Here is a 116,808-nt window from a genome sequence, read left to right on the forward strand (position 1 = left end):
ACTCCATATTTAATGCGTATGGCTCCTGTCATCTACGGACTCTCAGCTCTCCACGGCAAGTTAGCCCAGCAGAGTCTGGTCAACCATGATAAGTCTCTGATCTCGGCCATACCTCCGACACCAATGCAATGATTCGCCTGGTAGCGTACTGGTTCGGGTCGTACGACGCCCTCACCGCCGACATCAGCACAATGATTCGCCTGACCGTGCGCCGACCTGAGCCACATGCCGAGCCGTACTATGGCCTCGCCCTGTTACATCACAGGTAAACCGACCCCCACCTATAAAAGGGAGCCTTGGCTTCTCAGGAGGGGGTTGGGAAATTCCGTGCCCTACAAACACTGTTTATCTCCTCTCTACACACTTTGCCCCCTCCCTGACTTGAGCGTCGGAGGGCCGGCGCCGGAAAACCCGGCCACCGGCTTGCCTGCAGGCACCCCAGACGGTGGACGCCGCCCGCTGACGGATCTCCGCCCCGCCGTGAGGACCTCCTGCTCCCTCTCTCCGGCCACCCCATACGGTGGACGCCGCCCGCTGACGGATCGCCGCCCCGCCGTGAGGACCCCCTGCTCCCTCTCTCCGGCCACCCCAAACGGAGGACGCCGCCCGCCGACTGGTCGCCGCCCCGCTGTGGTGACCGGCAGCTCCCTCTCCCTCGACCGAAGATTGCCCCCGGGTCTAATTTCCAGCAACATCCACCATAACATTACATTTTCCCCTGTTATGATGCTGGTCTGAGATATTCGATATCACAATCTTAGCTGCATGATGGATACCAGCCATCGTCATAACCCTCTCGTAGTCGCATTGTCCATACCCACGCATACAGAGCTTTTTTCTTTAGAAAGACGTCGCTAACCTATGATCTAAGGATTTCAACAGATTACGAATCTTGGAGTGTGAAGAAGCAGCCTGGATTCCATGACTCAAGGCAAGTCTTCCATCAAAATTTTTATCACCATGCTCTTAATTGCGTAGAGTCGGTGGTGGTGGGAACCTTGCCCCAGGTGTTGGCTGTCATGATACCTATTATCGTTCGTGGAGTACAGCTATCAAGAATGAGACGGATGCTCGCAATTTTGGGAAGCCGACCACAAGCCTCATCATTCCGCCAATCGCGCTTGCCGGTCCAGCTTCTGATCTCCGGCCTTGCGATCTGATACCCATTTCGGGCAAGGATGATGCACCTACAGCGATTATATATTCCAATCATCAACATGACGACTTCTCACGCCCACATTCTGCCAACGCACAGCCGCTCAAAAGCCAATCAGCATTCAAGCATGCAAACCAAGCGTATTCAGCTTCATCCGGATGTGCATGTAGGTAGGTACCTGCCTTCCTTCTTTAGCAATCCCCAGGCATTTCTTACAAACAAGTCAAGACTCCAGCAATCGTCGCCGCCGATGCAGACAAGAACACAAAATTAAAAGTTATTGCGAGTTATGGTATTATTAACTGAACGAACCCTTCCATCTGTCCAAGCAAGATGAATCAGTAGAAGGGTTTACAATGCACGGACGAGAAATTTCAGTTGCAGACATGATGGATAAAGTCCGAGTTTCCAGCCAAATTGGACGACCAGGGAACTCAAATTCAGATGATCCAGCTGAAACCGAGAGTATGAACCGCACCCTCTCACCACACATCTGGTCGGAGCTCACCAGTTGCCGGCGGCACCCATCGCCCGGAGTGGTAGACACTCTCGCCAACCTTCCACCCAGGCACATCCTTCATAATTCTGGCCTCCTCTTCCAGATATTTCTTCCATTCTTTCACAAATCTACAAGCAAATCAAAGGATACCCAACAGGAGATTCATAAAAAGGGTCAGAAACCTACATATTATTAAAGAGCTGGTTTAAAGTAAGATACAGTCCTCACCTTTCATCTTCTTCTGCTTGAAGCATGGGAAGTATTGCTGCGCGAGCAGCATATTTCTCTTCCTTGAGCGCACTAAAGATTTCAATACAGCAAGCATCATAATTACATGAAGAATGATTAGTCAAAAATGTGCCTAAATATACTAAACAGATTTTAGGGGAAAAAAATTCTTACTGTAATTAAACAACAAATAATCAGACACTGCCGCACACTATGAAATATCTGGCAACGGAAAAGGCTAAAATAAGCAATGTGTAATAGATAAGAGTACTGAGGTGGACTCGAGGTATAACTAGCAAGAATTGGTTCAACCAAGAAAGCTTAGGATTTGTAGCACAACATAGTGGGGAACCGATAGAGGTTGTATAGACATGCTATGAAAATATCAGGATGGTCCGGTGAAGAGTTGTTTGAATAAAGAATTTGTTGCCAATATGAGAGTCGAACATCATAAACTCAATAAGCATAGATAGGACTAGAGCTTGCAGATTAGCATTTCATATTCAACACTAGTGGGGGTTTAAGATGGGGGAGAGAAGATTTTCAAACCACCATAGGAGCTGCTTGTAGTTGTCAGCCACATGTAAACCCAATCTGAAGGAATTGAAGTTAAAGAAAGAAGCAACAACTTTTGGATCCTTAACTGCCACTCATCATGAGCAAACCAAGATTCAGGAAGGGGCCTTGGTGAACAATCAGTTATATGAGCCATGCATTGCAATCAATAAATTCAAGATATACATTAACTGGGTTCAGCTCAAGCAACTAATGTTCCATGGCAGGTCAAGTCCAGGTTGATCCCAATAAATTAAAGAGCAGGCAGCAAACACCTTAAACTAATCACACCAAGCAACACAAAGTTTGATTGCTCTTACTTGCTTACCAAGAATCATTTGTATAACCTAAACCAAGACTAACGCACAGAAAATAAGCATACCACTATCAAGACCAAATCTTGGTCATGTTAATGAGATGTGTTGTCAATAAATCCCAAAGAAATTTCCTTGTAAGATCCTACAATTAGAAGCTATCATCATTCTTTTCCTAGTGAATGCCGGAACAAGTGGATACCACAAAAAGTTGTGAAAGAGGGAACTTTAAGTTGTTTTTCTGAAAACCAGAAATAGGATCTATACCAAGACTTAAAGAGTGCTGCTTCTAGGCGGTGTTAATGGGTTGGGTCAGCCCTACACTCGGAGCAACCCTGAGGTTTAAACCTCAAGCCCAAGCCAGCCAGGACCAGATTTGGCCAAGGATGTCAGCCTGTCAGGTCACTTTATTCTTTGGGGTTGGGTCGGGCTTAGAACCTGGCCCTATTCATTTTTTTCTGAATTTTCAGCTCGAGCCTGACCTGAAAATTGACTGGTCCTCAATTTCTTGGCCTTACCCAGCCCACAACCCTAAAACCTAAGCCAAGCCTGGTTTTTTCTGGTTTTGGTTTTTGGGCTGTTCAGGCCAGCCCAGTGCATTGACAGCCCTAGCTGTTTCTAAGGTTTGATTGTGGGTGTATAATATTTTGTTATCACCCAACATCCTAGAAAAAATTCACTATTCAATTTACCAGTACATTATCCGTAATCACCAGAAACACAGTGGTTCCTAAATCTCTTTCTTATATCTATTCAATCGGACAAGGGATGGGCCTTGCTGATCGCTTTATCTCGTAAAAACTTCTCTTATTGGTTCTATAACTGATCCAAGAGTTAATAGATGACTTAGGAATTTTACTGGCCTAGTTTGAATACATGTGAATACCCAAAATGGTGTAATGCTACGCAATAACCAGTTTCACATGGGAGCAAAACATGAGCATCTCTGAGCCTAACAAGCTGATTTAATGTACAAAATCTTGCAGTTTCTGCAGTCAGATTTGCAAAACTATGGACCGGTCATTAGGCTGTTATAGTCAGGTGATGTTAGTTGTAGATAATATAATGTTGTAATGTACATATTTCTACTCTCTACTGCTACAAAAACAGTAGTCACCAAACTTCTGATTTCAGAATGATTCACCTTCACATAAGAGCAACTCCAAAAGACATAGTACATTAGCGATGACATGTCAGGACGAAGAGGAAGAGAGCACCTATGGTGATCATGGGCCCTGACTATCTCAACAAAGCACAGAAATGGGAAAATACACCCTAATTTCCACGCTTATTGCTTCAATGCTAAATTATCAAAGTGCTAATACAACATATCCTAGTAAAGTTTGATCTTTTCTAACAATTTATGGCATAAAAAAGCAAATTAAAATTATAATCTAATCATAATCAGATGAAGAAAACTCCATAGACCTTGGTTTCTCAACATCCAACACCTAAAAAATGGTATATTAACAGCAGGCGATAGCAAGAAGAAGATAATGATGATGGTGATAGGTACTAATCGCCTCCGCAGAGACCAGATATGGCAAAACAATACCCTAATTTCCGTGATTTTCCTTCTGACCACAAATTTTCTTATTGCTAAAATACCATGCACATAAAAAGATAGACCGTTTTCTCACAAGTTATGATCTACAGATCAAAAATATTTTAAGAAAATTGCTGTCAGATAACAAATTTTAAAAATTAATATTTGTTCACAACTAGATCGACGAGCCTCCGTCATCTTCGGAATTTCAACATCCAAACCCAAACCCAACGAGAAAAAGGCAAAAATCTCTAATAAGTTTTTATAGCATAGACTTGAAAAAAAATTAATCTTTCCCGCAAACTATGACCTAAAGATCTGAAATTAACTAGATCACTGTCAAGAAACAAGTCGAAGTTAATATTTTAACGAAGATCGGATCAGTAAAACCTCCATTAATCTGGCTTAACGACATCATCAATTCCCAAACCCTAAAAACAAAGGAAATACCCAAAAAACACCTCAAATCACAGAAAGAAAAGAACAGATCAGGTGCTGGAGGAAGGACTGACCGACGGATCTTGTTGCCCTTGCCGACCTGGTACATGCCCCAGGAGAAGGCACCGAAAGCGGTGAGGAAGATGGCAACAGCGCTGGGGCCCTTGTTGGGGATCCGCCGCGCGTACCTCACCGGCGGGAAACCCCCCGGCGGCGGCCCATCCTGGAGCACCGGCATCTCCTTCACGCTCACCATCCCCGGCTTCTTCCGAATCATCGCCTCCGTCATCGTTGACCGGTGATTCCCACCCCTTCTTTCCGGTCCGGTTCAGTCCGATTCGACTCGACCGCTTCGAAGACTGGCGATGAGGGGACCTGGATTGGGGGAGAGAAGATGAGGCCTCCTTTGTTTCTGCGGCGAACGCTCGTTACGGTGCCCCGCGGAGCAAATTGAGATGGTTTATTTCTCGCCACGTGGTCTAGCAGCAAGACGTAGCTCTCTTCAGGTAACCTCTTGGGATGCACGGGACTCGTTTAAGACTGACCCTACCGCGCATGGCACAACTTTTTCTCTCCTATTTCTCCTAATATAGCAATACAATAAATCATAATAAATAAAAAAAATAATTACCAAATTTTTATTATATATTAAATAATAAATTTTAATAATAACCAAGCAAAAGTTTTTCTTACTAAAAAGTTTTAATATTTTATATGTAAAATTCTGACATATTTCTAATCTCTGTGGTGGGAAAGAAATGCCAATTTCTTCATACATGTGTAATACTTATACGGTCAACATTGGTCATATGAGTTGTTTCTCGCATCAAATATAGATATTCCAAGATAAATTATTTGTGGAAAATATACTTAAAAAAACTATACAACGTTGGTATTACCTTAAGAATTACCAATGAAGCGTATGATTATTTCTAGAAGGTGAAGAAACTTATGGTTGGCAAAAAAAAATCGAAATAATATGTCAAGTAACATAGTCCGCCCCAACCCCATCATGCCTAACTTCACTGTTGCACCAATCCAGACACTAGGGTCCTCCGAATGGTGTGTAATTCGAAATTCGAGCCCCTCCGATTAGGGCCGTTAACGAGCCGAGCCGAGCCCGAGAGCTCGGCTCGGCTCGTTTCACAGAAGCTCGGGCTCGGGCTTGATAACGAGCTTTATATTGGGCTCGAGCTCGGGTTTGCTTGACAAAGCAAAGGCTCGGGCTTGAGCTCGTAAAGCTCGTTTCAATTACGAGCTCGGGCTCGTAATCGGGCTCGGGCTCGATAACAAGCTATTTTTCTCTATGTGGTCAGATTTTTATGAATTATGGTGCTAAAATAAGATTTTTCAGTAGGAGACTAGAGCTCGTTTGGGCTCGTAAGCTGCTCGGGCTCGAGCTCGGGTGTAAACGAGCCTCATATTGGGTTCGGGCTCGAGCTCGTTTGACTAACGAGCCGAGCCCGAGCCGAGCTTTTACCAAGCCGAGACCGAGCAGCTCGGCTCATTAACAGCCGATAGCACTAGAACAAACGCAACCTAAAGGAACCGACAACCAGTGACTCAAAAGTGCATCCACGAGGTTCGGGATGCAGTTACATCGTATTTCCACTGTGGGTCGAAATGAGCCAAGCTAGACCTAGCTCTAGCTCTATCATTTTATTTTCGAACTAAGTTCGAGCTAACTCATTTAATTTCGAAGCAATGTAGAGCTATTCACGCATGGCTTGTTTAAGATATCCCATGATAATTTAAGATTATTTTGGATGCCCCCCGTTTTTTTTTTTTTTTTTTGAATGTAGGTCCTCATCTTGGAATCTTACTTATATGGTTCGAAGAAATAATCCCCATTATAACTTTAGCACATAATTATAATACATTCTATTCTACATAATCTATATTAATCAAAAAACAATTATAAAATAATAATATCATCTATTTCTTATACAATAATAATAGAGTAATGCATAATATATAAAATTATATACATATTTGCAATTTCAAGCGAGCGGAGCCAAATTCCAAGCAAGAACTCAAACTAGCTCACCACCAGCTAGCTTATTTGGTAGCTCTAATAAAAAATGGATACCATATATATGCATTACAATGTCTTTTTTCAACGCCGGGCTTTGCCATTTTTCTGGTATGACAAGTGAGGGCAGCCGTTGTATCAAAAAAAAAAAAAAAAAAAAAAAAAATCCTGGCTTGACAATCATCCCATGTTAAACCTTACGTGTCATGTCTTCGTGGACCATGGCACAATTTCAGTTTAATATTCTTTAAGCAGGCTCTCGAATTGTTTAGTAATATGACCCCGTAAAAACAAGTTACAGTAACTTACACAGCATGCATTTTTTCCCGAAAAAGGAACGGACGAAATGGGATCATATCCCAGTCTGTCAGCTCAAAATTTATGGCCTGCAAATGTGCGGTTTCCCCCAGAGATTTAGAAACCTACGTATTGAACATCTTGACCATTATCATGTCAAGCGGCGGCAATATCAAATCATAAGATTAAAGAATTCATTTGGGTTCGCATGTAGTTAGCTTTGATGCCAATTATTTAGTTATCATATTAACTCATAATAGTGTGATGACGTATCCAAAAGAGTATCCACATGCAGTCCGAGCCTGCAACTACCTTGCATTCTTGCATGCAGAAATACATGTAAAAATATCGTTAGATTATTAATTATCTTGACCCTATACTGGAATTCCAGAGTGCTAAACATGAATTTTTTTCCTATTCAAGAATTATGGCAGCAAAAAAGAGAGAGCTAGATTTCTCTTCTAAGTTCACAAATGATTTTAAAGAAACAGAGTTTGAACCTCTACCTGGACGAGCTGACTGTGATGCAACCCAGAGGCTGGGAAGATTGGAACAACAACATTCAGAATCTGCACACGTGACATCTCACGTGAGATGCACGAGCGTACAACTGTCTTCTCTTCTATTTTTTGTCGCCTAGGGGGTTCTTGTATCTTATGCGTAGTATGAAAAAATATTTCCATGGCATTGATATCTACAAATTTCAACATTAGCATAGTGAAATACAGTAATGTCATGAGAAATATTCTAGCAATGAAATAATAGAGAGAGAATCTTCTTTATTTTCTGTCGCGAAGAGAAAATACTGATTTTTGAAACAACAAATTGAAGCACACACTATGAATAAATATGATAATGCCAGCATCCTGGTTAGATATCAGATACTATGAATAGGATGGTAAAACATGAAAGCCAGTATACGATTTTGGATAATTATCTGCCATCGACAATCTTTCTGGAGTGATGAGCTGGATCTTGCTCATCAGGTTCCTCGAGACCCAAAGGCACAAGCAAGAACTGATCCAATAATTAGCATGCATCTGATTGACTGAAGATACCATACAAATGATGTATAATAGTTGGAGGGGCAGTATGCACAAAATCATAGAGTTAACACCACTCAAAGCAGCTACCATCTGTACAGCTTTCCTGCTTTTGGCAGTCAATTTAGTAAACTTTCCCAAAGTAAGGACCTCTCCAGGCTTGTCCTCCTAAATATGACCTTGAGGTCTCCCACCTCTCTCAACCTCTCTTGAAGCCAACACTTCTCAAGCAGTGGAATTTGCTGTAACAAAGAGTATGGGGACAAGTAAAGAACCATCATATCATGCATTAGTTACAGATATAAAAGCATCGATGAAACAAATAATTAATTTCACATAATAATTCCAGGAAATTAAAAAAAATTAGATCTTGGACCTTTGACATCCATAGAATGTAAGACACTGCATGCTGAGCTTGAATTTGAGGGTCCTCAAATCCATCAGCTGAGACATCCAAGCAGGCATGCAATAGTTGCAGCTCTTTGCTCAGAAAAAGATCCAAGGCAGTGCTTTTGTCATAATGATCTTCTGAAACATGGGCAAGTGCTTCTTGGTCTGTGGCAAAGTGCTTAACCCAACACTGAGATAGGAACCGCCGATGAACCCACAAGGCCTTATAAAAATTCAAAAATTAAAAAAAAGATACTATCATCACTGTTATTTATGAAGAACCAAAATTTACAAAAGGTTTACAAGAAAAAGCACAGACATTTGTCTCGTAAAAGGACAATGCAAGAATCCATAACATATTTCATTGTTGAGCAGGGAAGCACCAAACCTCTCTCCCCACATAGCGTTTAATAAGCATCTCATTCCACTTGAGCTCTTCCTGTCAAAATCATGTGGCTGGTAATTTTATTCCACTGTTTTCGGTCTACTCACTAAAGAATATCATTAAAATCCTATAAAAATGCCACAAATTTTTTTTTTTTGTGAAAATAGTGAAAATAGAATGAACGATGACCCCTCTAATCTAGAGAGATAACAAAGCTTAGACTAGGACCTTTAATAAAACCAGATAATAGTAAAATGAATCTTTATTGCGAGGAAACAAGATAATTAAAAGGTAAGACAACAGTATACTAAGATTTCTTATGACTTAGAGTACGCATAGCAAGAAAATTATACCACCCATCCAAACGCAACTTCAGACTTGTGATCAAGAGAGTCTCCCACATCTTGTTTAAAAAGACTATCTTCCAGCAATCTAAGCATCAAGCGCTGCAGCCAAGTAGGGAAACAGAAAATCAATAGTAAAATTGCATATTGGTAATATATTGCTTATTGCCAAAAGACAACATATACCATACTAAGGGAAACTAAATTAACTAAAGAAATTGATAGAGGCTAAACAATGCCAGCCAGCAAAGATGGAAACCCAAAACTTCCATAGATCAACTTATTTAAGATCTCCAAGATGTTTAGCTAAACAAGTCACAAGGAGCTAATACAATGACTGTGATATTATATTCCCACTATAACACTATAAGTGGTCCCCTTGCGAATTCTCTTTTCTATTTCGGATATAGTCTCAACCTTTGATATGTTTACCTGTCTGTACTTGGTGTTTACAACTCAAGAGACCTACTTTCATGACTGATTCAAACTCAACACTCACTCTAATTCTGTGATTGACCTTTGTTGAAAGTTGACACCCATCCAACACTTGGTTGTTTCGCAAGTCCACCAAATCAATAGCTACAGTTCCCCTAAAAATAGAACCTTCCCTAAATTCCCCTATGCTGGGAAAGAGTACAGACTGCAGGCTAGTGGCTAGATCAGCCAATTAAACTGCACAATGGAGAAGAATATGATATCTAAAGTTTACAAGGCACAAATCATGCTATGCGACTAGCTTAGTAGCAAAAGAGCAATCCAAAAGAATTTTATAAAGACACTGGATAATGTTTAATTTACTACATGCGCATCCCCTTAAACAACAAAGAGATCTCTTGAAAGTTACAACTTGCATGGATTGCACTGACTCCACCAAGTGAATACTGTAGAACCTGTTAGCAGTTTTTCTGGCCTCTCATGGTATTTTAATCAGGAATATCTATTCGAATCAAATTTACTGGTCAGCAAAGGTGCAATTAGAAATTTTTACAATGGTGGTGGTATCTTCTCCTCGATGTTGTTTTCGTTTGGAAATGATAATCACAGTAAACTTCTCGTGTACAAAGAAAGATAGGAGCAATATAATCTAGAATCCTTGCAGAATGATAGTTATTTTTCAACAAACCTTCAACTAAAAACATACAAAATAATGGAAATAAATCCTATAACATTAATAGCACTATCAATTTTGTTTATTAGTTATTTTTATGAATTAGAAGTCTCCAAACTGATATCCTAAGCAAAAAGTCACTGCTGACAGAGAAGCTCACCCTACGATAATGGAAGCAGCAGTTATCAGCAACATGCAATTCAGCCCATTTTCTCGATTTGTACAGCTCGTCAAGAACCTGCAAACATATGTTGGCATTAGGCACATCAATTATGATAGTAATTAAACATGTTTTGATTAGTCAAAGTGATGCGGCACTAGATGCAGTCAGCAGGTGCCATGACTAGTCAGACCAAGCCAAGTAACCGGAGCCAGCAGGTTAGCCAAAGTGATGCAATGCAGCAGATTGCCGGATTTACCTATAAATTCTCCATTAGAGATAGTATCAAATTTTAGCCAGGTTTCTATATTTGTAGTAGAATAATTCTTGCTTTGTACTAGGTTTAATATCTGAATTAGGGTTAGGGTTCATATCCTATAAATATGCATCTAATACATTTTGACATGTTAATAAAATTTCTGAAGAAAACTTTCTTCACCAAATGAAGAATTTTTCAATCCAGTTTACTTCATTTGGGTGTTGATCTTTGAAGTATTATCCTGGCAATCAAATCGCTCGTCACCTTTCTGCTATGCTACAAAGGACTAACTTTACAGAGATATGTGCAGAAAAAAGGGTTGCACGCCACTAAAAATAGGCAGGAAAATCAAAGAGTCTTTACTACATTTTGGTGAATGAGAACCAGCCTCAAATGGTAAAACGGTCAAATGAATAAAAAGCAGAACTCAGTTTACTGGTTAACCATATAACCTCTTTAAGAACTCTAATTAATACTCTCCATGAATGTGATAAACATACTTTTTAAATCCTTCGAATTATCAGACCTCTGTTATAGGTATACAAACACTTGATTGCCCAAAAAAAACCATGTCAAAAGTCTAATATAACCTGCGCTCTTGTCATGTAAAAAGTAAGCCAGCAACGATGATTCCATGCACGATAGTTCATTTTTGATCTCTGCAAAAGTAAAAGAAGAAACATAAGCATAACAGAAGAAAAAAATTATGAATGCCAAAAATTGTTATTTGCTGCCATCCTGGTGCCATATCACAGGCATAAGGAGAGTCCATAATAGAGCCGCATACTGGTGATGTCAATGAAAACCCAAGAATTATAGAAAAACAAAAGTTAAAGAATCAACAATGCAAAAGACTATTTTAGAACTTCAAGCAGAGTCGCTGCTTTCCCAATATATAGTGACAAAAATGAAAAGGCAATGCAGATATAAATTATACTTATTTTTATTCCCTTTTTTGTTTTAGGGTGTATGTGTGTTGGGGGAGGGGGTGTTGGGTCTTATGAGTAATATGAGGAAACAACAGGCTACAAAAGACGAGATTCCCTAAAAGCATGCAATGAGTATACAAACACATGCAAGTATCAAAGCATTACATAATCATGCATAAATTTATAAGTAATATTTCTCATTCAGTTCTCACATTAGATCATATCCCAAAAGAAACAAGAACACTCTAGAGTTAGCAACCTTTGCACCAAAGAGGAAAAAAAAGGGGGACATCACGGATAGAAAGGGCAATGAGGTGAAGGATTATGATGAAGTTTTCCCTAGACAAGGACCATGTCACTTGATAGTTGATATTCTCCCTAATAAAAGAATCCACCAAGAACCATCAAGATCTCTTGTGCAGTTATACATCCTTGCTGGTAGCATCATACCATTTATCAGACGGTAAACAACAAAACATTTCAAAGAAAAAAAAATTCATAAATAAGCTTTTGTTAACAATTAAAACTAATAAACTTCAGATTTTAAAGCATATGTATACTGAACTAAAATAAACCTCTCCTATTTTCTTCACAAGCTCAGATTCTTCTTCTACAATCTCCTGCAATTTTTGAAAATTATCTGCAACCTTCTTGATCACCCACCTCCTGAAAACAATTGATGTTTTATTAAAACCACTGATTTACTTGATAGAGAAAACTAGGAAGGCAATACAAAGTAAAAAAGCACATCTGATACAGAATAATCAAGGACAATTTTGTTTAGAGGTGATAAACTCAGAAAAGGAATAGAAAGTGTGGGTTTTTAACTTTATTAACCATTTTGAGAAGAAGCAACGGTCAGATTTCTCTCACCAGCCTTCCTGAGGAAGAATTCTGACTCTTGTTGTTTTTGAAAGTTAATTGCTTGCTAGGATTTTAATTTACAGGAAACCGCAGCTTCTAAATAGGTCAATATGATGGTATCCTACAATTTTTTTCCCATGGAAAAATTGAAATGCATTATAGGAAGGATTGGATAAGGAGATAATATCATAAGAGATGCCTGCACCTATAAATCAGAATACAGATGCAGGGCAATATTGAAACCAATGACACTACCTGTTACATCCAATAGAAATTTCCCCTTCCCTTATTGAATAGGACAAGATTTGAAGTTCACAGAACAAAGGGAATATTACCTATGACTCCAGGCATATTCACTTTTTGGTGAATATGAGAGAATGAGCGAGGATAGCTCGAGCTCATCCATAAATAATGACAACTTATATTTCCTTGAAAGTACTAGCTTCCTGCATCACAGATTAAAGCAACTATTATGCATAACTAACAAAGCAGAGAGGGAAAAATATATGTTTAGAAAGCTATATTTGTTGTTTTTATTTAATTATCTATTCCCTACCTAGCAAATGGTTTGGACAATTTATGTTGCCACATGGCACCTTCTATCATTATATCATGAAGTGAACCATGCATCTAATAGAATATTGATATACCATGATATAGCCCGAGCACCTAGAGTATTTTCATGAGTTTTAAAAAGCACTAGGTTTATAGAATTATTTGGATTATGTCAAGAGTTTAAGAATATAAGTCAAAAGCTACAATCTAATCTTCTGCAACATTTACTAGTCCTCGAGAAAATGCATGAAGATTATGTATACTTTCTAATGAAAACCGGTAACTAGTGCCCTCATGCATCGATGAGAAAAAGAGGGCATGTCATTGCATTGTTTTAGCAATTAACCTAATAGGAATGAAGTTTGACCGAGAAAGAAAACTTCATATACCACTATGAGGGGAGAAAATGACCTGGAATTCCATGCACTGCCAAAGTCACAGCTTAGAATTAAAAGAGCCCTGGTGTGCTTTAGTATCTCATTTTCAAGCAAATGACTGGAATTTGCCAGGGCAGCTGTATCCTCAGGAGCATCTAGATTCAGAGACAAGTTGATAGACCCTTTATAACTTCTGGTTACATCCTTATATGCATGCAGAGCAGCACTATATAGTTGAGGTAACACCTGAATTGAGATGGCCAACTTATGATTGTAGTTCCAGAAAGCTGTCTTGTCATATTGGATTACGCCAAACTCTGATATATCTGGATCCATGATTCCATCTGGGGATTGAACGATGTTGGTTGATTGGGGTAGCGAACCACCTAGATCCTCATTCAATGATGCAAACTGGGATGGATGTACAAAGCCTATTTCATTGCTGCATACATGTGAAGAATATTAACTGAAGAGATTTAAAAAAAGAAATGAATTGAGAAACCTTAGCCCTAAAGGTGTTGGAAGATAAGTAAAATTAAACATATAAGGATAGAAATAACAAGAACAGGAAGATTACAACTACCGATGTTAGCAATTCAACCACAAACACTGTCACAAGCAGATTACTTCAAATTACAGCACCAGGGTAACACAAGCAAAGCATAAAAGCAAAATAAATAAATAAACAATTGTAAAAACATACAGAAACAGATATGAATAAAAGCTAAAGCTTTGACAGTAATATCATCACTCCAGTTCTACTAACTATTAGAATGACGTAGTCAATGAAAACATATCAGGGACACTAGATCATGCCCATTGTCATGTTACCAACCCAAACTAACTGAATCCTCCATGAGGAGGGATTTCCGCAGAAGTGATTCAATTAACGACCATAATGTGATTCATGACGTGTGCTTGTACATAAGTAATAATTGGACTCAAAAGTAAACACGAAAACATGGCGATGTATTAAAAAAGAAAAGATTCGTTTGTGTAAACTTTTTTAGAATCTATTGAAGCCAGCTCAGGAAGATCTCCTGGATGAAGTAAATAGACCTTCGATATATATAGGAAAAAAAGCAATTCCCCTCAACTATGAGCTTACATGAGACTGTCGCGTTCCAGAATAAGTTCGAATTGCTGCAAAAGCTCCATTCCATCTCCTCGAGGGCGCGAATCCTCTCCCATCCTTTCAACTAATCACCAAGAATCCGGTTCTTAGTAGGAGTAACCAAGACGCAGTTGGGAAGAAAGAAACGGATCGGCTGTTAGAAGAATCCGAATCCTAAAACCGAACACTAGAGCATCTGACAGGCCGGGCCTGGTTGCCCTGGATCCCGCCCTGCCTCCGGCATCAAAGTCTGAAGCCCGAGTCCAGCCCGGCGAAAAATGGAAGGGCCCGGGCCCCACACGAACCGCTCCCCACAAATACACGGGGAGAGAGAGAGAGAGGGGGGGGGGGGGGGGGGGGGGAGGGGTGGATTTTGGGTCTCCGGAACGAGGTCGTGGCTTCCGCCGGACCGGAGGAGGGAGAGAGAGGAGCCACAGAGAGAGAGAGAGAGAGAGAGAGAGAGAGAGAAGAGGAGGAGGAGGAGTTCCCGCCTACGGGCCGTGACATGGCTCGGGGGTGCAGTGTTTGGCGGCGAGACACAGAGAGAGAGAGAGGGGGGAGCCGATGGGAAGAGGTGGGAGGGAGGGATGGAGAGGTAGAGGAAAGGAGGAGGAGCACCTGTTGGGAGCCAGGATCGGGGAAAGATGGTGATGGGCGCCGATCAGGGGAGGAGGGCGGGCGACGTCGAATTAGGGATCCAGGACAGCTACCTCTCCGGCTCCCACTTTACGCACTCCCCAGGCCGGCTTCGAACTCAGACCCGATTACTTATCGGGTAGGGCCGGGCCTATGCTCGATGTCACGAGCCGACACACTGGCCCAACCTTGAACCTGGTCTGGCTGATAAACTCCCAAGCCCAATCTAAGACGACACGGCTAGGGGTAGCAATTTTAGCCAATCCATTGGGTACATCTGATTCGACCCAAATGGACAGGTTTTATCCAATCCATTTAAACTTAAAGGCAGGTAAGGATCTTAAATTCAATACTTGAAGCAGGTTTAGATAATGGCATGCTCCGCCTTGAATCCAATCCGATATAATATAACCTTCGTTCAACCCCTCCCTTAATATCTTTTATTTAGGAATTTATTATTATTAAAATTGGGAAAACATTTATACTTGGTGAAAATTACAACAATCTATTATTTTATTTATTTTATTAATAAGCCCTCAATTAATTTGATTTATGTATAAACTGTTTTTTAAAAATAAGATATTGTAGTTGTTGATGTACACTAGAATTTTCTCTACTTGAATCAAAAATTGAGTCACAAAAGAATAAGTTTTACACTTCTTCCGTTTATGTAACTGTTGTAATCTTATTAATTATAACTATAAGCTATAACCATCGGAGCCAACCTAAGCTGTTTTGTCTACCTGATCCGACCCGCCATTACCTGCATCTACTTTACCCAACCTAACCCAAGACAAAGTGCATGACAGTATGGGTAATAAATTTTCAATTATGGATCAGGTACGAATATTGGCCAATCTGACCTATATCCGATCCGTTGCCATCCCTACTCACGCATAGTTCAGCCCCAAGAAAATGGACAAAAATATCGATAAAGAGGTGGCAAAACAAACAAACAGCTTCAACTTGGCTCAGGCTCAACCCAGAAAATCACCTCAGCTCAACCCTGCATTTCAAGCTTAAGAATAATTTCAAGCCAAGCCCAAAAAAACAATTGACACGTTCGAGCTAGGCTCGATAAGGTCGCAGCATAATCAATAATTTTTAGTATTTCCTCCTAAACTTTTATTTTACAATTAAGACTTTAGTTGGCATATATGTCGATATTTGAATTTCTTAAATGTTAACTTAGATTAACCAAGCTTGAAATAAAGCTTTAATTGAAGCTAATTGAAGCTTAAACCAAGCTTGGCTCAAGCTTGAATTAATTTTTGGTTTGATCAAGTATTAATATACTGCTCATTTAGGCTCTTGTTCAGCTTGGTTCGAAACTAGGATTGAATTAAGCTTGAAATAATAGCAAACAAACCAAGCTTGAATAAGCATTTCAAGCTTGAAGTTAATTTCAACCCAAGCTTGATCATTTCCAATTATGCAATGAGAACACAAAACTAATTATTCCTAAATTCTATGGATAAGTTAAAATACCTTTTAAATCTTGTTCAAATTTTTAGGTAAGGGAATGCTCAACCACTCTTCAAATTCTCCTCTATATATGCATCATGGCTTCTCAACACGGATCATCATGTGGAGGTTACGCATGACCGGCTTGTTCATGCCCTGTTTCGGTGCTCATGGGCTAGGAGTACTTGGCGTCTGGCAGGGGTCCCACAGGAGGTATGGCACTGTAGGGACCTGTTCTTACAGGCCATGCGTCGGGCTCGGAGTCCCCGGTGCTTCGTCAGGAGATTGTTCGAGCGAGCTGCACTACCTACCAGATCTGGCTGGCTAGGAACGCTCGCACTTTCGGCGAACGACGTATGTCGCCGCGATTTGTGGTCGAAAAGGCACGCGTTCAGGCGGCAGAGCTGTGTTACACTATCCCTGTTGAAGGGACCTTGATAGCTCGGGACATCTGGGGTTCCCATTCTGCTTCGGCAGCCTTCCGTACGGTGTTTTTCACCTGGGAGCCCCCACCCCCGAGTTTCCTCAAGGTCAACTTTGATGGGTCTGTTCTGGATAGTGGCACACGGGGTGGCGCGGGTTTTGTTATTCGGGACCCGTCTGCCAGGGTGGTGGCTGCCGGTGGCAGTCAGTTATTTGACACTTCGGTTCCGTGTGCGGAGCTGAGAGCAGCCTGGGCGGGTATTCGCCATGCCCGATGCGTCTTACAGGCTAGGTCCATCATACTGGAGGGTGACTCAGCCACTGTCATCAGTTGGATCCAGAGGGGTCCAAGGGGTGGTGGTAGTGATCATCCTTTGCTTCGTGACATTTGGGCTATGGCGAGGGATGGATGGGCCTTTCAGGCCAGGCATATTTACCGTGAAGGTAACGGCGCCGCGGATTGGGTAGCTGCGTATGTAGCTTGTCACTCCGGAGGCACCTTGTGGATTGATGATGGGGAGTTGCCTTTGGCACTTCGAGATATCCTATTTTTTGACCTTATTGGGTGTATCCGTTCCCGTCGGGTATGATACCCCGTTTTAGCAAAAAAAAAAAAAAAAAAAAAAAAAAAAAAAAAGTCCCAATTATAGTTATGGTGTAGATTCCATTTGGATGAATGCCTACACAATTGAATTGAGCACATCAAGTTGCCCTATCTCCAATCTTATCACCATTCCAGGAACTTAGGTAGCTCTAGATTGGCTACTCGTCAGTTTCCAATTATTTTTTTTCATCATGTAACTCATTTTATGAATAATTCTTGATAAAAAGTCTTCAGATTAGATTTGTCTATCATGAAATATTAATCTCATATTAATACTCCTCGCTGATAGCTATAAAAAAATGGTTGAAATGTTAGATATATAATCCATTTGCATCTCTCTCTCTCATACATGGTTTTTTTATTCCCCAATCTCTTACACACTTTTTTTATTAATTTTTAATATATATTAAATATATTTAGATTGAATATGAGTCTCGGTACAATAGTAAGATTATTCTTTTATAATATGAATGCGGGTCCGAAATTCAGAAATAGTTTAAGAATAATGCTGTCTACATCAAACGCTCCCATACCTCATAATGGTGGGAGCACCGTGCATTACATACCTGGATTGCTAGTATATATGAAAAAGATAAAGAAAAAGCAAATCAATTGCAGATCATCTGATTTCAAAATGAAAGATTGCGAAATTCTCAAAATCATATTCCAAAAATTAAAAAAAAAAAGTCTAGATATAGGCTGATATCAGATAATAAAATTTCTCGTGAAGTTACAAGTTAGATAGGAACAACTTGGATTGAAATAACGCCATCATCCTATGACATCGGCAAGGCTTCCTCCCATCTTGGTTTTTAAAGAACAATAAATAAATAAATAACTTACAGGGTTAGTGATGTATACTGAATGGCCTAATCCTGTAACAGTGACCTTCCAGCCAGTTCTGGTCGTGCCATCTCCTCTATGAAGAACCAACCCCAGAAAAACCATTAGCAGCTATGAAGATATCAAAGTAATCCTAAAACTGAAAATCGGATGTAGCCTAAGCAAACATACAGGAAGTATAACGCCAAATTCAACCAATCAGATGGAGCTACAGTCATGTCTCCCCATTACATTCTTATGCAGCAATTATTAATCACGAAACTTCCCTTTCATGAGCAAGCCTTTCAAACAGCCAATTCCAATCATGAAGCAGCTAAACTCAAATGCCTTGCCATTACATTCTTATACACTTTTTTGATTACTAAAACATAACATCCAAGATCTAATTATGTGCAAATTTTTTTCAACCCTTTCAAACCTTCCTTTTCCCCCTCTTTCACTCTTTAATATCCAGAACAGAAACGCTGTTTGTACATTACACCAGAATTAATTACATGCATCATGTAAACAGGAACAATGCGAACATGCTTGACAGATGGTTAAGTGTATATCCGGTCAGGCATTGATAGATCTACACTAGCATGAGAAGGATTCGATATCCTCCCAGATACTTGTAGAGGAGAACAAAAAATTGGTTGCATTAAAGTTGTGATGGCAATAAAATCTCATCTTCGATGTCTTTATCCTGAACTTTGTTGAGGAAATAGAGCTGCCTCCGCAAGTGCAAAACCTGCCATGGTCGTTTAAAAGAATCGTTTTCAGTTTGTTAATGTTATGACACAAGAAGGAAACTCAAACCTACCCGATCTAACCAGACACCTGTTTAGCAACTGACAAAATTTGGCTCTCAAATGGGATGCTTAAGGGTACCAGGGAAAAAAAAAGATATGCAGGTAGAAACTCCTACCTCCTGTTGCAAAACATCTGGAAGATTCTCGATTGAAAAGAGGCCATGAATTTCAGCCAGCAGCCTCTCATCCTTTATACCCTGCCAGGTACAGGGGGGTAAAGCCAATAACAGAACAGTTAGAGCATCACTGCTTCCTGGGTGCTTCAAGACACAATCATTTGGATTAGAACTGCAACAACTCTTTGATTTTGCAGTTGATTCAGGTACAAGCATATCAACTCCTTGCTCATTTTTGCCTGAAACAACCATCCCGGAGACAACGGTTATGGGTGCATCTCCATTAGCCCTGAAGCATTTAACACATGTTGCTCTAGAGCAAAACTGTTGGATAACTCCAAGGCCCCCTGTTAAAATTGCCGCCCCTTGGCAACAGACAGAAGCTGCAATCTCCGATAATGAATCATTGTTGCTTAAAGATGAGAAACTTTTGCGACACAAGCTTGCAGAAGATAAAAGGTCTGCTACAAATTTGTATAATTCAGTCTCACGAACTTGTTGCAGTACCTCTTCCTGATATCAGAAGGCCGGCACATGAAGATTCAGAGATGAGATAGAAAAGAGATGGAAAATGCAAATGTAGGGGAAGAAAAACTGGACCTTTGCAGCAAGTCTTTCCTCCTCCTCTTTGCTTAAGCTTGACCCATCTTCCTCTTGTCTCCTAACTTCTGCAATCCACTTGATGAAATCCCCAGCATTGGCGGGTAGGGATTTGAATAAAAGCAAAAGAACTTCTGGAACACTGCTTAGGTCCTCAGACTTTAAAAGAATAGGTACATCATCAATCAAGTACCTAGCCATGCTGACCCAGCTCTCATGACAGCAGCTCTAAGCATATCCCGGAATTGGCAATATTAATTATTCACTCATGGAGATAATGAATAATATAACAAATGTTGATGTAAAGTTCAAAAACAAAAAATGTACAAAGTTCAAGTACAAACTAAGAGTTGCATGCTGCAGGATATAAATTAGATGTAAAATGGTGCGCAAGTAACTTTTTAATATTTGAACATATCAACACTTCCTTGTACGTTTTAATCTTGTTTTGATAACAAAGGAGCAACTCATTATTGTTAAACATCTTACGTATCCAAAGATTATGATGTTCTATCAATATTTTACACAAATGCACAAATTTGAACTGATCATATCAGAATCCACATGCCAAAAACATTTGATGAAGAATTAATATCATTACCAGGGTATAAAGCAAAGATGCTGCTTTCTGAAGCCTTGACAAAAGCATGAACCTGTGAAAGATCAGGAGCTTGAAAGTCAATGAAGCAAGATGTGAATGGTTTCTTAGAGAAAAGATCACATCCATCATGGATGTATAAAAAGCCACATCACCAGTTGACCATGACCAACGAGTTGTATGCAAAAGAAGAAGAGGTGGATATAGGAACACAAAGGACAAAAATAATGTAATAAAAAGTACTGGCATGTATCATTCAATATTTGCTAATAAAAAGAAGGTCAAATATGAGAACTGTTAGATGAAGAGGAGAATGTCATTCATACAACTTCAAATACAAATTAGACATCAATTTATTTAATCGAGCAACCTAAAGTGCAATATTTTAGATCAAATCGTGGTCAGTTTCAGACAGTTTTTTAAAATATAACAGAAGAGTCGATAAAAGAAATGTAAATACACATAATGTTAATGAAACTCTGGAAAAGGAATTTCATCATAACTTTCAAGATAGCAATCTCTTGAGGAACACAAAGATTCATACAAATAAGTAACAAAGAAAAGCAATGGAGAATGGTCGTATCTTAAGACCCTCTGACCACATTCCCAGATAAGATAGATATACTTCTCATACATCCAGGAAATGATAGCAAGCAGTTTGAATAAAAGGCTTTGCATACCCCCGATGATGTCCAGTTGCTTCATCGATCGTATCCATGGCTTCCCAAAGAAGTTCGAGGGGGACCCAGTGAGGAGGATATTTAAAACGAGCGACATCCAAAATGAGTACCATGTCACTTCCAGCATGGTAGCCACCAATTGGTGAAAAATGACCGCTTCCTGTCTGCAAATTTACAAGAATAAAATCATCAGATTGTCAATTCCAGCAATAAAAAAAATGAATATATGTGAGATAAGACAGGAATGCAAATAACTTATATTATCCCATTACCAATAAATAAAACATATTTATTGATTTCATATCTATTTTTATTCCAATACCAGTTAATAAAAATATGTGACCCTATCTCTGTCCAAAAGGAGGACAGAAACATGCACCAGGTGATATGAGAAACGGAGGACAAAAACAGCTATAGGAGATGATATGTGGAAAAATGAAGCAGTTAAGAGGTATCACAACTTATATGAGATTATAAAGGCATGATGTGTAAACCGAAAGTTCATCTAGCTTTCAGTAAACCATTTTACTGTTTATCATGTATTAGAAATCGTAAACTTCTGACCCAAATCACTCAATAGCATAATCAAATGCCCTAACTAGAATTTGATTCACAACATAAATTCTTATATCACCCACCAGTGTAATCTTAAAGTTTCCAAAATTTTAATCATCCAGTGAATCTTAAGGTTTCCCAAACAAATTTACAGCAAAGTCTTGCATATTTCTGTATATGTATACATACATTGTTGTGTTGTTCTGTGTATCCACATGCAGATATCAAATTGAGTACAAACGGATTCATAATAAGCTGTTTTAACTATGATGTGAAGTCTATAGCATGGAGTAGTGTTTTCATGGAGTAATCCTGATAAGCAATGATATGCTATAGAATATATAAAGGTTAAGCAACTACAAAGACCAAAATACTGAATAATGGATGGCAAATGTGAGAAAACAAAAACATCACTTTATAGAGAACACAATCATATTTATTAAGTTGATTTTACACATCTTCAACTAAGCCATTTCACCTGAAAGCATGTATCGTGGTCCATCCACTTCAATTCAATTAGACAAAAACCAGAAATTTTACAGAAGAAACATTTTATACAGAACTATAAACCATGGAAGAGAGTGAGAAACAAAGTTTTCCAACAAATATGTTTCTAAAAGAACTCAAGATATACTGAAGTTACATTTGAATTCACCAAAGAAAAAAAAAATAAATATTTCACTAACAAAAAACAAAATATTGTAATCAGACATAAACCTGCTTGAGAGGCTTCCTATGATATGATGCAATCAGATGGCAGTCCTCAGTGGAAGTACATTTTATAACATGGTTATGGAAGTCATCAACGGAGCTGTGACTTGTACGATAAGCTTCAACTTTAGCTCCAGCACAGTAAGCCAAGCAAGCAAGTTTGCCAAATGTGATGCCTTCAGCTTTGACTCTATCCAAAGGTTCACAGCAGTCCAACATGGACTCATCAAACCATCTCCAAGGTCCTGAAAAGGAGATCCTGAAGATATATAGTCTGTTGTCCCAAGAATTAAGACAAGTAAGAAAAAAGAACAAAACAGGCAAATCAATCTCATTATTTTACACCAGATTCTACAGAAAAGGGATTCCAAACAAAATATGATTATAAAATGTTAGACTATCCAATTTGTGAAATTCCATACCATTTAACCTTGCAAGAGTTAGACTATCAACAAATACCTTTCCACTTTCTTCCTGGATCTATAGCAAGAGCATTCAGGACAGCTGACAAACTAGCCAATCCACAGTAAGCAGGCTCTGATTGTGTTTGGAAGTAGGAAATTAATTTGAAAAATCCTTCCATGGTTCCACTTTGAAAGGCTTCAGAGAAGAGTCGCTACCAAATTATAAAACGAATAAGATTATTAAAGAAAATTGTACAGTATTTTAACACTTACATTTATATTATTGTCAAGTGGACACTAAATCAAGGTAGTAAAACCAGATTTGAAACAATTTATCAGAAAATTAACTTTCTGCATTGTAAATGAAACTCAAACCAACATGTGCTTCCACATCACAAAACCATCTTACTGAAAAAAGAAAGATGACAGAAAATATACTAAACTCATCAAAGAAAAAAAAAACTTCGAAGCACCATGCTCTTCTGGAATTTCCATTGAATGACTTCCATCATAAGTCATTTGACAGTAAACTAACATGAGGTTCATATAAGCGTTACAAGTAAAAATAAAAAGGCAAAAGAAAAGAAGAGGATGGAGTATCAGACTCATCTGTAACAAGGATTAGGTCAATTTACTATCTTCAATCAGTTTTTTGATGCACAATTTGTACAACTCCATGTTTCATACCAAGTAGATGCTAATTCTAAGTCTAAGGCAGCAAATGACCTGGGTCATGGCAGACCAACCATATTACAGATGCTAGAATGATCAAAAATAGTTAATATTCTGAAATTATATTGTCCCAATATTTGTCCATAATAACTTCATTCTCCGGGCATTAGAGATCAGGTTATGTTTCCATTCAAAAAAAAAGAGGCTACATTTGGTAAAGTTTAATCCTCTCTGTTGTAAATTGTTGTGTCAAGCTCACAAGACTGGTTCTTGGTAAACAAACTAAGACACTACTAGTTTGCCACTTTCTATTATCAGGTAAGTCTATAGTCATCACTATGCTAATACCGTTGTTATTTGTACTTCAAACACTAATTTATAAATGATGGAAGTAAACCTAAACAAAGGGTCAACTCATGCTATTTGAATCTTCAAGTTGAATGAATGACTGGTGCGGGGGGACATATAATGCTCATATAAACAGATATTTGTAGAATCCTTTCAGATTTATAAAAACGTATTAAAATCCTCCAAATAAATCAACTCGGCACTTTCTTTTATTTCTCAGCTACCTGCAATATAATAAAGGTGTACACGATCTTCACTTTGGAATTACAATTTAGCTCTACCAATAAGAAATAATACTGTAATGGTTAAATATGTAGACTTTATTGAATTAATAGATTCTTCAAAAATCTAAATGTGATCGATCTCTTCTTTACTACCGATTAAAAACATTTCAGCACTTTGTACTATCTATTTTGTCAGTTTTCTGCATGGGATTGCTCCAAAACAGCTGATTATATAGATAAATCAACCTGGCAATAATCATCTTTCCAGGATTAGCAAAACATCAAAGCGTGCAAGAAGCTAGACTGTCGAATAAGTGGGACGACAGTCAAAACTTAAATATGATAAGAACTGATTTTTTTTTTAAAAAAAAAAAAACTGAACTTGAGAAACTTAAGCCAGAGTAGATCAGATAAGGAAAATGTGAGTAAAGAAGATCGTAGCAAGAAACCTCATGTATCAGGATCAAGTTCAAGAACGACTAGAGTAGCATCACAATCAAATAAATACAACAATCCGGCGATTAACAGCAGGAAGCAAAATCCAACCCTAGAAATTTCGGCGACTTTCCCCATTTCTTGACATGAATCGGGATTCAAAGGTAGTACGAATGATGGGAATCGAAGGAGAACTACCTTTCCTTCAACTGAGGCGAACTCGATCGCCGGCGGAGAGGGGAGAGCTCGCCGATAGAGACCGGCGACCGCCATTCCTCCTCCTCCACTTCTCTTCTTCTTGACTTCTTCCCCCCTCCCTTTATTGCAACATCCGTTTGCCCGAGGTAACTGCTTTTTATTATAGGTCCCGCGAAGGTTAACGCCTTTCGAACGGCCAACAAAATCCTCGTAGTCTCTTGGCACCCCTTACAGCGTATTAGGCCCACCTAGGACTAATTAAGAAACGCTACCGGATCGGGCCACACGGACTGCGTTGACAAATGCTTAAGACGGCCCAATCCTCGCAACCGGCACAGAGTGGCTCGACCTGGAGCTATGCTGTATTTAGTTGGGCGCTGCCTTTGACTCGGATAAGGATCATTGCCAGATCTTCGACACCTCAGTTTCAGAAACTGAGCTAAAGATGGTATAGGCCAATCTGGGCTATGCTCGGCAGGTGTTGCAGGCTAGAGTAGTTATACTTGAGGGTGATTTCGGCTACGATAATTGCTGAATTCAGAGAGGCACCGCGGTGTGGGTGAGTGCCACACCTTGCTTTCGCATTCAGACTATGATTAATGGTGGCATTCCATATCAAGCATGTTTTCAAAAAAGCTAACAGGGTTGTGGACTGGGTGGCCTCATTTATTGGCCAATCACTCGGGAAGTGCCCTGTGGATGAGAGGAAGTTGCCTAGAGCGCTTCATAATTTGATGTTTTTTGAAGGGTTATTCTCGACACAGACTTGTTTGGGTTCCAGCTTCTATGTCCAAGCTTGGCTCGATGGCCGCAAAATGTTCGGATGGGATCATAGTTCTTGCGGCAGGTTGTCTGACTAAATAGAATATAGAAAATCTTCTGATGACATGAATTTGAGCGAAGAAATAAAGATGGCCACCTATAGCATTGCATTTTTCAGCCTTGTGTGGAAAATGTTCTTCAAGAATCTAATGATCATCTTAGTAGCCTATTGTTGTTCCACGTATGCATCTAACTAATAAAAATTTGCACCTAGACACAAGGTATCCTCCAGCTAGGTCTTAGGAAAGTTATAAGAAACAATTTTGAGTAAAAAAGAGAAGCTACTGTTAGAGCATCATCCAATTTATATAATTAATAGAAGATTTTTGATGCCATCATCCAATTTAGACTTTACCTTGCATCTATGTACTAAAATGGAGCCATGATAGATGCCACCGCCATCGTATGCATTTGCACCTCCACTGTTGCATTTTTGCCACCTACTTGTTATAGCATGATCGTGAAAATATTATTATTGGCTGTTCTCTACTTGATCAACATCATCAATTACACTCAAAGATGCAACAGGAATATTATTAGTACACTGACATAAGATATGCTTAAGAAATCAAGGATGCATGACATGTGATGGCGCAGCCAACAACGTAGAAAATGAAAGAAACTAGCGCTACAAAATTAGTATCTATTAATAATGGATTGGATAGTCATGGTCACGAAGAAACATGCCAATATTAAAGCATTAATTATATAAGGCATAAAGGGAGAAAAGAAATATGTAGAGAGAGAGGTATACTATTATCTGCTTGATAGATTGAGAAATCTATCCATCTATTTTCAAAATCAACGATGGATAATCTAAATTTAAGATCCAAATTATTAAATATGACTTGCATTATAGAAAAGTCTAGAAACCAAAATTTATATGTTCTGTCTCTAACCAAATCATCAATTAGATATTAAAATAGATGGTTTTAACGGTATAATAATATATTTTACTATAATTTAATCATCAAATTTTATTGAACTAAAATCAAATCTATTTTAAAATACCTAGATTATAGTTCATAAAATAGATTTTTACTTCATATGCCCTATCATTTATTTTACTACAATAATTCAATATATACGGTTTATTTTAGTATCGATTTGATAGATAAATTAAAGATCATCAAAATATATACATTTTAGTTTTTAAATTTTTTATCAATGCAGGTCATCTTTAATAGTTTGGATCTTGAATGCATATTATCTATCATTGATTGCAAAAATGAATCAAATAATTTTTCTATCCCATGGAAACATAGAATAGCCTCCCTCTCATACTTTCGCACACCTATTAGCACACACACCCACACCCACACAAAATAGATTTTGGCTTAGTTTGCCCTAACATTTGTTTTGCTATAATAGCAGAACTGGTATTATTTATTTCAGTACTGATTTAATATATAAATTAAAAACTATCAGAATATATAATTTTTAATTTATATTTTTTAATAATATAAATTATCTTCAATAATCTAAATTTTAAATGAATCAATTTTTCCGTGCCATGAATTATATTTTAGTACCGATTTCACAGGCCCTCGTCCGCACGGGCAGCGGCACGCATTACAGTGCCAATGCATATAATAGCAACCTAGCACCAATTCTCGCCGGCGGGGGAGGCTCAATCCAGCTTGGCCCCCACGTGCCAGCGAGGGAGCGCGACAACGCGTTGCGTGTCGTTAACCACCGGATAGCAGTCGAGTCATTAGAGTTAAATATATGCAGCTGTAGCACCAATCAGAGAGCGCAATCAATGGCGAAAACGTAATATAAGTATGAAACTATATTGGTGTTTTCTCTCGTACTTTGAACCTGGGCCGCCAGCTCTGCGAGCCTGTAGCTAGCCCACCGGGTCACGCTGGCCTCCTCCATAGGCACCGCCCTTCCAGAACCGTCCCATCGTCATCATACCATCAATTTTCCATTATTGGTGTCCTCAGTGCATCCCAAGCATCCCATCTTAGGACATGTCATCATGCGCTCAAGTTCTGAAACGGAGGACAATTAACAATCACAGCCGTCCACAGTCTTGATCAGCATCGCACATGCTCTCGACGCGTCGCACGCCATTCCACGAATGCTGCATCAACGGTGTTTGTTCGTCGCAGCAGCCGAACGGTCATAATCAAACGTGATCGCCCATCTCTCCGCCTGGCACGTGCGGAGGATAGGGAGAATTATAATATCCCTGCCGAAAGCGATGCAACGAACCCATTGGGTGGGCCCCGCCGGGGCTTGTCAGGCCGTGTTTTCGGGCTGTCGGCGGCTGGAGGCAGGCCGTGGCGTACGGCCGACAGCTCCCTATCCCGCTTCCCCACACCGCCCCGCCTAACCGCCGTCACCTAACCCTCGAACGATCCTTATATCTGAACCGTCCATTTGATTCCCACTCTGATCTTAACTCCCGGACATGCTCGAGGTTCAAGCGTGCCTGTCCTTCTCCCGTGCCCCGATCGTTCCTCCGCGATCCGTATAAAGTCGAAAGAAGAAGGAAATAATTTTATTGACTGACTAAAATACCCTTGAGAAACATTATCAAGCCGACGACAAAGATTTACAGGATCAACAATCGTCCATCTGCGGGACGGTCTGGATTTATAATCTTGAGACGTGTGGCGACAGAATTAAATAGGGATAACTTAGCCGTTACAAGGAAAGGACGGCGGACGCGGTCGGAGAATAAGGATGGCGGAGTAAAGCACGGAGAACATTCGAATCGGGCTCTTTCAAAGAGTGAAGTCCGAACAATACACATAAAATAATACTACTGAATTTATTTTCTTAATAATAAGAAATCCAGCAGCAGGCCTTATTCCTTTCTCTATTTTCGGACAAGGGAAATTCTCTCGAGCTCCAAAAATTAAATATTTTCTCCGGTACTAATGGAGAATATTTTATTATTTTCCTATTTTATTTAAAACAATAACCAAGTGCAGTTCTTCGGGGGAAAAAACTGCAGCCAAGTTCGAGCCTTTCAAGGACGAAGTGGCCCATAACTTCTGCATTCATCTGATTTCAATCAGATGGTAAATTACATCGTGCTCCATCAATCCAACGGACCATATATCATAATCGGCTAAAGGACGAGATAGGGTACTTACAAAGCATAAAGGCATTATAGTCAATTCGCATGTCACGACCTGCCCTCCTACTTTTTCCCTGACATCTGACACCTCTGAAGTTTACCACCACTGCAGCTTCTATTCCATCCCCAGGGGTACATTAGTCATTCTACATAACGAGGGTGGCATTTTCGTGAATACCGCCTGACACATCAGTTGCCCCCTCCCCTCCCCTCTTAAAAATCCGGAACACCGCCATCGTTGCCCCTTGACTTCCCTCCCCTCCCCCTCTCTCTCTCTCTTAGTAGCATTTTCGTGAGTAGAAGGAAAATGGGGTTCTATACCTCATCCGGTCCTCCTCTCATTCTCCTCCTCTCTCTTTTCGCCGCCTCCACCATTGCCGCCGAAGACCAGCCGCCGCTCCCCGGCCTCCCGCCATCAGAGCAGGAGGCAACGTACCTCGCCCTCGAGTCCATCGATCCGGAGACAGCATGGCGCTCCCTCTTCCCCGACGACCTCTGTCTCGCCGGTCCCCACGGTGTCGTCTGCGACCTCCTCCCCGACGGCACGCTCCACGTAACCGAGCTCAACTTCGGCTACCTCTCCGACTTCTCCGCCAACCCCGCCTGCGGCCCCAACGCCACCCTCTCCCCCGTTCTCTCCTCCTCCGCTGCCTCCGCATTCCCGTTCCTCCGCAAGCTCTTCTTCTACAACTGCTTCACCCATGCGAAGGCCGCCCTCCCGGGGCGCGAGTTGAATCTCCCCTCCTCCCTCGAAGAGCTCGTCTTCGTCCAGAACCCGTCCCTCGTCGGCCGGCTCAGCGGCAGGATCCGCGATCTCCCCCGTCTTCGGCGTCTGATCATCTCCTCTAGTGGTATATCTGGCAACATCCCCGCCGAGATCGGGAAGCTACGAAGCCTGGAGCAAGTCGTTCTATCGGAAAATCGTCTCCGAGGAGGGATTCCGGCGACCATCGGCCGGTGCCGGAGTTTGAAGATCCTAGATCTGAGCGGGAACCGGATCGGCGGCGACCTCCCCGTGGAGATTGGGCGGTTGGGCGAACTCGTCAAGCTCGATTTGAGCTCGAACCTGATCCGCGGTTCCTTCCCGGTCGAGCTGGGCCGCTTACAGCGGCTCGAGTTCTTGGACGTGCGCCATAACAGGCTCACCGGCGGCGTCCCGACCGCGCTGGCGGAGATGGCGAGCATGAGGGAGGTGTATCTAAGCGGTAACCCGATGGGTGGCCGGATCCCGGAAATTTGGGAGAAGCTTGGGGGCATTTTGGGAGTAGGGATGTCCGGCCTGGGTTTGGTCGGGAATATTCCGTCCACTATGGGGGTGTTTCTGGAAAACGTACGTTATCTGGCGCTGGACGGCAACTTTCTGGAGGGGAAGGTGCCGGAGCAGTTTAAGCGGCTGGAGAGGTCCGCGGGGGAGATTAACTTGGAGAACAACGCCCTCCAGGGTCGGATACCGTTCTCCGCCGGCTTCGTGGATCGCTTGGGGGGTAAGCTTAAGCTGGCTGGTAACCCGAAGCTGTGCCTGGGCGAAGATTTGGTTGGCCACGTGAGTGCCAAGGGAAGTCTCACTTACTTGGAGCGGTGCAACAAAACGGAAATTCCCTATCCCGTCGACTTTCGCTATGGCTCCGGGCTTTCCATAGCGAAGATATCTCCTTGGCTTTTTGTTTCCTTTTCTTGTTTGCTTCTAGTTTTTAGGTGACTAGTGAGTAGTGCCTTGGGTTTGCAAGTGTGGAAAGGAAAAGAGGGAAAAATCTAGTTTAGGCGAAAAAAGGAATGAATTACCCAATAGAAGTTACTGTCTCCACTACTTGGAGTTGTAAATCGAAAGTAACCAAAACGAAAACAGCGCAAATTTTATGCCTTGGGTCGCAATTTCTTGCTTTTTCATTACGTATATGCACTTATCCCCCTAAAAGAATACATATATCATGTATATAATACATTTGTTACAACAGTCGTTACAGTCATTATATAACAACCAAACAATCTAAAGTAAAAATTTTATATTGGAAAGACATACGGTTCGGATATGGAGTCTCAAATGAGCAGGTCGACTGTTAAAAATAACATCGAGAAACTGTTACAAAGCCCCATGCAACAGAATATGAGAAATGTGGTTTGTCCTAAATCATGAATCATATAGGCATGACATTATATGAGAGGAATAAGGATGGCGTGTTATATATGGAAAGCATTTTACATCGTGTTATATATTAATATGACTTAGGTACAAACGGCTTGGATTGGCTGAGTAGCCAGCTTTTCCCCAAGGAAAAAACATTTCTGATACAAAATGAGAAGCATTTGAAAGAGAGCGCTCACACTGATTCTTATACTGGTCTATAAGAGGCATTTTTGCATTTCTCTCTTCATGTCATTTATTGATTCAAGAAAAATGTTCGTAAGAACCATCCTTTGGGGAATACCATTCGGACGGTGATCCGTCATCGATCTGGACTCCGGGGTCGCTAGAGCAACTCAACAACGCCAAATCACTGGAAATCAAGCGGTCCACGGAATATCTTTGTACCGGTCGTGATGGAAAGTCACGACAGCAGACAGCTCTCCTCTGCTCTCTCTGTCCTCCGCTGGGGATCGCATCAGAACCCTTCCTCCTCTGTCGTGGTCTTCAAGGACGGGACGGAATAGGAGCTCTGGCTCTCGACAACGCCCTCGGATTCCGAGGCGACGGCTTTCGATCGGGACGTCGACCTGACGGAGCCGCCGCCAGAAGAGGACCCCTTGGTCTTCCGACGGGGGCGATCCCGCTTCGGCACCGCCGCACAGCCCTCCTGAGACTCCGATCCGCCACCGCTCCCGGAGGCGCTCTCCTGCCTGAGCCCGGCGCTGCTCCGGTGCCTCCGGCTGTGACGCCACCCCTCCAAGGGCTCGCGCACCGGGGAGTCGATGGCGGTGGAGCTGGACGACTGATGGCGCCGCGACTGCCGCGGCGAGTCGACGCTGGATCCCCCGGACGAGGCGTTGCGCCGCGACGGTCGCGGCGCCAACAACTCCTGCAGCCCCCTCGCCGCAGAGTCCCGTGCTCCGCCGAACTCTGCGCACCGGGCAACGTCACCGGATCAAGTGGGCCATCCGATCAAGATCTGACGGCTGTAAGTAATGAGGGGAAAAAGGGATAAAAAAAGGAGGCGCACCTGAGGAGGGATTTTTAGGCGGGGCGCCGGCCTCGTTTCCACTGAGGGGGGCCGAAGACGACCGGAACTCGCTCATCTGTCCCAAATTTTGATAAATCACATCCGTTAGATGGAGATCCTATGGTCAGAAGTAGATATTCACTGAGGAGAGAGAAGTTTTGTTGTTACCCAGCTGGGGGCATTTACGGAAGGGCCGTCCCACCCGATATGGGCCACGTGCTTGACGTCCGTGGGGTATCCGATCTGCATCTCCTGCTCCTTCGTATCCGTGTCTGATTTATTTAAAAAGAAAGTCATTTAGACAGAATATAGATATAAATGGTAAGATATGCAGACCGTAGGAAGAAGATCAAACGGCTAATAATAATGGGCTGCTTACCGAAAATCTGTGAGATGTAACGGAGGCCCTTCAAGAGGCCCTTCATCTTGGTCGCCATGTCGCGGGGGCCCAACGGGTGTATCGGCCGTAACCCTCAGGGCCCACTCCGACGATCCCTGGTGACCCCAACGTAAGACCCTGACCTTCAAATTGCCAAAACGAGTTCTTTTAACGGGGACAGATGCTGCGCGAAAAATTCTAGTTATTGGTTTTCCAAGATTTGATTTCATAAAGGATATCCTTCACCCCCCACCCTCCAAAAAAAAAAAATATATATATATATATATATATATAAATAGAGTTGGTTCTCAAAGGATGGCACAGGTCTACAATAAAAAATGGAGATTGATGTCTCTGAATTAAAATGAATAGATAAATAGAAATCAAAATAAAAGAAGAAAAGGGTGGGGATTAGTCCATCCTAATCTCAAAAAAAGTTAAAACTTTATTAAATGTAATGCAAAATTAAAAAAAAAAAGACTCATTGATAGTACCCAAAAAAAATAAAAATGTTACACTAGAATTCTTTTTTATTTTTTTTGAACAGATCATTGCCTAGCCGATATCGAACTAAAAAATCATCAAATGTTGCCAAGAAAAAGACTTATTTAAGATAAAATCTAAATAAACTAAACCATACCTTAGGAAGCAAATGTTGAACAAGGTGTCAAACTGGAAGCTGACGACGAGCCCCCCTCTCATGCCTATTCCATCTCGCTCGAAAAGAATGTTATCATCATTCTGAATAATTCTCTTTGGCCTCGCTGACAGAATCTTGATGGAGAGAACCAATCCTCCTCTTAGATTTAATTTGCTCTTTTTTCTTCTTTTTCCTTCAAATTTCGGAATGGCCGGGCAATGCGTTAGAAGGATGGAAAGAAGGGGGATTGCATTGCCTCGGCCGGTGTAAAGCCCGATCCAGCTTCGACGGAAGATACCCCGAGGCAATCGGAGCCGAACACATCCAATGAGAGAAGATTAGGTTATTTTTAATTGCTGCGAGACGAGAGGGCGTAGAGTTTTTCCCTCTGCTCTATGTTCTCATCGAGTTCTAATTCCAACCATGGGTTGGGTGGCTGGCGGCAAAAGCGGGAATTGGAGGGAGATAAGCCGTTGGTTAGGACTTGGTCAATAGGGGTGAGCCCGAACCGACCAAAAAAAAATATATTTGTTGCGAAAATATGACCCAAAAAAAGAGTCATCATCTTGTACCATTTATGCAATGTTAGCCTGTACCCTCGATTGGAAATTATAAGCCACAACTTTGCTGAAATTTGGGATTGTTGTTATAAAAGATAAAAAAAAAAAAAGCTTGACATACCTGGCCAACTATGATGACATGTTAGTCATGATCCAATGGGGATGGATCATGGATATCGAATTATAGTCTTCACCTAGAAAGACTATCAAAATTTTTTATGCGACTCACCAATCACTTGTAGATTATCTAGTGTATGCTCTACTTTTGCATGTCAGATCTAAAAAATATTGTTTTCATCTCTCTTTTTGGTCTCTTTTCCTTGTTCCAAAAGTTTTGCTTTCCTATGAAGCAAAATTTTTATATAATTTAGCATTTTTATTGCTCTTGTATGCGAATGCATTTTTTTTTCTATAATACTTCACAACTAGTTGCATTGGCAATGGAATGTGCAAGATCTTTTCCAAAAACAATATGTCTACTTGCTCAACTAAAGCATGAATACATTTTGTGTCGCATTATTTTTTCCTCCTATTATTGTCCAGGAGGCATGATGGTGCCATGCATTTCTAATAAAGTTTTTCTTTTCCCCAAAGAAAGTAATCAACAAGCTGTTTATGGCCGTTATATGCGTAGTCGAAGAATAAATTAGATCTTATACCTTTATTATCACTAGCATTGCATGGGAAGAGCACGAGTAAACAAAGCTCAAGTGCAAGTTTTCTCCAAGTGGAGGCGACCAGTGTAGGACCAGACAAGAACAAGTTCAATCAAGCATCAACCAGATTAGCAAAAGAATGAGAATAAAAGACATATTTAAGCATAATTATGATATGATTAGTAAACTTTAAAGTTTCAGAAACTATAAAATTACTGCCTTCTAACACAGGTCTTCGATTCTAGTAGGGATTTCAATTCTTTCTTTTAGCTGGTGTTGGTGTGTTCGAAAAATCAAAATTGGTTAACGTGGCATGCGTTAGAAGCCTATGAGGAACTTTATTAGAAGAATTTGTTGTATAACAATAGGATTTATAGCCTCGTGTGAATAGGAGTCTCTTTTCCTTTTGTTGCTGGAAATTCAGTATTATAAAAGAAGGGAAAAAAACCAAAGGTTATACAAGTTCCTATCACTAATAAATTTTAATTTCGGCTCCGTGGCTTCCGTCTCTTCCGAACTCCAAGTGTTCCTGGAGCTGTGGCCTCCGAGTAGGCATTTTTTCTCGCTAGGTTGTTAGTTCAGTGGAGTCATATTATTCTCTTCATGATCTTTTCTAGAGGATGGTGATTTTCTCTGCTTAAGATAAATCTACCAAATTCTAATATTTTCTAGGTCAAAAGGTTGCCGATTTCAGCTATAATTTAATAAAAAAATAATTCTGAATTTTAGAAATTTAGGCATATCAGGAATCCTTTAATCCAGTGTAAGGTCTAGATCAAAAGTTATCTAGAGTTAATATTATTGAGTCTATTCGCATAACTCAGAGGGTTGTCAATGTAGCTTTTTTTTTTGATATTTGATTATGATAATTTTTTTATTTATTGTGGTGGATTCCACAAAAGTTCACTTCTCTTTTGAATCTCTCCTAATCCTTCATCTAATTCCTTCATAATTTTTCGTCTTCAAGTCTGCACGTGGATCTTATGTTCTCCTGCCGCATCAGTGAACTCTAAAATAACGTGATCTCGGGATTTGATTAATTAATTAATTCCAACAGATAACAAATGAATCAAACTTCGGAGCTAAAACGAGAGTTTTTAAAAAAATTGGGAGCTAGAACCAGAGCTAGAACGGAGCTGGACCTACGGATGGGGAGAGTATGGAGTAAAAACGGCCGGCGTGCTAAACACACGGTTAGTTTTGTCCGCATCGAACATTCTTTTGACGGGATGGGGGCCCAGTAGGAGTTGCTACGCGAGGATGAACTTGTCTCTTCTTTTTTCCTTTCCTTTTGTGTACCCCCCCCCCCCCCCCCCCCCCCCCCCCCAAAAAAAAAAAAAAAATTGCAGCCTGTCATGTCAACCCCAAGTTCTTGGGAGTCAGGCTTGGCTCAATAACAGGCCCGTCCGAGCTGACTCAACTTGGAAACAAGCCAAGCATAGGACCATATTACGTGCAAGCTTGAACTTGATAAAATGCTCATTCAAATATGTTTACACAGCGTTGGTATATTAGCTACCAATTATTGCACTTAAGATAAAATTTTGCCAGCTAGATTCGCTCCCCAGGTCTTGTTAAAGCTTCAATCCGACCTATTTGCATCATGCAATGTGTCCGATGCTAATGGAGCATTATTATTGAAACATCTTTGAAGTCTTTCTGCCTCGATTTGCCCAAAATTTCTCCACCTGACAATCTCGTGATTCCACATAGTTTCTCTGGCGTGCAATTTGGTAAATACACTACTAAGTTTTGCATTAAGATATCTCAGTATCCAAGTGGTAAAAGTCGGGGAATTCCTATGAAACTGCCATGCAGGAGGGCACCCGTTTCTTGGACAAAATAAAAAAAAAAAAAAAACTTTAGCCATGACACAAAAAGATTGTTTTATCTTATAAAACTTGGTGCAATACATAGTAGTTGAGTTCGAAACTAGTATGGCCAGAATAAGGCTGACAAACTCCAAGATGATGGGTAGTAAGTAGCACCCAGAAAACATTGAAGACAGGTAAATTTTCATCATAGTTTCATTGCTGAACTCTTAAACTCATCCAAGCATCCGGTGATTCTAATATCCAGTAACTGCTACATGATACTAGCACCAGCTGCTCATAATAGAAGAAACACAAATGGATGAGAAAAACCTGAACAAGAATTTCGTCTGGAAAATAACTCAAATTGTTGTACAACAAAAGTTAACAAACGAGAATTCATATTCCTACGAGTCTCCCCGGATACAATAATATTATTTTGATATGCAGATACAGCCAAAAACTCGAGAGCTCTGAAAAATAAATGGATAAATGAACACCCACAAAAAAAGGTTAAAAAATGACTGGGGAAAAGCTCCAGGTAACGCCTCATTTGGCCCGGCACTAAAGCCGCTTATGGGTGGTTCTAACAGATCTACAGCCCCAACACTATGATGTCTTGGTCTGCATCTCAAAATATAATCCATAACTCAATTAGATTGTCCATATTCTCGATAAGGAAGAGCAGAAAAGACCAATGAAAGGCATACCTTACTCAAGTACTTTCTATGAAGCTTTAATGCCTCGTTACATGCCTTCTTTGCATCCAAATGTCCAGTTAAGTCATTTAAGATCTGCAGTGCTGATAGAGTTAGAAGGCGGGGAGAATGACACATGCGCGCGCGGAGAGAGAGAGAGAGAGAGAGAGAGAGAGAGAGAGAGAGAGAGAGAGAGAGAGAGAGAGGACCTTGACAACATCGTCCAGACCTTTGGCTTCCTTCAACAGTCGCTTGTTCTTGGCCTCAAGAACACTGGCTACAAGAAAGATGGTAAGAGTGGCCCGTGGATCCTTATGACGGGCCTGCACATTCTTCCTCTCAAACTTCCCATAATGCAGCAGATTATCATCTCCTACCACCGCTGCTAGGCTTTTTTCAGCAGAAACATCCGACTCATACATAGAGAAGAGGTTGGGATTGTATTCCATAGACCAAATAAGCTGAAAGTTTCAGGAGATCAAGCAGCCTTCTATTTTAAATTGTCTTCTCATTGATAACCAACATGTATGGTTATAGATTATATTGAATGACAAGGAAAAGAAGGATAAGTTGAAGAACACTGAGGCTTCTAAATAATTCTGTGGCGTCGATATCTGCTGGTTTTGCACCACTAGAAGAGTTAAAATACAAAGCATCTATACAAAGTAGAAGGCCTACCTCCCAAAGGTACAATGCATCAACAAATGAGAACTCTCTGCGAAAAAGGACCATCAACATACGGAAGGCAAACAAATACTCCCCTCCATCCAGATTTTCTGTCATTGATGGTTCATTATCAGAAGTATGGAGACTCGCATTTACAAAGTATATTTTTTCCATAATCTTGAGCAACTTTTGTTCATCATTCCTTTCTATTTTAAAGTTCTTTCGACAGGATAGCTTTGGAGCTCACAAATCAAGAAATCAAGCAGTTGGGAATTTGTTAACCAATTTCTTTCTTAAACAAGTGGATGGAAGCTAGAAAAAAGAAAGAGAGAGCTGAAAAAATATCTAATTGTATTACACGCATACTAACATTATCAATTTGAAGGTATAGATAGGAAATAAGTGGGAGCAAGAAGCTCAATTTCTTCTCCTTGGACAGGCTATTGCACAAATAATGATGGTAGTTATTGGTCCCTAGATAACAAGATATAAGTTCAGGATTTGAATGGTTAGACGACTGCCAAACAGATTATACGAATCCCCAGACTAGCTTTTACCTAGACGAATGTCAGATTGGTCCTTTAATATCCTTGGTAACATGGAAGGTGGCTATAATACCAGCACCCATGGAAGCAAGCAGGAAGTTGCAGAAATTCTGTTAATGCTTTATATGCTCCTTTGACAGTAAATGGTTATCTTTGCAACCAGCAAGTTAACATTTTTGAAGTTGTTATCTATCCAGATTTCCACTAATCAAATCCAAGAGTGAGGGGAGATCTCTTACATTCACCTAAAGGGTCTTATCATGAAGTCCTGCTTTGAAGGTGGTCTGTAATGAGGGACAAGAATGAAAGCAGCCAACTGGCAAGCAACTCATCAAGAAGTAGCCAACACACACACACACCACACCCAGAGAGAGAGAGGCAGCTATCATCAATGTACTAAAGGGATATAGGAAGAAGGATACCGTTTTGCTAGAAGATTGGCAGGTTTTAAAGCTGTATACACCATTTACTTAAACACAGAAAATGTGCACCACATATGAATGGGGGTACTAATTATTGCATTGACATGAATGCAGACATCTTTTTCTACCAAACCAAGCACTAACACAAGTCGTTTCTCGCAGGCAATTGCCTTTGTATTTAGAATTTAAGCTTTTCTAAGGATGAGCACATAACAACAATAAAAAATAAAAAACACTGAACAGCATCTTACAACCAGCATGATGAAAGAGAAAAATATAAGATAAGGCCCTGGAAGCTCAACATTCACCTATGTTTCTCAGGCTGATAATGACATTCAATATCTACAGACGGAAACTAATCTGAACAGCATCTACAAAACAAACCATGGAAAAAAACATGAAATAAAACAAATTTCATGTAAAAAGATGTTGGATTTCTCAGGCTGATAACGACATTCAATATCTACATATTTCATTGTATACCAGAAAACTCATATAATGATTTTTCTTGATAGGAAAACTAAAAAGCTTTTAATTAGTGAGGGAAAAATTCAGTTTTGTGATTCTTTTTGGATGATTGTTTTAATGTTTATCCATTAGAACACATTAATTATGCACTGGTTGACCAGACCAGAATGTCAAACACTTATATATCTACCATAAGGAGATTTCCATCTATCTTGCGCACAGATGCATATGAAGAATCTGATGTGAGATATCCCGCAAAACAGTATTCATGGCACTGATACACATCCACATCAACAAATTCAGGCACGTGAAACTTGAGTGTCTAGAAAAACCATGTCAGTATTTCACAAATTTGCCCCAACACCACGTGAGTCATCTAGACATGCAGGGGAAGAACATGTATGATTGCCAACCCATTCAACATAAATATACAGAAAATTTAGCACAAAATAATCTTTGCGTGATCGAACAATCAGTAGACCTGGAGTAGTAAATTCAGGCATCTCAAAATTACAATAGAAGTAGATTTTTTTTTTGATACAAGTGTAACAACAATATATCCAACTAAATAACTCTGTAGAGGTGCTCAGAAGTTGTACCTATGTGTTCATGGAGGCTTTGGATCAATAGCTTTTATGACAGATGATAATATAGTCAATTGAGCCTGGACTCCGATTGAACTACTCGTGCATTTGAAATTACCTCGCTTTATAAATAACAAGATATAACCATAAGAGTTCATGATATCTGAATGGACAGAAAAACTAAAAGCCTTTATTCTAAAACAAGATGGGTAAAAAAGTGTAATTAACTTAATTACAAATTGATAGTAAACTACTTTAAGGTATAATGTCAATATTTCATATTTATAGAATAAATAAGCAGACTACAGCAAAGCACAGGATATAGTCACAAGGACAATCATTTCAACCAGTGTCGACATTTTGTATGCTTCATGAAACAATGCAACAATGCACAATTCATTCTTGATGCAACTATTATATTTGAAACACATGATCACAATCTTTATTGACAATTCATTCTTGACGCCACTGTGGTATTTAAAATACATTATCACGATCCTTAATTTTTATTGCCTTCTAAATATGATGCATTTCTTTCTCTCTTAGCTAAAATTCAAATGACATCAAAAAAACAAGGATTGTGTATAAAGAAGTACAAAGATGCCACAAAGGATCCGGAGAAAATACGAAAACTGAAATAGTAGGAGAGGGAGGAAGGGATGGTGGCAGAGATGCAAACACAAGTGATCCAAAACTAGAAACGAAAAGAAACAAGTGTATACCAGTTTCCGCATTAGACGTTCAAAGCACCAAAAACCATCTGCTTCATTTTCAAGAAGTATTGATATTGGTGAACACAGGTCACTCATTCCTGATTGAAAAACTGTACAGTCAGAATGGATTGCTCAAACAACATGAGACCTTAATATTATATAATAATTGAAGTGCATCATCTTTTTTTAGTCGATAACATTAACAGACTACTCACCCTGGCAGTAACCGATGTCCTTGTCTAACCATGAATAAACTGCAAGCAATGTCCCAAAGCTTTGCTTGGTTTGCTGGATTTCATAATAAACAAGTGCCCGGTCTGTACGTGCTACATCCAAACCTAAAATCAAATATTTTGACCCAGTAACAGCAGCTATTAGTTCTTTGAAAACTAAGGAAATTTCAGAAGATTAGAAGCCATAAACATTGGGAGTGGTATGCGCCATAATGATGCCTTCCAATAACTCTATTTGATGAGAAGTGGCGTAAATAATACTATATCATGAATAAAGTTTACAAAACACATTTGTTTAATGGAATATGAAACTCCACTAGCAAAACACTACTTTTGGGCTAGTTTCTACCCAGTTCCCAAAATGTCAACTGAACATTTCAAGCAGTATTTTGCTTGTATTTTAGATTTTTCTCAGTAGAAGATAAAGATCATTTCAGATGTTTCAGGCTTGTTCTCCGTGATCTCAGGGATTGCTTCAGTTGATATGAGCACTATTTTCACTACAATCATGAATTTTCTCGACCAAGAAATTCAATGGACCATATATTTCAGCCTAAACATGTCAGTACAAATGAAAACAGTTGCTACCAATCATTTTGCTAAGATCTGTAGTATGTATTGGAGATAAGATCTGTGATAGATGTCAACTGTCCAGCTGGATTGATAGGATGCAAAATGGAAACAAACAGAAGAAACTGTTCCAATCACTTGTGCATCTACAGAAGAATGGTGAAAAAGAACAGACTAGTTATGAACAAAATAAGTTTAAGGATGACCATGTAATAATGTACACAAAGATGATCAACTTGGATCCCAATGTCAGCAGGCACAAAGTAAGATGGCATGCAAAGCAGAAAATAATATTAGTCGGCATATGCATCACGTAATAATCTCAAATTATAACTAAGTTCTGATATAAAAGTCTCTTCTCAAAGTACAGAGACTAAGTCCTTATTTCTCCATTCCAAGTAGCATCAACAAGTTGGTTTAATGGTCAATTGTAACTCTAAGTTCTGACTGAAGTCTAAGGCCCTGCTTGGGGGAGCTGTCAGCAGTAAAGCTGTTGGAAGTAGAGCTGTCTGAAGTAGAGCCATTATAAAAAGCTGTTTGCTGTTTGGTAACTACATTCGTAAAGTGTTGTGGTACTTTGTTTGGTGTTTGGTAAACAAACTGAAAAAGTACTTTTGTATGACAAAATTACCAATAAGGACATTGCATAGTATTATCCAACAGAACATAATAAAACATAACATATATTAATACATAAATATACGATATAGTATAATATTTTTGTAATATAAAATAATATTATTATAATATAGCATAATAGTAATATAATTATTAGAGTAAATTAATATTTAGTAATATAACATAATATTAAATTATTTAACATAACATATTAATGTATTATGATATAATGTAATATATATTATATTTATAGTATAATACAATAATAAAGGTATAAAATATTATAATTATTAGTATAAATTAATTTCTCATAATATAACATAATATTAAATTATTTAAAATAAATATTAATGTATTATAATGTAATGTAATATAATATAATATTTATAGTATAATACAATAATAAATGTATAAAATATTATAATTATTAGTGTAAATAATTAATAATGTTGAAATATATTTATTTATTATCTTATTTATTCATTCATTCATTCATTCATTTATATAAATATTTATTTATTTATTTATTCTTTTTTATTTTTTAAATTTCTTTTCTTCTCTTTTTTTTCCCTTTTCTTCTTTTTTTCCTTTTCTTTTTCTTTTCTTTTTTCTTCTGTTCTTCTCCTTCCTTCCTCTCCCCCGTTCTCCTTTTCTTCTCCTCCCGCGTGGCCGGCGGCGCCGAAAGGGGGCCAGGCCACCGCGGCTGCGGGAGGGGGCCGGGCTGGGGCCGGCGGCGGCCGCGGGAGGGGGTCGGGTCGTGGCCGGCGGCGCCCGCGGCAGTCTCGGCGGCCGCGGCTGGCCCCCTGGAAAGTGCTCTCCTCCCGCGTGGCCGACAGCGCCGGGCCGGGCCGTGGCGGTCGCGGGAGGGGGGCGGGTCGTGACCGCCGGCGGCCGCAGGAAGGGGAAGGGCGCCCCCTTCTTCTTGTTCTTCGGCCCCTCCCACCGTGGGACCTCCTTCTTCTCCGGCACCGCCCCTTTCCGTAACGGGGACATCGTCGCCGGCGGCGGCTGCAAGAAGGGGAAGACCACCCGTCTTCCTCTTCTTCGGCACTTCCCCACCATGGGGGCGGGGGAGAGGGAGGCGGTGCGACGGCGGGGCAAAGGGAGAGGTGCGGCGGCGAGGGAGAGGGAGTGGGGTTGAGTGGGAGAGGAAGAGACGGTGAGAGAGAGGTTTTGGGAGAAATTTTTTTTTTTAAATGGAGGTATTTTGGTCAAAAATACAGCTTTCCGAAAAAGCTGAAAACAGCATTTCGGAAAGCTCCAAATTAAAGCTTCCCCCCAAAAGCTGTTTTCAGCTTTCCGCAAAAGCTGAAACAGCTTTTCGGAAAATTTATCAAACACCATTATTTAGCTAAAAGTACTTTGGAGGGGCAGAAAGTGCTTTTTGGCCCTCCAAAAGCTCCCCCAAACAGGAGCTAAGACTTTCTAGCTTATACATTTTAACCAAAATCAGAGCATTCCTCATATGGTTATTTCCTAAAAATGATACAGGAAGTATTCCAAACTGAAAGCATCATAGAAATAAATGGGATTTCCACACTCAGAGTATAATAGAAATAGATGGGATCCTGGACCAAAAACAAATTTGATCAGCTAGCCATTAACACAAGCAATGACAAAGATGGATGATGTCATTGTTGTTGATGTTTTACCCAATCTGATGTAAGGTAAGCTTCCACTGAATGACCTCTTTGTCTCGAATTACATTATTTTGTACTGGAAAATCTGCATCATCGGATTGCACTTTCTCTTGTGAAGCAGTCCCATTACTTGATGGGTCCTGAATAGGCTGACCATCTTCTGTTATTACAGCGTTGTGATTATCTTGCCACTGCCGATTGTCTTATCCATTTCCTGGCATTTTGACTTCAAAGTTACATAGTCTAACCTGCCATGGTTAGTTTGATCAGTAATTTTAAAAGCCCCAAAACAATAGTACAGCCTTCTATCCATGATTAAAATACATAACCTTTGACAAGTGGAAAGAAAGCAAATTAGCAGTGCACCATGCATCTGAGATGCACCAGAAAGATGAAAAAGAATATACTATTTTCTGTAATATAGGTTATCAAGAGACAAGTCTACAAATTTTTAAACATTTGGATAATTTACTTGCTGGGGGGAAATCATTACCTCCGACGCTCTCTTAGTCGACTACGTTCATCAAAAGTACTCTTTGGATCATAACACCCTAGTAAAAATTCCCAAACAACACCTTTAATTGTCGGATGAACACCCTGACATAACACCAAAATTAAAAACGATATCGCAATTCAAATCTCATGCATAAAATTTACATCAATGCATTCATGGAATCAAATCTTATAAAATGGTAACCAATCCTATAAGTACGACATTATCGCACCAGTTGCATCACAAGTCAAACTCAAGTTGTTGGATTTTTCGTGAAAGTTAAGATCAATAAGAAAATATTTATGTATATTGTTATCTTTGTTAGTTTGTTATGGTTATGGTTCTTCTTAAAATAGATAAAAATGCATCTTGGAGATGTTGCTGGCTTCAGGATTTGAACAAATTGTGAATATCGAATGGAAATGTATAATCACATTGAATCAGTGAGATGATTTATAGCATGTAACTTAGTTTGGCCCTCTCCACTGGGCAAAGAAGCAATGATGAAGGAATTGAGAAGGCAAGAAGTTCTGAATTTCAAATTTTGAGATGAGAATGCATTGAGATGGGCACCATATGGTGTTTCCCTTCTTTACATCACTTACCATCAACATAGTGTCAAACTACCACCTTCTTTATCAAATCTGGGGACCACTATTGGATATTAATTTGTCATATGATACAACATGATCAGTAGATTCACACACGGGGGGGGCAGGGTGGGGAGAGAGAGAGAGAAAGAGAGACCCAAATTCTATATCATACCATACTTTAATATTTTATATGACACAATTAGTTATTGCTTGCAATAAAATTATGTTATACGACGACAACCGATGATGATGATGATGATAGTGGTGGTGGTAAAAACTCCAACCATAAGTTCTCTAATGAAGTTTCTAAAATATCAGTATCACATTTTCCTATGATGTCACAGTGCACATAAATGAGTTATTAGTGGCATCATTCTAGATTCTAATCATTCAACAAATACAATCAGTGACAATTACAAATGGAGTCGCATGAAAAATACTTACTCCACTCTGTATTCGTCTAAGCACTTTAGCTATATCCAATATACCTTCCTCAGAAAATGAAGCATGCCATCGTCTTGCACTAAGAGTTTTTCCTGGCTGCAGAAGTAGAGGCACAGGTCATATGCCTGATCGGGAACCATGTACACACACCAAAAAGATCTTTAAGAGCTGATTAAAAATGTCAATTATTGTGCAATCAGGAATATCAAAAACAGTATTTCAGAAAAGAGATGGTGCACAAGGTACTCGAGAGTAATGATATAAGTATATTTACTATATTTTTCTCATACATTAGCCATTTGCTTGTTAACAGATCTAAATGGAACTATGAAAGTCGAGATATTCATGTCATATATTACAATGTTCAGTCAAAATCATGAAGTTTTAAGCAAATAAACTATTCTTCCAGAGAAAAAAAAGTAAGATGCATATATTTAAAATACTATCAAAGATGCCTAAGTTGGCTTCTTGTTGCATTTTGGCTGGTTAAAGTCTTGGTTTCTTTTTTTAAGTGCATGGCTAAAAGGGGGCAAAGTAAACATAGCAATGCAGCTCAATTCTGGACTTTAGGTCGGGAGCTCAACTATAATAAAAGCAGTGCTGTCGGTGGATCTTTCTGACTACAAAAGGAAAAATGACGGAGACACATGTGGTCCTATTAGCATCCTACCGGTGAAACACAAACAATTATTTTACCCATAAAAAGTTCTATTTGTTTTTATTTTTTACTGGAGGAGTGCAGGAACAAGCGAGGAGGTGACAGTAAAAAATATTAATAAATTTGCAAATAACCTCCACAGGAAAGTCAAAAAATCAAAAGCAGATATTCATGTAACAAGAGAAGGTGAAGAGGTGAAGAGGCTTGAGCGCTAGAGGCATCATGGCAGATACACAAATCTTCAGCAAGTGATAAGGAAAGAACTGCTAATTTGGATTAGAAATTGCTGAGGAAATACACCATTGTAAGAGGGCCAAGCTTCATCTTGCAAGATTAATAATCTGTTGAAGCAAATTAAAGTTATGATGGTTTCATTCCCAAATCTCTATCATTTAAGTAGAAATTAATTATAAAAGTTATACATTGTTGGGAAAAACAGGTTATGAAAAAATATTTGTTCTTCTTAGTGCAACAGTTTCCAAGTTTCTGTAATTTCTATCAGAAAGTTATTGAACTGAAATATAATTTTCACTCCAGCCACTCTGCTATCAGTATACAAGAAGCCTGACATATAAGCCACTACTAGAATCATGATTGTATTAAACCAGGAAGTGAGGTTTGTGATGTAGTGCTCGACTGCAATAACTGTGAACATAGTTAAGAAGTCAAAATATGTTGTGAACGCCTAAAAGTGTTTTTGTTGGTCTCATAACAACTCTTCAGTCGTGGGAAGGAAATGGATGCAAAAATTAGGTCAATTAAGAGTTCCCAACAATACCATCTTCGGTCTACCTAAAGTAAAAAGAACAAATCCTTTATGGCCTTTTATTAGTCTTTCAGTAGGATTATTGTTTCGCTAATTGCAGCAATGAATGACGCTCTTGATCAGGAATGGATTAGGGCAGCGATCAAGCCCTATTGCTGGAACCCATATCTTCTAAAAATGCAATCACAGATCGAAGAAGCTAACAAAAAGGCATAATTCGATACAAGAGCTATCCTAATATTAAAATATCACGGTGGGGAAAGAAAAAGGTTGCAAGAAAGAATCAATCAAGAAAGGGAAAAAAGAAAGAAAATTCGGTGAGGAACTGACCCTGGGCTTGAATCGAGAAGCAGGGACATCACTGCGGCACTCCGGCCTGATCGGATAGAAAGTATCCAGGCTCCCCCCAATCTTCAGGAATTGGGGTACAGCAATCCATCATCATTCCCTTGATTCCCAATTTCCTGTTCGCTGGACAAACCTCAAATCTTCAAATCGCTTCACCAAGGCGCCCTAATCTTCCTTTTATAAAACCCAGAACCGTCCCTTAATCGGTGGAATTCCCAACAGATGCATCGCGCAAAAAACATGATGAATTAATGGAAAACATAGTTCGATTTTGATTCAAGATTCTACCTTGTGCGCGGCAATAGGATGAATGCCCCGGAACCGATTTGGATCACAGAATCCACGAGAAAATGAGCGATAATTACACGAAAGGAAGGACGAACGAGATGAAATTAGGGTTAGGGTTTTGCTTTTTCTTTTTTCTATCTGCCGTTCGAAGGGGCATGGAGAGATATCGAAGAACGGGATCCCGCTTCGAAATAACGGCTAGTTTGGGATTCTTTGCCGGAAAGACAGCTAAAGCTAATCTAGGCCCCCCGAGTACCTACCTGGTCGGCCATCGTGCTTGCCGGATGCGCTGGCGACCAAAAAGCTGTACAAACCAACTGATTCTTTGACGCCTATATTTGTTCGGGCTGATTTTTCATAATTCAAATTATGTTAGGCCGAGCTTTTTGATGGCAAAAAAATTACTTTCTCACTCTTCAAAACATATTTTTAAATAAAATAAAAATATTTAGTAAAAATTTGGAAAAGCTTTCTTAACTTTTCAGAAAGCTAAAAATAATTTTTGAAAGAAGCTTTATTTTGGAGCTTTTCGAAAAAATACTTTTAGGCCCCATCAAAAAGCTGTTTTTTACTAAAATATTAATGATAAATATAACAATTACATAAAATGTCTCTTTATAATTTCTAAAAATCTGTAGAAGGGTAAAAAATTACTTTACACTAATAATTATAATATTTTATATATTTATTATTATATTATACTATAAATATAATATTATATTACATTATATCATAATACATTAATATGTTATGTTAAATAATTTAATATTATGTTATATTATGAAAAAATAATTTATGCTAATAATTATATATTTTATACTTTTGTTATTATATTATACTATAAATATCATATTATATTACATTATATCATAATACTTTAATATGTTATATTAAATAATTTAATATTATATTAAATTATTATACTATAGTATACAATATTATATTACTGTATTATAATAATATTATATTATATTGTGGTAATATTATACTATATCATATATTTATGTATTAACATATATTATATTTTATTGTTCTTTGTTGTATAATACTATGTAATATTCTTTATGATCATTTTGTCATACTAAACGTAAATTCTCACTGTGCCACAACATTTTAAAAATGTAGTTACCAAATAATAAACAGCTTTTTATAAAAGCTCTATTGCTAACAGCTCTTCCAAACGGGACTTTCATTGGTGCAGCTAACCATCCCTTTTTGGCCGCATGGCTGACCTGCCAAGATGACGTATGCCTACATGCCACTAATCTCTGAGATGCATTAGCATGGATGCTATCTATCTTGCATCACAGCAACACATAGAGATGATTGGTGGCGTGCGTCAGTATGGCCATGTATGCAATAATTTTTTAATAATATATATATATTTTTTGGATATGAAAGAAGTTTTCTAAATTTGCTATGTTTCAATTTATTAGATTAAAGCTATTAATTAAAAGATAAAAAGTTATGCTGCCAAGTACTTCATCCAGGAATTTTATACTTGTATGGTATTTTTGTTTTTTTATAATTTTCTTGTACATGTTTGGAGATAAATTGGTTTTTAAAGTGGTAGACAAAAATTATTACTGTATTAAAAAAATATTTGTTTTTCATTTGCAAGATTTTTAGGAAGTAGTTTTAGGGATTGCAACTTCATTGCAATTTTAAAAGAGTCCACAATTCTCCAGTGAAGCAGGATAGATATAATCGCCGAGTATTTGCTTGAATGGTATTATCCCTTGCAACTTGAGAAAGGTGGTGGGAGTTCAATATTGGTTGAGATTGACCCATGACAAATGAGATAGGCGTAAAATATAAGGCGGTGATTAGCTACTTCTAATCTTGAAATAGAGAGAGAAATTACTCGGCCTAAAGTGGCAGTCAAGATATGCAAGCATACCTGGAAGGATATTTGGCAGTATCCATGATGAACAAAATCCATAAACAAAGTGTCGTATGCATCACCAATCAATGTAATATGAAAAGAGAGACCCAAAATCTCCTATCCTCGGTGCTCTTTGATGGATTGTTTCCAATGATGTAGGCTCTTCACACTTTTTTTCCAAACATGAATGCCTGCTGGCTCGCCAACTTGGCTAGCTCATTCAATCTCGTAGCTATGCCATTTTCAAATAAATATCTGATAAAAAATCATAACATTTTGGTGATAAAATTATGGAGCTTGAATGGCTTCTTATATTTGGACAACAAGTTTGTCAATTATTGAGTACCATTTCATAAAAAAGATAAACATATAAGAAGTTTGCACGCACATAACAAATGAGATAGAAATGATCGAGATAAAGCGTTTAGTTTGAGCAATACGTCTGCGATGCTTAACTCGGCAGGGTACAAGCTTTGCGGCCACACCATGCTATGCTATGGCAAGATTACTGGTGCCACTAAACTTTGAGCCAGGTCAATCACCGCTCGATTTGCTATGAGCGGTAAGAACCGAAAAGAAGTATGGTTGGGTGAGATTAAGATAAATAAGAACTAAATGCCGCCGAGGGCGACTTTTAAGGTCTATTTGTCCAAAAATTTCTAGTAGAGATTCTTCGATGTGTAATCCAAAATTTAGAGCAATAGTGTATAAGGAAGAAAATTTGTAAAGAAAAGTTTTAAAATGAGCTTATCTAAGGATTTCTGGACTACCTCTTTATCTGAGGCAAAATACACATCCGTTACTTAATTTGGCACGATGTGCTTTAATTGTACAATAACAGTAACATGGTATTCATCTCGCACGAGCAATGTGGCGGCAATTAAGCTGATCGTGCATTAATTGCAGTATGGTCATAACTACTAGTTTTTATTACCTCCAAAGTAGTTGTTCTCGGTTCAGACCCAATCGAGGAGTCGGTTTACGCTGAGATCAAGATGTTATTATTTCCATCAATTATAATGATTAGACCTTCAGTTGTAAACTATAGCTATCTTAGAATAGTCTCTTACCGCACCACTTTGTCCCATGCCGGGGGTTGCAGGTCAATGACATCAGAGAACTATCGCATAGGGTAGCCAATCCATCAGGCCACCCTCTCTCTCTCTCTCTCTCTCTCACTCACTCAAATGTCATGTTTGAAGGTCAATTTTGACGAGTGACCAACGCACGTCGCCGGAGCCCAAGGGGTTGCAGGGATTCTACCTTACCGAAGCTATCATGTGGTTGAAACGATTAGCCTCCTAGGAGGAGAGCGAAGCTTGGGTTGGGGCTATTTGGTTGCTGCAGGCCCATCGGCGGCAAAAGGCCCATCCACTTGGTTTGGGCTGCTACACTAACATTTTCAGACCGGGCAGCAGCTCGACCCGCTTTTTAAGCTACAGTAGCTCGAGTCACTCGAGCGTCCGGAGAAAGGGAAGCGTCGCTTCGTTTCGCTTCGCCTCCCCCCTCCCGTCCGCTCCAGAGAAAGAACGGAGCCCTAGCCACCGCTCTCCCGACGGAAGCGAGCCTCTTCCCAGCCACCTGACGGCTCCAACAGTCTCCTTCTCCTCCTCGTTGTCGTTTCCGCTGCCTACCTTACCTCGAGGAGCCTCGAAGCCTCCGATCTCGGTGAGTTCTGTCCTCCTATCTTCTCTCTTTATCAAGAGTTTATCTCCTCCTGATGCTTCCTATCCTTCTTGGATCTCGTTCCCGACAACGTTGTTCTACCGGAATCCATGAAAGAAGGCCTTGATTTCGGTTGATCCCTAACCCTAACCCTAATCCTAATCCCATCCAAGCCAGAGCTATCGTTCTGTGCTTGCATCCATTCAGGTCTCACTAGAAAGAGGAATACTCAACAAAACACGATATTTTCATCCAGTACATGGCATTCAGTGCTATCTACGTTGAATATAATTTGAGAAGATATACCCTATCTATACATTCCAATTACGGAGCTTAGTTTTCAGCAGTTAATGCTCCTTTTTCTTTTCTTTGTTTGATTGCTAATGCCCAAAATTTAGGTCATTTCCGCTGATTAAGTGATGCACAGGGACCCTACAGTGCAGAATAAATTACGGAGGACAAATTCTGAACTCATATAAATAACATAATAAGAGCATAACAAAGTAAAGATAGCTATCTTAAAAGAATATTCTTTGGGATCGACAAAACCACAATATGTAAGGATTCCAACCAGTGAGAATTTGAACGACAAATGCATAGAGCTGAAAGGTAGAAGATAGGTAGCTCAGAGGTTTCACCAAATAGGATAAAAGATGATACAAAAACCTACTCTAACAGTGAATCACCATGCTCATCTCTTTCAAATGCCAATATCATCTGAAACAATATCCTTTTTTGGCCGTTCTCCGTGTTTCTGCAGACAATTTTTCCCTAAAGGACAGATTTTGCCGCAAAGAAAATCAAGGTTTCTCTTAAATCAAATCATATTAGAGAGTGCAAGAGCTTATCAAGAGCTACAAGATGCTCCTTTCCCTCCTGAACCAATTGGGCAAGAGGGTCTCGAGAAAAGCCTAACTTCCCTTCAAGTTGGCATCATTAACATGCCCGTCGCATCCCAACACCCACCTGCATGAGCCTCCATGCCCTTAATAAACAAGAGAAAAGGGGATTAAACAAAGGGGGCAGCCCATTTACATTAGGTGGTGGTCAAAGAAGAGAGCAGGTGTGTGTTTTTTGGAGAGGGGGGGGGGGAGGGACTTAGTTGCCAGTTGGTGATGCCTTACCAATGCTAATGATGGTGCTTTTTTGGTGGGTGGTCCTGGCATCCATGTTCCCTTCTTCCCCTCCTTTGGTGTTGATTTTTCTTCTCTGCTTCTCCTTCGTACTCAAGGATTTCTTATCTTGGACACTGCAAAGTGAAGAGGAGCTAGGTATGTTGGGAACAACATGAAACATGGTTACCATGGGGGAAACAGGTAAGGAAGACATTGCAAGAACAAAAAATGGGAAGCGATGGCGAAGACAAGACTTGCTTGGAAAGAAGAAAATGTGATCCAAAATAAGCAATAATATTAAGGAAAGTGCTTGTGAAAAATGTATAAAGACCAATGGGGACATTGTTAAAATATTAGTTTTCATTGGTTTCTCTAGTTAATCTTCCAACTGATTTTCTGTCCCTTTCCTATTTTTGGACCAAAGTGTCGCTGGAGCAATGCATGGCTAGTGGAATGCCCCCTTCCCCCAATACAAGTAGCTGCCAAAGAAAAGAGTTCTTGTCAACAACTTGCCCTCGCCCTCATCTAACTAGTACTTTTTGTCAAGATTCTTCTCTTTCCAGAATTGTGTTTTGAGTATGTTTTCAAAACAAATAACATCTGTTTCTCAATTCGATTTTCTGAGAAACTCTAAGTGAATGGAAACCTATTTCCTAGTATGCATGAAGGGCATTTTTGCCGTGGATGAAGGTATGTAGTGAAGAAATAAGGTTTCTTCCCTATCATGTAGGTAGGCTTTCTGCTAGCAAGGTTCGCCGTACTAGCCCGAACTGGGCAGTACAGGACGTACTGTACCATACCGCTTCATTGCCGGTACCGGTATGGATGGCGTACCGACACTCGGTACATTGAAAAAAATTTATACCTTACCGTACCGACACTATGCTAGTGAGGCATTGGTACAGGGTCCGGTACCGAGACGGTGACCCTTGCCTGCTGGTTCATGGATGATTGTTCTTTATACTCAACTATAATTGAGCACATGCAATCCACATAAGGGAACATTTCATGATATTTATATTTTACACGAGAGTTGCCCAAATTGTATGTATTGCAAAACTCATCCTTTATCTTGCATTATGTGCTTCGACCTTGGTCTTATAGTGTACATATGCAATCTTCTTTAGTCTTTGATTCAATAATTGATTTCTTATTTTTGTGAGTGCTTTGTTGTTTTTATGTATGGTCTCATAGCCTAGTAATAACTTGTTTCCATTGCGAAACTTGCTTCCTGATTTCCCTTTCTGTCATATATTCCAAAGACTCATAAAAAATTCCTAAGCAGATTCTGGATGTTCAACTTATGTAGCCTTTCCAGAATTTATACTTTATCTTTCTTTATAATTAAAGTTCATGGAAATTATTGCATACAATTTGTTATCCGAAGATTCTGTTTGCTAGTAGCGGTTGGCACATGTTCCGTAAAGGAAAAATGTTAGATAACCTTTGTCCTGTCATTTCAAAATTATCGTTATGTTTTGCATTCTTATAAATTTGTACTATGCATACTTGTTCCTCATATATTTTGAAACGGAAGGCATTGCCTATACTTTTCTTACAGAATCGCTAAAATACTTTGTAACTGGAAAGAAGTAAGTGAATGTTACTCTTGGTGGATGACCCCTCGACATACTTGGTCAAGCTTGGAGTTCTATGAAATATATTTCGCCACCTCCTGCCCAGAATGCCAGGCTTACCTTTGGCAGTTCGTGAAACCACGTAAGTTTGCACCCTAAACACCATATCTGGTTGTCCAGCATTAATTGCAATAGTTTTTGAAAGCAGTCTTGCCTTATAGGTTTGGTTATTTTTGTTCAGTTTGATTAAATTTTGTTTTCTGACTGAAGCCTGTGCCCTAACCGATGAAAGAATGAACCATCATACATTTTGATTTTATTCATGTTCGGGAATGTTGGCTGCAGTTGCAGCCATTCTAGGACTGCTGACCAGATGTGCCGCCAGCAGTCTCGGGTTCGTTTGACTGCTGAAGAGCAACTTGCAGCTGAAGAAAGCCTTTCCGTTTATTGTAAACCAGTTGAGCTTTACAATATTCTTCAACGCCGAGCAATACGAAATGTATGTTCCTTAACCATTGGGCTCTGGTATTGGTGACTTGTCTTATTTAAGAAAAACTCCTGTACCTTCTGTCTGTTGCCATGGTCATGTGCAGAATGATTTCATTTCGAAAGAAAAATCTGTTTTAAAGTTCTAACAGTTTGATTATGCTGCAGCCATCATTTCTTCAGAGATGCTTGCAATACAAGATAGAGGCCAAGCGCAAACGGAGGTTTTTATTCTGTCTTATAATTATTTCCTTTTTTAGGTGTAAAGCGATTTATCTCTCTCTAATTCTTTGCTAAATACTGCTTGCTTTATGCCTTATCTTTTAAAGTTATGTAGCATTGTTCACCCCACCCCCTCCCCAAACACCCCCCCCCCCCCCCCCCCCCCCCCCCACCAAAACCAAACCACCACACACACACACAAAAGGAACCACACTGCAAACCCCACCACCGCTCACACAGATAAATACACAAGCAACTACAAGGTTGGTGGATTTTGGTTGAACACCGTTTTTGTCTTCTAATCAAATTGATATCTGGAAAGAAGGAATGCTACTTTTTGTAACTATCAACCATTTGTTTAACTTATATTCAATTAAATTTTTCCTCCCAAATACGTAGTACGACTGACTTTATGTGAATCAAGACCATATACTTTAAAATGATATTTGATGGTGAATGCGAGTTGTATGATAATTCCTGGTTGGAAAAGTGTTATTTTTTTCTCACTGCAAATGTCTTTCTACATCAATTTGCTTTCTCATATATCTTTGGCTTATGGATCACAGTATTATTTTGATGAGAAGAGGCCAACTTTCTTGTTTTTTATGGGTGTCAAAACTGTTTTACATAACTTATGATTTCTACAAAATGGTTAAGCTTTGATTGGAAAAGGTTTTATGAATTTATTGCTGGCTCACAGTTATGGTGCCAAGGAATATTTGAAAATTATTTACTTAAACATAGTTAATAATTTTGATTAAGTTGTTTTGATGCTAATCAGCAGGCCTATATTCTGATCCAAGTGAAAGAATCATTGATAACAGTGGAAAGCAGTCTGTCTTGAATATAATTCAGTTGAAAGAGAGATGTATGGGCAAGGTTTTAAACACCGTGGGATGGGTTGTCCCATATTTTTCTATGGAATGGGAAGTCCTATGTCACGACAGTTGGGATGGTGGATGTCCCATCCTATCTCGATCCACTTTTCGATTTGCCCCGTCTTGACACTTAATGACGATGGGGTGCCCCACCTCTCCACCTTTACTTAAAACCTCGTGTGGAACTTTTACCATATGGAATTTGAAGATTGGAGCATCAATGTTGTATCTAGCATTATACAAGCGTTCCATAGGATTAGCTATCATTGAAACCAGAATTTATCAGATAAGCTTATTGTCAGATTGATAGTTATTGCAATCAGATCGACGGAGTTTGGAATTGCTAGAGGTCATGGTTCTACTATTAACACTGGTTTTGAGCCCAAGGTTTGTTTTTGGGCTGAATGTTGATATCGTTGGTCAAATTAATTATGAGAGCTTAAGGACAAGATTTAGGGCCAAGAATTTTGGTTTCCTGAAGGCCTGAAATCAGTGGTTATTGTTAACAGGTGTAAGGGATTTTGCTTGTTGCCTTTGTAAACATTAAAGGCATAATTGCCAGGTTGGGAAACAAGTGCGAGAAATGATACAAGAAATAAGAGTGGGAAATGATTGAAAAAAAAAAACAATTCAAGAAACAGAAACATCTATACAAAATTACTTAAATTATCGATATATTTAGTATAAGAAATAAGAAATGAATCTTACAAGATTTTGTTCTAAAATCGCTACTTGTTGCCTATGTGTTGTTTTTAAAAGGCAAAGGGGGTGAATATTTTTTATTCTTTCTTTTTTTTTTGTGAGGCTTAGCATGTAACTTTTTTTGGGACGTGGAGTCCATGTTGGGGCTTCATGCGTATTCTTAGTTGTATATATTTCTAATTAAAAATAGTTTTAGATTTATAAGACTTCTGGGAAGGAAACTCTAGCAATAAGTCCTACATGGAAAGATAACTCATGTGGAGAGAATCTAAATGGGTTTTTTTTTTTTCTAGACTTCCTTTGGGCAGCGGGACCAAGACATGTTGGGAAGAGAGGAAAAAGGGAGAGCACGAAACCTTTTTTTCCTTCTCATCCTTTCTGATTTGAGTGGAATACTGTGTTGGTTATTTTGAAAACGCAAATTATGCATTTCTTAGAACGTGCTTTACAATCATTTCTTAGTTTGGTTTCGTAGGAAACTCCTCTTCAATTAGGAAACATGTTTCCCTGCATCTATGATTAAGGGTGTCCAAGTGGGTCGGATAGGCCCATTCTCTTAAGAATTTGTCGAAACTGCTATTAATTGTGGTATTGCTATTAAAGTAGGATTTGAATCTAAACAAATTGTAGTTTTGTTTTTGTATTTTTCCAGTTACAGGCAGCTCCTAGAACTCTGGCATTAGATTTACAAAATGACTGAGATTTTATGTTTTCTACAAATGCTTAAGTTGATTAATTTTTGATTCAGAATAGGGTTTTACATATATTACCTATAGATAGTTATATATTGAGCATTAGAAGGAGAGTTGATTATTGAGAGAGCTTTAATGTCGAGGGTTTAGCTTTCAATCTTTTGGGCGGGGTTTTCCCACACCCCCTTAGAAATCCATATACAAAGACTTAGACCACTTAAAAAGTAAATCCTAATGAATCCTTGACCTTCTCAACTTATCATCTACTTAATTAATGCCGAATCTCCATAAAATAAGGATAATGCTAGAAATAAGAATCCCCTAGGATTTCTTTATGCACTCAGTGATCCCATATTTCAGAATTTTGTGTTTTCCTTGATATCCATGATGTTTTTAGAATTCTTACTTGACATGAATATGTTAAAGGCTTAATATGCCTTATATTGGCTGATAAAAACTTTGATTCTTAATAGGACAATAGTAGATTAAATTTGCTTTGGTCATGTAGGATTCAAATCACTGTATCACTTTCTGCGAGCATAAATGTTGAGGTACAACCACAAGATTTGTTTCCTCTCTACGTGTTATTGGGAAGACCTGTTGGTGATGTTACAGAGGTATAAAATTATCCACTTGGGGACAAAATTACTTATCTATGCTTCAGGTCAGCTGTTTTTAATTTTTTTATTGAATATTTATTGTCTCTTGTGATATAAATGACAAACAGCATCCTGCGGTATATCAACTCAGTCGAGCTTGTGTGATAACCACTTTCAATGAATATGGAAAGAAAGATCAAGTAGAAGCCAATTTTGTTATTCCTGAGATTAAGAAGCAAGCATCTGATGCGCGAGTTCGAAATCTCAACATTATCCTCATCAGCAATGGTATAGACTTTATTTTATGCATGTAAATTTGATCTAGTAGTCTCTGATTTCATTCCGCTGAATTCATGTGATATTAATTCTGTATTGTTTATAAATGCGTAGTATAACTTTATTTTAAACTCCTCTAGGGGAACCAAAAGGTGCTTCCGGTGAAAATCATCTATTGGTGGACCATGAGGAACTCACTTCTTTTCCAAGTAAGACAATATTAGTTGCAAAATTAGTTAGGAATATGTTTATTAATGTATAATGTTTGCCATGAATATTTTTTTTATGCAAGCATTTATGCTATTATAACAATTTATTTTATTAAAAGCTTTCTATATCATACATAATTCTTTTGGTAACCTGAAGACTTGGCAAATATTATCTTAACTCTTATTCACCATGTTGAGTATTTGCCCCCCAAAATGCCGTTATATTTGGCATCTCTTTACATGATTATATTGGTAAATATTTGGTATTTACAAAATCATGTTTGTTTTGTAGATTAAGGCATCAAATAATTAAAGTCTGTCCTCATTCACCCTTCCCCCTTTGCTTTGTTTTTCTTTCCCACTTTTCCAAGTCCTCAATTCCTTCACAGTTGGAAGACTTTGCTCCAGAACATAAAGTATCTTTAGGTTTGCAAATTTGTTAATTTTTTCTGCTTATACACGCAAATCATGTCTTTGATTGTTATTTGATTATTAACTAAAATTGGTATTTGAATATTTCTAGTGAGGACCAAGGACAAGAAGAGAATGCTCCAAATTCCTGTGACTGATGGTACATTATTGTATTCTTTTTCTTGTCTTTTTTCTGATAGCAGAACTTGAAGGGAATTGCCTATGGGGAAAAATACCAATATATTCGCTTTGTTCATCATTGGAGAAATGTGTGACCTTGAGTTTAGGACATAAAGCTGAGATGCTTTCAACTGTTAATATGCACCCGAGCAGTTTGGAGGTATGTTATACATAAGTACCAGTAGCATACTCGATATCAATCTTTCTGTTTTTAGTTTTATAGACTAGCAATTTGAGTGCTGATCTGTTGAGGTGCCATGCTGATGAAAATGGTATACCACATCAGCTGTCCCATGGAATCTGTCCCGTAAAGAAGTGCACCAAGTTTTTCCACAATTTCTTCTAGTAAGGTTATGAAGTTGATAATGCATTTATAACTCATTCCCATATAGTCATGAAGTTAACTGTTAATAAATAATAATCCACCATGCCTACTTCTTTCACTAGAAGTATACCCTCATTGTATGCTTTTGTCAAACAAACTGTGTAAGGAATACTGGCACATATACTCATTATATGATTATGACAAATTAAGTGCTTAAAAAATGATGTTTGTTTATTAATTATTTTGTATATATGTGGGATGTCTGATATTTTCACGTAGATTCTGCAAGGCTGCATGCAGTACACTGCTAAAAAAAAGCAGAACGTGGTTATGTATCATAGTTTCCACATAATTATATTTTGATATAATCATTACTTAAAGGGAAATTAGAGACCTGATCTAGGTATGTCTAAACTGTTATTAGATGTAATCTAACCAGTAGCATACTCGATATCAATCTTTCTGTTTTTAGTTTTATAGACTAGCAATTTGAGTGCTGATCTGTTGAGGTGCCATGCTGATGAAAATGGTATACCACATCAGCTGTCCCATGGAATCTGTCCCGTAAAGAAGTGCACCAAGTTTTTCCACAATTTCTTCTAGTAAGGTTATGAAGTTGATAATGCATTTATAACTCATTCCCATATAGTCATGAAGTTAACTGTTAATAAATAATAATCCACCATGCCTACTTCTTTCACTAGAAGTATACCCTCATTGTATGCTTTTGTCAAACAAACTGTGTAAGGAATACTGGCACATATACTCATTATATGATTATGACAAATTAAGTGCTTAAAAAATGATGTTTGTTTATTAATTATTTTTGTATATATGTGGGATGTCTGATATTTTCACGTAGATTCTGCAAGGCTGCATGCAGTACACTGCTAAAAAAAAGCAGAACGTGGTTATGTATCATAGTTTCCACATAATTATATTTTGATATAATCATTACTTAAAGGGAAATTAGAGACCTGATCTAGGTATGTCTAAACTGTTATTAGATGTAATCTAACTTAGTGTTTTAAGGAGGCTACATGCTGGGGAAGTTAAATGATTTCCTATGTGAAATTATCTACTTATTTCTTCGTTTTTGTCCCCAGCGCTGTGCACGTTCTTTAAAGGAATATTGGGGAGCCAGAACCATATTTCTTTCTTTTTATTAAAAAATAGTATCCATTTTGTCTTGTATTATTATGTCTGTAAGCAGTAAAGCTTGGTTGTTCAGTGTACTTCTTACGATGAAATTCGAACATATACTTCTTAAGAAAATTGGGTTTTGTTTTGTCAAAGGGAGTATTTGCGTATGACTTTTACATTGGTACTAATTGAGCTCTCTTAATATCTTCTATGAGTAATAAGTCTATATCAGATGAACAATATTGGTCGACATTAGCTTTCCATGACATGCTCACAGACTTTTACTGTTGTACTCTTTGCTCTCATTTGAGGAATATGTCAAAAATTCCCTGATGTAGTAAGTAGTGTTTAAACAGCAGTGTCATATCTACTGTGAACTAGGTTTCAGTAGATACGTAGAACCCTCTTATGCCTGATAATTAAGGGGCTATATTGTAAGTTGTCATACGATATTTTGCCGAGGCTAATCAAATATGTAATGCCTGTATGATGGTCCTGTCAATTGGAACATGTATCTGGATATTTCCAGCATGTTCCCATCTTGACAAGATTGATGCTTTGTAACCTGTTTTACATTATCTTAAGTTCCAAATTGGCCAAGCTGCTATGTTGCGACAGGGCAAATTTTTATTAATCATGCAGTACCACTTTCTTGTGCCTTTTTTTGAATTTATTGCCGCATCATGTCAAACCAGCAGTTTCTGGATATGTATCATCTAACAAATCCACACTTTGTTTGGTTGAAAGGATCACGACCTGGACCAGGCACTGTGTATTGCTCAATTACTAGCAAGTGTGCCAAATAGAATGATGTACTATATTATTGTTTTCCCACTAGTTTCTTTGTGTGTATAGATTCTTTATTATTTAATCTGTTCTACATGCTCATTACATGTATTGGCACTGTCTTCTTTTGCAGCCTAAATTTTTGAACCAGAACAACTGCATGACTTTTCGTTTTCATAACATTGACTTTATGGTGAGTTCATGCCCCTATATGACATATTCAACTTTTGTTGATCCTCCATTGATTAATGACTTTCTTTACTGAAAGAATTCATATCAAGTGCAAGTGAGTATATGTGCGCAAGAGATTGGAGCAAGAGAGACGTCTCCTTATGATTCTTACTCATATGATGATGTTCCAACATCATCATTACCCCATATTATCCGGTAAATAGATTTTTGCTTACTATGTCATTTTTAACTATTTAGCCTTTTGACTTTTACCTATTTCAATGAATTTGTAGATGTTTGGTATTTTATTCTGTGTAATTTGTAAATGATCCTGTAATATATACATATATGTGTGTATACATATATTTATATCTCAGTAGGTGATTATCTGTATTTAACTAGTGATTATGCTATCTCAATCAAGTTTGAAATTCTGATATGATGTTCATCATCCATCATGTATCATATTTTTGTAGAAAAAGATATATACCATCTAAATAATTTAAATGAAGTTCGACAGACCATTGCTTTCTTGTCTTCTATCTTTAGGCTTATTAAATGGATTGTATGGTTAAGAGAGAAAGGACTAGATGGGCATTTTTTTAACAATTTGAGTTTTAGAAGGTGTTTTACATATGAAAGAGTAAGATTTCTTTATGAAGTCCTAGTGTCTAGTGTTATAGACATTCACATGCATGTCTGCCATAATACAAAAAAGTATAACACATGCTATTCACATGTGAGTGAAAGGCGGTAGAGATGCCCCACAAGGGTCACAGATATGCTTAAATGTACAGCATGATGCAGTGTTGTGGTGCGGCTGATGATATCTTGATTACCCCTTTTTTTTTAATTCAAGAAAAGTAAGAGTGGGGTCATATTGTTAAACAACTTTTATTCACATATTTAATGCTTATTGCGGTTATTGGGAATATACTGAGAATCACTTGAGCAGCAAAGGTAAATATGTCCATTCACATTATGTAGTGGAAAAGCACTGCCTCTGGATTTTAGTTTCTTAGGTTTGGAAGTTAAAAAGTTTAAAGGTTCCATCCTTAGTTTTCATTGCAGGGTTGTATACAAGTTTCCTTTGATAATTGGTTTTTGAGTTTCAGAATTACAAGGCTTATATATAATTTAATTTTTGGCTTTTATGTCATACTCATTGTATGTTTTTTGAATTTTAACTTCTTAATAATGAACGTTTGTTCGTTGTGGGGTTTTATGTATATATTAGTTTGGATATTAGGAACAGGGAGCAATGTCTGATCTTAAATTCAAGTTTCTGTTAAAATTGGTTTTTGTTTGCCATTGCAAAGTCAAATAGTAAGTGAGGGCCTCATTCATCTGTGGGGAAGTCTTGTGGAAGTTGATTTTGATAATCGCGGGACAGGGGTGATCGCGGGACAAACTCCATAGCAGTACTGTTGTGCTATTGTCGACATTCTTACTGCCTTTTCAATATCTTACAAAAAAAAAAGAGAAAAGAATAGCAGAGCCCTAATGATGAAAAAACTTTCTTAAAAATTGGGAGTTTATTTGACATGTTTAGAAACTTGGTTGGTAGGAAGGTGGAAAAGATTCGGTTGAGCATTTGAGTACACCAGCAAAAAGATTACATTTTAAATTGCGTACTTTTGTATTTTAGTTATCCATATATGAACATAAAAAGGTATATGATTCAGTAATACATTCATAATCTTTTAAGGCCATAGCCACTCTTCTTGATATTAGTTGTTGGATATGTGGAGAGGGAGAGTCTTAGACATAATTCAGAGCGAGGAATTTATAGGTGCAAATCCTTTTTTATTTTTTATGGTTGTAAATGAAACAGGAGGTGAAGCAATACTCATGTAAATTCAAAGTTTATTTGGGGTTTTATGCACTATGTAAATGTTCTTCTAATATTGATCTTTGAACAATATACCTAATGATTTTGTGTATAGTTTAAAAATAATTAAGGTCAAATATGGACATCCTTTATTATTTGCTAAATTTAAAACTAAACAGAACTATTTTATGCACTTCTTCAACTTACTAGGTGAACTTTTGTGCTACTATTAGGCCCGGATATAAATTTGAGGCAATCAGATGTAATTAATAATTAGCTCATAAGCATGATTCCTTCTTTATTTGTCAATGTTAATTGTGATTCATCAAGTTCATTTTTTATCTAATATTTGTCACTTTCAATGTACTATCTTTTTAATAGTTAGATTATTGTAAATATCAGATGCCCGGATCTATACTGTTGCTAACCCATCTGTTTTTGCTCTCTAGATTGAGAACAGGAAATGTCCTCTTTAACTATAGATACTACAACAACACACTGCAAAAGACTGAAGGTCTCTCTCTCTCTCTCTCTCTCTCTATCTCTCTCTGTGTGTGCGCGCGTACGCGCATGGCGGGCGCTTGTACCATTGTGCAGGCATGCTTCATTTGTATGTGACATATTTCCATCTCTCTGTGTGAGTGCGCGTGCTTGCACTATGTGATACTTAATTTTAGGTATAGTTGGTTTTCTTCAGGAGTTTATGCTACAGAAGGATTTTTTGTCATGAAACTTTGCAAACCTCCCGTTGAAGAGTGGAGGGGGGGAAGTCTGTTCTAGATCCAAGACATATAGTGTTTTGATGTTGGGCTTGGTCATTCCACTAATGAAGTAACAAACATAAAAGGATCAACTTTATTTATTTAAAAAATGAGGAGGGAAGAAGAGAAGGGGAGGGGGATGGGGAAGGAGAGTTGGAGAATTGAGCTCGATTTGTTTTCATTTGCATTCTATTTTGTAGAGAGAACAAGCAAGAGGAAAGAGATGCACTAATTCTTTTTTACTTTCCCTGATTAGACAAGGAAGATGGGGTTCACCTCCACAAATTACAACATAAAATATGGAGGAAATAATATGGATTGGCAATTTAGATCATTCTATTTTGTTAGAATGCCTTTTTAGAGCTCATTCCATTTATCAGTTAGAAGAAATCTTTCCAGATTGATTGTGGTTGGTGACCTACCTGTTTTACAATATAGCTGGATGATAAAGGGAATGTAAGTTCAAAATCCAGCAAATGTCACATGCTTATTTATACATCCTGTTTATTATGTGGCATGCACCTGGAATATATTTCTTAATCCCCTTACATGTGTTGCAAAAGCCATTAAGGGCTATAAATTTAACAAGTTTTTGTTACTTTGAGTTGAAATTTGGTTATGCTGCAATTGATGCATTTATCGTGTATGTCACATCTTCCTCTATTAATCTGCTAAGGAGTTACTTGCTTACCTAAATGAGAGTCTTGCCCTTGTTTCCATCCCCTCACCCGCACCCTTGATTACATTATTGTGGTATTACTATAATAAAAATCTTTATTAAGATCAAATGTTGATCTACTCAGTGAAATTGTCTGCCTTACTGATTAGTAGGTATGCTTAACTATATTTTTAAATGGAGCAATTCAGGATCGTGCTGGTATGTTGACTCAACTGTCTAATTAATTCAGGTAATTGCACATACGAAATACACTGGCTGCAATTTAATGACTCACTAGCTTATTGTTTTGACTGATGGTTGTACTGAAAATAATATTTGGCACATCCCTCTTAACCAACATCCAAAAGTAGTGCTTCCTGTCTTTTTCTCTCACTTAGTCTACTTAGATCTATTATTTTTGTGATGCATAACCTATAGTTGAACCAGCCAAAGCAATGAGAAATCCAATAACATCATCAAGCTCATAAAATGGTACCTATTGATACAATAGAATGTGTACTTCATGCACTTTAAATATTATTTAATGAATTGCTCACCAAATTAGACTGTTTGAACATGCTTGGAGTTTTCCTACATGTATCCTGGCTAGCCTCTCTCTCTTCCATATATTCTAAGGATTAGAATGCTGCTGACATGAGGTGATGAGTGGTGTTATGTCCAGAAACCTTACGTGATCACTCTCATGCAACATTAAAATATATTTTCCCATGTAATGTTACATTGAGCAAAATCTATATGAGAGTGTCATGTGTAAGCATTAATGTTGGGCAGGAAGCATCACTATATCAACTTGTCATTTAATTTCAAGTTTTACCAATTCATGTGCTTATAAACAGTCACCGAAGACTTCTCCTGTCCATTTTGCTTGGTGCAATGTGCAAGCTTCAAGGTAATCTTTTCTTCTTTTCTGCTCACTTTTCCCCCTCCTGACATTAGTTTTCTCTGTTGACTTGATATCTTATATTAATTTTGCTCTTTATAGGGTTTAAGATATCACTTGACTTCCTCCCATGACCTATTCAATTTTGAGTTCTGGGTTGGTAAACTTCCGAGATCTCAGTCATATTTCATTAAATCACCCATTGAGCATTGAAATGAACCAGTTGCTGACTTACGTGCAGGTAACCGAAGAGTACCAAGCTGTGAATGTTTCTGTGAGGACTGATACATGGAGATCTGAGGTTAATACTCCATCATCATTGAAATATGTTAAATAGTATTTTTCATGGATTCTAAAGTTGTAGAATGATGTTTGAAGCAGAATACTACCATGTAATAATCTGCCTGCCGATATTAGTTGGCATATTTCTAGCTATTTTTAGGATACATTGCATGAAATGGATACATACTCTGTTTGTTGTAATTTTCATATTTTATTGAGCCAAGTTTACAGGATTTGGTTTTTGTTTCTACTGAATTCTGATGCAAATAGTGAAATAAGGCTCTTCCAATAGATAATGACATGGACAAAAAGGTCTCTGTATCATGCTATGCTGAGAACATACATAAATAAATTGATTGCAAAATGCTTCTCATGTCTCTTTAACAAACAAAACTTGTTCTCTTTTCTTGAAGAAGGTAGCATCTAAACAGAGCTTTCATGAATATTTGAGTACTTTCTTCTGCATATTTTCTTTCCAAAGATGTTATTGAGAGGCATTAACTCTTGAGCATATATCAATTGTTGCTCAGATAATACTGAAAGGATGTGCAGTTATCCTCAACTTTTGGAAAAGTCATGGTTAAATAGCCTTTCCATTTCAATTTTTGCACTATCTAAAATCATAACTTTGTAGGTTATATCTGATGGAGTTGATCCAAGGTTGCAAACCTTTTTTTCTGGTAATTTTTCTGCCACATTATTTTAGTATTTGCTGAAATTTTGTAGCAGATTTTTATTTGCATGGATACATATTATAAATTCATTAATTTTTTTTCAACTGAAAATGTGAATGTTATTGGTAGCTCAAAGTTTAAGAGGCGTCGAAGATCAAAAAAATCTGGTTCAGAATGTAAGCCATGTTCATCCACATGTTTTGGAGTCAGAATCTCCAGAAGCAGCCCAAGAAGGTTTCTCACGAAGATTATGCGCAGCAGGAAAATGGCACATGTTCCTCTCACAGGCCATTGCCTATCCGACAGATGTTGCACTTATGAATGGTTATAATGGTATGCATCTCATTCAGTTCCTGATATACATTTATTTATTTCTCACTCATAGGCTGAATATTTATTTATGAACCAGATAGTGTCTCTTGTAAAGAAGAGAAGCTTCACAAATCATTGTTCAGTGAAACCCAATTGCTATCTGCGAGGCATAAATCTGAAAGCATTGGTTCAGAGAATCATCATGCTGCAGAGTGCACAGAACTTGGCTCATCGAGCCCTGATACCACAGGTGTTTGTGCTGCTACAGCTCAAGCTCTATCAGTAATGATTGTGCTCAACCTGGATCTGGAAGCAATCTAGCACCTCCAACTGTGCTGCAATTTGCAAAGACTCGTAAACTATCCGTTGAACGAACTGATCCCAGAAGGTGGGCTTCTAAACCTCGTAGGTTGTGCAGGCTTAAAAAACTGTTTTAGTTATACCTAGTTAATTGTGCAATACTTGCCTTTAATTCTCAACAGCCTTACATCAATAAGAGCCAACATGTGAAAAAGTTTTTATTTTTTACTGATCCCCTTTGCATTACAGCCGTGCACTGCTACAAAAGCGCCAATTCTTTCACTCTCACAGGAGCCCAGGTGATGCATAGCTCTCTTCTTTGGATCACTTATTGATCTAGGCTTAAAAATTTCTTTATTTTCCTAGTTAGTGTGGGTCTTTGTCTTTCCAGACTTAAGCTGATATTTTACCTTCTATCTGCCAGTGCAGTCTACTGCATCAGTTTGAAAACTTGATGCTTCACCTTATCAAGGTTCCAAAAGTGGCTGCAGTATTCAGGTGGCCAAGGTACTGCATAGTGCCTAAGTGCTGTGTAGCCATTTGGGCAGACATCTATGAAGTTCCTATTTAAAAGTATTAAAAGATAAATAAATTCATAATAATAGATAAAAAAGAAAATCTAGCAAAAGCTCGATGAAAATTTTAGAAACAAAAGATTATAGAGGAATGGAGGGGCTACCTGGGGCTTGCGTGCTACTTGGTCACCAACCATGCAACCTGTCTACATACAAAGGTGGCGTAGGCCCTATTGCATGGTGGTCGGGGGGCCACATCTTAGTTGCTAGAATTGGGAGTGTGTGTGGGAGCAGATGCGGGTGCAGGTAAGTGGACAATTTAGGAACATTTTTCAGTTAGGAAGTGCTTAGGAAGCAGTTGCAGGTTTGAGATTCCGAGAAGATTCCACAGTGGGTGATTAATCCTAGGTAGAAGATGTCGCTTCCCTGGGCCACATGCAATTATGCAGTCAAGAGGCTTTCAGTACCTTTAGTGACACGACAAACAGCTGTTCCTACAAAATGGCATTATCGAGATTTACAACAGTAATAGGCCAACGATGTTAGCAAGGATCATTATGAAGATGGGAAACTAGATTGGTTGGTGATCAATGGCTGGCAGTGTGAAGGATATTGTGCCACTAGATTGCAGGCACCCAATGATGATGGGCAATGGAGAGGTGGTGTTATAAGGAGAAGTGCATTGTTCTATATTAGTGATTATGCAGGCTTACTTCATTGACATCGAATGCTGTAATTTTGCTTCTATGGGGGCTTTGTGTTTATGCTTATTCAAATTTATTCACTTTATATATTTGACTTGCATCATTTCCTTCTCAAGCTTATACTGTTTATCTATGTGCCTTCTGATTTAACTTAGTTATTCATCGTATATACACTATTGTTTGAAGTATTTTTATCTATTAATATGGCTGAATTCGTAGCGAGATATAATGGAGTTGAGCTTTTCTCTAAGTGAGTTTGTTAAGGGTCTCTTTGGCATTACTTTTATTTCTTATTTCTTTTTTTTTTAAAAAAAATAAAATTATAGAAACTAAGGCAAAAAATATGCTTGGTGCTGTTGTCTTATTTTCTATCTTTAAAGTTATTTTCATTTTTTTTAAAAAAAAGAAACTTTTTACGTTCAATATTTTCAAAAATAAGAAACTCATTTTTTTTGTCATAAAAACGATGCTTATATTTTTACCACCATCACCAACTCAACCACAGTTGCTTCTTTTATTATATTGTTGTTGTTGCTATTGTTACCCGCCTCTGCTACCACACCACTATTGTTATTGTCTCTATCACCACATTCTAGTGCATCAGCCATCACCACTGCCATTGTCACCATCATTGTTGCTGCCATGTCCACCACACACTATCGCCGTCATTGTCGCGCCAACCATATTGCTAGTGCTGCTGCCGCCACTATCGTTGCCGCCACCACCATTGCCATCACCCGTCGTTGCCATTACTGCTACCACCGTCGTTGCCATTGCTGCTGCTACCACCGTTACTACCACCACCTTCGCCACCATCGCATTATTTGTTCTTAAAAAAATTGGCTATATCAAACATTTTTTTTAATATATTAGAAAAAACAGAAACAGAAATCTGTTTTTTATCTCTAAAAATAAAAAAAATGAAAATTGATGCCAAATAGGCCTAAGGTTATTATTTTTTCTTTTTAACATTTAACTGTTGTGTTTTTAATAAAAAATTCTCTCTTTTGTATTTCTTAGACATGATAAATTTGGTTAAAAATGATGTGTTTATTATGTTAAAGCCAATGGCATTGGAGCAAGTATTTCAGATCGGGACAGTGAAGATGAAGTTGATGACGACATTGCTGATTTTGAAGATCGAAGGGTAAGATATGACGATTACGCTCTATTATTCCTTTCTTCTTTTATTTGAATTTTATTTCAGTCCGAACGGGAAAGATATATTGTTCTGTGTGTGTGGAATCTTATACTTGCTTGCATAATTGCCAAGTCAATCATCTTTAAGATTTCTTTTTTTGCTTGGTTTGAAAATCTGGTTCTCTCATTTAAGACCGGTTCCATATAATATGCACTCTTTTGGTTATCACATTCAGCGTACTGGTATTTATTATTCTTACAACATAAAGTGAAAATATTGTATTTATTATGATGACCATAACATGATGCAGATGCTCGATGATTTTGTGGATGTGACAAAGGATGAGAAGCAAATTATGGCATCTGTGGAATTCATTTGTGAGGAAGCAAAGGTTAGGATTTATCTTTTCAAATTCATGTAGTTTTCTTTGCATTGATCTTGCTTTTTAATAATTTAAGTCTAAGGATTAATCTTAACCCTAGACTTGATTTTGTTTAATTTTATTGGTTTCTGTTCTCATGTTTTCCTAATCATCACATTGTAGCACAATTGCACCGTTCATTGTTATTGATTGTGGGATTTAGCAAATTATGAAGTAATGTCAGGGCTTTGTGAAATGTCAATTGCTATAACTGGCATTGTACAAATTGAAAAAAATTTGGATGCCATAAAGGTCAATTTAGGATCTTGCTTTCGGATGTAACTGAATAACACTAAATATTGTTAACCTGTATAAAATAACTTGGGTAAATATCATATACAGTAAATGTATTTGTTTAGATATGCTCCCCCTTTGCACAATAATCCATGACACCCAGTATTTTCCGTTTCTGTAGATACTGGTGAGTTATTGAAACCACAAATTTGTAGCTTTTTTTTGGGGAGATTGTACCAGAAAATATGATTACGTTGGACAGTTAAGCAATAGCCACCTTGTCTGGTTCTTTCTTTGCAGCTGAATTTAAGTTGGAAAATGTTGGTTTAAACATGAAATTATGAACTTTGGTTCTAATGAAAAATATGACCCTGTTCTTTTACCAGGGTGCTGGCAGATGGCCACATTCCTTGGGCATGCGAGGCATTCTTCCGAGCTTCATGGACATGACCTTGTACGAGCTCCTGCTTTGCTGTGGTAGGTCTCTGTTGTATGATGGTTTGCCTGAGGATTTCGTGCATATGCTTGCAGATCCTATTCTTTTCTGGTCGTCTTTTTTTTCTTCTCTTCTCTCATTGCTGGCAAGATTCTTTTGCTTCAAGGCTACGGTGCAAAATGTTTTAGCACCGCTGAACGTGGCTCTTTAGATGCTTATCTTTTACGCTTTAAGTTAACATCTATTGTGCTGTTCCCTGTACGGATACATTTCGTATCCAAATTGCATCTGTGCATTACGAGCTGCAACTTCTGGACCAGCTAATTCAAGAAGGGACTATTAAAAGGACTTGTCCTACTACTATATTTTAATTACTATTCCTTCATGCATAAAATAGACCACTGGCAGATAGTCTTCGCCGGTGAACTTTTATTGATATGTTTATTGTAGTTTTTCTTTTTCCTGTGTTTTAAACTGATCCATCAGGGTGATATGTTCATTGACAGCAAATTTGTTGCATGAGCAGGTGTTGGAGGCTAATTTATGATTAAACTTTGGAATCATAGTTCCCTTGATGCACGGACCATGAACAATTGTAATATAATCTTGAAAGATTTCAGCATCAGAGTTCGGATCCCAAGCCAAGCTGAAAAACTTGATTCGCTCGTTAGATTGGTCATTCCTGCAATTGAAGCCACCTGATTTGCCAATCCCATGCCCCTCTCAATTTTTTGGGGCGTTTTTTTTCCCTAAATATAAATGTAAGCAGTGGGATTATCATTGTTTTATGGGGGGTTCATTGTTTTCATTATAGGACGGTTTTAAGGAAAGGATGGGGAGGAAGCCGCCTTCACAGGGGATGTACTGCAGTGTATCATGTCATTTTTACATGAATATTTATATTTTTTAGAACTTAAAAGTGAAATAGTCATTCATTCTAATACAAGTGATTTACCTTTGATATCTTTCTTCTTTTTTTTTTGTGAAAAAAAAGTTGTTCTTATTTATTTTAGGGTTTTTTTTGCATGTATATCATCATAAATATATGAAATTATATAAATATTTTTGTAAAATTATTGTTTGCATATATATATATATATATATATATAATATTTATTTTGTATGGATGGTTTTTTTCAATATGTATTCATACTATCTAATATTATTAAAAAAATAAATGGCTTAAAATTAAAATGACGGGAATATCCATATAGATAGATATGCAAAAAAAATTAAGAGTGTATATGTAAATAGTAATTTTATAAGAGTATTTATGTTGATATTTATATTATTATTAAATTTATAATATTTTATATATTTTATTATTTTTTAAAAATAAAATATATTAAATTTAAATTAATTATTGATGCTTAGATTAGTAAAGATTTTTTTTAGTGATTTGTAAATGATGAGTTGTTATTTGTTTGTTAAGGCAAGAATTTTATAAAAAACATCGTGATTTATTTGATGTTAACATGAGACCAAGTAAGTGATAATATTAATTTTTTATATATTTTATTAAAAATAACTAAATTATTTTTATTAAATTTTGAATATTTGTTATTATTTTTGTAAGTGTATATTTTCATAAGTATTCAAAATTCTATGAATGATTTTGCAAAAATTGCTATTTGAATAAGTACGTACATACATACATATATAGGGGATTGATAACCTACTCTCGGTAAGTTATTAATCTACTATTTTTCCGTAGACAAAAATATCTTTAGTTTTTTATAACTCTTAAGGGTATTTTATGTCTTTTTACACTTCCACATTAACTCATCTTCTCAACCTCCTAATTAATACTTTTCTTCTTCTCTCTCTCTCTCTCTAGTATACATAATTTAACATATATATATATACAATGTATACATATATGTATATGTATATATTGCATATATGTCTATATATACACACATATGTATACATATATCTATAACATAACATATACCGTGTGTGTGTGTGTGTGTATATATATATAGTATTGTGTGACTATTATGTGATAACCACCGGCCTTGCTCCCAAGGTCAGGACCACTCGTCCCAGTGGACTGGAATCCAAATTAATCTAGTCGCTACACATGAAAGGGATTCATCTAAAGTTCCTCTTTACCTGCAGGTGGGTGATGCTAAACTTTTCATAATTGTGGAGTTCTTACTTCATCCATCTAGCTTCCGTTGCATGTCTTTGTCCGTTTTTCCTTTTTTTGTTTTAAAGAAATAATAACAAATGCTTTATAGAATAATAGAAAAACATGCGATGCTGTGATATAATATTGTTGAGCGTAAGGAATGGCACGATATGTCAAGTATGACAGAGTTGAGTGTGAAAGATCATGAAGTATGTAACACCAAACTGAAGGATAGAGTACATTTAAGATCTTTTTGGAGAGTTTTGGGCGGGCAAAAAATAAAAGTACCTTTGGATGGAAAAAAGGTATTTAGTAAAAATTTTGAAAAAATTATTTTAGCTTTTTTAGAAAATTAAAAATAGATTTTGGGAAAAGCTCTATTTTGGAGCTTTTCAAAAAAGTTATTTTAAGCTTTATCGGAAAGCTGTTTTTTTTGACCAAACTACTGATAAGAAAATATATAATTACATACTTTACCTCTTTATAAACACTAAAAATCTGATAGGATCCTAACAAAAATCCTAGCTGTGGATCAGACTCCTTCCGTGCCAGAAAAAAATATTTTTTGTTTCCTATTATTATTTTACAACTTTATTATTGTATTATACTATAAATATAATATAATATAATATTATATCATAATATATTAATATGTTATGTTTAAATAATTTAATATTCTGTTATATTATGAAAAATTAATGTACACTAATAATTATAATATTTTTTACCTTTATTATTGTATTATACTATAAATATAATATTATATTAAATTATATCATAATACATTGATATGTTATATTAAATAATTTAATATTATATTAAATTATTATGCTATAGTATACAATGTTATATTACTATATTATAATAATATTATATTACATACAGTAATATTATACTATATCATATATTTATATATTAATATATATTATGTTTTATTATGCTATGTTATATATGTAATATCCTTTTTGGTAATTTTGTTATACAAAAGTACTTTCTCAATTTGTTTACCAAACATATGGTAAAGTGCTATAGCACTTTAGAAATATAGTTACCAAACAGCAAACAGTTTTTTATAAAAACTCTACTTCAGAAAGCTCTATTCTACTTTTAAAAGCTCTACTGCCAACAACTCACCAAAACAAGGCCTAAGTATATTAGGTTGCTAAAGTTGCATGCAATTTCTTTAAAGTCCAGTAAAGGGGTCCAATCCCCGAGCCCTTTTCGGAGAGAGTCTATTTTTGATGTTTTAAATCTTTAATCTCTAGATCATAATAGAATAATTTTACCATCACATCAAAGTTCGCTCTCTTTTTTTAAGTCAAGTGCAACCAATTTTTGAAGTTGCATTCCCTTTTTGAGAAAGGTTACGTACAATCTCTGTAGCATAAAAAATAAACTAATTATTTAAAGTGGACTTTGCAGAAAAAATTTCACTTAATTGCTGCAATAAAAAAATTATTTTTTCAAAATATACCACATTTGTAGGTTCTTTGATGAATTTGTCCCTGGATCTAAATACAAGATGAGTAGTGATCTAAAAAAATATACATCAGATATTAAAAATATATATGCTAAGCATATTGAGTATTTTGTATACAAAATTCAGGTTAATTAAGAAAAAAGTTAAGGTATGGTAAGTGATGGAACATCCCAAAATTATTAGATTTTCACATACATACTCTTGCAAATATAGTTTATTTATATCTTTGCTGTTAAAAAAATCACTTTTTGCATATACACTATCAAATTGTTCTTATTTTACAAAAATAATCTGCATGTTAGTTTTTTGGATGCATGTATAAATAAATAACTATTTCGAGTAATCAAAATAACTTTATCACCTTTTTGTATTGACATCCTTGAAAAATTTATGCAAATACATAGCATTTACAACACAAATCGAATTTATAATACAACTAGTTAAGTACAACATAAATATATATTTGTATCGATGTAAAAATAATAATTGTCATTTTATCTTATAGTTATTTATTTACATCATTAGCTAAAAACCTAATAAGAATATACTTGTAAGTAAAGATGATTTGAGATGTGCATATACAAATATTATTTTTAAATAATAAATATATAATAAACCATAGGTGGGGCATGCATGTGCACATAGGCAAAGATATAATGTATGTGTATGTATATGTATATGTATATATATATATGTGTGTGTGTGTGGTGTGTGTGTGTGTGTGTGTGTGTATGTATATGTGTGTGTATATATATATGAGTATATATATATATAATATATATATATATATATATTATATATATAATATATATATGTATATATATATATGTATATATCTATATGTATATATGTATGTATATATATGTATATATGTATGTATATATATTATATGTATGTATATATGTATGTATGTATATATGTATATATGTATGTGCATATATGTATATATGTATGTGCATATATGTATATATGTATGTGCATATATGTATTATGTATGTGTATTATATATAATATATATAATATATATATATATATATATATATATTATATATATATATATTGTGTGTGTGTGTATATATATGTATATATATGTATGTATGTATATATATATATATGCACGTTCGTCTATATGTATGAAGGATCATGTTTAAGAAAGGGAAAGCTCGTCATCAAAATGGACGCATCATCAATATTATTCCATACTATTTTTGTTTAGATAACAGGCATCGTAACGGTCCACAAGCAGCTGTAAGGTGACTGTTGTCTGATGGCAATTGTCACAGAACAGATATATGATTTATGATGTTCAATGGACGGTCAGATTCAGCATACCTAGATTTCCTCGATCGCCCTCGTGGCAATTTTGTTGTTTCTGAGTGATACGAGGCCCATCGTCAGACGCGCTGCAGCATCAAATAGCGTTGCCTCAGATCCGGCGGTCGGACAAGCTTCATAAAAACCCCTCGCGCCGGCTCCCGGACAATTCTCCACGCTGAGAGAACCCTAACCCTAGTTCCTCTCTATTTCGCTCTCTCTCTCTCCAATCTCCGACCATGGTGAGAAAATCCATCCTCTCCGTATTCGATTCTCGACTTTTTCGTTCTAGTTATTGATTTCCTTGGTTTGGGCTGTTATTTGATTTTGTTTCTCATGTTTTCTTTCGGATTTGATAGCCGTTCAAGCGATACGTGGAGATTGGGAGGGTTGCCCTCGTGAATTATGGGAAGGATTACGGCAGACTAGTCGTCATCGTCGACGTTGTCGACCAGAACCGAGTATGTATTTGATCTGTTTTCTGATCCATTTTCTTTGGAGAAAAGTTTCGATTTTATTAAGAAGATGACCAAACCCAAGATTTTTCTTTCGAGCAAATGAGAAACGAAAGATATCTTCGTACAAGTAAATATTTCTTCGATTCTTGTGCACTGTGCTATTTGTTTTGAGTTTTAATGTTTGATAAGTAAAAGTCTGAAGATTTGAGACTTTTTACACTTTCTTAATAAGGGGTTTTTTGGAAGAACACTCTCTGTCGGGTATACTCTGGGGAGACGCCCTAATTTCGGAAAGTCAAAGATCCCCTATTTCGTTCTCCCGAAAAACGAAGGTCGAAATCCCTCTCTTTCTCACCCCGGGGAAGACTACTTTTATCGTATATAAACAAAGGATGTGACAGAGAAGCAAAAGGAGGATTGCTAGAGCTGCAGCTACCTGTGAAAGACCGTGGGCAAGCATATATCAATGGACTGAATCTCAGCTCTGCCCAAGGTGGGTTTTGCACTTGGTCATGGTGATATGCTTGATAAAGGTTTTGTTTCGTCGATAGCATTTTCTGATACTCGAGTGCTTCCGAACAGAAAATGTCAAAACAATTTTAATCGCAAAAGAGAATCATGCTCGAGGTCCGCTAACTTAACTCCGACGACAGGCAACCGCGGCTATCCCGATTGGGATGAGAAAAGGGGAAATAGAACTGTAATCAATATTTTCTTCAGCACTCCATTGATGCGTGGTTTGGATGGTGTTTTTGTTTCGTGCGCTTGGGTGAAAACTAGGGTTCATTAATTGGCTAGGAGGATCTGTTATTTCTTTTTTTAATTTTTGGGGGACACCTAATTGCTGTATCTATTCAGGAATGAATTTGTAACAACTGTTATCCTTTTCTTTACTCCAATCTCTTGTTAGAAGAGCTGGAGTTTCAATATATCATGTTGACTTGTTTCATTTCCATTCTTCTGTTCCGACTGTGATATCTTGAGGCATGGTTATACAGAAATTGCTTAAACGTTTTCATTATCTATTGTCAATGGGAAACCCTTGTCGGATGAGACTTAACTCTTGGTTGGATCGAAACTTTTGTCATTTTCTGGCAGTGTGGTTGCATCTAACATAAATATTGACATTAGCGATGGTATATTAGTGACTTGGTAAGTCTCGACGTGCATAGGTTGAGATATGGATTTGAGTGACATATCAGAACATTTGTGAAATTGAAATGTAACAGTCTGTTTTCTCGTTCTTTTTTAAAAAAGATTTCTGAGTTCTTTCTTGATAAGCAGACATGGTATAACTTTTATTAATTCCAACGGTACTCTTATATTGTTGGTATCTACACCAACTTGATGGAATCATATTTAGTTTATAAGAATCACAGAAAAATTTTTCTTAACAATAGTACTCCATTTCTTCTTGTTGTAGTATTTTAGGTTGGGTTCATGTTTAGGTTGGGATTTTAAATGTTGCCATTATTGGCCTTTTTTTCTTTTAATTTCTCTCATGACAGGGATTGAAGGTGTAATATAAGCTTTTTTTTTAATGTAATATAGATTGCTGGTTCCTGCCACCCTTTACATTTCTCTCTTTTTTGGGTCTTCATCAACAACTAATTGTAGCAAAAGTATTCTTCTTCAGAAAATTAAAAATCTTTTGTTCTGAACTGGAGAATTGGTCTAATTTAATTTCTATTGTACGTCGTCTGCCCTATTGGAAACTATTGCATGATTGGATGTGTACTTTGTATGATCTGCAAATGATCTTTCTTGTCTACCCTGTTCAAACTGGAGAAAATAAATATCATATACATCATTACAATCTGGTTACTTTGGCCAACATTTTGCACCCTCATGACTTTTTTTTTTTGCTCTTTAACTTCTGCAAAATGGATTGACATTGTCATGATATAAGCAGCTTTGGTGTTAATGCCTTTTCCCCTGGGAAATGATTGTCCATTTCTGTGTACATGAATAGCGGCAAATTTGTTATCACACCTTCACTTCTTCCCCTATGTCTGATGACTTTCCTTTAGGCTGTGTTTGGATGCTGGTTAGAGGGTGGATAGTATAAGGTTATCCAGCAAACCAGCCAACACCACACGGAAAGGCTTGAACAGCCTTGTCCGGTCAACAGGCCAAAAGGTAGATGTGAGGTCAGAGTTATTTCAAGGGGGAGGGTGAAATAAGTTGAACCCCCTATTTCTTCTGTATTGCTTTTACCCTTGAGTGGCATTTTTACTGTTTCTTTACTACCATCGCTTTATTTTTCACAAGATGGTGTTAATTGTGGGTGGTGAGTACTAACCAAATAACAAATAATTTTTATTTGCTGGTTAGCTGGATAAGGGATGAATAATGATGGCTAAAGCTATCCGGTAGTTAACTATTCATCATCCAAATGCAGTCTTAATGTTCTAGATGAGATTATAATAGTTGATGATTGTTGTTCGTCATTGTTCATTTGAAAATTTTTATCAGGCTCTGGTCGATGCCCCTGACATTGTTCGAGGACAAATGAATTTAAGAGGCTTTCCTTGACCGATATTAAGATTGACATTCCTAGACTTCCTAAGAAGAAGACTTTGATTGCTGCCATGGAAGCTGCAGGTATGATTTTATATCCTGTTTCCATAGCAGCTGAAGCAGATAAATCCTTTCTTTGTTTCATCTAGTAAATTCTTTGGTGTCAGATGTGAAGAGTAAGTGGGAAAACAGTTCATGGGGAAGGAAATTGATTGTTCAGAAGAGGAGAGGCGCCTTGAATGATTTTGACAGGTTCAAGGTCATGTTGGCAAGGATCAAGGTCAGACATTGTTTTGTTTATCCTGGTTTGTTTTTAATAATGATTGGAACTGTTTGATGCCTCCTTTCTCCTCCTCAATCACTTGATGCCTTCTTTCCTAATCCTACAATCTTATCGTATCCAGAGAGGTGGTGCCATCCAGCAAGAGCTTGCAAAACTGAAGAAGCAGACATCCTGAGGTCTTATGGGATAGTTTTGATTATTGTTCTAAAGCCAAAACTTGGGGAATCTTTTAGAAGGGACGCTGTCAGAGATTTTGTCTAGATATTTGCATTTCTAGGATATTTTTTTACCAAGTTTGTTCTTTCATCATGGATTGTCAGCAGGTAACCAATTATTTTGTTTGCAATATGATGCTTTTCCCTGTTTTTGGACCTTCAGTCTAGATTGAGTGTCGTGAGGGCAAAAGAGCTGATATGATGCTGGAAGGTTATTAGTTTAATATCGGCCCACCATGACATTAAATTAATTTTGATACAGGAAGCCATTTGTGCAGGTTGATCTTTTCCGTGTGCTTGTTCAGTGTGTTGCTAGAGTTGGCTCCTCATGCTAAAGGAGAACTGTTCATAGGAGGGATTCAAAGGATTCGAGTTTAGCTTAAAATGGCTTCTCCCCGTGATGATTCAAAGGCCTGTATGGTTGCTCCTTAACACTCATTGCAATTCAGATGGCTTTACATGTGGCCGGCGGAGGGGTTTAAAGGCCCGTTCTTAGTCTCATAATTTGCTTGAGCGTCGCTGGATGTATAAAACCAGATCGATCATCATATAAAATACATTTGAGGAAGGAAGGCTGGGATGGGTTAATGCGGGTGAATGCATGGAGTCACTTGTTTGATGGCTGCTGCTTAGCAAGCTATATAAAACACATTGCGTCAAATCGAAAACCATGCCTTGACGTTTCAGGACCTTATGCCTCTATTCTTCTCATGTTATCCGAAGCAGACATCACAAAGATTTGGAGATACCGATCGCTGATATACGTGCGCTTTCATTCTGACCTTATTTGGTCGCTGGACCAAGCAAATCATCCAGTACAACGTTACGGACCACCTTGGTAGCAACACATGATGAAATCGTTAGAGTTGGTAGGCATATTGCCTGCTTAGTAGTGGCCAGCTCTCAAAGGGTGCTTCTTCATGATGATCCTGAGCTGACAAATCTTATGCCATAAGTGATCGTGCCGTTCTACATACAGCAATCTAGTTCGGTATCGTGATCTATGACCCAAAGCCTGAATTGATGGCTGCTGGTAAACTGAAGGCGGGGCTTTCTTAGGTGGAGAGGAACTTGTGGCTTCGGATTACTAAGAGCAGTTGGATCAGAATAAGTTGAAAGTAGGTTCGGTGATTTGGGACCAAAACACGCAAGTTTCAAAAAAAAAAAAAAAGAGGCCTTAAACTTTCGAACTGTAGGTCGTTTTTTGATGATCCAAGACTGCGAGAAGCAAATCTGGATTCCAGTTTTCATCATTTTTCGATTATTTTTAGTCATTCGAAGTTACCCTTTATTATTTCGGGAAAGTTTCAGCATCGAAAGGCTTAGAGATTCCAATTTCAACCCGGGTTAATTATGATTCAGTAATAGATGTAAATTCTTGAGAGTTTTCCTGCTTTGAATTGTTTTACCATTTGTTGATAAATCGAGATTGGGGTCCTATACGTAAAGAGTGATGGTTTTACATTGATATCATAATAATTTTGAAATTTCCGGAGTTTTTTCCGCTCACTGTTCTTTAGCAAGACGGCAACCTTCCTCCCACGCCTCGATAAAATGGTGCTTCTCTCTTTCTTTAACACACCCCCATGCTACCAAATTACTTCTCTTCCATGGAGGCTGAGTCCTGCAATTACAATTTGTGGCATGTAATTATGGAATGGCAGTGAGGACGCGACCATACGACCCATCCAGCATGGATGAAGGGCTTTCCCCTCAATTCTCAAACCAGGCTCCCTTAGCATCGAGATATCCCAAGTTTCAGCTCCAAAAAAAAAAAAACAAAAAAAAACAACAGATATCCAAAGGGCATCATAGCCTGGCATCCAAAACATCTGTTAAACGATCAAAATGACTAGAGCAAAGATATGAAATCAACCTACAGCATTGGGCCTGAAAAGAATGGACTTGGAAAGGCAGTGCGCATTGGTAGAACGAATATACATATAACTTATCAATGGTAAGTAATCATACAAATAACCTGCAAAGTATTAATCCAAAGAGGCAAGCCAGTTGCAAGGTTCTGCTATCACAGCTCAATGCAGATATACCTTTCAACCACTTGTCAACCTTCAGATACTGTAAACACTGAAGGAGTGGATCCTGAATCCGCATCCTACTAAGCACAATAGTAAAAGGAAATGCTTCAAGTGAGCCCGCACAAAAAGTTCAGGCCAACCATTGATCTGGCAGCTCCACAATCAACTAATCCCTGTATTTGGCAACATATCTTGCAAGTTTCCCTAATCCCTTCTAAAGGCAAGAGAATCGTTCAAGTGCACACAACCGAAACCCCTGGCACTGTTTGACATAAAATGCAACTACAAGTTACAGATCTTGCATGATAGAAGTCAAACTGTTGAACATGATCCTTCTTCTCTTTGGTTTTCTTTTTCAGGAAATCTTGACAAGATCAACTCATGCAGACTAGACAGCAACAACAGAGGAGCAGATTATGTCTTCATTTCAAAGGATCGAAATAAGGACTAAGGGATGAACACTTAAATAATACAGTCCCCAACAGGTACTTATAGTCAAATCTATTTAATTTAAATTATTGAAATCAAAAGCCAATAATACATCAATATCACTCATAAAGACTTGAATGGATGCAGTGCAGATAGGATCTCAAACCTTAGAAGACAATGTCATTAAGCAACAACATGAACAAAATACAGGTAGCCAACGTTCTCTCTTTCGTCATGTAAATTGAATTAAGAAAAGAAATGTGCAAAATCCACCAGAGGAGACAAACCAACCAAGCAGGAAAATTCATGCTAGGAGAAAGCTGAAGACAAAAGGCGGGCCATACTGATACAATCTTTATAAACCAGCAAGAAGAGAGAATGACAGAGAAAACATGGCAACTGATCATCATAATTGATTCTAACCTATGAATAAGACTACCATTTCATAAATCCATAGTACCTGCTCTTGGATGGTGGTCAGAAAAGGGCCATCGCAACCGCCCCCTTTTGTTAAGCAGCATTACTGAGGAACTGACCACTCCAGAATGCTTCTCGCTTTTACTTGACTCAGCAGCAAAAATCTTGTGCATCGAATGCGCAAAACAGAACTAGAATGTGCATTGAAATTTGTAGGACATCATCAATAAGGTCAGAATACTGCCACTTGGTTCCTCTTAAGAAAAAAGTAATTCATCCGATTTATGTGTCTGCTTCTGCCCCGGCTTTGAGCATCAACAAGACCATAACTGTCTTGCAGTTGCCTAGATAGAACATGACATAAAACCATGGAGAGGTCATAAAATGAAAGAAAATTGCATCAAATTATAACCAACTTGCTTAAAGGGAGATTCCTTTCTCAGTTTACTAACTAATCATTAAAGTGAAAAGCAAGATACTAACTACTCTGGATGGTGCCTCTTCATGCCCATCCCTTCTGTAGGAAAGAGTGCCTGGTCGATTATAGCAGTAAACCCTGCCATTAATTACTGGTTGCTCTTCAAGCATACATATACAGGGTCATCTAGTTTTAACTTTACAATGTACTTTGTCCTAGTACAGACAATGTTTACACAAGTTAGTGCGTAAAAGATTGTTTTTTTAATAACTTCATCATGGCCTTTCAGTATGCAATATGACTGCGATAAAGAGCAATATGTCCCCATGTCCAGTTAACTTTAATCCATGTTGTTAATGTTAATGATCAACTTCCCTTTACTCAATGGCAATGTGCACCATTTCTAGCTTAAAAAATAGTAATAAGTAGACTTATATGACAATATGTATGTGTATATTTATGTATTAAAAGTTAGTTGCTCACCCAAGTTTGATCTTAAAAAGGAGCCTCAAGTGACTCATCCCAAACATCTCCACTCCCATTGGATACATCTTCGCCATCTTCTTCCATGGATAGCCTTATATATTCTCTATGTGCAAAGCGATCCCACTCTGTCAAGGTTGGATCCTCACGCTCCTGCATTCATCATTGAAAGCATAAGAAGGCTATCGCTAGATTCAGCTTAGCTGTAGGTAACTGTACGTGGGCGGGCAGAAAATGCAGAACCATATGCTCACCTGACGTATAAGAAATGGATCACGAGTTTCAAATGCCATGAACTTGTTGAGATTGAACAGGATATTAAAAACATTTCCTGACAATTTGCAGCCTTTTAAGTCGCGTAATGTGAAGTAGCTCTCATTCTGCATAAGTACTATCATTTGTTAGAAATACTAGCATCTAGTTATGCATAATATTATATATGATGTGACGGTAAAGATATGGTGACCTCTGGTCCAATCATATCAATCATCTGGCATAAAATATCCTCAAACAAAACAGGTTCCTGTGCCATGCATTCCATGCGATGCAACTGCTCCTCATAAAAGAATTGCATTTCATTGGATGTGAGAATTCCATTTCCATCTAAATCTATACATTTGAACCTGAAAATTAAATGTGAGTGAAATTATTTCATATCATCAGATATCAAATTAATTGGAAGCACATGTTAAAATTTTAGTAGGTCTTATTACCAGCCTACTGTCCGAGGATTTGACATAGATTCACATCAAGATAAGAATTTCCTAGCACAAGGTAGTCCTACCTACAAGTATGGCAAGCCGAGGAAGTGCTTACCTTAATGGGTCAGTTGATCAAGCATCAGTCATGACAGATTTATTTTCTGTGATGCCAATTGATCGTCACTTATTAAAAAAGACTAGCCTCGCAATATATATTATCCAAACTTAAGCAAGTTACGAAGTTATTGTATCTCATTATCATAATTGAGGAATAATAGCCTTTGTCACTGTTTTTTCCCAACAATTACTAACAAGTCTCACCCAACAATTAATTTGCCTCTCTGAATCCTTTCTCACTGTATTTTCCCATTAGAAACTATTGATAGGCATCATCTGTGTTGGATTTCAATTGTTCCTCCAAAGTTTTGTTCCATATAGCAGCTAAGTATTCAAGTATTCAATGCTATTCTCATGTCACCAATCAGGACTATACTATTGGCGCATAGAACACATAAAGGCATCCTTTCTGGATTAGCTATCAGTTTCTCTGTGATCAGAGCAAGAGATAAGAGATTAAGCCTTAGTATAGGTTTAAAATCAAGCTTTGGCGTAGGTCTAAAATGGCTAGACGCTTGTCTGACCAAACACATCTACTAGAATTTGCTAGTTGCTAGTGACATGAGTGGGGTACTTTATTACAGTCTGGTGCATCTTTAATAGGGGATCTCTAATCAACAAAAGTTCATGGTCGAGATATGTATGCCAGCTGAATCATGGAATAAAAGAAATTACAACAATTTATGACCATGAAACACACAAAGATCAATAGGCATCAGATAATTAATGAGATATGTTAGATTACCAATATTCAAGGCTAGGCTCAGACGATTTGTCCTCCTCTGACAATATAAAATAAACAAAGTCTTCATACCCCATTTTTCCTTCAACTTTGCTGGTAAATTTTCTTGGGACCTATGGTACAGTTGCAGCATTTAAAATGTTATAGAAAAATAAAAATTTACATAGCAGATTTACTTCAACAAAAAATATGAGTTGCTTTTATCCAATCTGAAATCCATGACAGCAGAAAGTAACAAACCTGTGAGAAAATTCTGTCAACAATTCTATAAGTTAGGGCATGGTTTCCATATCGGATAAGGTTCTCCTTATCGATCAAAAAAATCGTGATCTGTATCGAGTTCCCAAAATTTGCAGTATATTACATAGAAGTGCTCATAAGAGAAGTACCTGAAGAATAAAAATAGTTTTACATGGTGTTAATTTTTCACATGCTAAATGTTATAGTTCAAGGCAGTCATCAAGGGCGGATAAATAAAAACTTTTTTATGCAAAAAAAATCACCTTTAACCTACAGATTTCTGTGCTTTAAAGTTGTAACTCAACCTAGCTTCTCCACAATAAGAATACCATTTTTATAGTTCTCCACAGGCATGGTAGAGTATTTGAATTTGGAATGCATGGACAAATATTGAAAGCAGCTATTGAAAAAGAAAATGCAATGGCTAGATAATAACTGGAACAGAACCGCAATGCAACAGAAAGAATGTTTCAAACACTAATGAACACAAAGTCTGTGATATGGCAGACCAAAAATGAAAGTTTTTGAGTAACAAGATTTCTGATAATATAAAATTTTGGTTCCAGTGGAATACCTCAAGACTTTGTTAATATCTTCCTCCTCATCTGCATGTTGCATTGCAGCAATTAAGTTTCCACGTTTAAGCTCTCTAAGGGTAAGCCGACCATTTCCAGATCTATTCATGTAGTAAAATATTCTGTATATGACAGTTTCCGCTGGCAACAGGTTTATGTATATATTTATTAGAAATAGCAAAAATTAAGATTATTTTGCTGGAGAATGTTGGAAGGAAACCAAAAATTGAAAATATAGTAAAACTATAATAAAAGTGAAAAAATCTCAAATGGCATGGTGTAATTTACACAATGGAGGAGGATAACCAATCAATGAATTTTATCGCCACATATCTATCCTGTAAATATGAACTTTGAACAAAAAGACGCAGCAAATAGATATTTTCCAGAATAATAGATAAGTAGCCAAGATACCTAACTGCGAAGGCATTAGCTATTACACTTAAGCATAAATCGCAATGAGATCATTCAAATAAAAGGACACTAGGCACCTCTCTCTCACAATTAATCCATAACATGTAAAAATAGAATAGAAAAGACACTTCATAAAATAGAAGATATGATCGGTAGCAGTAAATGGAAATTGTCCTTTCACAATTGTGAGCAAATGCAGCCTAAAAATAAGACTTTATTTAGTGGTCCGAGAGGAATTACATTATCTTATTACTACAATAATGTATCAAAACACACTTCAAACCACTAAACCAAATCATAACTTATCGTTGGACTACACTAAATCAAACACAAACCTCGTCATCTTTTCTTAAAAGCAATGATTGTATAACATCTTTTGTTGTATCACTTGCTGACTTTTACCAAGTACCTAACTGTAATTAGCTTATCCTAAAATCTCTCCTTCATAATCACTATAACCTAGTGTCATCTTTGATATTAGATGACTGTTTAAACATGCAAAGATGAATGTCTAGTTTAAATGTATTTATACACCACAAATATCTTGAGTTCTCTCAATGAGATTCGTTGATGCTGATCTCTTTCTTGCTTTCATTGATAGAGAAAGGCATTTCAGGAATTTCTTCATTATCTTAATGAAGTTCCTGATTCTCTCAGAAACATATTCAATTTGATGAGCCAATTGTAATACTGTTACATTTAAAAAGATTAATAACATTGTCATAGGCAAATGCATTTGATGTTGAGATTTGTGCATAAGTCATGTGAACATTAAACACTTCTTTGTTTTACTACCAATGACTTTTTTCCCTTTTGCCCAACTCGGTTTCCTATAAATCTGTTATTCACTTCTTCATTCCTCAGAAAAACCAGGAAAGCACTTTCATACTTACTCATAGAAAGCAAAAGATATAAAACATTAACCTCAATTCCCATGGAAGGGAAATTAGAATGCTACAAACATGTCCTCAACAATGAAGACTGTCACCCATTACTTGCTTACGAAACAAAATAAGTAGAAAAAATGATAAAACATCCTAGAGAGCTTAGGATTGCCAGGATCTTAGAAATTATGGACAAGACTTGTGACTTTGAAACAAAAAAATGGTCAAGAACTCTAATTCAATGTAGACAAGTTATGAAGCCTAAACCAAATACTATGTATAGTATACAAATTCTTCTATTCGTTGGTATGACCTCATCTCCATACATAAAGAACACCATGGTAGTGAAAGACCTAAATTAATTACCATAAATACATCCTAACCCAAGGGTTAAAGTATCAGTACCGGCACTTTACTAGTATCATGCCTATCCACACACAGGCACAGTATGCCTGGTGATTCCAGAATAGCAAAATAGAGGTGAAATATAAATTGGTAGCGACTTGGAGGGCTAGCCATATTAGCAGCTGACTGATACTATCCTCCTTCACAAATTAAGTATTCAATTGTCAACCAGAACTTTCCCCCTCCTCATCCTGTAATAGAAAGATGAGCTTAAAACTGGAACATCCCCCAAAACCAATGTACACCCTTGAGTCATGCAGCACAAATAAAATATCATTACAAGGAAAACTTCTCAAGCAGCGCAGGATCTAGCAAGTTCCATGAATCACCTAACGTCTTTGATTTATGAACTAACATTTATCAAATTTCACATATGCCCATGCATAGTTTTACAATTCCTTTCCCTACTCAATTATCAGTGCCAGATCACGAAGTACAGAAATGATACAACATAAGGTGCTTTCCCTTTTGCAACTTTTAATCATTCAAGACTTATAGGTATTGCAGTATATGAACGCAAAATATAAGATGAGACCTTCTATTCTTTCTCACATATTTCAGTTACTGGAAAAGACATTCATCAGAATTAACCCAGGAATATATTTATAAATACATGCAGTTCATCTCCAAGCATATAAACTCCATCAACTTGCAGAAGCACATCAGCAATCAACCATGTAGTTCAAATACAATCAACATATAGAATGCATCCCTACTTATTTGTTCATATAAAATTTACATTAGAAAATAAACTTACCATACCGTTCTTGAAACTCAGGTGTGCTCTGTAAAAATTCTAACCCAGGGTGGCTGGCCAAAAGTTCTCGAAGAACAGGTTTGAAGTCCTCCTAATATTAATCAATAATAACTTAGATTAGAAACTAAAAGATAAAAATATGAAGCCCATCTATTATAATCCTAAATTTGCCATTTGGAGCAGATCATATGGTGAACATGGTGATTTTATCCAGCAAAAGGCTTCCATAAGCTAATTCTTTCAGTAATATATATTACAAACCTGCGTGAGGTACCCGCGATCTGGCTGCTTCAAAATTGTAAATATTTGGATAGCTATATCCATGGTTATCATGTTGCTGTTTATCCAATAGTCAACAAAGGCATCCCTAAAAAGCATATCAAGAGAGGCCAGTTATTCAGATTTATTAATGCCTCCAATTAAAATATATTAATAAGCAAGCTTTAAAAAATGACGAATCAAATCATTAACTATTGACAAGTATATGTCATATCCTCTACAAGAAAATAACAACACAATTTGAAGTTGGAAATTATTTTTGATAACAGCAAGGCTGCAAGATTCACTTATTATATTTTATCTCAACATTATAAATTTACTGCCATCCAATCTCAAAAGAAGAGGAAAAAAAGTACTATAAACTAACCACAAAGAACAACCGGCAGGTGTTCTTGTAGAAAAACATATAAATATGAAATTTGAAAAAACACGAAAGAAATCACGCATATCAACTACAGAAGTGAAGCAGGAACGGTCAAAGGCCTTGAACAAGATTCTCCATGCTTGTTTCATCAAGTTACAACATATCAGATATACAGGAAAGTTCGCGTACCTTGTTATAATACCAATGCAGTCTGCATCAATCTTTCTAAAAAGCACGCTTGAAAAGAATGATGGGAGCTTGCAAATTTCCTTTGTGACAGATTTAAATTCTGACAGCAAATGGATTGTTAGACATAATATTTGATTTAAGCCATTGAGCAAAGAAATGTAAATTTTAGGTTCACCTTGTACTTGAAGACCATCCAAGTGGCCATAGAAAAGCTGATTAATTCTAGATAAGCATTGCTCTTTTAGTTCGAATGAAGGGGGGCGCCCATTCTTGAAGTAGAACTGCAAGGATATCAAGCATTGGTCAGAAGCAAATCTGCAGATATGTTGCCACCAATACCACAGCAAAGTCTGTTGCATTGTAGCACATTGAGTCACAAGTCGAACAGTACCTGAGGTATGACTTCTCTCACTGGCTCACTAACCACTTTTAGAGGAGATCCAAAAGGTGACGGCCCAGCCCCTGCACCACGTTTCATAATACGAGGGGATCCAGATGTGCTTCTAGGTGAAAGTGGAGGTGCACTGCCAGCAGGGAACATGGAAGGCAATGAATTGCTTGCAGCAGCATTTGCACTACCAGAGCTCCCAGGAACATACAAGGGTAAGCCTGCCCTTGCATCATCAAGCAAAGATTTTACCTACAAAAGATGCTAGCAATGAGTGTGCCTCGAGAAAGAAATAAAACTGCAGAAAAATGTATGAAGAAAGTAATCAGGATGATAAAAAAGTGTGTTCAAAATCGGAGGCCAAGGGAGACCACAATATTGGTTCATTATGTTGGGGATTTTTACAAACGAAAGAAGAGAAACACGCCAAAAAAAAAAGGCATCTTTAGAGTATTACCTAATCAATATTTATCAAGCTTAAGTGAAAAAAAAAATTGAAAAATGGTAGGAAGGGCGGCAATATTCTGTGTTAGAAGATGCCAGAAAATAAAAAGAGCCCCAAAGCAAAGAATAGGTACTTAGTAAAGACAAGAACATTGAGTTTAAAAGGGCTAGGAAAAGGATTAAGAACTAAGATGGTATGGGTATGCATAACAAGGGTCCAAGAAGGCCAAGGTAAGGACAGATGCTCAAACTTGTCTTGGAAGGTCAAGAAAGAGGAGGAGAAGACATAATGGATATAACTTTAAATAGCTTAAAAGGATCAGGAAAATGTTACAAAACTCCACAGAAAGTTCCTTATTTGCACGTAAGGATCATAGTGACAACCCAAGTATTTGGAACCAAACAATAATAAAATTGCAAATTATTTTTTATAGAAAAACATTAGTAAATGAGAACAAGAAACACCTATGTACAATAATGATGTGAAAAAATAAAAGGAGATAGTGCCTAAAAAATAACAAAAAGTGCTAGTAGTATAAAAGAAAACAGTATTTTGGGACCTAATTTAGCTTGAAACAGCATAGAGAAACTGAGAATCTGGAGGAGGGGGGTAGCAACTTTCTAATATTGAATATGTGATGAAATTCTTGAAGTGGACCACAACAGAATTCCATGTAAAGAGAACTTCGGTCAATTGGTAGTCGAATACTTAGAAAACCTTAAGTTCCATGTATGGTAAGCCAATTTGACAGATAATCGAGACAAAAAAAAGTGTTTTTTACTTCTTTGACTTGGGAATCCATTAATTAGTAAAAATATTTAATATGTATTGCTTTTCCATATTCTTAGTAAGGTGTTGTTTCTAGTTATAGATATGGAAAGTCATTGGTGCCTCCATAAATAAAATGTGGGATGCTTAATTGGTCATTCAAATGGATGCAAGCAATCTCTTAAACCTTTAGAAGGACAAGAGAAGGTCATGGTATCCTGTCATTATGTGCTTCTTTTTTCGATAGAGCTCAATGAATTATGTAGTTCAGGTAAGACGAGGGTAAAAATTATTAGCTTATATAATTTACAAATAAATTATGATTGGATTAGTAGATAGTTTGTTTATAAAATGGTTATGTAAACATTCAAGGTGGGGAGAGAGAGATGAGGAGGAAATTTAGCACATTTGGAAAAAAAAAAATCAAATGTTTAAAATCCTTCCTAATTCCCTTATCTTTTTGTGTTAGACTGAATCATATCATGAAAAGATCTGGTTTCCAGAAATTCAAAATTAATTATAACTTATCCAATTAGGCAACCAAACTATGGCATCTACAATACTTTAGTGTGGTTAATGTCAGTATTATGTATCTAATGCTTGGCAAATCTTGTTGCAATTAATTTCAGTGACCTATATTACAAACTTCACTCCTCTTTTTTTTTGCTCCACTCGTCACTTCCTCTGACATCTGTATGTTTTTTCTACAATTCAGAAATCAAGCCTCCTATCTCCTCTTGGCACGTTATTCTAAATCATGCTGATAAAATATTTAAATAATAGATGATAAATCAATATTAAAATAATAGATAATCCACGGGTCTTTAACATCTTCGACTTCTTCAAAGAACTCTAGCACAAGGAATAGAGCAAACCAGCATACAAAAATAGCAAAGCGAGCCCAAGTACCAGCTTAAGTGTTTCCGGAAGCGAGAGCCACTGGAAGTAGAGGTGCTCGGCAATGGCAGGATTTTGTTTGAGTGCCATCGGAGAGACTTCTGGGAGCTGCAGCAGATCAAGGTCAAGGGTTGCTATGTCCCTCGCCACTTCCACATCCATCTCAACCATTTTGTGTATCTCTCATGCAAGAACAAAAACAACAACAAATACCAACAACGGCAACAGCAAGGAGAGAGGTGACGATACAAAAGGAAGGATTAAATCTCCAGGCAACGTCTCAACAATTGAGCAAACCCTAAAAAGTAAGAAGAAATCCAAAGAGTCCGGTTCTCCGTCTCAGAAAACAAGAAACGAACCCTAGATCTTCGACCCCTCCGTCCAATTCAAATCCCTAGCTTCCCCCGCCATTGGAACACCGTCATCGGAAGGGAACGCAGCAGAGAAACCCTAGATTTCCGGCTCCAGAGCTCGAAGAACAACGGAATCCTCTCGGCTTCGCGAGTCCGCGGCTCTATAGATTAGGATCGAGCTTCAAATCCCTCGCTCTAAATCCCAGAACCGATCGGAGGGGGGGAAAAGGCGGAGATTTCTCCCGGACATCGATGGCGATTCGGATCACAGAGATCGTTCCCAAAACCGAAAAGTAAAGAGAGGCCTTCGAGGCTCGAAACCCTCAGAGAGAGAGAGAGAGAGAGAGAGAGAGAGGTGGGAAAAGAGAGAGATGGGGGAAACAGAGGACCATCGAACAGGCGTCCCTCAGTCCGCCGCACTAATATAACAGCCGAAACTGCCCTGGGGCACAGATGGAGAAAGGGGCACTCCAAAGTTCGCGACTTTTGACGCAGATGGTGTGCTAAGAAACGATCTGGACCGTCCGGCCCATATGGTTTCCCTTGAATCGAATGCTCATCAACGAGGACTCTCCCCTTCCGTTCTCCGACTTCGCTTGCCGCAGCGTGGCGTCGAGGTAACGGAAAGATGACGCGCTGCCGCGACGCTATCTGTGGACGGAGTGGATATGGTAGGATTTACTAAAACTGACGGTTGTTTCTGATCCGCATATGTTGCACCGCCAGAGAAAGTATTGTGGCGATGACGATGTTGATCGAAAAAGGCAGATGGAGACGAGACGAATGGATTATTGATTTGGAGCCTGGTTGCTCGTTATATAACACAAATAGAATTTCAATTGAAGTTTTTTTTTTCTTTTTTCCGCTAGAGAAAGTGAATTCGTACCTGACGAGTACGAAGACATCCAATAAAGCCAGAAAATGAAATGCTCTGAAGTGCTAGGAATATCTTACCGTCTCTCGCCCACAGAGTACCTTCGAAGTAACTGGCCTGGTAAGCAGCTATCCAATCCGCAGTTTTATTGGCTTCTCGAAAAACATGCTTGGCCTAAAAGGCTTCCCCTCCTTTGCCATAACCCAAATGTCACGAAGCAGTGGATGGACACTGTCGTCACCCCTAGAGCTCTTCTGGATCCAACTAATAACCACGACCAAGTTTCATTCTAGGATGATAGAGCTTGCTTGTAAGTCACACCAAGCATAAGCTGAAGCTTCTCAGCTAATTTTTTTATATTTTATTCTCCTTGTTTTTTTCAATCGGTTGACGATACGAGAATAAATACAGGGCTCCCCTTCTGAAAGGCTAGAACTATGCCTACGCTCGCCACTTTTTAGTCGACTGAGCTTGGATTGGTGAATGCTCGTCTCACATCTGAGGACCACTTGATTCCTCATAAAATTAGGCTACGTCACCAAATTATTTCAGCCTTTGGGAGACAAGGAAATATGCTAGCGTAATGGATGATACTTTTCTTAGACAGTATGATGGGCACGTGTGCAAGCACAGATATCCTCGAGGTTCATATGGGATAGGAGTGTGGCATATCTCAAGAGAAATAAATAAACCATAGCTTCATTTTCTCAAAACTGGCGAAACCATTCTCGAATCACAGATTTCTATATAACTCGATTCATCTAAAGTTAACCAATATACCTAGAGATGCCATTGTTAATTCAGATTTAGACCCAAATGGGTGTGTTGCATTTTGTTGGCTAGCATAGGGAGATTGATTTACTTTAGTCAAGATGGCGAATGGAAGAGAAATTACTAGAACCGGAGAGAGGCACAACCGATTTTACTTCTCTCTCTATTTTAATCTTAATTGAATAACATAAAGGTAGATACTAGATAGATATCCATTTATAAAGTAAGGTGGCAATCGGATAGGATCGAGTTGATACATGTTAGGCTGGATACAGGTAGGAGCTGATCATGGGCCTTCTGGCCCGCCCAGCTCGGTCCGAAATTTTTCCGGCTTGGGCATTAAAAAAAAGGCTCATGGGTCGGGCCTGGGCAGGAAAAGCGGCCCGATCAAAAAATCGGGCCGGGCTTGAAAACTTATAAAAATGGCCCGGCTTGGCTTGGCCCGTGTTTTCTTTTTTAATGTTTGTAGATATATCCAAATTCCAAAGTTTGAAACCACCACCAACACTATCTATTTGAAATAGGCTAGTTATATTTTTAGCATTAATCAAGATGTTTGTCTCAAAAAGTTGGCACTACAAGTCATATGTTGAACCCAATTAACCATTAGAGAAACAAAATAAAGGTAGAAAAATACATCCAGTTTTAGATAGCCCATTAAGTTGTTGGGGCCATTCTGTCCCATTTCCAAATTTCAAACAAAGAAAAAAGCGGATCTATCAGGTCGGGCCGGAGACCAGATTTATAAAGTCGGGTTGGGCCTGTACAAAAATTTAAGCTCGACGGTCGGACCGAGCCGAGCCTGAACATAGCCATTGAGCCTAATTTCTGCTGTAGAGCCCGGTCCGAGTTTTGATCAGCTCTAAGTAGGGTCAAAAACTTGTAAACTCGAACATTATATGTTTATTAAATAAGTAACCAACCTGTCTCACATAATCTGTTTACCAAACAAATTGAATTAGGCTAAACATGTTAGTAGATTTTTAAGAATTAAATGGGTCAAATAGATTAAATATAATAGAAATAAATTAAGCAAGTTTTAATGAGTTAAATAATTTGTAAACGGGTCAAATGGTTAGATCATAACCCGATCTAATAATTAAATAGATCAGAAGTTGAAACCTGAATTTGATCTATTTAATAAATAGGACTGAACTAGTTGACCTGTTCATGACTTAAATCAATATACGTCAGACGAAAAAATGCTTAAAGTTGGGTTAGGATGATGAGTTGTATCATAATTGCTACCACTACTGTAAAGACGCGTGCCCTGCCATGCATTGCAGGAGTGCATGCAGCATTTCTCAAGTTGAGGAGAATTAATGTCTGCAGGCCTTGATTATAGTATAAAGCGCAAAAAAAAGGGAAAAAAAAGAAGAGGAACTTGCAAGCGGTCTGGAGTATGGAAACACCAGCCTCATCGCGTGACATGCGGCAATGAAGCTTTTTTAGGTACAGGGTTGGACACCGAAGGATGACCCTTCCTTTTCTTTGAAAGGGACGGAGGAGAGCAGATCTCGGCCACCATGTTTAAATTTCTGCTCACCTTCTTTTGACCGCTGCGAAGTCAACAGCCTGCGTTGTGGATCGCTGGCTGGATTTATCCCCTGGAAAGTCCATTTCAAACGTTCCCGCGGAACAACAGAATCGGTCCCATCTCCGCACTCCGCGCTATTCCTGACCAGTATCTACAAGTGAAAAATGCATCCTACGTTTGGGTTCATAGAAAACTCTATGCGGGCAAGAAACCACCCCGGCCGCCGGTTCTCACTGCTGAAACACGTCCCGTCCGCTAACGCTGTCCCGCCAGCACCCCGCTTTCCCTTCGCGTGACGCCCCGCGAACCAGAATTTCCGATCAATGGCCTTTCGGGCACTCTAGAGAAGGGAGCAGACGGTTCAGATCGTTTCTTTCTATATACGATCTCTAAACAATAGGCGCCAAAATTCGTGAACACTCACGTCTCCGTGATTCAAGGCAATCGGTTGCTATATAAGTTCTGGCCGCTCGTTAAATGGCTGCCTCTCTTTGTGAAAGAGAAAAAAAAAAAAGAACAGCCTCTCTCCTTCCTTTCCATGTTTTCCGAGGCTCTCTTCGATTTCAGGAAGGACGAGCTCTGCGATCCCAAGCTACGTCGATCTCTGGGAGAGATCGACGTCTCGTACTATGCTACGATCGGTTCTGGGATCTTGTGAGGGATTTGGAGCTCGATTCCGATCTATAGATCCGTGGTTCTTCCTGCTACGGAGCTAGAAATCTAGGGTTTCCATGCTCCGAGCCCTCCCTGGTTGTCGGATATTTGGGAAAGGGTGCTGATTCTCCAGTCTCGAGGGAAGCTAGGGTTTGAATCGGATGCAGTGGGTTCCGAAGATCTAGGGTTTGTTTTTGTTTCTCTTGAGACGGAGGTTCGGGTTTTCTTGGGTATTTTCCTCTTTTCAGGGTTTGTATTTCGATTTGAAGTGGACAGGAGGTCTAGATCTTTCTTTCATTTCTTGTCCTTTCCTCATTTTGTTGTTCTTGATCTCGTGCGAGAGATAAAGAATGGTTGAGATGGATGTGGAAGGGGACGTAGCATCCCTTGGCCTTGGACTAATGCATCTCCTGAACCAAGAACACTTGATGAAAATCTTTACCTTGCCAAATAGCTCTCTTCACAGTTGCTCTTGCTTCAAGAAACGTCAAAAAAATCGGTATTCCCCATCTCACGTTACTATATTGTCGTAGCCTTGTTCTTACTTTTGCGAATTGCCAGATTCAAAAATAGGCTCTCTTTACTATTTTCATAGGTTTATTTGGTTTAATTCCTTGTGTTTTTTTTATAAATTACTATTTGCTTTGCATTGTATGAATTTCTTGGTATCTACCCATTATCTGTTATCTCATATTTTTTGTCCGCCTTTCTGTTTTGATAAATGACAAGGAATTAGGTGTTCAGATTTTTCCAAACTATTAAAAAAGATAAATGGACTTTAAAGGGACAAATGGGTGGAGTGAAAAAGATGCAGAGATTCTAGTATAGACATCGGAAATGAATTATATGTATTAGTTGCAATAGTTTGGAGATAACCACATCAATGTATTGTATATGTACTGTGATGAATTAATTTGCTAAATCATCCACCAATTCTGCAGTGGTATTATCTGATGCGCCATATGATCTGCCTAACGTGAAAAGATTATTTAGTTGAGAATTGTCACAAAGCTTCGATTAGTTTCAAAATGCATTAGATCAACCCTTGCTCCTCCACTCTTTCTATCCTATACATTTCCTTGACCATTTATCTATAATTATCTGCAAATCAAATTTTAAGTTGATATTAATCATATAAATCAACAAAATTGAATTTCTGACACTGCCTTCACCTGACCTACTTCATTAAGAAAGAATTAATGACAAGATACAAACTCAAACATGAACCAAGAAAACAATAAAATAGGTAACTGTGACCTAAATTAAAACATGTCAATATCTTCTCCAAGTTAACTTTTGCAATATAGCTTCCATATAACTCATTCTGTTTATTAATGAGCTTTTAGTCCGGACAAATAACCCTTTGCGAAGTAGGGGGCATTAATGATTTTCCTGACTCTAATTAGAAATAACAACAATCCAAGAGCAGCCAGTAGCAACTTAATAATAACTACTTTTTCATGATTGATAGATTCTTTATGAGAAAGACTGTAATTTTTAATTAAATGCTGAAATTAACGTGTTACATTAAAACTTACAGTTTTGGAGCATTCATTACCAACCAATCAAATTCTTTTCTTGCTGAATCTTGTTATCCACTTCAAGATTTATCTTTAAACATTTTAACATCATAAATTGATTTCATGCACAATTTACTTCCCCCTCTTATTGCCTAAGATAGTTAAATACGCTCTACTTTCTTCCTTCTTTTTGCATATTTGCTGACACAACCCATGATGGTTGGAGACTTATAATTTGGTCCTAAATGCTCATTTTTTCCTTCTACTATGAGATATGCATAGGTTCCAATTTATATCGCTTCTTCGTGGGATCATAGATTGTACAGTCTAGGTCCTTGATACGAATATTGATATTTGGATAAACATATAGTATTTGTAGAAATTTAATGACACTATGATTATGTTTTTCTTTGTGCTTCATCACTTTATTTTTCATTTCACAAGCATTTCTTTGTTTTTTGTAACGCAATAGGATTTTTTGCTTATCTTTTCCATTAAACAAAGGCTCTAAGATCCCTGTCTCATATGGTTAGACTTCTCCTTTTTAAAATCTCTGTAGAGGAGTCTTGATTTTTCCAAAAAAGGAAAGAATGTGGAAGGTTGGACCAATCATAAGGCTGTAAATAGGTGCCATATACTATTATTTTGTTTTTGAGTAAATTACTGAAATTGATTTTACTACATCGATGCCAAGATGAATCAAAATATTAGTTCATCTCAGGCAAATGAAAAATTGATTGAAACATCTAGCTTAGCCAATGAAGAACCTAGATATCAAAATATAGGCTGGTGTATCAAAAGCAAGATTAACTTCAATCTTACATATTGATTTTAATATGTAAAAATAAAAAAGTTATAGTTACATATTAAAAAGGGAAATTATGGGAAGATTCAACTAATATGCTACTTTTACAAAAGTGGCATCTTTGGAAGGGGGACTTCTTACCCTTGTCCTCTGTACAATCAGGTGGATGATTTTGGCCCTTCCCAAAATGGAGCTCGAGATGGAGATGAGCAATGTTTTGATTTTCTAATAGGTTTTATATTTGACATATTGTTTTCTGTTTTGTCTTTACAGATCTTTTCTTCTTGGGAATATGGCTTTATAAATCCTTTTCATTGTGTAGATAATATTGTGTATACCCTCTCTCTCCCTAACCTCCCCCCCCCCCCCCCCCCCGCGTTCCCCCAACTCTATCATCTTTCTCTTGTTTGTAACTTCATGATTCATTCCTAGCTTGTATTTATGTATAATTGGTTTTCTTTCTTTTATTCTATCTTTCTTTCTTAAACTTTGTTTCATAAAGGACTTTTTAAATACACACACACACATGCACACACACTATTTTGCAACTTTACCAACCAAAAAGCCAATCCCTTGGATTAAAAATTAGGAAAAAAATACATACACCTCTTTAAGTTTGGGCGAGAAATACTTTGACTCCAAATTTTTAAATTTTTTCAATTAGACACCATAACTTATTTTTTTGTTTCAATATTAGCCCAACCGACTATATGTGCTTGAACACTATTAACGGCTTGTGTAGAATATCTAAATTACCCTCCATCTGTTAGGAAATCCTTAGCATCTGGTGACCAAAATGGGATTACCAAGATAATCTTAGGTCATTAATAATTCTTATTTTGGGATAATTTGATTTTCGATCATCCAAGATCGCCGTGTTTGGTATGCTATGTTTCAGTGATCAAAGATCTTTGGGTATATATGAGTAATCTGTTTGGTATTCGATAAGAAATTAAGAATCCAAGATCACTAACTATATAATACCAAAAGTACCCTCGGTATATTTCATGAATTATATTTATTATTCATGTAAAATATATTATAATAAATTATTAATTTATTTATTAATATCTTAATTATGAATATATTCTACAAAAACATATTTATTGATCTTATAAATTACTAATCCTTTTAAATTATATTAATTGTTATTATATAATTAATATTTTTATTGATATTTATAGTTCATTATTATTTTAGTACTAATATTTATTTTGATTAAAAAATAAGGAGAATAGAAGCAATATTTTAAATAATTTCATAATATAAATATAAAGTACAATAACATATTTCTATTCTAATTAAAAATTATAACTTAATAATAATATGGTTTATAATATAATATAATATAATATATAACATAAATACAATGTATGTAATATCAGTATAATATCATATGTATAATATTGATATAAAATATTAGGTATATTGATATACTAATTTTTTTCGCTGGATTGAGAGGCATTTTTGTCTCCAAATTTCAAACCAAGATCACTATCTTGCAGTGATCTTGGATACTTGACCTCAAGGATGGGTTTTTCTATCACTGAGTTGAGGGATGATTTGAAGAGTGGAGATGATTCGGGATCACTATCACGTAGAATTACTATGGTGAGACTAACCATGGTGATCTCGTTACCTTCACCTATTTCATCCTTGGTCTTGGAATGATCACCCTATGCCAAACGCCCATTAGACCCCAAATTTATTTTTCAAAAACTATTTCTTTCTATCGGTAGCAACCCCCCTAATGGATGAGTGGAGGATGAGGGCAGCCAGGCGGTGGTCGAAGCAATCCAGATGATGTAGATGAACATCTCCATGATAGCTATGAACGGGATGAATGTTGCGCATAGCCTCTCCCGCATCGTCAAAAAGCTCGATCTCTGCCCTAAAAATAAAAGATCACAATATAAAAATCTCAAAAGAATCAACAAAATTGAATCCAAAATAAGAAAATCAAGAGAAGAGAGGGATTACAAGAGCATATGCAGAGGGATGATCCATTGGTCTCCCAACAAAATCATCAGCAACTCCATGTGTTTTTTTAACAAAGCTTACTATGTGTGGGCTTGGCGAGTTTAGTTGCGAGTGATCCGCCTTGTCTACATGTCCTCATGATCGCCGCCCTTCTCCTTGCCTCTGTGGACTCCAGCTAGGTTGAGGGCACCATGTCGGTGCCGGCACCTCAGTCTGACAAGTTCGATCCCCTTGCCTCCTCCTTGGCAATTGTCCCTTCCGCTGGATCCCCTACCTCCACATCCAAGGCTCCTGCTCCATCTCTGGCCGAGAAGATCACCCCGACTCCGACCAAGGTTCCTTTTCTCTTTGCCACCCCCATTAGGGCTCTTGATCCTGCTAGAAAGATCAACCTTGCTCCAGCAACTTCTCTATCAAATGCTCCGGAGACATCTTTGTTGACCTGGAGCATCTTCTCTTATCATCGGCTCTGATGACTGCCCCTAGCTGCAATGGTGTGGGCTCGGATGAGCACCCCTAGTTCCATAATGTAACCTTATCTTACCACTCCAATCCTTTGTCGTTGATTTTGGATAAGTTATTTTTTCATTACTATGGTAATTTTCCAATAAGGCGAGTTAAAATGTCTAGCTTAAAGTTTGTTGCAATGTCTCGTTAGGAGTTGAGCCATGGTCACTTGGTTGGCTCTCATCGCTTTCAATTGGGCCGTAGAACCCTAGTTGAAAAGGCAGTGAGAGGGGAGAAGAGATTCACATGAGTGCCAAATGATCTCTTTCCCCTCTGTTCTGTCCCTACCAAAACTAAAGGTCCACCACTAATTTTGTGGGAAAGGTATTTTAGGAATGGTAGCTCTATTGTGTTATCACATGACGATCATGTGATAACGATTTCTAACGGAGATAGACAGCTGGGCCACATTGCAATGAAAAAAAAAGTTATTGTGTCTGATTGAAAAAAAATTAAAATTTGAGATCAAGTTTTTCTCGCCTAAACTTGAAAGAGTGTCTCTGTAATTTTTCCTAAAAATTATTAATTTTACTGTTTTTTTTTTTGGTTAATGCGCCCCCCTCCTCCCAGTGTAAGACTTCTGCCTTTGTCATTTTTCTCTGTTAATTCATGATAATTGAAGATCCACAAAATGGATGCATAGCTCATTGATCCTTCAACTGATCCTTGAGCTTTTTCTGCATGTAATCCTATTGATTCAACTTCTATCTGCTTGCCAATTACTTTGGGAGTATAAGATTGTGTATACTCTACCCGAACAAAACAATATTATAGTGATTGAAATTTGGATCTAATTGTCCATATGGTATTGACTTGTTGTAATATCTATTCTAGCAAATTGCTTTGCATTGTATTTTGGTTGGCAAGAGGTTGGCTGCCTGTAGAAAGCCATGAGCTTATGATCCTTCCAAGAGGTTGGCTTCCAACAACGTAAGGGACTGCATTTTAACTAAATTTTTGCTTAAAGATCCTCCTTATCTCACTTCTTTCATAATTCAGTTCAGTATAGGTATGGAGTTTGCATTTAACATGACAAGCAAACTGGGCTTTGTCCTATGCTCCTCATTATCCAACTTCTATAAAGTGCCTAGCATCGTCCTTCTAATATCTACTGTAAACTAATTTGCTCATGTGAATGCTACACATAGCAAGTCAGGGATGTCGGCAATTTGCTGTTCTTTATCCTTTTCTCCTATATCATTCCAGAAAGATCTTCAATATGTAACACTGTTAGTCTGTTATACATGAAAAACTAAGGCAGCTATTAGATATATTCATCGCAATTAAACCCCTTGAGCTTGAATTAAGCTTTTTTGTTTTAAATATTTCAGCTATAACAACTATATTGAAGATCGCCTGTGAGCTAATCTTACATGGTTTATTACCCCTATGAATCCATTATGACAGTTGGTCCTTCTAATCCCCCTCCCCCCCCCCCCCCCCCCCTTTTCTTTTTTCCAGTTATATAAAATTTGTAAATCACATTTTAGGCTGAACAAAAACATATCACTGAACAATGTATATTCATGAATACTTTGTTAATAAAGTATTACAAGCCCTTTATCTTGGAGACACCATATTTGATTAACACCAAAGTCATTTCTTTCCAAGCCTAGTGTAGAAATTAATGAGCTTGTCAACTCAGTTCTTTGTTAAAAGGAAAAATCCCAGTTCTTTGTTAATAAGAAGAGCATGACTTTATAACCTTTTTTAAAAAAAAAACTATAACTAAGAAATTTCTTTGAAACAGTAAAAATTGACTGAAGGACAGCTGCAACATAAATGCTATCATTTGATCTTATACTGTCAGCTTTATTGGATGTGTCAGGTTATTATTGGACATAGCTGGTTGTTACATGAGTTATCTAATATGCTTGATGGTTATTTTAAGAGGAAAAAAAAAGTTAGATATTTATTAGATAATTGATCATTGCGACAGTCTCAGGTTGATAAAAAAATTGTTTTACCTCATGGCTGGTCAGATTTTTTTTGTTTAATTTCCTGCATTGTAATAGACTCCAAAATTGGTTGAGCTTGTGTTGATGTTGTCAGTAAATCAAAGTTGCCCATGATCTTTGACTCAATAGGCTGACTCTGAGCTCAAGCTTTGGGCTCATGAATCAAGCTGGAATCCTGTATCCTGCATGGCAAAACTTGATCAAGTAGTGTCTATACTAGATAGAAAAAGGACTTGTGGCTTGATTTTTGAATCTGAGCCAAGATAGGACTACATGCCAAATTGAGCCGTCCACAACCCTGGTTAGTTGCAAGTTTTTAGGGTTCTGCTCATCTTCACAAACTGCATAGAGTTAACATTATAAAACCGATAATGGGCTACATCCAGGATGGTTAGTAGATGGTTCATTATTGACATGACAGGCAAGTGCTGTTTAGCATCCTCAAGGGAGGTGTATAAATGAGAAACAAAGATAGGCATAAAAAGTATTGCTGTATTAGGTTTGGATTTACCATTTTTATTTATTAGACCATGAATGTCCTATTCAGATGTGGATGGTGGAATGTTTAAACTGTGTGACAGCCTTGTGGCCATTGATTTTCCATCTCTGCCTGGCTTTATAACATGCTGTATCGACTAAAATGTGAGGTGAGAAAAATACTAAATTATATAGGGTTTTTTGCATGGATACCTTCTAAATATCGAATTTTGCATGAATACTCTTCCAAAATTGATATTTGCATGTATACTCTCATAAAACTCTGTTATTGTACAAATGCTCATAATATAACCGTTGTTCTAACGATGTTAAGAAAAATCATATTTATATTAATTAAAAATAAAATAAAATTTTAAAATTATGCTATTGTCCCTGTTTTTTTCTCTTACTATCGGGATTGCGATTTATTTACATGTCTACCTGTTAAGGGTATTTTAGTCATTTTAATTTCAAACCGTTAATTTTTTAACGTTGTTAGATAGCACGGGTACATATGCAAAAACAAAAATAAAAAAAGGTATAATGGCAAAACAAGTGCTTTACGAGGGTATCCATGCAAATATCAATTTTGAAACGGTATTCATGCAAAAAAACCCAATTATATATTTAGAGCGATTGGTTGGCCATTGCTACTAAATTGTTCTAGTTGAAAACTTGTATCAAACTTGTTCCCCAAGATTGTTGGTAGTGTTTTCGTATTTTAAATGAATTTCTGAAATGTGTGGAGGTTGGTGGATATGCAATGGTAATCATGATGTAGGCAACTTGGTTCCCATCTCTTTTGTTAGGGATGCAATTTTGGGAATGAAAGAGTGGCAGCTTTAGATATCTTCGGGGAATGGAAAGTGCGTTAAGCAGCTTTCAAGACCCATGAGCACTAATCAGCATAGTACTTATACCAAAGCCTTTAATATGCATTGTTCTTCTAATCCAGGTACTTCAAAAAAGTTACTAGTCTATAAAAAAAGTCAGGTTTTGTTGCATATCACAACACTGACAATTACCAATGGTACATATTGAAACAATCTACTGACCAACTCTTTCACAATGCCATTGAAAAGACTCCTCAAGTAGAGTGGCCTCCACAATGATTTATTCAGGCTTTGATCTCTGTTGGATGTAATCTGCACTTAGCTATATGTATGTATGTATATATAAACTTGGCTATACTCAAGTTGATATCTACATAGATTCGGTTTCATCTAGGATCAGATGATAGAAGTATCACATTGATGATCCAAGTTGTTGGATATGATTTACTATCTATGAATTGCTTACACAAAAAATTATGTGATTTAGAGATTCTTAGTTTACTCATTAAGTGATCAAGAAATATATATAATTTAATTTTATTTAGATTGCCTAATTATTTTTTTGACCATTTGGTTTGAGGATCTCTAAATCACATGATTTTATGATATGTAAGCAATTTAAAGATAGTATAAGATATAGAATTTTCATTGTTTAATATAGGTTTGATCGGATCTGAGTGGAGATCTATTCGAGTATAGACAAGTCCAGCTCTTTCTCTCTCTCTTTATATATATATATATATAGCTAGATTAAGGTATGGTGCAACTTTATTTAGATCCGATTAGGTTTGGATTGATGATGAAATTCCACGTAGATGATCGAAGCTATTGGAGACACTTAGCTTGTGGATAAAGTGGTTAAAAAATAGACAATCTGAATAACACTAAATTATATATGTTTTTTTGTCCCCGCTTGATGTATAGGCTAGGGATGTAAATTATATAAATTTTGGTATATAAGCAGTTTAAAGATAGTAGTTTACATCCAGATGCTTGGATCATCGATGTAAGATCTCCATTCAGATTTGATTGAATTTGATTGGAGATCTCTCTCTATGTAAGGCCTAGAAATGGGCTCGGTCGAGCTATGCCCCTACCCGAGCTTGATAGGATTTTTTTTTTTTTCAATCAAGTTTTGGATCAGGCCGGAAATTTTTGGAAAATCTAGATTTGAACTCTAGCTAGGGTTCAACCCAAGACATGATTGGGTTTGGCCGGAATTAGCCACACTGTGACTTCCCACTATTTCGTCTACCATTTTGCCCACTCGGTGAGCTCAATGTGAGCCTCATCAAAATCCTGTTCTCCCTAGCCTAGCTCCTTATCAAAGAGGCAGAAGTGTGCCGCAGAGTCATTGGATTCCTGAACTCACCAGTGGAAGAACTCGCCATAGCTGCTGCAGAACTATTGATCATACTCTCAACCACATCATGGGCCACACAAGCCCTCCACAAGACTCAGGGCCAGCCTGAGAGTCTAATCATGAAGTTCGACAACCACCAATTCACAGAGAAGCATGCTGGATCAGTGGATCTATCAGTAAAACTCCCACCAGAATTTGCTATTCAATCTAACAGAATACGAGACATCCAGAGAGGTGAAACAAGCACAGCCAGGCATGCAAGGGTCTACCTTGAGAGCCTTGTGGGCATTCTGGTGGGGCTCGTTAACTCTCTATGACCCAGAGATTCTCCGCATGGCCATCGAGCAGATTCTAACATCAGCGTTCACAGGCGAGGGCAGCAGGAAGTGATGTGGTCCAGAGGCTGGCAGCAGTTAGGTTGGAGAAATATTGCAACAACAGAAAAAAATGTATGATTTAAGATTTTTTTTTTTTTTCATTGTTGAGAAGATGAAAGTTTCATATGAACATTTGCCCATGGAAGACTGACTTTAAACAGTGTTAGCCTGAAAAACTGCAGGATCACCTCAGCGTGAATGCGAAAATGTGGCCTTGCGAGGGATGCTCAGAGGCTCCCGTAACATGATTCCCTCTGGCAGCTTACCAGCTAGGAAGAATTAAAAGAACTTTTAATAAATAGCACGGCCGGTATGTTTTGCTTTATAAGCACATCTTATCATCATCGGGGAAAAAAACAATGTGGATGGAGCATCGCCAAGTTCAGAAATGCTCAAGAAAACTCCAGTCATTCTACTTCCTCTTCTCCCCACCAATAGAGAGGAGTTCAAAGCTACGGAGTGGAGGTGCATCACGAGAACCTCTCACAGCCGCAGTTCGAGAAACAGATGATGATCTTGATTCCACCCCAGGCTGAAAAAATCCTTGGGCGCTAGATGGGCGGCTGCTGCGGCTTGAAAACAGCCGACTTGTTCGGCTGACTTGCTGCCCGCCAGGCTCAAGGGAAGAACTTGCTCGGCTGCTCGGAAAAATAGCCCTCTTTGATGTACTGCCACTACGAGAAGATGGTCGGCTTCTTTCTGTTTCATGAACCTAAATCAAACATTACCGAGACCCATTACTTGAATTCCAATAATAAATGGAATAGGAAACTCTACAGAGAGGTTCACGCCACATGAACTTGATTGAGAAGACCAAAAGTAACTCTGGTAGTAGATTGGTTCACTTGTCCTAACTATGTAAAGCCTAGCAATTTTTATTGCAGGTTTCAATAGCAAATGCTAATTTTTTTCAATTGACTTTAGAAACACAGTTCAATGACAGTAAAATGTGATTAACATAAACAACTAGGTGTATTTAAATTTTAAAACATTTCATGTACTTTTGAAGAGCGAGTTCCAACTTGTTATTCGGTGCATGGGACTTGGTTTACGATTTATGAAGACAAATACAACAAATCAGGATAACTTACAGCCTCCTTCAGTGACATAGGTGCATCATCTGTTCTGTGCTTGGAGCGGTCACCATGATGACCAGAACCTGAAGCATTTCTTCTTGCAAATGCTTCAACTGCACCTGAGAATCTATCACGAATTTCTTGTCCCGCTAAGAAAGCAAGTAATTCAATCTGTCAATCACTGATCGATACATAATGGGCATGTTTTGTCCTGATAACTTCACCAGAAAAAGAAACAAACCTAGAGTTTTTTCTGCCCTCTCCAAAGATGGCCCAACCGCACTTGTTCTTCCACTAGGTTGCTGCAAGGAGAGGGAACCAAAATATAAACATAAGAAAATAGGCAAGAGAAATGACACGGTGATAAGAAAATGCACAACTCATACCCGCACTCGAGGATTGGAACCAATCTGGGGATATTTCAACATGGTCCAGTCAAAGACATAATCAAATTGATAGCCTGCAATAATAGTTCAGTCAATACATAGAGGGCATAAAAGACTACAAGGGTTTAAAACTTTGATATGATATCGGGCCAAGCCAGAAAAAGTAAGGCTTGAATCAACCTTCTCGAATAAAGAGGTCACGGAAGAGCCTCTTCAGATATGAGTAATCTGGCTTGTCATCAAACCGCAAGGAACGGCAATATTGGAAGTAAGATATAAATTCTGATGGATATGATTTGCATAAAACCTGTTAAATGTTAATAAAAAAGAGGTCATAAGCTTAAATTTTTTGTGCTGAAAACAGAAAAGAGACGGTAAAGAGGGCTTTTGGTACCTCAACTGGGGTAAGCATTTTCTTTTCACTAATTTTGTCATACTTCTGCTTCTTAGTGCCAGCTTTTAGACCCTGCCAAGGAAGGCTGATGCGAAGCAAAATAACCAGTTAAAAGATGAAAAATACAGATGCAACACAACAGTTTAAGTGTTCTACCAGGTGAAGCAATAATAAACAGAAATAGAGGAGTCAGATCAATATCAACCTTCCTCTTAGAAAATACATAAGCACATAACCAAGAGATTCTAAATCATCTCTCCGACTTTGCTCTGCATGCAGACACAACATACCAGTAAGTGACAGCAGAAGTTCAATTGTGTAGAAATTTAAAGATTTTTGGCCAAATATCAGTAACAAAGGTGTGGCAAACTCACCGATTCCCAGATGAGTGTTGACGCTTGCGTACCGTGCTGTTCCTGTGAGGTTTTTATTCTCCCTGTAAAATGAAGTCATGTATTGTCAGTGAAAGTAAGCAAGATGCAAGCACTTTCGAACTAAAATAGCAGCACTATTTTTTTTACGAAAATAAGGGAAAACCACAGCATAGTAAAAAATTGTAAATGGGACGTGCATATCAAAAGCCAAGGTGATTTGATGCATTATCAGTTCCCACTAGTAGTCAGCTAGGGACTGAGCTCACAAATAACAGTTTTCCCAGGCTGTAGAAAATTAGGTTTCTACCAAGGCTGAAGACTTCAGAAAATTGCTTATCAACCACTTGGTTGAGCGAACTCTATTTGTGACATGCCCATTAAAGCACTATGTTTCCTAGACTCATGCTGCAGTTCTGCAAGCAGCGTATGCGGCTGCAGAGGCTTATCTGGTTCCTTCCCCAGGCACTATGCACAGGAAGCCCCAAATGCGGCCAGGCTGCAGGGTGGGGTCACTTAGATCTTGCAAAGAATCATTACAGCCAGCATTTATGGCCAGGGCAGTAGCAAGTTGCGGAACATACAAGTTAGGTGGGGCTAGGTGGGCTTAGTTCAGTTCATGTAGGGTGGGGCTGGCGGGCAGCAATGGTCACCTTCATCCTTAAACACTTCATCTGCCACTGCTAAACAAAGGATTGAGAGAAACCGAGGAGAGACCTGACATGACAGCAAACATTATTCATTATAGACTACAGACTGAAAAATTAGTGTCTGGAACTGTATTCCTTGAATAAGGTCTCATCTAGTTTTGTTCGACTTTGATGCATAGCACCTGCATGTTTTGCCATATGCTATAAATTTCTTATTTTGTTGCTACCAATGACAAGGGAAAAAAAATGAGAACCAGTCATTAAAAGTAATCAGTTTAACATCCAACTTAGATGAACAAACCAAACAACACCAAGAAGTTAAAATAGAATCATGTAGCATGCGGGCAAGAAACATATCAGTCACCTGTAAGCTATGTGCTTATGAGTTTGGAGGTCCCTATATTTTTTTGCCAGGCCATAATCAATGATATAAACCTGTCATAAATGAGCAAACATAAACAAAAGGAAAAACTACAACAGCCCTCAAGCAGTTTATGACTGAATTTACAAAAAAAAATGAAAATGCCGATGCATCCAATATGCTAGTAACCACAACCATAGAATCATATAAAATGAGGCATTAATACAAGTAAAATAAAAGAAGATCCATGAATTGCTTACATATCTCACATGGAAAAAAAAGAACATTGGTGTATATATACAAACTAACCAATGTTTGGCAACTCATGGTTAAACACTGTTGGCCATTATGTTTAACACAGATCTCTATTGCATGTTATCATATCTAAAAAGCAAATAATTTTTCACAAATCCCGATACTCCATATCAATGTATAGATCTTACAATGATGCCATTTTAAGAGGTCAAAGTTTAGCAAATTATATAGGTTCAAGGAATGGTACTCTATTTATTTATAATGTCTATTATGCTAGGTTCTCTCTGTGAACACATGCCTAACAAGACATCATGATGACCCTGCGAAAAAAAAAAATATAATGCCAGAATGTCCATTCAAAAGAACAATCAACAATAATAATAATAAAAAAAAAACTGTGCTTTCCATGTGCTAAAGATGGGGCAACAAAATCCCAATCCACATACATGCGCCATGCTTAGAGAAAGCAAGAAGTAAACTGCACCTGACACATCAAGAATATTTATTGCTAGGACCAAACATATCAAAAATTTAATAAGACCATCCAAATTCCTATGGTTGGCAAAAACTCCCTCATATTGCAGTCAGTTAACATATAAAAGAGACACCCAACAAATGCTATGGCTGTATCTTTGTCCAGATAGCCATGCTTATATTGATTTAAGAATACTGGGAGTGACTACATATACAACCATCTAAATGTTGATTTGTAGACAGTGATTCAAACAAGCATAGTAGGAATACAGATCCCTTTTTTCTGGAAGAAAGACATCCAGAAGTCTATTTCCCAAGCCAATAATTATGGTGTCATATGATATTGATCACTATGATGATGTCTGGATTAGTCATGAAATCATTTTACATATTTCAAGGCAAAACTTAAAGCCTAACTTCAACCTCCCGCATCTGTACAAGCTTAACTGGTGTCAAAAATTAACTAAAGCTCATCAGTTCCAAGTATTTATCAGTGAACCATAAGTAATATTAAATTTTGCTATTGAATATAAAAATAGTTGTTTATTAATTAGTTCAGATCAGCAGTTGCTACTTGAAGGAATTGGTCAACAGGAAAGAGTTTGAAAAAGAAGACATGCTGGTTGCCATATGCATCCTTTTAGGAGTTGATAGGAGCAACCATGTTCACCTTGCAATTGAGCTTGTTTGTTGAAAGTTTCTACATTTGGGTGAAAGTGTTGTAGAATGTTCCAAGGTCATTGGACAATTAAGAAAAATTTATCTACCTGAATAAAAAGAAAATGAGAACATGCAACAGCATTCAAACAAGCATGATTCTTAGCTGTTAATCGTGAATTTTGTTAAAATCATTGTCATGTGGAACAGATCAAAAATAAACTATTCCACATTCATACTGAAGTGAAATGTGTGAAAGATCACAATGATGGCCAAGAGAAAGGGTGCAAATAAGCAAGAGATAAAGATAGAAGTGAAGGATGCAGGACTTTCTATTATTTTAGGGTGATCAACAGCACCTTTTAGGCTTTGATTTCACCGTGCATTCCATAACTTTATTCATCGAACCATGTACAGCTGATTTTCTCCATAAATAATGCTGGACAAACACTTAAGTTAGAACATGATCAAGGTGTGGGGATTGCCAATTATTAGAATGAGTCAACTGTAAGCCAGCCACTAAATGAGGGCCTTGCTTGCTTAAAAATTAATAAGAAAGCATGCAGGTGGTGGCTATGGCTGAGAACATTATTAGAGCTTCTTTCTCATTTCTTTTTTAATCAAATGAACAAAACTATTATTCTTTGTAGAGAAAAAGATAGGAGTTCTTTGAGCTCAAACTAAGGAATCATTCAAAAAAATTGTCATCCCAATGTCAAAAAGAAAACTCTGTAAAACTGCAATTTCTTTGGAGATGTAGAAGATTTCCTTCAAAAATTTCACTGTACAAGAACTTCCATCCATTCATTCACAAAATGTTCCTACCAATCTATGATTGTTTCTCATTCTGGTCTTCACAATGATAAGCAGTCCAAAGCCCAATCAACATTAGTTAATACTGGAGAAATAATGTAACCGGACGTACAAAAACTAGTACCAAGGTATTTATGTGGGAACATAAAGGATATCATAACAAATGAAAATTTGCTATTAACAACATTAGTCAACAATCAAATAGTACGAATCAAGATTTTGACACTTTGTATCAAAAAAAAATCTTGACACTAATTTATTCAAAAAATAAACAAGTTTTACTGCACCATCAGACCAACAAATGCAATTCATATTATTGTTTAGAAAGTAGAGGCACTGTAGGGTTATAATTTACCTGATTTGCTTTACGGCCTAGGCCCATAAGAAAGTTATCCGGCTTTATATCACGGTGCAGAAAACCCCTTGAGTGCATATACTCAACTCGGTTTATCTATAATGAAAAATTAACACCATTACTTTATCATCTCTAGTCTTTTCTGAGGGGATAGCCAGATAGGAACTGAAAATTAAAGAAAAAAAATCAGAAGAATGATGTACTTACTAACTGATCAGCAAGCATGAGAACTGTTTTCAATGACAATTTCCGGTTGCAGTAGTTAAATAAGTCTTCCAAGCTAGGCCCTAAAAGATCAATAACCATGACACTGTACTCTCCCTCCACACCAAACCACTTTAGGTGAGGGATCCCAGCTAAATACACCCAAACACACCAATAAAAAAATAAAAAAGAAAAAGAATAAAAATCAACAACTTTGGCTAAACAGGAAAATAGATTAGACTTATAAATTGACCACTTACTTCCTCCCTGGAGAAGGATATACAACTTCGACTCATAATGAAGTTGAGGATGCTTGGTCTTCACAGATTCCTGCATTAAGTATAAGTAGTAAGGAAAAGAGTAAATGATTCTTATAATAAAGCATATATGGAGTAGTAAACAGAGCAAATTAACATGCAAAATGAGGAGAGCATTCATTAGATTGTTAATTGACTGAAAAAGACAAGCAAGAAGAGAAAGTATCACAACGAACTTTCAGTAGTAAAATATATCAAAGCCTCTACATGTAAAACAAAGTGTGCTGATATAAAGATGACCGTGCACTTGCAACTTGATAATGGTCTAAAAACAACAAAATATCAAAGCACAAGCACAAGCACATGGAACAATAAAGTTTTAAAGGGGAACAGTGCATCAGGTTCTCAGAATCATCATATATGAATGGGTTACATGGCATTACCCAAACAACTCCTCTGACTCCAAACCCAAACACCATTATCACTATAAAATAGGCAATCTGCAATGTCAGTTGTGCTAGCAACACATATTTAACTTTACCAAAGAGCGAAAGGTTTGTGATTACTTCAATTTCTTATCACCAAGACCAACGATAAACCGCAGGAAAATTTTCCTAAAACAAAAATCAGAAGTCTCCAAAAAAAACAAAAAAGCGTAGAAAGAATTTCATCTTCAATATTGCAAAAAAATAGACCAGCAAGGAGTAAGAATAGATCGGGACATACCAGTTTTATGGCCACGTCTTCTCCACTCTGTATGTTAACACCTGGACAACATCAATTCACCAAACAAAACATCAAAACACCACCAGAAAAAAGAAAATCCAAAGTTGAAAAGAAACCAAAGCATTAATCAAAGATGTATTAAAAATCAAGACCGCCTCTCACCAAGATATAGCTCGCCAAAAGATCCACTGCCGATCTTCCTCCCACGCTTGAACTTTCCTCCAATGACATTCTCCATGAGTAGAGATCCGATTAAGAAATTCACCAAAAAATCAACTGCTAACAGATCACCCTCTCAGATGAAACCCTAGATTGCTACTACTGATCCCAACACCAAAACAAGATGAACTGATCCCCAAACCGGAGAAATCGATAATCACCCCACATAAAACCTTAAAAGAACTCTACGAACCTCTACTCTCGACTATTCTCCAGATCCCACCAACCTATATTACAAGAAATCTAAATGCTAGACCTCGATTCCACTCCGATCAACATACCCAAGACATTCCCATCCCACGCTTAGCAACTCAAAGAATTTCAACATCCACCGCCGCAATCCAATCCTTCGACCTCCCGTCTGGAAAGGAACAAAGAATCCGAGAACTACTCCAAAGCTGGATCAACCCTAGGAGCTGAACCCAAAGCTAGGTTCGGATCCTATTCATTTCCGCCAAGGCGAGAGATCCAAGCCAAAACCCTAGTTCTCGAAGCAAAGATCGGTGCCGCCTCAAGAAAGCTCAGTGGAACATAAGGGCGGAGATATCGGTTCTTGCGATCAAAAAATCGATCAGATCGCAAGAATTCGAACAAGAAACGATCGCGGATCCGGGGACAGAAAAACTCCCCTAAAAATTTACCCGAAAACGAGCTAGAAAAGGAATAGAAAGGTGACAGCGGGGCGAGAGAAATGATGGCTAAAAAGCCGCAAGAATTTTGTCGTCTTTGTTTACGATGAACCGTCCGTATTATTCACCCGCATATATACACACACACACACACACACACACACACACACCCAATTATCAATTATTAATTAGTTAATAAAAAATAATCCAAAGGAGGAAAGCGCGGGGGTGAAGCGGCCGCTTCCCGCCGACACGTTCCAAGCCCTGTGGACTCCAGTTGAGTAGCCCCACTCTCTGAATACGTTATAAAAAATACATGCGATAACTAAGATCGTCCTTCCATTTGATAGGTATATTTGGGAGAAGTCCACGGTGGTGCGGTTGCTAATGCGGATTGCGCTCCATTTAGCTGGAGAACTACTCCGTTTTGTTGCAACTTTTTTCTAATATTTTCTCCCCCGTTTTTTTTTTTTTGTTTTTTTGGCACAACAACTCCTTTTGGTGCTTCGCGCGGCGGACGTTGCTTTAATTTCTCGCTGTTCATGGCCGATGGTTGCCGTTAACCACATTTGTTCGGATTTCTACGGTCGGGTGACTAAGGTTATAAGAATTGCAATCAATCACGGACCCTGGGGATCATGCAAGAAGAGCGTCTCGATCGGAAGGAGTGTTGTTCACGATCCGAAGGCTGAGATTGATGGATCGGAATACACTCCTCCGCAGAGCCGACTGTCCGCGCCCGAGCATTCGCGTCGTTTTCAAATTACCGCAACCGATCCCCGCTTCGTTCGCCCTGCTAGATCCTGATTGCTTATATATGTGGGCCAACGGATGTCACATGCGATTTAACCATTTCAAGAGAGCCACGTCATTAGGTGTCGCTAGCGGATTATGGAGCGGGGAGATTTACGTTTTTTCGTTGCCGATTTACTGCTCCACGCTGAGCAGCTGGACCGTGCTAAAGTTAAAACAACTTTTTCCGGGAACTAACTTGCGACACGTAATGAATGTGTGACGCTGAAGAGAGCAGCGTGACACGTGCGAGATATTGTGAAAGATTGCAGAAGAATGACGCTTGAGCGGTAACAGATGATTTGCAACGACACTGAGGAAAAGGACGCACGCAAGCCTGGCTCCAAATACTGACAGAAATCTGGTTAGATGGAGCGGATCAAGCTGGCTGCCGAACAGAGCGAGAGATCAGGTGATCAGATCTGAACATAAAACAAGAAGGTGAGTGTCAAGTGATCAACACGTAGTTCGCTCTCTCTCGGCACCTCAAATGGATGAGAAGAATAAGATCATGTAGTGGAACAATTTCTTAATATATGCTTCGACATCCTTATATTGCACACTGACACAATGGTAGTAGTGGGACACGTGCGAGAAGTTTTGCAATCATGAGAGGGTGAAGGAGGTTGGTTTGCAGTAACTCATAAACTTCAGTAACATCCAATCAAATGACTAATTAAAAAAAACTCTTTGCCATGGAATTGGCTAAACTTTACCGCATGACAAAGAAAAGAGAGGGACTTGCCCAAAAAAAAAAATGAAAAGAGTGGGAACAATTGATCACTGCAAAACTAATAATTGCTTCAAAAAATATCCTGCCAAAAATCTGATCCAGCGAAGCCAAGGTTTTGAGGACAATCTCCTTTGATTTCTCCTTGATTTCCTCTGATACTATTTTTTCCTAAACCACTTAATTCGTAGACACGGCTCAGAGTTTAAAGCAGCTGCCTTGGTTGCTGGCAAGGGCTAAAAGTAAATTTGCTTGGAGGGAAGGAGGCGCATGAAGGTATTCTTCATCTACTTCCTAAGAGTGGCTCAATGTTTTTGAAGGACTAAGGCAAACTCAAAGGCCCCACCATAAATACATTTGGGCCCCTCAATGCATAAATAATGAAATAAATAATAAATTTTTTTAGGTAAGAGATACGTTCCAATATAAATGCATTTGGGAGCTTCAATGCATTTATAGCTATAACCTTAGAATTCACTATAATAAATGCATTTGGGGCCGAGCGGTCGTCTAAGTCTTAAGCCGGTCCTCCTACTTTTCAATACTGGGCTGAGGAGAATAGTGGGCAAGCAGAAAAAATGTGCTATATGGAAAGACATCTGAAGCTCTACTAAATTTGGAGAAATTAATTAGTCACTCACATGTAAGTAGAAGGATGAAGCTTTATGACTTCAAAGAGCACATTGACAACATTTGCTCATTTTTCCAACTCAATAGCAAGGATGGAATCTCCCATGAAGAGTTGCTGGCCGATGATGACGACCTTAATGAATAGACTTCTTCTCATCCAGAGACCTACAGTAGTTGTATAGGCTTCTTCTCAACCTTCACAAATAGGATGATAACCTTGACTAATAGATGACCATCTTGCCCGTCGACGAACCACCGCCCCACCGTGAGTAACCACCTCCCGCTCCCTCTCCTCGACCGAAGATTGCCCCCGGGTCCAATTTCCAGCAACAGTTGGCGCTAGAGGAAGGGCCCGAGTTGTGGCCATGAAACTAAGGAGCAGAGGAGTCTCTGATACCTCCCGGCATCATGCTCCAAGCTCCGGGCGCTCAGTCCAGAATCCACCACCAAGACCTCCGGCAGATCAAGCTCCACAAGTCCAACCCGAGCACTTCGACGCGCTAGTGCAGCAAGTCCAAGCGCTAGCCATTGCAGCCCAAAGCCTGCAACAAGTGGAGGCTCCTCCTGTGCCGCCTCCACGGGTTCATGTTAAGCAGAGGAAGAAACTTTCTCCCGAGCTATCTCGAATCAGGCATGGCTCCCGCTACAACGACGTACGTGGGGGCAACTAGTGAGAAGTAGTAGCCCAAGTCTCACATCAACGAGTTGGAGGGAAAGAGAAATAAAAGCTGAGGTCTGGAGAAGGAGAGTTATGTACTCCCTCCTCATGGGTGTAAGTCCTTACGACGGCGCTCGTGGCGTTGCTCTCCTTCAGAGCGTCGCCATCACCGAAGCCCCGGCCGTGCACAGACGGCTGCCGAGCTCATCCAGGCCGAGCTCATGCAGGCCGAGCCGAGCTCAGAAGGCCGAGCTCGTCATCCACATGCTGCAGCCACGACCTGCAGCAGTCTCATCCAGGCCGAGCTCATGCAGGCCGAGCTCAGAAGGCCGAGACCAGAAGGCTGCTAAGCTCATAAGCCCGAGCTCAGAAGCCCGAGTGCAGAACACCCCTCCCAGAAAATCGAGCCAAAGAAGGCCGGTGCTGAGCCAAGTCCTGAGGGACTTCGAAGCTCGAGAGCCATCAAAATATCTCCAAAAGGTACAGGATGCCACTTTGGCTTCAAATAATTTCAATATTTCATCTATTTTCAGGTCGGAGAATCCAAAAAAACGACCTACGGGTATCCCTATCTCCAACGTCGCCCCGCTCCGAATAAGGGCGCACGATCGCCAACGAAATCCATCTCCTGCATGCATCTCCAATGATGCCCCGACTAAGTTCGGGATGCCCCGAGTGTCGACAGTGCGTGCCCAGACCCCTCGACACTTCGGGAAGACGGGGTAGTACCTTCGCGGCCCTCCGTGGCGCTCAACACCAACAACGGGGTAGTACCTTCGCGGCCCCCCGTAGCGCCTCCTCGACTAAGGTCGAGATGCCCCGAGTGTCGACAGTGCGTGCCCAGACCCCTCGACACTTCGGGAAGACGGGGTAGTACCTTCGCGGCCCTCCGTGGCGCTCAACACCAACAACGGGGTAGTACCTTCGCGGCCCCCCGTAGCGCCTCCTCGACTAAGGTCGAGATGCCCCGAGTGTCGACAGTGCGTGCCCAGACCCCTCGACACTTCGGGAAGACGGGGTAGTACCTTCGCGGCCCTCCGTGGCGCTCAACACCAACAACGGGGTAGTACCTTCGCGGCCCCCCGTAGCGCCTCCTCGACTAAGGTCGAGATGCCCCGAGTGTCGACAGTGCGTGCCCAGACCCCTCGACACTTCGGGAAGACGGGGTAGTACCTTCGCGGCCCTCCGTGGCGCTCAACACCAACAACGGGGTAGTACCTTCGCGGCCCCCCGTAGCGCCTCCTCGACTAAGGTCGAGATGCCCCGACGAGTCGACAGTGAGCCCGAGCTCCCTCGACCTCGGGATGACGGGGTAGTACCTTCGCGGCCCCCCGAAACGTTCGTGATTGACAACAAAGCACCCTCAAAATGTTCGTGGATAACAACAAAGCAACGCCCACACAGATCTCCAATGCTGGGAGAAGTGCGACGCGGAAGATCTGCCGCATCGTCTCGACGTTCTCGAGAGCTGAGTCGACCACAAGCCAAAGAAGGCTGCTGAGTCGACCTGAAGCACTTGACTCCAACTGCATGAGAGGTACACCCTACTTGGCATGCACATCTCCATATATATTTGGCTATGTCACAGGATGATCAACGACTGGACTACTTCCTTCGTCCGAGCCAAAAAGCAGCTCGAACCCGGAAGTCGGGGGGTAGTGTTGGGGGGAAAAATAGACCACCCCACACGTACAATTAAAGCACCCAAATCTGACAACAAGCCTGAGCTCACCATACAGGCCGAGCTCATCATGCAGGCCGAGCTCAGAGAGCCGAGCCGAGCTCATCATGCAGGCCGAGCTCAGAAGCTGCCGAGCTCATCCAGGCCGAGCTCATCCAGGCTGCCGAGCTCAGAAGGCTAAGGCCCAGAAGGCCGAGCACAGAAGCTGCCGAGCTCATCCAGGCCGAGCTCATCTAGGCCGCCGAGCACAGAAGGCTACCGAGCTCATCCAGGCTGCCGAGCTCAGAAGATTAAGGCCAGAAGGCCGAGCACAGCAGGCCGAGCCGAGCTCAGAAGGCCGAGCCGAGCTCATGCAAGCCGAGCTCATCCATGTTGCCGAGCACAGAAGGCCGAACCAGAAGGCTGCCGAGCACAGGAGGCTGCCGAGCTCAGAAGGCCGAGCATAGCAGGCCGAGCACAGAAGGCCGAGCACAGCAGGCCGAGACCAAAAGGCTGAGCTGACCTCAGAAGGCCGACCTCGTCGTCTATATGCTGCGGCCATCCCCTGCAGCAGCCTCACCGCACCATGCTTTACTTGCCGGCCACGCCACGACATATTAATCAGGAACCATACCCTGCTACGACTGTCAACGCCTCACCATTCTCAAGAATGTACTGCACTGCGCGCCACAAGCAAGCTCTGGCTACACGCCATCTCCTCCCATGATGGAAACGGGCCATCCACGGTAACCCATTAATTCGTCTAGTCACATCACAGGTAACCCTGCCACTCTCCCTATAAAAGGGGAGCTTCTCCCTCTAAAAAGGGGGCTGGAGGCTTCTTCCTTCCAAGGGAGGCTTCGGACTTGGAAATACAGTCCCTCTCTCTTCTCCAAAAT

The 116,808-nt window shown here is 38.3% G+C and overlaps 8 protein-coding genes, 2 long non-coding RNA genes and 2 pseudogenes across 14 annotated transcripts; 5 read left to right on the forward strand and 7 right to left on the reverse strand.

Annotated features, from left to right (window-relative positions):
• Positions 1 to 1,417: 1,417 nt before the first annotated feature.
• Positions 1,418 to 5,217, reverse strand: LOC103706915 (NADH dehydrogenase [ubiquinone] 1 alpha subcomplex subunit 13-B). Its single transcript, XM_008791179.4, has 3 exons — positions 4,811 to 5,217; positions 1,884 to 1,955; positions 1,418 to 1,783 (listed from the first exon to the last, which is right to left on the reverse strand). Exons 1-3 carry the CDS (start codon positions 5,023 to 5,025, stop codon positions 1,639 to 1,641), a joined length of 432 nt encoding a protein of 143 aa, XP_008789401.1. The 5' UTR covers positions 5,026 to 5,217; the 3' UTR covers positions 1,418 to 1,638.
• Positions 5,218 to 7,810: 2,593 nt separating this feature from the next.
• Positions 7,811 to 15,357, reverse strand: LOC103706918 (protein prenyltransferase alpha subunit repeat-containing protein 1-B). Of its 2 annotated transcripts, XM_008791186.4 has the most exons (11): positions 15,212 to 15,357; positions 14,588 to 14,678; positions 13,514 to 13,921; positions 12,883 to 12,993; positions 12,259 to 12,349; positions 11,345 to 11,413; positions 10,496 to 10,573; positions 9,237 to 9,329; positions 8,887 to 8,937; positions 8,485 to 8,721; positions 7,811 to 8,350 (listed from the first exon to the last, which is right to left on the reverse strand). In XM_008791186.4, the coding sequence occupies exons 2-11, from the start codon at positions 14,668 to 14,670 to the stop codon at positions 8,228 to 8,230; spliced, it is 1,344 nt and encodes a 447-aa protein (XP_008789408.1). In that variant the 5' UTR covers positions 14,671 to 14,678; positions 15,212 to 15,357; the 3' UTR covers positions 7,811 to 8,227. The 2 variants fall into 2 exon arrangements, with proteins under 2 accessions (XP_008789408.1, XP_008789409.1); XM_008791187.4 differs by having other exon boundaries at positions 14,588 to 15,340.
• A 3,473-nt stretch (positions 15,358 to 18,830) lies between these two features.
• On the reverse strand, positions 18,831 to 25,051 carry LOC103706919 (glutathione gamma-glutamylcysteinyltransferase 1-like). 2 transcript variants are annotated; one of them, XM_008791188.3, is made up of 8 exons: positions 24,896 to 25,051; positions 23,074 to 23,230; positions 22,621 to 22,859; positions 21,349 to 21,512; positions 20,672 to 20,723; positions 20,071 to 20,298; positions 19,471 to 19,983; positions 18,831 to 19,293 (listed from the first exon to the last, which is right to left on the reverse strand). In XM_008791188.3, the coding sequence occupies exons 1-8, from the start codon at positions 24,968 to 24,970 to the stop codon at positions 19,204 to 19,206; spliced, it is 1,518 nt and encodes a 505-aa protein (XP_008789410.2). In that variant the 5' UTR covers positions 24,971 to 25,051; the 3' UTR covers positions 18,831 to 19,203. The 2 variants fall into 2 exon arrangements, with proteins under 2 accessions (XP_008789410.2, XP_026660384.2); XM_026804583.2 differs by lacking the exon at positions 24,896 to 25,051 and having other exon boundaries at positions 22,621 to 22,888.
• Positions 25,052 to 29,118: 4,067 nt separating this feature from the next.
• Positions 29,119 to 30,510, forward strand: LOC103706920 (piriformospora indica-insensitive protein 2). Its single transcript, XM_008791189.4, has one exon. The coding sequence runs from the start codon at positions 29,119 to 29,121 to the stop codon at positions 30,508 to 30,510; it is 1,392 nt and encodes a 463-aa protein (XP_008789411.1).
• A 457-nt stretch (positions 30,511 to 30,967) lies between these two features.
• On the reverse strand, positions 30,968 to 33,360 carry LOC103706921 (CRIB domain-containing protein RIC10-like). The gene is made up of 5 exons (XM_008791191.4): positions 32,986 to 33,360; positions 32,346 to 32,529; positions 32,135 to 32,238; positions 31,967 to 32,042; positions 30,968 to 31,866 (listed from the first exon to the last, which is right to left on the reverse strand). The coding sequence occupies exons 2-5, from the start codon at positions 32,401 to 32,403 to the stop codon at positions 31,412 to 31,414; spliced, it is 693 nt and encodes a 230-aa protein (XP_008789413.2). The 5' UTR covers positions 32,404 to 32,529; positions 32,986 to 33,360; the 3' UTR covers positions 30,968 to 31,411.
• Positions 33,361 to 36,199: 2,839 nt separating this feature from the next.
• On the reverse strand, positions 36,200 to 47,031 carry LOC103706922 (TBC1 domain family member 15). The gene is given in 14 exon segments (XM_039115646.1): positions 36,200 to 36,636; positions 36,723 to 36,806; positions 36,920 to 37,171; positions 37,389 to 37,486; positions 39,411 to 39,426; positions 39,428 to 39,517; positions 40,118 to 40,206; positions 40,324 to 40,445; positions 43,182 to 43,341; positions 43,344 to 43,417; positions 43,663 to 43,766; positions 44,700 to 44,795; positions 46,454 to 46,558; positions 47,020 to 47,031. Coding segments are annotated over 14 exon segments (1,317 nt in total). The 3' UTR covers positions 36,200 to 36,621.
• A 3,057-nt stretch (positions 47,032 to 50,088) lies between these two features.
• On the forward strand, positions 50,089 to 70,214 carry LOC103706923 (polycomb group protein EMF2B). Its single transcript, XM_039115299.1, is given in 26 exon segments — positions 50,089 to 50,312; positions 52,986 to 53,143; positions 53,347 to 53,500; positions 53,656 to 53,711; positions 56,490 to 56,598; positions 56,709 to 56,868; positions 56,997 to 57,065; positions 57,677 to 57,816; positions 60,044 to 60,103; positions 60,179 to 60,297; positions 62,362 to 62,426; positions 64,189 to 64,241; positions 64,335 to 64,388; positions 64,474 to 64,533; positions 65,149 to 65,194; positions 65,318 to 65,424; positions 65,426 to 65,475; positions 65,775 to 65,888; positions 66,050 to 66,099; positions 68,084 to 68,166; positions 68,471 to 68,518; positions 68,520 to 68,551; positions 69,202 to 69,244; positions 69,246 to 69,292; positions 69,778 to 69,790; positions 69,792 to 70,214. Coding segments are annotated over 25 exon segments (1,929 nt in total). The 5' UTR covers positions 50,089 to 50,312; positions 52,986 to 53,108; the 3' UTR covers positions 69,954 to 70,214.
• A 4,063-nt stretch (positions 70,215 to 74,277) lies between these two features.
• Positions 74,278 to 77,852, forward strand: LOC120104377 (annotated as a pseudogene).
• Positions 77,853 to 80,161: 2,309 nt separating this feature from the next.
• LOC120104376 lies at positions 80,162 to 90,388 on the reverse strand (annotated as a pseudogene).
• A 3,144-nt stretch (positions 90,389 to 93,532) lies between these two features.
• On the forward strand, positions 93,533 to 96,584 carry LOC113462713. Its single transcript, XR_003385685.2, has 2 exons — positions 93,533 to 94,291; positions 96,280 to 96,584. It is a non-coding gene; the product is annotated as an uncharacterized LOC113462713 (long non-coding RNA).
• Positions 96,585 to 100,037: 3,453 nt separating this feature from the next.
• On the forward strand, positions 100,038 to 103,953 carry LOC113462714. Of its 2 annotated transcripts, none has more exons than XR_003385686.2 (2): positions 100,038 to 103,684; positions 103,774 to 103,953. It is a non-coding gene; the product is annotated as an uncharacterized LOC113462714 (long non-coding RNA). The 2 variants fall into 2 exon arrangements; XR_003385687.2 differs by having other exon boundaries at positions 103,780 to 103,953.
• LOC103706927 (casein kinase 1-like) lies at positions 103,698 to 111,548 on the reverse strand. Of its 2 annotated transcripts, XM_008791204.4 has the most exons (14): positions 110,754 to 111,546; positions 110,592 to 110,632; positions 109,869 to 109,938; positions 109,612 to 109,760; positions 109,405 to 109,500; positions 106,854 to 106,924; positions 105,843 to 105,904; positions 105,674 to 105,737; positions 105,469 to 105,553; positions 105,255 to 105,381; positions 105,075 to 105,148; positions 104,930 to 104,990; positions 104,704 to 104,837; positions 103,698 to 104,324 (listed from the first exon to the last, which is right to left on the reverse strand). In XM_008791204.4, the coding sequence occupies exons 1-14, from the start codon at positions 110,827 to 110,829 to the stop codon at positions 104,025 to 104,027; spliced, it is 1,410 nt and encodes a 469-aa protein (XP_008789426.1). In that variant the 5' UTR covers positions 110,830 to 111,546; the 3' UTR covers positions 103,698 to 104,024. The 2 variants fall into 2 exon arrangements, with proteins under 2 accessions (XP_008789426.1, XP_008789425.1); XM_008791203.4 differs by having other exon boundaries at positions 109,612 to 109,938; positions 110,754 to 111,548.
• Positions 111,549 to 116,808: the final 5,260 nt, after the last annotated feature.

Source organism: Phoenix dactylifera, chromosome 18 (assembly GCF_009389715.1).
Source record: "Phoenix dactylifera cultivar Barhee BC4 chromosome 18, palm_55x_up_171113_PBpolish2nd_filt_p, whole genome shotgun sequence".
In the NCBI taxonomy this organism is placed as follows: Eukaryota; Viridiplantae; Streptophyta; class Magnoliopsida; order Arecales; family Arecaceae; genus Phoenix; species Phoenix dactylifera.

Coding starts and splice junctions, on each gene's coding strand:
- LOC103706921 (XM_008791191.4), bottom strand. CDS start 32,403: ATGGCGACCAAGATGAAGGGCCTCTTGAAGGGCCTCCGTTACATCTCA. Junction 32,043..32,134: donor CCGTAAATGCCCCCAGCTGG/GTAACAACAAAA, acceptor AATTTGGGACAG/ATGAGCGAGTTCCGGTCGTC. Junction 31,867..31,966: donor GCCTAAAAATCCCTCCTCAG/GTGCGCCTCCTT, acceptor CCCGGTGCGCAG/AGTTCGGCGGAGCACGGGAC.
- LOC103706919 (XM_008791188.3), bottom strand. CDS start 24,970: ATGGCGGTCGCCGGTCTCTATCGGCGAGCTCTCCCCTCTCCGCCGGCG. Junction 23,231..24,895: donor TCGCCTCAGTTGAAGGAAAG/GTAGTTCTCCTT, acceptor ATAATTTGGTAG/CGACTCTTCTCTGAAGCCTT. Junction 20,724..21,348: donor GCAACTGGACATCATCGGGG/GTATGCAAAGCC, acceptor GATCTTTCACAG/GTTCATGCTTTTGTCAAGGC.
- LOC103706915 (XM_008791179.4), bottom strand. CDS start 5,025: ATGACGGAGGCGATGATTCGGAAGAAGCCGGGGATGGTGAGCGTGAAG. Junction 1,956..4,810: donor AAGGGCAACAAGATCCGTCG/GTCAGTCCTTCC, acceptor TGAAATCTTTAG/TGCGCTCAAGGAAGAGAAAT. Junction 1,784..1,883: donor CAAGCAGAAGAAGATGAAAG/GTGAGGACTGTA, acceptor ATTTGCTTGTAG/ATTTGTGAAAGAATGGAAGA.
- LOC103706920 (XM_008791189.4), top strand. CDS start 29,119: ATGGGGTTCTATACCTCATCCGGTCCTCCTCTCATTCTCCTCCTCTCT.
- LOC103706918 (XM_008791186.4), bottom strand. CDS start 14,670: ATGGGAGAGGATTCGCGCCCTCGAGGAGATGGAATGGAGCTTTTGCAG. Junction 12,350..12,882: donor GAATATGCCTGGAGTCATAG/GTAATATTCCCT, acceptor AATTGTTTTCAG/GAGGTGGGTGATCAAGAAGG. Junction 9,330..10,495: donor GCTGCTTCCATTATCGTAGG/GTGAGCTTCTCT, acceptor ACTTGGCTGCAG/CGCTTGATGCTTAGATTGCT.
- LOC103706927 (XM_008791203.4), bottom strand. CDS start 110,829: ATGGAGAATGTCATTGGAGGAAAGTTCAAGCGTGGGAGGAAGATCGGC. Junction 109,939..110,591: donor AAGACGTGGCCATAAAACTG/GTATGTCCCGAT, acceptor TACTTAATGCAG/GAATCTGTGAAGACCAAGCA. Junction 105,905..106,853: donor CATAAGCACATAGCTTACAG/GTGACTGATATG, acceptor TTCATTTTACAG/GGAGAATAAAAACCTCACAG.